The 144,179-nt window shown below is 47.7% G+C and overlaps 2 protein-coding genes and 1 long non-coding RNA gene across 5 annotated transcripts; 2 read left to right on the top strand and 1 right to left on the bottom strand.

Annotated features, from left to right (window-relative positions):
• The first annotated feature begins 27,697 nt into the window (after positions 1–27,697).
• C1QL3 (complement C1q like 3) lies at positions 27,698–42,359 on the top strand. The gene is made up of 2 exons (XM_038755819.1): positions 27,698–28,623; positions 40,127–42,359. The coding sequence occupies exons 1-2, from the start codon at positions 27,934–27,936 to the stop codon at positions 40,304–40,306; spliced, it is 870 nt and encodes a 289-aa protein (XP_038611747.1). The 5' UTR covers positions 27,698–27,933; the 3' UTR covers positions 40,307–42,359.
• A 374-nt stretch (positions 42,360–42,733) lies between these two features.
• Positions 42,734–111,386, bottom strand: PTER (phosphotriesterase related). Of its 3 annotated transcripts, XM_038755799.1 has the most exons (6): positions 111,306–111,386; positions 108,115–108,167; positions 73,908–74,345; positions 71,739–72,004; positions 56,542–56,682; positions 42,734–44,056 (listed from the first exon to the last, which is right to left on the bottom strand). In XM_038755799.1, exons 3-6 carry the CDS (start codon positions 74,337–74,339, stop codon positions 43,846–43,848), a joined length of 1,050 nt encoding a protein of 349 aa, XP_038611727.1. In that variant the 5' UTR covers positions 74,340–74,345; positions 108,115–108,167; positions 111,306–111,386; the 3' UTR covers positions 42,734–43,845. The 3 variants fall into 3 exon arrangements, with proteins under 3 accessions (XP_038611727.1, XP_038611725.1, XP_038611726.1); XM_038755797.1 differs by lacking the exons at positions 108,115–108,167; positions 111,306–111,386 and adding an exon at positions 105,446–105,605; XM_038755798.1 differs by lacking the exons at positions 108,115–108,167; positions 111,306–111,386 and adding an exon at positions 96,373–96,472.
• On the top strand, positions 79,514–86,442 carry LOC119936275. Its single transcript, XR_005453691.1, has 3 exons — positions 79,514–79,582; positions 82,243–82,317; positions 86,394–86,442. It is a non-coding gene; the product is annotated as an uncharacterized LOC119936275 (long non-coding RNA).
• Positions 111,387–144,179: the final 32,793 nt, after the last annotated feature.

The following is a 144,179-nucleotide window of genomic DNA, read 5'->3' as shown; positions in this document are numbered from 1 at the left end:
AACCTGGTCACCTTGTAACCTCCCCAGCACTTAGAACAGTGCTTTGCACATAGTAAGTGCTTAATAAATGCCATTATTATTATTATTATTAAAAAGCCTCTTGAAGAAGATAGGTCTGTCTCCCCCTCTAGACTGTAAACTCGTTCTGGCCAGGGAATGTGTCTGCTAATTCTGTTGTCCTCTCCCAAGCCCTTAGGTACAGTGCTCTGCACATAGTAAGTGCTCAATAAATATAATTGCTTGATAGAGATGCTTTCAGTGAGGCTTTGAGGGCTGGGTGAGAGTGATACTCTGTCGGATATGAAGAGGGAAGGCCAGAGGCAGGATGTGGAGGAGGCGTTGGCAGCAACATAGGTGAGATCGAGGTACGGTGAGTAGGTTGGCAGTAGGGAAGTGAAGCTTGTGGGCTGGGTTGTAGTAAAAAAGCAAGGTGGCAAGATGGGTGGAAGCAAGGTGATTGAGGCTTCAAAGTTGATGGTGAGGAGTTTCTGTTTGATGTGGAGACAGACGGGCAGCAGTTGGAGGTTCTTAAGGAGTGGAGAAACGTGGGGCGAACATTTCTATAGAAAAATGATCCGGGCAGCAGAGTTACATATGGACTGGAGTGTGGAGATACATGAGGCAGGAAAGTCAGCAAGGAGGCTGAAGTGGTAATCCAGGCGGATAAAATAAGCGCTTGGAATAAGGTGACCCAGAGCAATGTAGGAGGCCGGACGCAGATACTTTCCTATTTGCCCCTAAGCTAAAATGGCTTCTGCCTTTCAAATGTTGCTTGGCAGCTTGCTTGATTTCTGAATCCACCATTCCACTGTGTGCCGGAAGTGACGTCCTTGAAGTAGTGAGGCCTAGTGGGAAGGGAATATGGCTGGGAGTCAGGAGACCTGGGTTCTAATCCTGGATCCACCACTTGCCTGCTATGTGACTTTGGGCAAGTCTCTTAACCTTCCTGGGCCTCAGTTACCTCATCTGTAAAATGGGGATTAAGACTGTGAGCCCCACGTGGGACAACCTGATCAACTTGAATCCCCCCCCAGCACTTAGAACAGTGCTTTGCACATAGCAAGCACTTAATAAATGCCATTATCTAGTGCTTAGAACAGTGCTTTGCACATAGTAATTGCTTAATAAGTGCCATTATTATTATTAACCTTCCTGGGCCTCAGTTTCTTTAGCTGTTAAATAGGGATCGAATGCCTGTTCTCCCTCCCCCTTAGACTTGTGAGTCCCATGTGGGGCAGAGACTGTGTCTGACCTGATTATATCTACCCCATTGCTTGACACACAGTAAATGCTTAATATTAATAATTAATAATCAGATAATTAATAATTATTGTTATTATGAGACAGAAAAATCAAGGCTTCCACATGGATCATTAGGGCTAAGCAGTGCTTTTCATTCATTCATTCATTCAATCGTATTTATTGAGCACTACTGTGTGCAGAGCACTGTACTGAGCAATTGGGAACTGCAAGTCGGCAACATGTAGAGACAGTCACTACCCAACAACGGGCTCACAGTCTAGAAAATAATAATGATGGCATTTGTTAAGCGCTTACTATGTGAGATGCACTGTTCTAAGCACTGGGGGGATTACAAGGTGATCAGGTTGTCCCACGTGGGGCTCACAGTCTTCATCCCTATTTTACAGATGAGGTAAGTGAGGCTCATTCATTCATTCATTCAATCGTATTTATTGAGCGCTTACTGTGTGCAGACCACTGTACTAAGCGCTTGGGAAGTACAAGTTGGCAACATATAGAGACGGTCCCTACCCAACAGTGGGCTCACAGGCTCAGAGAAGTGAAGTGACTTGCCCAAAGTCACACAGCTGACAAGCGGCAGAGCCGGAATTAGAACCCATGACCTCCGACTCCCAAGCCCGGGCTCTTTCCACTGAGCCACGCTGTCCTCCTCAGAGGCTTGCGTCTGCAGAGCCAATTCACCGATCAGCCAGCGTTTCTCCTTCCGTGAGGTTGACACTTGAAACTGTCCCCTACCAGCACGCTTGTGACAACGGGGGAGACAGAGAAGAAAGAGCGGAGTGGGCCCGGGCCCTAGCCTATGCTCAGGGAAGTCCAGCAGCATTTGCCAAATGGAACCAGGCAGAACTGGAAAGGGGAAAAAAAATCATTTTCCCGCTCTTGAGAGGGCTTCTATAAGCACCTAAGATCTATTTATAAACCATGAAGGCCCAATGAAGATCTATGAGGGCCACTTGACTTTACCGCCTTCAGTTCTCATCACTGGCTCCTTTCCCCGCTCTCCGTCCTTCTCAAACAGATGGATTCGGTCTCTGGAAAGTTGAAGTGGCGAAACTCATTTTCAAGAGCAGCTAAAGCCATCCAACTGGCTCTTCTCGTCTTCAGCTCCTCAATCTGTTCCAAGCCCAGGGGGTAATTCTGAGAGAGAATACACGACCCATTAGCTAAGCAAGCGGCAGCCAGCCTCTTTCCAGCGAACAGGAGAAGCGCTTACTGTGTGCAGAGCTCTGTACTAAGTGCTTGGGAAAGTACAATACAGCAATTCATCCTTCATTCAATCGTATTTAACAATAATAATAATAATAATAATAATGGCATTTATTAAGCGCTTACTACGTGCAAAGCACTGTTCTAAGCACTGGGGCGGTTACAAGGTGATCAGGTTGTCCCCATGGGGGGCTCACAATCTTCATGCCCATTTTACAGATGAGGTGACTGAGGCACAGAGAAGTTAAGTGACTTGCCCAAGGTCACACAGCTGACAATTGGCAGAGCCGGGATTTGAACCCATGACCTCTGGCTCCAAAACCCAGGCTCTTTTCCACTGAGCCACGCTGCTTCTTACCACTCCCAGCGAGGTGTATTGTAGAGACCGCAGATTGCTCCAAATCAGGCCATTTTAATTCCACACCCACCAAAACCCACACAACAGACTCTTGCCAAACCACGTATGGAGGGCAGACTGCGGCCTTGCAGGTGGTTTTAATGCATCCCTCATTTGCCTACCCCTGCCCCCGGTTAAAGATGCTCCCATGGCAGCGAGACTTCATTGGTCCCCGCACTTGTCCATCTGGTTTCCTGGCTCTAATCATCTAGACTGGGAGCCCATTGTTGGGTAGGGACCGCCAACTTGTACTTCCCAAGCGCTTAGTACAGTGCTCTGCACAGAGTAAGCGCTCAATAAGTACGATTGAATGAATGAATGAATGAACTGACCATCGAGCAGGCAGCTGGCATCCCTTGTTCTCCAATGGTCCCCCTTCCTCGCTCTTATTCCCGCCTCCAATGGTTGGTTCTTCTCCACCTCTTGGCCTGGTCCACCATCTTGGAGTCTTGTGGCCTGTGTGAAGGACAGGAAGGAGGGAACACCCCCAAAATAACAAGGCATTGGGGAAACTCGGGGTGCTAGGGTCAATCCCAAACTGTGATTGGATGGGGGGTGGTCGACAAGGCGGCTCGAATCTCCCTTCCCACACCACGGCCTTCCTCAACCCATCCCAACGTTTGGAGCCAAGGAGGGGAAAGAGCAGGCGGGGAGAATCCCCTCCGGCAGCAGAGACTCTTTGTAGGCACAGAGAAGTTAAGTGACTTGTCCCAGGTCACACAGCACACCACTGGCCGAGCTGGGATTAGAACCCAGGTCCCTCTGCATTTGGGGCTCATGTTCTATCCACCAGGTCACGCTGCTGTAATAATAATAAAGACAATGATGGTATTTGTTAAGCGTTTACTATGTGCAAAGCACTGTTCTAAACGCTGGGGAGGTTACAATAATAATAATAATGGTATTACTGAGCAGGAAATGTGTCGACTAACTCTATTAATAATGATGATGATGATGATGATATTTGTTAAGCACTTACTGAGTGTCAAACACTGTCCTAAGCACTGGGGTAGATACAAGGTAATCGGGTTGTCCCATATAGGGCTCACAGTCTTAATCCCCGTGTTACTGATGAGGGAACTGAGGCACAGAGAAGTGAAGTGGCTTGCCCAAGGCCACACAGCAGACAGGTGGCAGAGCCAGGATTAGAACCCACGACCTCTGACGCCAAGCCCAGGCTCTTTCCACTGAGCCACACTGCTTCTCATGACAATAATAATAATGATGGTATTTGTTAAGCGCTTACTAGGTGCCAAGCATCGTTCTAAGCTCTGGGTTGCCCCATGTGGGGCTCACAGTCTTAATCCCCATTTTACAGATGAGGTCACTGAGGTACAGAGAAGTGAAGCGACTTGCCCAAGGTCACACAGCAACCAAGTGGCGGAGCCAGATTAGAACCCACGACCTCTGTCTCCCAAGACCATGCTCTTTCCACTAAGCCACGCCGACCTTCAGAGCTTAGAACAGTGCCAGCGCTTAGAACAGTGTTTTGCACACAGTAAGCGCTTAGTAAATGCCATTATTATTATTATTATTATAAGTGTTTAGTACAGTGCTGTGCTAAACTCCCAATAAATACCAGTGATTAATTGCTTTTCAGCTGATTCATCCTCAGTCTGGCTACAGCTCTGTCCCCGGGTCTCAGTATTCCCATGCTCAGCAGCAAAAATTCCACCGCAGAATTTCAAATTAACATTCTGCATCTTCCACTAACGTGCCGCTTGGAATTAACAGCAGCTTTGTTTTACCAAACTCTCTTCGGATCCAAGGTTTCTGTTCTCCAAAATTAAAATATGAAGTAGCACAAATGAATAATGAAGATCATTGCATCTGGGGGCCTAAATACTACTACAAATGAAACCAGAATATATAAACCAGGAACATGGAACTTCTCTCATTCATTCATTCAATCGTATTTATTGAGCGCTTACTGTGTGCAGAGCACTGTACTAAGCGCTTGGGAAGTACAAGTTCTCCAGACCTGATAGCAGAGATGAATCTCTTGGATGGCACGCTGCTCTGAGGTTTCCTTTTAAAGGTTTCCTTTTCCATTTCTCCTTTTAATCTGTCCACTCCCTGAAGCCCTGCGGTTTCAGTGGAGTGGAGACGGCAGAAACTCTATTGTAGAGGACCAAGGAGATCTTTAGAGGAGTGAAAGTGGAGGCAGCTCATGTAAACAACCCTTGCCAATTTGTACTTCCCAAGCGCTTAGTACAGTGCTCTGCACATAGTAAGCGCTCAATAAATGTGATTGATGCTGATGATTTGAAGAATTTGGATAGAAATAGGAGGAGGGAGTTAGTTGGGGCAGTGGGATTAAGAGAGAGTTTTTTATGACCAGAGTCACAAGGGAGTATTTGAAAACAGAGGGGACGAACACATCAATCCATCGGTCAATCAGTGATATTTATTGAGCTCTTACTGTGTGCAGAGCAGGGTACAGAGCACTTGGGAGAATACAACGGAGTTGGTAGATAGATCCCCGTGCCCACACAGAGTTTACAGTCTGGAGGGGGAGACAGGCAGTAAAATACATTTTGGATACGTACATAAGTGCTGTGGGGCTGAGGATAGGGTGACTATCAAGTGCTTAAAGAGTACAGGAACAACTGCACGGGGGATGCAGAAGAGAGAGGGAGGAGGGGAAATGAGGACTTAGGGAAGGCGTCTTGGAGGAGGAGATGTGATTTTAATAAGGTTTTGAAGGTGGGCAGAGCGGTGGGCGAAGGGAGAGGGGGTCCCAGGCCAGAGGGAGGATTGTGGGCAATCGGTTAGAGGTGAGATAGCTGAGATAGAGATGCAGAGGGTAGGTTGGCATGGAGGAGTGAAGCGAAGTGTGAGGGCCGGGCTGGAGTACGAAATGAGCAAGGGAAGATAGGAGGGGGTGAGCCATTTAAAGCCGACGGTGAGGAGTTTGTGTTTGATGTGGAGGCGGATGGCTAACCGCTGGAGGTTTTAGCAGAGTGGTCAAACATGGCCTGAATGCTTTTTCAGGGAAACGATCCGGGCAGCAGAGCAAAGTAAGGACTGGAGTAGGGAGAGGCAGGAGGCAGAGAGATCGGAGAGGAGTCAGGGAAGGATGTGATATAAATTCTTGAAGAGGAAAGAGAGGATTTTAACCATCAGAGAGTGAATGGTTTGAGGATGGTGATCAGAGGATAAAAAAAGTATAAGGCCACACGGGATGGGGTCGGAGATGGACTCCGGAAGGAGGTCGATTTTGAAACCAGGTGGAAAATCTCCAAATGGTAATACTACTAATAATAATGATGGCATTTGTTAAGTGCTAACTATATGCAAAGCGCTGGGGTAGATACAAGGTGATCAGGTTGTCCCACGTGGGGCTCACAGTCTTCATCCCCATTTTTCAGGTGAGGTAACTGAGGCCCAGAGAAGTGAAGTGACTTGCCTAAAGTCACACAGCTGACAAGTGGCGGAGCCGGGACTTGAACCCACGACCTCTGACTCCCAAGCCCGGGCTCTTTCCACTGAGCCACGCTGCTTCTAGTATTTAGTAAGTGCTCTCTGGGTGCAGAACTCTGTGCTAAGTGCTGAGAGAGGTAGAAATTGGGCACAGTCCCTGTCCCTCGGGGGGCTTACAATGAAAGAGAATAAATGGGGAGAAGGGATTGGAGACTGACACGCCAGGAGGGATGAGCCATTAAAACACAACCCAAACTAATACACAAAATTCGCTCAAAATTCAGGACACACCCATAGACACAGCAGCCTTAGCAGGAGTCATCAATCTTCCCAGGGATTTTGCGGAGATTCTTCTGCTGTCGGCTCTGGCAGGAGCGGATACTGGGGGTACTTTCTGCGGTGGGGATGGAGGAATCCGAAAGCACACAGGAGCCGATTCTATTCCGGCCCAGCAGGCACGGAGTAGATCAGGGACTCTCCGCGTCACGGGGAAGGCGACAGTTACCGCGAGTGCCTTACTCAGTGGGGACGGATCTCCTCTTGGGAGACACGCGGCCCAGCGGACAGAACACAGTCCTGGGAGTCGGAAGGACCTGGGTTCTAATCCCGGCTCTGGCCCTGGTCTGCTCCGCGACTTTGGGCCAGTCGCTTCGCTTCTCTGGGCCTCGATGACCTCATCTGTAAAATGGTGGTGAAGACCGTGAGCCCCATGTTGGACAGGGAACTATGTCCAACCGGATTAACTCATATCTAAACCCAGTGTTTAGAGCAATGCCTGGCACAAAGTAAGGGTTTAACAAATATCCTAAGGAAGAAAAAAAATTGGATGTTGGGGGAGAAAAATCTGGGGGAGGAGAACTGAGGCCCAGAGAAGTGAAGCAACTTGCCCAAGGTCACACAGCTGGCAAGTGGTGGATTTGGGAGTAGAACTCCCTCTCTTTCTTCCCCGCTGTTTCTGGGTGATCACTCTGGGCCTGTATTGCTTTAAATGATGCTATCACCTTATCGAGCAGATGCAAATTCCTATTCATGCTCACAGTCCTGAAAGTCATTCCCTCTGGGCTGAAACTGAACCCAGACTGCACTCTAATGCACAGCACACCTTTATAAATCCAAAAAGAAATAAAATGAGTAAATAATTTTTCCTATCTTATTCAGGTCCTCTTCTCCCAAGTGGTATCACCAGTATTTATTCTTGTAGTTTTATCTTTCTGGTTCCCGGCGCAGTCTGGAGAGCCCTGGGCTGACAAGGGGCATGACTGAAGGTTTAGAAAGGAGTGGGCAAGGAGAAGCTGGAATTGGGTTACCCCCAAATCCCAGACTCTGGGATGAGTGAGCACCTATTGGAGCTTGAAGGTACAAACTCAATAGAAGGAATCACTTTGCCCAGGTAGGGGTGAACATGTGGAATCCTTTTCCCCGAGGATGCAGGGCGGCCCAAAACACCAGCTGGTCCCAGAAGATTTGGGTAGATCCCTGGCAAGGCTGCCCACTCCAAGAAGGATTCTTACAAACAGCATGAAAAACGATGACTGACTCTCAACCATCTTACTAGCAAACAGGGTTAGCACGCGGGAGGGCCCGCAAAACCAGGGGTTGGGTGGGAAGGGGCTTTTGGGACCTCTAAAAGTTGTCTGGAGACCACAGCCCTCCCTGCCCACTGTCTCTTGCCACAGAGATCTCAGCGGCAGCCCCGGGCTCCTCACCCCAAGGCCGACCGATCCAGGACTAGGAGCAGAAGGGGGAGGAAAGAAGAGGACATGGAAGAGGCGGGAGAAGGAAAGGAAAAAGCGAAGGGGGAAAGGAGAAAAAAGAAGGAGGAGGAGCAGAAGAAAGGTGAGAAAATGGGGATGAGGGAAAGGAAAGACAGGAAGAAGGGAAGGGGATGATGAGAAGGATTTCCTTTTTCCCCTCTCCCTCTCCTGTCCCTGTGTTGAAGCTGAACAGATGAGCAGTCCCAGGGCGAAAAGGGTGTGAGGGAGAAGTGGTGTGACCTAATGGTCTAGGAGTCAAGAAGGACCTGGGTTCTAATCCCGAATCCACCACTTATCTGCTGTGTGACCTTGGGCAAGTCGCTTCACTTCTCTGGGCCTCAGTTACCTCACTCGCAAAGTGGGGATTGAGACCATGAGCCCTGTGTGGGACTGGGACCGTGTCAGCCCGATGATCTTGTATTTACCCCATTGCTTAGTACGGTGTCTGGCCCATAGTAAGTGCTTAAAAATGGCCACAATTATTCCTATTAAAGAGCAGTGTGGGCTAGTGGATGGAGCACGGGCCTGAGCGTCGGAAGGACGCGGGTTCTAATCCCGGCTCCACCACTTGTCGACTGTGTGACTTTGGGCAGTTAGCTTCCCTTCTCTGTGCCTCACTTACCTCATCTGTAAAATGGGGATTAATGCTGTGAGCTCCATTGAGAAGCTGCGTGGCTCAGTGGAAAAGAGCCCGGGCTTTGGAGTTGGAGGTCAGGGGTTCAAATCCCGGCTCCGCCACTTGTCAGCTGGGTGACTTTGGGCAGGTCACTTCACTTCTCTGGGCCTCAGTCCCCTCATCTGGAAAATGGGGATTAAGACTGTGAGCCCCCCCCGTAGGACAACCTGATCACCTTGGAACCTCCCCAGCGCTTAGAACAGTGCTTTGCACATGGTAAGCGCTTAATAAATGCCTTCATTGTTTTTATTATTGATTAGAACACACAGTAAGCGCTTAACAAATACCATCAGCAACAGCATCATTTTACCTAAGTAGGGGAAACTAATTACTTGTGGGAGCTTAAAAGGAGGGTGTGGAGGGGAGAGAAGGAGGAGCAGGAAGAGGAGGAGTGAGAGAAGGAGGAGGAAGAAGCAATAAGCTGCTCATCTTTACCAACAGAGGGGACTTTAACAGACGATTCCCTCCCTCCCCTCCTAGCTGGAGAAAGATGGAGAGACCAGGCCTCCGTGCAAAGAAGCTGTCGTGTGTCCCAGATTGATGGCGATAGTATTATCAGTAGCAGCAGTAATAGTAGTAGTAGTATTTATCAAGCTCCTTCTTGGTGTGAGGCACACTATAATAAGGCACTGAAGAAGTACATGATAAAGAAACGACACAAAACGTTGGGTCTAATGAATTCCAATCAATCAGTCAATTCTAATCCTAATCAATCGATCGATGGTCCTGATCGAGCACTTACTATGTGCAGAGCACTGTACTGAGCACTTGGGAGAATGCAATCCAACAGAATTAGCAGAAACGTTCCCTGCCCACCTTGAGCTTTGAGCACTTGTACAGTGCTCTGCATTCATTCATTCATTCAATCGTATCTATTGAGCGCTTACTGTGTGCAGAGCACTGTACGAAGCGCTTGGGAAGTAAAGTTGCACACAGTAAGCGCACAATATATACAATCGAAAGACTAGATCATTCTTGCGGATGAACAAATGATGCATGCAAGGTCACTGGAGGAAAAATCAGAGGTGTCGGATGGTTCAATCCCTAATCGGCTAGTTTAAGGCTAATCCGAGCATTTTGGCCTCCCCGTCGGAGGACTGAACTTGAATGAGGCTACCTTTTTTATTAAATCCCAACTAAAAGTCTTCTCCCTACACATCAGCGGCAGAATTTCCTGAGTACGTGCAACGGGCAAAGCAGTTTACAAGGGATCTCCATAAGTTCATCCAGATTCTTCCCTCAGGGGACATACCTGCTGATGGAAGAGGATTTAATTTAACAGACATGGTTTCTGTGTCATTCCAAATGGCTCTGTACTTCTACTACCGCTTCAATTCTACTGCCATTGACCAACAGGGTATTTTGCAATTAGTAAAGGCCCAGTAATGGGAGTGCCAGTTGGAAAGAGTGGGAAAAAAATATATAATTAAAACGTGTGGGTTTCTCACGGCACCCCCCCGCTCCATGTTAGCCAGCCACCCCCTTTTGGGGGACTAAGTCAGGGGAAGGACAAGGAGGTTGAAAAACAAAAACACAACAAACATAAAAAAGAAGGTTGCTTGCCATGATTCGGGCCTCCTGTTGCCTGTATCGATTAATACAATGCTCAAGTCGATTTGATGTAGGACGAAAGGGTTGTATGCATGCATGTGGTGATGATGATGATGACGGCATTTGTTAAGCGCTTACTATGTGCAAAGCACTGTTCTAATGTTTTGGTGAAGGCAAGAATTAATCAATCAGGGGCACTTACTGAGTGCTTACCCTGTGCAGAGCACTGTATTAAGCACTTGGGAAAGTACCAATCGACAGAGTTTGTAGCCACGAAATCCCTGCCCACAAGGAGCAGACAGTTTCGGTGGAAGTTTTCCAGCTCAATCACGAAAATTGACCAGTATTTTCCTCCTGGCTGCTACTCTGAGCAAACGCAGAATGAGAGAGGAGCCGGAAAAGCAGAGAAGCCGTGACAGGGTTAAACTTGTTTTCAAGAGCTCAGTACAGTGCTCCGCACACAGCGAGCGCTCACTAAATACGATCAGATGAAATAAAACCGGGGCCACATGCACAGTCAGTGCTGTCTCCGGAGCGGCAGCGAGAATCACTGGAAATACATTCAGCCGATCTCCGTCTTTTTAGTTTTTAATCTGGAAAGACCGGTCAGATGTGACTGGATTCAGGGAAAAAGAATTTTTCAACCAACAAAGAGATCCGTAACCGAGTCACGTTTGTCGAGTTTTGCCTGGAGAATGGCCGTGGATAAAAAACGATTACGGCGGGCATAAAACTCAGCCTTAAACAGATAGGGAGTTAATCGGACCCCGTTTCCATGACCCCGTTAAAAAATATAGAGTGATGGGAAATCACATTTGAGACCTCTTAAAATGAATCACTTCCTGGCCCCTGGGTTTCACAAACTCCGATTTATGTCCCTTCCCCTTTTAAATGGTTACGTGTAACTTTGCCTTCTCCCCCTGCCCAGGGAGGGGTATTTCTCAACCGACCCCCAGAGTTGGCAAAAAGCAAAGCTCTTCTACCGACTGCTCCCGCGGCGGATCCTCAGACCGGGCTGAGAAAATCGTCCAGCCTCCGCTTGCAACGTTGCCAACCTCAGACTGGGCTGAGGAGATCATCCGGCCTCCGCTTGCGATGCTGCAAACTAGCGTTGTGGCTAGTGAAGACAATAACGACGATAATGATAATAACGATCTGGTCTTGGTTTACTAGAAGCGGGGCTCTGTACTAACAGCCGGGGGGGGGATTTGAGGTAATCGGGCAGGACAGAGTCCCTGTCCCACCTGGGGCCAACATTTACAACACTTGGAGAGGCTGAACATATTGATGAAGGGAAGATCATGGAGACGAGTGGTGGCTACCAGGCAGGTGCTGAGAAAAGGCCCCGCAGATCTGCCCTCCTGCTGTTGCTTCAATGCCTTTGGAAACATCCATCCTTATTTGAAAATTCCCCGCTCTGATGCTCTTGCTGTTTTCCGGCCTGGGCGAGAAAGTGGAAGAGCTCTTCCCTTCTCCCCCAACACTTTTGAAACCATTGGGCCCAGAGATGGGTTATAAAACGGATGGCCTCCGCTGCCATCGACTTCCCGCAGACACCCTGTTTCGTGACTGTAGATCGGCCCCATTCCTTGCAGTACGTGTTGCTGGGTGTATCCGGATCAGGTGAGAGAGTGCGGATGGCTCGGCACAATCCATCGCCACTGTTTCTAAAGCAACTCAGACACGCGTCCTGTCGAAAACAGGACGTATCCTTTCCCCTCCTCACCATCGGTTGCATCCGAGTAACGCTCATCCAAATGGCGAGTAGCCGGAAAAAGGACGTTACCGGATTTTCACGGTCACAAGCGAGCAAGAGATTTGGCTCTCAGAGGCCGTCCGGCTCGGGGATCCAATCTCAGAGATGGTAGCAGCGTCCTCTTTGAACTGACGAAGGATCGTGTTATATGGATAACAGGCACGTTATGGAAAACCGTTTCCTAATCAATCAATGTCATATTTATTGAGCGCTTACTGTGTGCAGAGCACTGTACTAAGCACTTGGGAAGTACAAGTTGGCAACATATAGAGACAGTCCCTACCCAACAGTGGGCTCACAGTCTAAAAAGGGGAGACAGAGAACAAAACCAAACACACTAACAAAATAAAATAAATAGAATAGATATGTACAAGTAAAATAAATAAATAAATAAATAAATAGAGTAATAAATATGTACAAACATATATACATATATACAGGTGCTGTGGGGAAGGGAAGGAGGTAAGGTGGGGGGATGGAGAGGGGGACGAGGGGGAGAGGAAGGAAGGGGCTGAGTGTGGGAAGGCCTCCTGGAGGAGGTGAGCTCTCAGCAGGGCCTTGAAGGGAGGAAGAGAGCTAGCTTGGTGGATGGGCAGAGGGAGGGCATTCCAGTCCCGGGGGATGACGTTGGCCGGGGGTCGACGGCGGGACAGGCGAGAACGAGGCCTGGTGAGGAGATTAGCGGCAGAGGAGCGGAGGGTGCGGGCTGGGCTGGAGAAGGAGAGAAGGGAGGTGAGGTAGGAGGGGGCGAGGTGATGGACAGCCTTGAAGCCCAGGGTGAGGAGTTTCTGCCTGATGCGCAGATTGATTGGTAGCCACTGGATATTTTTGAGGAGGGGAGTAACATGCCCAGAGCGTTTCCAGACCAAGACAATCCGGGCAGCCGCATGAAGTATGGATTGAAGTGGGGAGAGACACTAGGATGGGAGATCAGAGAGAAGGCTGGTGCAGTAGTCCAGACGGGATAGGATGAGAGCTTGAACGAGCAGGGTAGCGGTATGGATGGAGAGGAAAGGGCGGATCTTGGCAATGTTGCGAAGCTGAGACCGGCAGGTTTTGGTGACGGCTTGGATGTGAGGAGTGAATGAGAGAGCTGAGTCGAGGATGACACCAAGGTTGCGGGCTTGTGAGACGGGAAGGATAGTAGTGCCGTCAACAGAGATGGGAATCCTAATACTTCCTAATACAGAGATCCTAATACTTCCATCACGTTATAGCCAGACAGGGTAGTGAAAACATGTATTATAGCAGCACCGACTGTACAGTTTATCCAACTATGCACTCGATTTTTCATCCAGCTATTCCATCAATCAATCAGACAGTCAATCGTATTCCATCCTTACATATTCACTCTACCTGTTATATTCTTGGTCAGCCTCCAGCTCGCTATACCTTCCGTACCAATCAGTCAATCGACGGTTTTCACTGAGCGCTTACCATGTGCAGAACACTGTACTGAGTGCTTGGGTGAGTACGAGAGTTGTTAGGCATGCTCCCTGCCCATGAGGAGCGTACAGTCTAGAGGGTACGGCTATGCACGCGGGGCTGTGGGGCTTAGGGGGGAGTGAATCTCTGCGCAGAATGCATAGGCAGTGTAGAAGAGAGGGGGAATAGGGGAAACAAGGGTTTAGTCAGGGATGGCTTCTTGGAGGAGTTGCGATTTTAGTATGGTTTTGAAGATGGGGAGAGCCATATAATAATAATAATAATAATGATGGCATTTATTAAGTGCTTACTATGTGCAAAGCACCGTTCTAAGCGCTGGGGGGATACAAGGTGATCAGGTTGTCCCACGGGGGGCTCACAGTCTTTATCCCCATTTTCCAGATGAGGTAACTGAGGCCCAGAGAAGTGAAGTGAGTTGCCCAAAGTCACACAGCGGACAAGTGGTGGAGCCGGGATTTGAACCCATGACCTCTGGCTCCAAAGCCCAGGCTCTTTTCACTGAGTCACGCTGCTTCTCCGCAATTCATGGCATAACAATACGGGGCTCGGGCCACTGTAGACCACACAGCCCTTTCATAAATAAGCCTACACTGTTGTGTTGCCAACTTGTACTTCCCAAGCACTTAGTACAGTGCTCTGCACACAGTAAGCACTCAATAAATACAATTTAATGAATGAATAATAATAATAATGATGATGGCATTTATTAAGCGCTTACTATGTGCAGAGCACTGTTCTAAGCACTGGGGAGGTTACAAGGCAATCAGGTTGTCCCACAGGGGGCTCACAGTCTTAATCCCCATTTTCCAGATCACTGAGGCCCAGAGAAGTGAAATGACTTGCCCAAAGTCACACAGCTGACAACTGGCGGAGCCGGGATTTGAATCCATGACCTCGGACTCCAAAACCCAGGCTCTTTCCACTGAGACACGCTTTGCATTTAGTGGAGCCCACAATTCCCGGGAGCCCACAATTCACATCAGGTCCTCAGCCACCACGTTGGCTCGGAGCTGCCTGCCTTCTGGTCGGGAACCTCTGTGCTCAAATAAGCATTCCTGAGCACCCCTGCCCTCCATCTCCCACCCTTCCTCTCCATCTCCCAAGTGCTTACTACAGTGCTGTTTACCTAGTAAGCACTCAGTAAATACCATCGACTCACTGGCCCTGTTCATTGAAGAGCCCTTTCTCACTGTGCATTCAAAATCTGGATCATGGAAGTAGCTTTCACGCCAGGAAGGAAATGGACTCTTGAATGAAAGAGAATAAATGAACCTTTTGTCTTGACACTTGAGCACAGAAATAGCTGGGAATGTCAGTTATTAGGAGTCAGAGGACTCTAAAGATGTATAGACTTCTAGAAAACTTGCACGGGGGACTTGGCAATTCAGTAGTGTTCGAAATGAATTAACGTCCGAGTTAATGTGTGCGCTCTAAAGTCTTGAAGTTGCTCCCCCGTTACTGGAGGAGTGCCTTATAATCTATAACGTTTCCTATTTCTGACATCTTATTCCCTGTTCATTCCCTTCGGCTGTTCCAACGGGATTCGCTCAGCTTCGAAGTTAGCGGAACCAAGGCCTGGTTTCTGGTCGGCTCAATCGTTCCTCAGGCCCAGGTGAAAATTGAGATGGTGACTTGTACTTCCCAAGCGCTCAGTACAGTGCTCCGCACACAGTAAGCGCTCAATAAATCCGATCGAATGAACGGACGAATCCAGGCCAACCCGCTTTCCTGGGGGAAAGGGCTTGGGACCAGCCCGGGCGAGGGGCCCGAAGAGGGAGTTGGAGGATCCGGGCCGTCACCGAGAGGCAGAGTGGTCTCTGCTGGCCCTAGAGCGTAGCCGAACAGGTGAGTAGGGAGGGAACGCCGGGATTGAACTGAGTCTGGGGAAAGCGTTTCCCAACTTCTGACACTCAGGAGGCCACTGTGTCCCTTGGGAGCCAGCCTCAACGGGATAACCAGGATGGAACGGGGGATTTTGCTGAGACCGGACGGTTTGGAAGCTGCGGATTTGGAGGGCTTAGGGCAGGCCGTCAGCCTCTGGCTCTCTAGCGGTCCCTGAATGCGTCACCTCCATCACTTCCACCACCAACCCTTCCTTTCCTGCAGGCTTCAGGGAGGGATTAAGGAGGGATAAAGAGAAGCAGCGTGACTAGAGACCAGGCCTGCCAGTCAGAAGGTCCTGGGTTCTAATCACGGCTACACCGCTCGTCTGCTGTGTGACCTCTATTTATTTTATTTTGTTAATATGTTTGGTTTTGTTCTCTGTCTCCCCCTTCTAGACTGTGAGCCCACTGTTGGGTAGGGACCGTCTGTATGTGTTGCCAACTTGTACTTCCCAAGCGCTTAGTACAGTGCTCTGCACACAGGAAGCGCTCAATAAATACAATTGATTGATTGATTGATTGACCTTGGGCAAGTCATTTTCTTCCGGCGCTTGGAACACCTATTGAGCGCTTAACAAATACCATCATTATTATTCTCCGGGGCTCAGTTACCTTATCAGAAAAAAAAACGGGGATTAAGACTGCGAGCCCCACATGGGACAGGCACTGCGTCGACTTGCTTAATAATAACAATGATGATGGCATTCATTAAGCGCTTACTACATGCAAAGCACTGTTCTAAGCACTGAGGTAGATACAAGGTAAACAGGATGGCCCACGTCGGGCTCACAGACTTCATCCCCATTTTATAGATGAGGGAACCGAGGCCCAGAGAAGTTACGTGACCTGCCCAAAGTCACACAGCTAAGTGGCAGAAACGGGATTTGAACTCGCAACCTCTGACTCCCAAGCTCTTTCCACTAAGCCACGCTGCTTGTACCCTCCCCAGCACTTAGTACAGCATATGGCACATAGTAAGCGCATAAGAAATACCATCATTCTTATTTTTATTATTATTCTTATATCTTATAATTATTATTATTATTATTGCCAACTTGTACTTCCCAAGCGCTTAGTACAGTGCTCTGCACACAGTAAGCACTCAATAAATACGATTGAATGAATGAATGAATGACTTCTCTGGGGCTCAGTTACCTCATCTGTAAAAAAAAAATGGGGATTGAGACTGTGAGCCCCACATGGGACAGGGACTGTGTCAACCTGACTTGCTTGTGTCCACCCCAATGCTTAGTACAGTGTAGGGCACATAGTAAGCGCTTAACAAATACCACTATTGTTATTATTCAATTATTATTATTAAGGAGAAGCAGCGTGGCTGAGAAGCAGCGTGGCTCAGTGGAAAGAGCCCAGACTTTGGAGTCAGAGGTCATGGGTTCAGACCCCGGCTCTGCCAATTGTCAGCTGTGTGACTTTGGGCAAGTCGCTTCACTTCTCTGGGCCTCAGTTCTCTCATCTATAAAATGGGGATGAAGACTGTAAGCCCCCAAGGTGGGACCACCTGATCACCTTGTAGCCCCCCCACCCCCGCGCTTTGGACAGTGCTTGGCACATAGCGCTTCATAAACGCCATTATTATTATTATTATTATTATTATTATTATTATTATTATCATTATTATTGGGACGAGGTCAGAGTTGGCCTGCAGGCCGGAGACCAGATCTGGCCACCCCAGGCGAGGCGATGCTGAGCTGTTCCACACGCCCCGCTGGCATCCCTCGGGCACGGGCTGAGATGGCAAGGCCGCTTCCTCTCTTGGCGAGCTTAACTCCTCCCTCGGAAAGAAATCACGCATCCAGGCATCCCTCTGGCCTGCTGGACCTCACCGTCCGGGCCACCTGTTTCAACTTGAGAAAAGGCAGCGTCCGCCTGGAAAGCGAGATGAGACAAGTCCGGCCCAGCCCGGCCTCCGCCTGCAGTGCTTTGCGGCTGATTCTCTTAGCAGAGCGCCAAGGGGCTGCTGACATTTCCGCCTCGAAGAATCAATGAATCCATGTTTCCTTACGTCTGGTTGTTTGACCTTATTGTGCGGCGGAATGGAAAAGACAAGCCCAAAGAGGCGGGGGGGATGGAGGGGAAGAGGAGGAAGAGGAGGAGGAGGAGGAGGAGACAGGCCCCGGTGCCGGGGAAACCTCACGGGCCCGGCGTAGGGGCAAGTGTGGGATTGGGAGCCTTTAATAACAATAATAATAGCATTTATTAAGCACTTACTATGTGCAAAGCGCTGTTCTAAGCGCTAGGGAGGTTACAAGGTGATCAGGTTGTCCCACGGGGGGGCTCACAGTCTTCATCCCCATTTTCCAGATGAGGGAACTGAGGCCCGGAGAAGTGAAGCGACTTGCCCAAAGTCACACAGCTGACAAGTGGTGGAACAGGGCTGGGGGAAGAGGCGGGGGCTGTTTGTTCCTGATTCTCATTCTGGATTCTCATCCAGATGCAATAAGATCTACATTTCCCGCTCTCCATCCTCGTATTGACAAGCAAAAATGTCACTCCGTCTTCACTGACATCCAGTGTTTCCCAATACGGTGTGGGCTGGGAGCTAAACTGGCTGGCGGTTTGTGTGCCTCTTTTTTGGCGCTTAATAATAATAATAATAATGGTATTTGTTAAGCGCTTGCTATGTGCTAAGCGCTGGGGGAGGTACAAGGTTATCAGGGCGCCCCATGTGGGGCTGGTACCCTTAATCCCCATTTTAACAGTGGAGGGGACTGAGGCACAGCAGATGAGTAGTGGAGTTGGGATTAGAACCCAGGCCCTCTTACTCCCGGGCCCGTGCTCAATCCACTAGGCCGAGCTGCTCTTGTGTGTGCTGAGCACTGTTCTAAGCGCTGGGGGTAGAGAAGCAGCGTGGCTCAGTGGAAAGAGCCCGGGCTTTGGACTCAGAGGTCATGGGTTCAAATCCTGGATCCGCCACAGCCGTGTGACTTTGGGCAAGTCGCTTCACTTCTCTGGGCCTCAGTTCCCTCATCTGGAAAATGGGAATGAAGACTGTGAGCCCCCTGTGGGACAACCTGATCACTTTGTAACCTCCCCAGCACTTAGAACAGTGCTTTGCACATCACCCTAGCACTTAGTGCAGTGCCTGGCACATAGTAAGTGCTTAACAAATACCTAATTATTATTATTAGTTACAGACCCAAGTGCATAGACACTGCAGAAGGGAGGGCAAACAGGGGAGATGAGAGCTTGGTCTTTGAAGAGAGGGGGAATGGTGGCCTTGTTCCTTTCCTTATTCCCAGCGGTTTTCCTGCCTCTGCCCCTTCCCACACCTCACCTTTGGCCCCTGCTCCTCTGTTTCAGTCAGTCAGCCAGTTAATAGTACTTATTGAGCGCTTACTGTGTGCAGAGCACTGTACTAAGCACTTGGGAGAATACAATATAACAGTAACATGACAGTGGAAAGAGCATGAGCTGGGGAGTCAGAGGAGGTGACTCCGCCGCCTGTCCGCTGTGTGACCTGGGACAAGCCACTTAACTTCTCTGTGCCTCAGTTACCAGCACTTGTGTATGTTTGTACAGATTTATTACTCTATTTTATTAATGATGTGTACATAGCCATCATTTTTAATGGCATTTATTAAGCGCTTAATATGTGCAAAGCATATTTCTATTTATCTATTCTGATGGTTTTGACACCTGTCTACTTAATGATAATAAGTAATAATTATGGTATTTATTAAGTGCTTCCTATGTGCCAAGCACTGTTCTAAGCGCTAGTAGACACAAGGTGATCAGGTTGTCCCACGTGGGGCTCACAGTAGTAATCCCCATTTTACAGAAGAGGTGACTGAAGCACAGAGGAGTGGAGTGATTTGCCCAGGTTCACACAGCTGACAAACGGCAGGGACGGGATTAGAATCCACGACCTCTGACTCCCAAGCCTGGGCTCTTTCCACTAAGCCACGCTGCTTGTTTTGTTTTCTTGTGTCTCCCCCTTCTAGACTATGAGCCCATTGTTGGGTAGGGACTGCTTCTGTTGCCGAATTGTACTTTCCAAGCGCTTAGTCCAGTGCTCTGCACACAGTAAGCGCTCAATAAATACGATTGAATGAATGAATGAATAAATGCCATTAAAAAAAAAAAATCCCGGCTCCGCCACTTGCCAGCTGTGTGACTTTGGGCAAGTCATTTCACTTCTCTGGGCATCAGTTCCCTCATCTGGAAAATGGGAATGAAGACTGTGAGCCCCCCGTGGGACAATCTGATCACTTTGTAACCTCCCAAGCACTTAGAACAGTGCTTTGCACATAGTAAGCGCTTAATAAATGCCATTAAAAACAAAAATCCCGGCTCCGCCACTTGTCAGCTGTGTGACTTTGGGCAAGTCACTTCACTTCTCTGGGCCTCAGTTCCCTCATCTGGAAAATGGGGATGAAGACTGTGAGCCCCACGTGGGACAACCTGATCACCTTGTAACCTCCCCAGCGCTTAGAACAGTGTTGTGCACATAGTAAGCGCTTAACAAATACCAAAATTATTATTCTTATTCTTATTATTCCCTGGAGAAGAGAGACATTGCCAGAGACAGTCCCGGGAGAGACATCGATCTCGTCCCTCTAGACTGTGAGGTCGTTGAGGGCAAGGAATGTGTCTGTTCATTATCATATTGTACTCTTCCAAGCACTTTGTACAGTAAGCGCTCAATAAATATGAGCGATTGAACGAATGAACATGGAGACCCTGGAGCTGTGAAATCCCCGGATGCATCTGCTTTTCATTCATTTCATTCATTCAATCGTATTTATGGAGCGCTTACTATGTGCAGAGAGAGCACTGTACTAAGCGCTTGGGAAGTACAAGTTGGCAACATCTAGAAACGGTCCCTACCCAACGGCGGGCTCACAGTCTTGAAGGGGGAGACAGAGAACAAAACAAAATATATTAACAAAATAAAATAAATAGAATAAATATGGACAAATAAAATAGATAAACAGAGTAATAAATACGTACAAACATATATACATATATACAGGTGCTGTGGGGAGGGGAAGGAGGTAAGGTGCCGCGACCCCTTGAGTGCCGCCCATTGGGCCACACTTCCTTCATTCATTCGATTACCTTATATCTGCCCCAGCGCTTAGAACAGTGCTCGGCACATAGTAAGCGCTTAACAACATATCATTATTATTATTATCCGTCATTCACTCAATTACCTTGTATATACCCCAGTGATTAGAACAGTGCTTGGCACATAGTAAGCACTTAACAAATACCATTATTATTATTATCTGTCATTCACTCAATTACCTTGTATCTACCACAGTGATTAGAACAGTGCTTGGCACATAGTAAGCACTTAACAAATACCATTATTATTATTATTATCATCCTTCACTAATTCGATTATTATTATTATTATTATCTTTCATTAATTTGATTAATTGTACGTACCCCAGGGCATAGAACAGTGCTCGGCACCTAGTAAGCACTCAATACCATTATTATTATTTATGATTATTGTTATTACTATTATCCTTCATTCGTTCGATTACCTTGTTTGTACCCCAGTGCTTAGGACAGTGCTCGTCACCCGGTAAGCGTTTAATACCTTTATTATTTTTATTATTATTATTATTATCCTTCATTCACTCGATTACCTTCTATGTACCCCAGTGCTTAGAACCGTGCTCGGCACCTAGTAAGCACTTAATACCATTATTATTATTTATTATTATTATTATTATTATCCTTCCTTCATTCGATTACCTTCTATGTACCCCAGTGCTTAGAACCGTGCTCGGCACCTAGTAAGAGCTTAATAAATATTATTATTATTATTAATATTATTAGCTTTCATTCATTCGATTACCTTGTATGTATCCTAGTGCTTAGAACAGTGCTTGGCACCTAGTAAGCACTTAATACCATTATTATTTATTATTATTATTATTATCCTTCATTCATTTGATTACCTTCTATGTACCCCAGTGCTTAGAACCATGCTTGGCACCTAGTAAGCGCTTAATACCATTATTATTATTTATTATTATTACTATTATCCTTCATTCATTCAATTACCTTCTATGTACCCCAGTGCTTAGAACCGTGCTTGGCACCTAGTAAGAGCTTAATAAATATTATTATTATTATTATTATTACTAATATTATTAGCTTTCATTCATTCGATTACCTTGTATCTACCCCAGTGCTTAGAACAGTGCTCAGCACCTAGTAAGCACTTAATACCATTATTATTATTTATTATTATTATTATCCTTCATTCATTCGATTACCTTGTATGTACCCCAGTGCTTAGAACAGTGCTCATCACCTAGTAAGCGCTTAATACCATTATTATTATTATTTATTATTATTATTATTATCCTTCATTCATTCGATTACCTTCTATGTACCCCAGTGCTTAGAACCGTGCTTGGCACCTAGTAAGAGCTTAATAAATATTATTATTATTATTATTAATATTATTAGCTTTCATTCATTCGATCACCTTGTATCTACCCCAGTGCTTAGAACAGTGCTCGGCACATAGTATGCGCTTAACAAATACTATTTATTATTATTATTATCATCCTTCATTCATTCGATTAACTTGTATGTACCCCAGCGCTTAGAACAGTGCTCGGCTCCCTAGTAAGCGCTTAATACCACTATTATTATTTATAATTATTATTGTTATTATCCTTCATTCATTCAATTACCTTGTATCTGCCCCAACGCTTAGAACAGTGCTCGGCTCCCTAGTAAGCGCTTAATACCACTATTATTATTTATAATTATTATTGTTATTATCCTTCATTCATTCAATTCCCTTGTATCTACCCCAGCGCTTAGAACAGTGCTCGGCACATAGTAAATGCCTAACAAATATTATTATTATCCTTCATTCATTCAAGTATCTTGTATCTATCCAGTGCTTAGAACAGTGCTCGGCACACAGTAAGCGTTTAACAAATACCATTATTATTATGCTCACCCTTTCGATGGAGCGCTTACTGCGCAGAGCGCTGTACTAAGCGCTCAGGGGGGCAGGGGAGGAGCCGTTTAGCCTCATGTCTGTGCCCCCTGCCAGCCAGACAGGGGTGGCAGGAGTCACCAGGATGCCCTGGCAGCCCCAGGGGTGCCCAGCTGTGGATAAGCGCTTAGTACAGTGCTCTGCACACAGTAAGAGCTCTATAAATACGACTGAATAAGCAGCGTGGCTTAATGGAAAGATCCCGGGCTTGGGAGTCAGAGGCCGTGGGTTCTAATCCCGGCTCCGCCACTTGTCAGCTGTGTGACTTGGGGCAAGTCGCTTCACTTCTCTGTGCCTCAGTTACCTCATCTGGATAATGGGGATCAAGACTGTGAGCCCCAAGTGGGACAACCTGATCAGCTTGTGTCCATCCCAGCGTTTCGAACAGTGCTCGGCACCTAGTAAGCACTTAACAAATATCATTAATTATTAATGAGTAATAAGAAGCAGCGTGGCTCATTGGAAAGAGCCCGGGCTTGGGAGTCATAGGTCGTGGGTTCTAATCCCGGCTCTGCCACTTGTCAGCTGTGTGACTTTGGACAAGTCGCTTCACTTCTCTGTGCCTCAGTTACCTCCTCTGGAAAATGGGGATCAAGACTGTGAGCCCCACGTGGGACAACTGATCACCTTGTGTCCATCCCGGCGTTTCGAACAGTGCTTGGCACCTAGTAAGCACTTAATAAATATCATTAATAATTAATGATTAATAACAAGCAGCGTGGCTCAGTGGAAAGAGCCCGGGCTTGGGAGTCAGAGGTCGTGGGTTCTAATCCCGGCTCCGCCACTTGTCAGCTGTGAGACTTGGGGCAAGTCGCTTCACTTCTTTGTGCCTCAGTTACCTCATCTGGAAAACGGGGATCAATACTGTGAGCCCCAAGTGGGACAACCTGATAGATAGCCTTGTATCCGTCCCAGCGCTTCGTACAGTGCTCAGCACCCAGTAAGTGCTTAACAAATACCATCATCATCATCATCATTATTATTATTATTATGACTGTGAGCTCCAATTGGGGCAACCTGATTACCTTGTATCCGTCCCAGCGCTTAGAACAGTGCTTGGCACCTAGTAAGCACTTAATTGCCATCCTTAGCATTGAGAAGCAGCGTGGCTCAGTGGAAAGAACCTGGGCTTGAGAGTCCGAGGTCATGGGTTCTAATCCCGGCTCCGCCACCTGTCAGCTGTGTGACTTGGGGCAAGTCGCTTCACTTCTCTGTGCCTCAGTTACCTCCTCTGGAAAATGGGGATCAAGACTGGGAGCCCCACGTGGGACAACCTGATCACCTTGTATCCATCCCAGTGCTTCGAACAGTGCTTGGCACCTAGTAAGCGCATAACAAAGACCATTAATTAGCATTATTATTAAGACTGTGAGCCCCAAGTAGGGCAACCTGATAACCTTGTACCCCCCCCCCCCCAGCGCTTAGAACAGTGCTTGGCACCTAGTAAGCGCTTAACAAATACCATCATCATTATTATTAAGACGGTGAGCCCCAAGTAGGACAACCTGATTACCTTGTATCCATCCCAGCGCTTAGAACAGTGCTTGGCACCTAGTAAGGGCTTAACAAATGCTATCATCATTATTATTAAGACTGTGAGCCCCAAGTGGGACAACCTGATTACCTTGTATCCATCCCAGCGCTTAGAACAGTGCTTTGCACACAGTAAGCGCTTAACAGATAATAATACATACTAATGATGGCATTTGTTGGGCGCTTACTACTAATAATAATGATGGCATTTATTAAGCACTTACTAGATGCCAAGCACTGTTCTAAGCGCTGGGGAGGTTACAAGGCGATCAGGCTGTCCCACGGGGGGCTCACAGTCTTAATCCCCATTTTCCAGATGAGGGAACTGAGGCCCAGAGAAGTGAAGTGACTTGCCCACAGTCACATAGCTGACAGTTGGCGGAGCCGGGATTTAAACCCATGACCTCTGACTCCAAAGGCCGGGCCCTTTCCACTGAGCCACGCTGCTTCTCTGCTATTCATTCATTCGATCGTATTTATTGAGTGCTTACTGTGTGCAGAGCACTGTACTAACCGCTTGGGAAGTACAAATTGGCAACTTGTAGAGATGGTCCCTACCCAACAGTGGGGTCACAGTCTAGAAGGTGCCGAGCACTGTTCTAAGCGCTGAATAATAATAATAATAATAATAATAATAATAATTTTGGTATTTGTTAAGTGCTTACTATGTGCAAAGCACTGTTCTAAGCGCTGGGGAGGTTACAAGATGATCAGGTTGTCCCATGTGGGGCTCACAGTCTTAATCCCCATTTTCCAGATGAGGGAACTGAGGCCCAGAGAAGTAAAGTGACTTGCACACAGTCACCCAGCTGACAAGTGGTGGTGCTGGGGTTTGAACCCATGACCTCTGACTCCAAAGCCCGGGCCCTTTCCACTGAGCCATGCTGCTTCTCTACTAGGTGCCAAGCAATGTTCTAAGTGCATAATAATAATAATAATAATAATAATAATAATAAAATAATTTTGGTATTTGTTTAGCGTTTACTATGTGCAAAGCACCGTTCTAAGCCCTGGGGGTGGGGGGTGGGGTGGGGAGGGGAAACAAGGTGATCAGGTTGTCCCATGTGGGGCTCACAATCTTAATCCCCGTTTTCCAGATGAGGGAACTGTGGCCCAGAGAAGTGAAGTGACTTGCCCACAGTCACACAGCCGACAGTTGGCGGAGCCCGGGCCCTTTCCACTGAGCCACGCTGCTTCTCTACCGGGTGCCAAGCACTGTTCTAGGCGCCGAATGCCATCCTTATAGTATACGATGGTGATGATGATGATGATGATTGGAAAGGTGTGGGCGAGGCTGGCGAGGGCGAGGCGCCCCTCCCCTGCTTTCTGGCGGGGAGAGGGAGGGGCGAGGAAGGGGCCGCCCCCTGGCAGAGCGGTGCCAAGCTCCGTAGGAGTGGGACGCGCGGAGCCGACGCGGGCATGAGATGCCAGCCCCGCTCGCCAGCCCCTGGGCTCCGGGCGCCTATAAATTGGCGGGCGGCGCCTGGCCGCCTCCTCTCGGCCTCGGAGCCCGGGCGAGCCCCCCGCTAGCCCCCCGCCGGCCACTCACCCGTCTCCCCTGCGCCGACTGGGCAAGGACCGGCCGCCCAGGGGCCGGCTCGCAGCTCCCCGAGGGCCGGCTCCGGGCTGCCCGCCGGCTCGCAGCTCCCCGAGGGCCGGCTCCGGGCTGCCCGCCGGCTCGCAGCTCTCCGAGGACCGGCTTGGGGCTAGCCACCGGCTCGCAGCTCTCCAGGGGCCGGCTCTGACCTCTCCAAAGTCCGGCTCCGGGCTGGGCATCGGCTCTCAGCTCTCCGAGGACCGGCTCCGGGCTGCCCACCGGCTCTCAGCTCTCCGAGGACCGGCTCCGGGCTGCCCACCGGCTCTCAGCTCTCCGAGGACCGGCTCCGGGCTGCCCACCGGCTCTCAGCTCTCCAAGAACCGGCTCTCGGCTCTCCGAGGGCCGTCTCTGGGCTGGCCACCGGCTCTCAGCTCTCCGAGGACCGGCTCCGGGCTGGCCACCGGTTCTCAGCTCTCCAAGGACCGGCTCTGAGCTCTCCAGGGGCCGGCTCTGACCTCTCCAAAGTCCGGCTCCGGGCTGCCCACCGGCTCTGAGCTCTCCGAGGACCGGCTCCGGGCTGGCCAGCGCACGGGCTGCCCAAGCACCGGCTCTGAGCTCTCCAAGGGCCGGCTCCGGGCTGTCCACCGCGCGGGCTCTCCAGGGACCGGCTCTCGGCTCTCCGAGGACCGGCTCTGGGCTGGCCACCGCACGGGCTGTCCAAGGACCGGCTCTCGGCTCTCCAAGGACCGGCTTCGGTCTGTCCACCGGCTCTGAGCTCTCCAAGGTCCGGCTCCGAGCTGTCCACCGGCTCTGAGCTCTCCAAGGTCCGGCTCCGGGCTGTCCACCGCACGGGCTCCCCAAGCCCCGGCCCTGGGCTGGCCACCGGCTCTGAGCTCTCCCAGGACGGGCTCTGGGCTGTCCAGCTCCCGGCTCTGAGCTCTCCCGAGGCTGGTGCGGGACTCTCCGCCGCGCGGACCGGCCAAGGACCGGCTCGGGGCTGTCCAGCGCGCGGTGCTGTCCAGGGATCGGCGCGGGACTGTCCCGGGATCGGCGCGGGGCTCTCCGGAGGCCGGTGCGAAGCTCTCCATCGCGCGGGGCTGTCCAGGGATCGGCGCGGGCCTGTCCCCCGTGCGGACTGTCCAGTGACCGGCTCTGAGCCCTCCAGGGACCGGTGCGGGGCTGTCCCCCGTGCGGACTGTCCAAGGACCGGCTCTGGGCTCTCCAGGGGCCGGCTCTAAGCTCTCCAGAGCCCGGTGCGGGACTCTCCACCGCGCGAGCTGTCCAGTGACCGGTGAAGGGCTCTCCAGAGTCTGGTCCAGGGTTCTCCATCAGGCGGATTGTCCAAGGACCGGCTCTGGGCTCTCCAAGGGCCGGTGCGGGTCTGTCCACCGCGCAGGGCTCTCCAGGGCCCGGCTCTGACCTCTCCGGGGATCGTCTCTGGACTCTCCATCACGCGGACTGTCCAAGGACCGGTGCGGGGCTGTCCAAGGACCGGCTCTGAGCTGTCCGAGGACGGGCTCCGGGCTGTCCACCGGCTCTGAGCTGTCCGAGGACCGGCTCTCAGCTCTCCCGAAGCCGGTACGGGGCTGTCCATCGCGCGGATTGCCCAAGGACCGGCTCTGAGCTGTCCGAGGACGGGCTCCGGGCTGTCCACCGGCTCTGAGCTGTCCGAGGACGGGCTCCGGGCTGTCCACCGGCTCTGAGCTCTCCGAGGACGAGCTCCGGGCTGTCCACCGGCTCTGAGCTGTCCAAGGACCGGCTCTCAGCTCTCCGAGGTCCGGCTCTGGGCTGTCCACCGCACGGGCTGTCCAGGGACCGGCTCTGAGCCGTCCAAGGATCGGCTCCGGGCTGTCCAAGGTCCGTGTGGTTCCTGTCCACCGCTCGGGGCTGTCCAAGGACCGGCTCTGAGCTCTCCAAGGACGGGCTCCTGGCTGTCCACCGGCTCCGAACTATCCAAGGGCCGGCTCTGAGCCGTCCAAGGACCGGCTCCGGGCTGCCCAAGGTCCGTCTGGGGCCCGTCCACCTCACGGGGCTGTCCAAGGTCCGGCTCTGAGCCGTCCAAGGACCGGCTCTGGGCTCTGCAAGGTCCGTCTGGGGCCCGTCCACCTCTCGGGGCTGTCCAGGGGCCGGCTCCGAGCCGTCCAAGGCCCGGCTCCGGGCTGCCCAAGGTCCGTCTGGGGCCCGTGCCCGTCGAGGGGCTGCCCAAGGCCCGGCTCCGGGCCGTCCACGGGCTCCGAACTGTCCGAGGGCCGGCTCTGAGGGGTGCAAGGAGCGGCTCCGGGCTCCGCAAGGTCCGCCTGGGGCCCGTCCGCCTGGCCCCGGGCTCGGGTCGGTGCCGGCCTCCCTTCGGAGCGCCGTCCCTCCCCCCCGTCCCCCCCCCGCCCCCCTCCCGTGGCCCGTGGGGAGGGCGGCCCGGGTCCGTCCCCGCCGGCTCCCGGCCTCACCATTGTGCCCAAGGGGGGTCCGGAGGCGCGGCCGGCGCTCAGCCGCCTGGTGGGCGGGCGGCGGCGCCTGATGGCCGCGGCGGCGCTGGGCGTGGTGCTGGTCCTGCTGCTGGTCATCCTCATCCCCGTCCTGGTCAGCTCGGCGGGGCCGTCCGCCCGCTACGAGATGCTGGGCACCTGCCGCATGGTGTGCGACCCCTACGCGCCCACCCGGCCTCCGGGGGCGGCGGGAGGGTCCGTGTCCGGGTCCGGGGTGGCCCCGACGGCCGAGCTGGGGCCGGGGCCGCGGCCGGCGCTGCCCACCTTCCTGCAGGGCCCCCGGGGCGAGGCCGGCAGGCCGGGCAAGGCCGGCCCCCGCGGGCCGCCGGGCGAGCCGGGCCCCCCGGGCCCCGCGGGGCCCCCGGGCGGCAGGGGCGAGCCGGGCCGCCCGGGCGCGCCGGGCGCGCCGGGCTCTCCGGGCTCCCCGGGCTCCCCGGGCTCCCCGGGCTCCCCGGGCCCCAGCGCGGCGGGGGCCATCAGCGCGGCCACCTACAGCACGGCCGTGCCCCGGATCGCCTTCTACGCGGGCCTGAAGCGGCAGCACGAGGGCTACGAGGTGCTGCGCTTCGACGACGTGGTCACCAACCTGGGCAACCACTACGACCCGGGCTCCGGCCGCTTCACCTGCTCCATCCCGGGCATCTACTTCTTCACCTACCACGTGCTCATGCGGGGCGGCGACGGCACCAGCATGTGGGCCGACCTCTGCAAGAACAACCAGGTACCGGGGGGACACGCCCGCGGCGGGGGGGGGGGGGGCACGGGCCGGGCGGGGGGGCACCGCCGAGGGGAGGGGGCACGGCTCAGATGGGCACCTGGGAGGGCGGGGGGCACGGCCCACGTGGGCACCCGGGGGGACAGGGGGCGCGGCCCAGGTGGGTGGACATCAGGGGGGCGCGGAGGGCATGGACCAGGTGGGCACCGGGGGGGGAGGAGGGCACGGCCCAGCTGGGCACCGCTGAGCGGGGGGCACGGCCCAGGTGGGCACCGCCGACCGGGAGGCACGGCCCGGGTGGGTGGGCACCGCCGAGCGGGGGGCACTGACCAGGTGGGCACCGCCGAGCAGGAGGCACTGACCAGGTGGGCACCTGGGAGGGCGGGGGGCACGGCCCAGGTGGGCACCGCCGAAGGGAGGGGGCACGGCCCAGGTGGATGGGCACCGCCGAGCGGGGGGCCCGGCTGAGGTGGGCACCGGGGGGGCGGGAGGCACAGCCCGGGTGGGCACCGCCGACCGGGAGGCACGGCCCGGGTGGGTGGGCACCGGGGTGCGGGGGCCACCACCCTGGTCGGTGGGCACCGGGGGGGCGGCGGGGGGCACGGCCCTGATGGCACCGCCTAGTAAGGGGGCACGGCCCGGGTGAGTGGGCACCGGGCTGCGGGGGGCACGGCCCAGGTGGACACGGCCGAGGGGAGGGGGCACCAAGGGGTACGGGTTGCACGGCCCGGGTGGCACCGCCGAGCAGGGGGCACGGCCCAGGGGGTTGCCAGGGGGGACGGGGGGCGCGGCCCAGGTGGGCACCGGGGTGGGCGACGGGCAGGTGGGCACCGCCGAGGCGGGGGCACGACCCAGGGGGGTGGGCACCGGGGTGGGCCGCTCCGACCCCGCGCTCCTTAGCGCTCACGGGGTGCAGAGCGCTGGGCTAGGGCATTTATGAAGCGCTTACTATGTGCAAAGCACTGTTCTAGTAATACTGATGGCATCTGTTAAGCGCTTACTATGTGCAAAGCACTGTTATAATAATGATGGCATTTGTTAAGCGCTTACTATGTGCAAAGCACTGTTCTAATAATAATAATAATGAGGGCGTTTATTAAGCGCTTACTATGTGCAAAGCACTGTTCTAATAATGCTAATGGCATCTGTTAAGCGCTTACTATGTGCAAAGCACTGTTGTAGTAATAATAATGCTGGCATTTGTTAAGCGCTTACTATGTGCAAAGCACTGTTCTAATAATAATAATGATGGCATTTGTTAAGCGCTTACTATGTGCAAAGCACTGTTCTAATAATAATAATAATGATGCTGGCATTTGTTAGGCGCTTACTATGCGCAAAGCACTGTTGTAATAATAATAATAATAATGATGGCATTTGCTAAGCACTTACTATGTGCAAAGCACTGTTCCAATATCGATAATGGCATTTGTTAAGCGCTTACTATGTGCAAAGCACTGTTGTAATAATAATAATAATAATAATAATGACGGTGACATTTGTTAAGCCCTTACTGCGTGCAAAGCACTGCTCTAATAATAATAATGGCATTTGTTAAGCGCTTACTATGTGTAAAACGCTGTTATAATAATAATAATAATGGCATTTGTTAAGCACTTGCTATGTGTAAAGCTGTTGTAATAATAATAATGACGGTGACATTTGTTAAGCCCTTACTACATACAAAGCGCTGTTCTAATAATGATACTGGCATTTGTTAAGCGCTTACTATGTGCAAAACACTGTTGTAATAATAATAATAATAATAATAATAATAATAATAATAATAATAACGGTGGCATTTGTTAAGCCCTTACTACATGCAAAGCCCTGTTCTAAGCGCTGGGGGAGATACAAGGTGATCAGGTTGTCTCAGGGGGGCTCACCGTCTTAATCCCCATTTTCCAGATGAGGTCGCTGAGGCCCAGAGAAGTGAAGTGACTTGCCCCAAATCACCCAGCTGACTATTGGCAGAGGCGGGATTTGAACCCATGACCTCTGTCTCCAAAACCCGGCTTCTTTCCACTGTGCCACACTGCTGCTCAACTGGGAGACGTTCCCTCATTCAGTCGTATGGATTAAGCGCTCACGGGGTGCAGAGCACTGTGCTAAACGCTTGGAAAGGACTTGGAGAGAGACATTCCTTCATTCAATCGTATTTATTTATTTATTTTATTTGTACGTATTTATTCTATTTATTTTATTTTGTTAATATGTTTTGTTCTGTTCTCTGTCTCCCCCTTCTAGACTGTGAGCCCGCTGTTGGGTAGGGACCGTCTCTAAATGTTGCCAACTTGGGCTTCCCAAGCGCTTAGTACAGTGCTCTGCACACAGTAAAGCGCTCAATAAATACGATTGAAAGAATGAATGGATTGAGCGCTCACGGGGTGCAGAGCACTGTGCTAAACGCTTGGAAAGGACTTGCAGACATTCCCCCATTCATTCGTATGGATTGAGCTCTCACGGGGGGCAGAGCACTGTGCTAAACGCGTGGAAAAGACTTGGAGAGAGACATTCCTTCATTCAATCGTATGGATTGAGCGCTCACAGGGTGCAGAGCACTGTGCTAAGCGCTTGAAAAGTGCCCCCCGGCGACAGAGACATGCCTCCATTCAGTCGTATTAACGGGGCGCTCACGAGGTGCAGAGCACTGGGCTAAGCGCTTGGAAAGGACTTGGAGAGAGACATTCCTTCGTTCAGCCCTATTTCTTGAGCGCTCACGCGGTGCAGAGCACTGTGCTAAACGCTTGGAAACGCTTGGAGTCCTTTTAGACTGTGAGCCTGCTGTTGGGTAGGGACTGTCTCTATATGTTGCCAACTTGTACTTTCCAAGCGCTTAGTACAGTGCTCTGCGCACAGTAAGCGCTCAATAAATACGATTGATTGATTGATTGATTGATTGAAAATACAATCTGGCAACAGAGACGTTCCTTCATTCAAGCGTATTTATTGAGGGTTTACTGGGTGCAGAGCACTGTGCTAAACGCTTAGAAAGGACTTGGAGACAATCCCTCATTCATTCGTATGGATTGAGCGCTCACAGGGCGCAGAGCACTGTGCTAAACGCTTGGAAAGGACTTGGAGACATTCCCTCATTCAATCGTATGGATTGAGCGCTCACGGGGTCCAGAGCACTGTGCTAAACGCCCCCGGCGACAGAGACATGCCTCCATTCAATCGTATTAATTGGGCGCTCACGAGGTGCAGAGCACTGGGCTAAGCGCTTGGAGAGAGACAGTCCTTCATTCAGTCCTAGTTCTTGAGCGCTCACAGGGTGCAGAGCACTGTGCTAAACGCTTGGAAAATACAATCCGGCAACAGAGACGTTCCTTCATTCAAGCGTATTTATTGAGGGTTTACTGGGTGCAGAGCACTGTGCTAAGCGCTTGGAAAGGACTTGGCGACATTCCTTCATTCAGTCGTATGGATTGAGCGCTCACGGCGTGCAGAGCACTGTGCTAAACGCTTGGAAAGGACTTGGTGACATTCCCCCATTCATTCGTATGGATTGAGCGCTCACGGGGCGCAGAGCATTGTGCTAAACGCTTGGAAAGGACTTGGAGACATTCCCTCATTCATTCGTATGGATTGAACGCTCACGGGGCGCAGAGCACTGTGCTAAACGCTTGGAAAGGACTTGGAGACATTCCCTCATTCAATCGTATGGCTTGAGCGCTCACGGGGTGCAGAGCACTGTGCTAAGCGCTTGGAAAGGACTTGGAGATATTCCCTTATTCAGTCGTATCGATTGGGCGCTCACAGCGTGCAGAGCACTGTGCTAAGCGCTTGGAAAGTACCATCCGGCGACAGAGACATGCTTCCATTCAGTCGTATTAACTGGGCGCTCACGGGGTGCAGAGCACTGGGCTAAGCGCTTGGAGAGAGACATTCCTTCAGTCAGTCCTATTTATTGAGCGCTCACGGGGTGCAGAGCACTGTGCTAAGCGCTTGGAAAGAAATATCCGGCAACAGAGAGAGACAAACACCACCCAAAAACGGGCTCACTTTCTAGAAGGGGGAGACAGACCAGCAAACAAATAGACAGGCCTCAAGAGAAGCAGCGTGGCTCAGTGGAAAGAGCCCGGGCTTTGGAGTCAGAGGTCGTGGGTTCAAATCCCGCCCCTGCCACTTGTCAGCGGTGTGACTTCGGGCAAGTCACTTCACTTCTCTGGGCCTCAGTTCCCTCATCTGGAAAATGGGGATTAAGACTGTGAGCCCCCCCCGAGGGACAACCTGATCGCCTTGTAACCTCCCCCAGCGCTTAGAACAGTGCTTTGCACGTAGTAAGCGCTTAATAAATCGTGGCTCAGTGGAAAGCGCGCGGGCTTTGGAGTCAGAGGTCATGGGTTCAAATTCCGGCTCCGCCAATGGTCAGCTGTGTGACTTTGGGCCAGTCACTTCACTTCTCTGGGCCTCAGTTCCCTCCTCTGTAAAATGGGGATTAAGACGGTGAGCCCCACGTGGGACAACCTGATCACCTTGGAACCTCCCCAGCGCTTAGAACAGTGTTTTGCACATAGTAAGCGCTTAATAAATATCATCATCATCATCATTATTATTATCAGAGTCCCGTCAGCCTGCCGTGTGACCGTGGGCGAGTCATTTCATTTCCCCCCACCTCAGCTTCTCCGCCTGTAAAACGGGGGTGATAAGACCTGCCTCAGTTTCCCCTCCCTCACCGGGGGTGGGGGGAAGGGGTGTTGTGAGGGTTTGACATGAAATGACGAAGGCGAGAGCGCTTTGGTAATAAAAGGGCGGTAAAGAACCCAAGGCCGAGCGCTTAGCACAGTACTCGGCACACAGTGAGCGCTCGGTACAGACGAGTGAAGGACCGTCACCATGGCAACCGCGAAGCGCTCTCACCCTGGGCCGAGCGCTGTGGCTCAGCGGGGAGAGCCCGGGTCGTGGGTTCGAATCCCGCCCCCGCCACCGGTCAGCCGTGTGACTTTGGGCGGGTCGCGTCTCCGGGCCTCAGTGACCTCATCTGCAAAACGGGGGATGAAGACGGTGAGCCCCACGGGGGGAGGGCGACCTCATTACCCGGCAATAATCAAAATAATAATTTTGGTATTTGTTAAGCGCTTACTATGTGCCAAGCACTGTTCTAAGCGCTGGGGGAGATACAAGGTGATCAGGCTGTCCCACGTGCGACTGAAAGTCTTTATCCCCATTTTCCAGGTGAGGTAACTGAGGCCCAGAGAAGTGAAGTGACTTGCCCAAAGTCACACAGCTGATAAGTAATAATAATAATGGCATTTATTAAGCGCTTACTATGTGCCAAGCACTGTTCTAAGCGCTGGGGGAGATACAAGGTGATCAGGCTGTCCCACGTGGGACTGAAAGTCTTTATCCCCATTTTCCAGATGAGGTAACTGAGGCCCAGAGAAGTGAAGTGACTTGCCCAAAGTCACACAGCTGATAAGTAATAATAATAATGGTATTTATTAAGCGCTTACTATGCGCAAAGCACTGTTCTAAGCGCTGGGGGAGATACAAGGTGATCAGGCTGTCCCACGTGGGACAGAAGTCTTTATCTCCATTTTCCAGATGAGGGAACTGAGGCCCAGAGAAGTGAAGTGACTTGCCCAAAGTCACACAGCTGATAAGTAATAATACTAATAATAATAATGGTATTTATTAAGTGCTTACTACGTGCCAAGCACTGTTCTAAGCGCTGGGGGAGATACAAGATGATTAGGTTGTCCCATGTGGGATTGAAAGTCTTTATCCCCATTTTCCAGATGAGGTAACTGAGACCCAGAGAAGTGAAGTAACTTGCCCAAAGTCACACAGCTGATAAGTAATAATGATAATAATAATGGTAGTTATTAAGTGCTTACTATGTGCAAAGCACTGTTCTAAGCGCTGGGGGAGATACAAGGTAATCAAGTTGTCCCACGTGGGACTGAAAGCCTTTATCCCCATTTTCCAGATGAGGGAACTGAGGCCCAGAGAAGTGAAGTGACTTGTCCAAAGTCACACAGCTGATAAGTGGCGGAGTCGTAATTAGAACCCATGACCTCCGATTCCCAAGCCCGGGCTCTTTCCACTGAGCCATGCTGCTTCTCTGGTATCGTCCCCAGCGCTTAGAACAGTGCTTGGCACGTAGTGAGCGCTCGACAAATACCACCATTATTATCAGCGCTTAGAACGGTGCTACAGAGTAAGCGCTTAACAAATGCCATCATTTATTATTATTATTATTATTATTATTAGAGAAGCAGCGGGGCTCAGTGGAAAGAGCCCCGGCTCGGGAGTCAGAGGTCATGGGTTCGAATCCCGGCTCCGCCAACTGTCAGCTGGGTGACTTTGGGCAAGTCACTTCACTTCTCTGGGCCTCAGTGACCTCCTCTGGAAAATGGGGATGAAGACTGGAAGCCCCCCGTGGGACATCCTGATCACCTTGTAACCTCCCCAGCGCTCAGAACCGTGCTTTGCACATAGTAAGCGCTTAATAAATGCCGTTATTATTATTATTATTGTTAGCCAACCGCGGGGGCAGGGTGTTCCACGTGGGGGCTCAGGGTCTTCACCCGCATTTTCCGGAGGAGGGCTGGAGAAGTGAAATGACTCGCCCAAGGTCACACAAGGGGAGGAGGCAGGATTAGAACCCACGTCCTCTGACTGCCCAAACCCATGCTCTCGCCCCCTCAGCCCCTAAGTGGGCCCAGGCCGGGGGCAGGGGCGACAGGTGGGCAGGGGGCGGGACTGTGTGACCTTGGGCAAGCCACTTCACTTCCCCAGGCCTCAGTGACCTCATCTGGAAAATGGGGATGAAGAGTGGGAGCCCCACGTGGGACAACCTGATGACCTGGCATCTCCCCCAGCGCTCAGGACAGTGCTGGGCACATAGTAAGCGCCTAACAAATACGAGGCTGGAGGACCTGAGGCCGAGCCTTCTGCGAAGCACTGCGATCACCCCCAAAAACCGGGGCGATTTGCAGCAGGTAATTCGGAAAAAAACAACCCCCACAAGACCCTACAAAATGAATCCGGATGAAAGCAGATGGGCACGGGGCTTTAGAAAAAGTTGAAAATCAAGATTTCGAAAAGATTCGGCCTCAAAGACGTGGGTTTCCAGATTCCAATGCCCAGGCCCTTAATGTCTTTTATTTTATTTTTAAATTTTAAAATAATAATATTTATTATTAATATTAATAAATAATAAATAATAATAATAATAATAACATTTTAAAATAAAAATGACATAAATAAATAAAATAAAAGAATGGCTCTATGGAAGGAGCACGGGCTATGGAGTCAGAGGTCGTGGGTTCAAATCCCGCCAATTGTCAGCTGTGTGACTTTGGGCAAGTCACTTCACTTCTCTGGGCCTCAGTGACCTCACCTGGAAAATGGGGATGAAGACTGTGAGCCCCCCGTGGGACAACCTGATCACCTTGTAACCTCCCCAGCGCTTAGAACAGTGCTTTGCACATAGTAAGCGCTTAATAAATGCCATCATTATTATTATTATTATTATTAGAACAGCGCTTTGCACATAGTAAGCGCTCAATAAATGCCATCATTATCATTAGCAGTATTTCATCTACTCAGTTCTCCTACACCTGAAACTAGGGAGTTCACGTCGGTGTCCTAGTCTGCAGATTAAGTGGATCAGGAGAGGCCCGTACGCTGAGTTGAACGTCTTTTATTTTCTTTTAAAAATCATTTCACTCGGTTCTCCTACATCTGGAACTAGGGAGTTCACGTCGGTGTCCTAGTCTGCAGATTAAGTGGATCCGGAGAGGCCCATACGCTGAGTTTAACATCTTTTATTTTCTTTTAAAAATCATTTCACTCGGTTCTCCTACATCTGGAACTAGGGAGTTCACGTCGGGGTCCTAGTCTGCAGATTTAAAAGGATTCGGAGAGGCCCAAACATTGAGCTTAAAATATAGTAGGTTCCACGATAAAGAAGTGCCATTTGTATCTGTACTTCCCAAGCGCTCAGTACAGTGCTCTGCACACAGTAAGCGCTCAATAAATACGATTGAATGAATGAATGAATTTGTACCCCAACCAGGTGGGTGCCATTTCACGTGTGGGTGCGTTGAATGCAAAATCACCGACGGCAATCTCAAAGACCAGTAAATTCCTCCGATAAACCACTTAACCTTCTGTTTACGGTTCCTCGGAAGGACCGTGAGGAGTGAAATTATGAGGACGCGAGTCGCCATTAATTAAATCAGCAAATGTCTGTCGTCTGCACTGCCGACAGAGCCAAATAAGATGATGCTGCCAAAGGCGGCGCGGAGGATTTTATTGTCACAATCATCCCTCTGAAAAGGCCACATCCACCCTCCATCACTTCAATCCTCCTCCTCCTCCATTTAGTTTTACAATTAGCCAGATTTCTCATGCTGCAGGTAGTAGGGGGAAGAAATAGTCAAACATTTTGAAGTACCTACGGTAGGAAATCCTTTAAATCACCCAGCAACTCAATCTTGATTCCCCACTTTTCAGTAATTCGCAGTCTGTGAATTAACAACTTTCGGTAAGGCCATAGTTCTCCCAACCATGATAGTTAACTTAGAATAAGTTGAAAATAAAAAAAGAACAGAAAAGGATTTGTTCATTCATTCATTCAATCGTACTTATTGAGCGCTTACTGTGTGCAGAGCACTGTACTAAGCGCTTGGGAAGTACAAGTTGGCAACATATAGAGATGGTCCCTAGTCTGAATTGTTTCAACATTTTTACTTTAGCATGGCCTGGCTTGAACTGCCTGTTAAATGGTTTAATGGACGGATATTTGTTGGGGTGGTTACGGCAGAAGAAGAGTTATTTTATTAAGAATTTTGAAGAAGAGTGAAAGAGAAATGTCATTTATAATCTGAAGCAAATGACGGTGCAAATTTAGGCGGTGTTAGTACGGATAAGGGGCTCAGGAAAAAAAGAAGTTTTTGCTGAAAAATGCCCCTCGTGTCACGCGACAGCATTCAAAACCCAAATGCATTTAGGCTCTGGGTGGGGGGAATACACCGTCGTCCCCCCTTAAAAGATTGTGAGTTTGCTTTGGAGGACGTAGGTGTTTCTGAAAATTCGGAAAATGGCACTGGCTCAATTTTGAAACTGATTTTAGCAATACTTTTAAAAATCTTGTGACCGTTCTGATGGCCTTGAAGAAGAAATCTTACTGTTCCAAACAAAGGAAACATATATATATAATTATCTTCCTGGCCTGAGGGAATCAAACAGACATTTCCAGGGCTTTGAGGTTATTCACAACAAATGCAAACACAAAGTCTTTTTTAGGATTGTCCCCTCTAAGTAACATTATTTTAAGAGAACGAATGAATGACTGAATGGCAGTTTGAGTCAAAGTTCTGGAATCCCCTTTTCAACACTGAGTTTATTTCCTGCCGTTAAACGTATAGAGGACGCCTAGGGCTTCCACCGATACACCCACAAAATCGATCGAAATGTATTATCAAAATCATAAAATGCTAAACAAATCCAACGAACCTCGGTTAATTAGATGTGGATTGCTAATTATATGAAAGCAATTAAGCGATCTAATAGTACAGGGAATTACTTTAGAACTGTAATTTTTTATCCCCTAACATCTATACGCTGATTTATTTTTTAGTTCGTAATAGCGATAACCTCCGTGCAGAGGGTTTCCTAAGGATTAATGACTAGATGGAGTTAATGACTCCAGGCGATCAACTCCTCCCAGGTGGTACTTAATTCCCAGGAAATGCTCTGTGGTTCAATTGTTATTATTTAACGGTCATAACAGATCACCTCATTAAATTGGGCTATAGGTTTGAGTCAAGGCTTCGCCCCATAATTACACGGTCTATTACTTATCATTAAGCACTTTAGCCGTCCAGAGCCCCTCACCCTTGAAGTGATGGCAAGGAATTCTTTTCCTTTCCACTACTCAACTCAGATCGCTCCAGGAGTCTGGCAGGGCCCAGAGCCTTCTCCTTCAACATCTCAGTATTAATGTCGCATCGTATTACATGAAAATTTAATTTGAAAACCTATCATTTAAACCTTGAAAGGAGGGCATGGGCATTCTTGACGTACGGCTCATTTTTTTCCAATTTGCAAAAGACAAAAATCCAACCTCTATCGAATTCCAAGTCATGCATTATTTCTTAGCTCAGGTTCACCAGGCCACTGAATCACTCAACTATCTTATTCAGGGAGGTACCACTGTCCTAGAATAAGAACCAGACACAAGGTAGGAGTTTGGCTACAATGAATCACATGCAGATGTCTTCTGCAAGGCAGAGCCAAAAGAAATCGAGAGCCAAAAGAAATCGAGAGATGCACTCAAACTGAGGATTTGAAACCGTGCTCCTCTCACTCGAAATGCCAGCCAGTTTCGCTGTTTACCGGTGCCTCGGAAGTCAACGACACCGTAAACTCGGTTCGCCAACAGATTCCAAATAGAAAAGAGAAATCAAACCCGCAGAGCCAACGCTCGCGGATATTTGCAGTCAAGAATCCGGAGTTCCAAATCCCGCAGCACCGTAGTTCATTTTCTAAATTCGCTTTTAAATTAATCAATCAATTAATCAATCAATCGTATTTATTGAGCACTTACTGTGTGCAGAGCACTGTACTAAGCGCATGGGAAGTACAAGTTGGCAACATATAGAGACAGTCCCTACCCAACAGTGGGCTCACATCATCATCATCAATCGTATTTATTGAGCGCTTACTGTGTGCAGAGCACTGTACTAAGCGCTTGGGAAGTACAAGTTGGCAACATATAGAGACAGTCCCTACCCAACAGTGGGCTCACAGTCTAGAAGGGGGAGACAGAGAACAAAACCAAACATACTAACAAAATCAAATAAATAGAATAGATATGTACAAGATAAATAGAGTAGTAAATATGTACAAACATAAATAACATAAATAATCGAACTAGAGAAATCGCCCATCTGTCCCAGCTTGAAAGGTAGTGAAAGGAGACAGTGGAGGGGATAGAACAGTTCTTGGAAACGCATTGGGGTCCGCAGATGTCGCGGCAGCAGGAACTTTCTTGGACTTAATTTTGCACGGCTTGAAATTTACTCGAGTCCCCAACGGCTCCAGGGGAGCGTAAAACGCTTCCCACTTATTCAAGTGAGCAGTTTTCGGCCTGCCCTTTGAAAGCTACGTCTTCAACCGTACAGCGTCCCGGGTCTCCGGCGTTTGCCCCCAGTAGCGAGGCCAAATCCCGACGCCCGTCTGAGCGTGCTTTCCCTCTCCAGGCGGCTCACAGAAAGCAGACATTTCTGTTTTCGGTTTTGGTGGTCATGGAACGTGGGAGGGAGGAACTGAGAGAGGGAAGAAGGCTACTGTAACAAGAATCGGACAGGGAAAATCCTGGCGGCCTTTTAGCGAAGGAAAAACTCTGACAGGGAAACTTGGGGGACATAAATCGCGTAGGGCTGAATACTTGCCAAAGAGGGAGACTCTCTCGGAAACCCGCGGCACTGGGAAGAAACCGTTCTTCGGTTCCTATCCGTCTCGATGGTTTTGATTGACTGTCTGTCTCACGTAGGTCCGGGCCAGCGCGATCGCTCAGGATGCCGATCAGAACTATGACTACGCCAGTAACAGCGTGGTCCTTCATTTGGAACCGGGAGATGAAGTCTACATAAAATTAGATGGCGGAAAAGCACACGGAGGAAACAACAACAAATACAGCACATTTTCTGGATTTATTATTTATGCGGACTGACGGCTCAGAAACTAAGCTTATCCCTCGGAGTCCGGGCGTTGGATTCGTTTGGCTGCTGTCGACGAATCGAGAATCCCAGCGGAGATCGACTGTGGGGCACCTCGAGCTGTGTTTGGGGGTGGGGGTGGGGGGGGCGTTCAAATGCTACCTGGCTCGCATCTGTACCACTCGGAAAACCTTATGTTTAAAAAAAAAATTAAAAGCAAGATAAGCAGATGTGTGGTCCACTACCGCCAAAGCAAATACTCCTTATTGTCGGTATCCCTGTGAATGAAGTCCTATCTAGATCACGGTTTTTATAGAAAAATCTACGACAATGAATTATATATACATAAAAATATATATATAGATACATATATATGACACTTTGGTGTACGACGATCTTGCATCTTTTATCCATATGCCGGCTTTGGTTCTGTGAGTTACCTGCGTAGGCTATTTGGAGTCCGCTCAGTATAACGTGGTGAGGACTGATTTTCTGCTCAAAGGGAAGGTGTGATGGAAATATGCTGCTTCTCTCCAAAGGAATTCTTTGCCTCGGATTTTATTGCAATTTTTACCCCCACACCAGCTTAAAGCCTTAATCTAGAGCTAGAATTGACTCTCTACCATAGACGTCCATCGGAATTTGGGATTTTCTGAATCTGGGGAAGATGACTAAGAATTCTAGTATATTCTGACATGCTATCTCTTCTCCCCTTTCAGATCGTAATCTTCCAAAAACAAAAACAGAAAGCGAGCCGTAAGAAAAAAAGAACATATGTAGATCATTTCCTACCTATAGAGTTGCTTGTCTATTTTGTAGATACTTGCTGGTTTCATTTTAGTAATCTAGAGTTAAAAACACACACACACAAGAAACCCTTGGGTACAAATCCAGGTTGTGTTTTGTTTTTTTTTTTTTTTTTAGACAGTGATTATTCCTGACCAACACACAACAGCCAAATGGACGGAGATGCTTTCAGACCGTTACTTCCAGCTTGGAGGACATAGCTATGACCAGACAACACTCACGTTTCCAAATACGGCACCGGGATTCGAAAATGTAATTTTATCACCCACTAAAAATGCATGTGTTTTCGTGCGTACACAAAGATGAACTTAGGTCAGTGTACGGAATTACATTTTTTTAATTTAAAAAGATGACCTGGATCATCTGGGAATGAAAAAAGGAATCGCTCTTCAAGAAATGACCATTGTTTGGAACTGGCAAGGGAAAAGCATTTCCTATAGAAGTGTCCCAACTTTCGTCGTAGGGGAAAATTTTTACTAGGCCAGAAAATGCCCCGCTAGCCCATTCAAATCTACCATAAACTGTGGGACGCACTGGAGAAGCAGTGTGGCTGGGGGAATAATGTGGGTCTGGGAAGCAGGCGGTTGGCTTCTAATCCTGGCTCTGCCACCTGCTTACCGTGTGACCGTGGGCCTGTCACCTATCCTCTCTGCACCTCAGTCTCCACATCTGTAAAATCTGGATCGGATACCCATTCTCCCCACGTGGAGACAGGGATGGCGTCCGACTCGATGATCTTGTATCTACCCCAGGATTCAGTACAACGCCTGGCACTTTATGAGTGTTGAGGACCCCCATTATGATTATGAGGGTAATTGGTGCAGGATATAAAGAGGAACCTCCTGTTGTGGGTATCCCATATGCTTAAGCCAGCAATCGGTTCTAAAATTCGTCCGTGCGCCGAAGCCCATCTGTCCCGTAGACTTGGAGGGTACTAAGCCTAGCTTTTCTGGTTAGTGCATTTTGCCAAAAAAGCCACTTCTTTAATCTGCCGGGTGAGCTCAACGTGATGTGAAACGGCACTTTCCCACAAAGGTAAAAGATCTATTCTCCCGCCCTTGACTTGGAAGACGGTTCGTCAGATACAGTTCTGAAACAGAATTTAAAGCGATTTAAAACGCGAGTCGCCCCCATAGAGGGAAGATTCTCCTTTTTGGGTAGTTAGTTTCAAAACTGAAGGGCCCCATCAACTCATTCATTCATTCATTCAATCGTATTTATTGAGTGCCTACTGTGTGCACAGCACTGTACTAAGCGTTTAGGGAGTACAAGTTGGCAACAACGACCTCGCTGATTCATTCAATCGTATTTATTGAGCACTTACTGTGTGCACAGCACTGTACTAAGCGCTTGGGAAGTACAAGTTGGCAACATATAGGGACGGTCCCTACCCAACAATGGGCTCACAGTCTAGAAGGTCTTTTCGGAAGCACGGTGTGTCTCTCTGGAAGCAGGATTCACTTAGGAGATGCCATTACGCGTGAAACACTTTCCCGCGCCAAACACTCGGCTCGGGAAACACCAGGCAACAGTCATTTTGCTAAAGACGTCGAGGCACCCTTCAAGCGGCACGATTCGTCCCGTTTGGCCTTTCTAATTTATGTGTTCAAAAATACGATTTGTGTGACTTTTACTTCTCTTGCAAACGTTTTTATTGCTATTCATATTTACTGCAAAGGAATCATTTTTAGGTAAGACTGGATCTCAACTCGAGTGTGAAAAGAAGGTCGCTGTTACCACGGAGAAACCCAGGCTTTCAACATCTTAAAGAGTAAGCTCTCAAACTCAGACTGTCATCTCTAACAGACATAACCTTTTCTTCGGAATATGAGCTTGCTTACGCCTAGAGGAAAATACAAATAAAAGGGAAAGAAAACCAAATGGGAAATATTTACGAGGCAAACATTGCTCGCTCTCTTTCTTTGCATCAATTCTTGACAGACATTAAATGGTGGCCTTTGTTAGACTTGTAACAATTCATTAAACTCTCTCATGTAACACTGTATTGACTTTTATGATTACCTTTGATAAAGCAGAGCTAACATGCCTGTTATTCATACATTCCTCTACAAATTCCAGAGCTAAGAACGAGCCCAAAACTGACCTGTGAAACCCCCAAAAGATTTTTTTCATTATAAAGGAACATTTTTGTCTGCATTTCCCGTTTCCCTTTAAAGCAGTTTTTCCATTACCGATAAAGTCGATAACCTGGTTATTGCGCATTTCTGAAGAAATGCTTTGGATCTGAAATTCAGGCCCTAGACTCCCTTCTGAGTAAGCCGTATCAAGGTAGCCTATTCATTATTGAGCATTAATTAAGGAACAGCAGGATAATTAACAGGGCCATCAATATTACGGGAAACATCAAGTTGCTCCAGAGGGGGGCAATTTAACTGGCAACACTTTAAATTTTCTCAAGTAGCGCGGTTGATGGATCTTCAAAAGACCCCGTCTAGTTTATCACTCTTGGATTAAAATCGTTGCCTGTAAACAGCTACTTCAGGATTTGGAAAGGAAAATCAGTGGTATTAAATTAAAGTCAATAACTCACTCCAGGGTCGGGTTGGAGTGATGTTAACTTCCATTATTCTAATATAAAGGGCGAGTATCGGCCCTGTGGGGTCCTCATTGACAACCCGCAGCTTTCATCATAATTAGCTCGGTGGGAAATGACCGCTATATTAAACCAAATAAGAACGTTCCCTGCAAGCTTCCCAAACCGGCAGGGAATTCCTCCACACTCCTCCTACTTGAAAGTCAGCCACCGTTTAGGGTTCTCTACCAGTATCTTAGCCAGCGTGTTCTCCGTTATTCCTCGGATCAGCATTTTCGGAACCACGTTGGTGAGGATGTGGGAGTAGCCGTGACCTCCGTATTTCATCAGTCGGTGCTTCGTATGTATGTCCTGCGCCATCAGGATTTGGTCCTCGTGGCCCGCGTCTATCAGCAGCCGAACCCTGCAATCAGGTTGAAACACATTATTTGACACTGGCGTGACGTTCTGTTTTTGTCGGGTGCTTTATGACTCTTTAGTTATTAATCTGTCTGCTTGCAGCGCATCCGGGGATCGTTAACAGATAGGAGGAGGATGAAACCGTCCCTTGCGCTGGGTAGAAGAACAGTCTCTATTTTAACACTTCCCACGCACCTTGATACCCTTTCACCTCACCAGGGTGGTTCTCCGAGTCTCCTCTCTTTTCAGCGGCCATTTCGGGACATCACCAGTTTGCTTACGATTTGGTTTTTGATTTGCGGGCTTTTTACTCCGTCCTCTCCCCTGCCTGGCGAAATCATTTCTCTATCCTCAGTGACCTCCGTGCCCATCAGCCTCACCAGTTGTTCCATTCATTTATTCATTCGATCTTATTTATTGAGCGCTTACTGTGTGCAGAGCACTGTACCGAGAGCTTGGGAAGTACAAATCGGCAACATACAGAGAGGGTCCCTACCCAACAGCGGGCTCACTGTCTAGAAGGGGGAGACAGACAACAAAACAGAACAAGTAGACAGGTGTCAATACTATCGGAATAAATAGAATTATAGCTATATGCACATCATTGATAAAATAAATGTAGTAAGTATGTACAAATAAAATAGAGTAATAAATATGTAGAAATATATACAAGTGCTGTGGGAAGGGGGAGGGCAATGGGGTGGGGAGAAGGAGGAGGGGAGGAAAAATGGGGGGCTCAGTCTGGGAAGGCCTCCTGGAGGAGGTGAGCTCTCAGTAGGGCTTTGAAGGGAGGAAGAGGGCTAGTTTGGCGGATGTGCGGAGGGAAGGCATTCCAGGCCAGGGGGAGGACACGGGCCGGGGGTCGACGGCGGGATGGGAAAGAATGAGGCCCGGTGAGGAGATGAGCGGCAGAGAAGCGGAGGGTGCAGGCTGGGCTGGAGAAGGAGAGAAGAGAGGTGAGGTAGCAGGGGGCGAGGTGATGGACAGCCTTGAAGCCGAGAGTGAGGAGTTTTTGCTCGATGCGTAGGTTGACAGGCAACCACTGGAGATTTTTGAGAAGGGGAGTGACATGCCCAGAGCGTTTCTGTACAAAGATAATCCGGGCAGCAGTGTTAAGTATAGACTGAAGCCGGGAGAGACAGGAGGATGGGAGATTAGAAAGCAGGCTGATGCAGTTGGGATAGCATGAGAGATTGAACCAGCAAAGTAGCGGTTTGGACAGAGAGGAAAGGGCGGATATTGGCGATGTCTCGGAAGTGAGACCGGCAGGTTTTGGTGACGGATTGGCTGTGTGGGGTGAACAAGAGAGCAGAGTCGAGGATGACACCAAGGTTGTGGGCTTGTGAGATGAGAAGGATGGTAGTGCCGTCTACAGGGACGGGAAAGTCAGGGAGAGGATAGGGTTTGGGAGGGAAGAGAAGGAGCTCAGTCTTGGACATGTTGAGTTTTAGGTGGCGGGCAGACATCCAGATGGAGATGTCCTGAAGGCAGGAGGAGATACGAGCCTGGAGGGAGGAAGAGAGAACCGGGGTGGAGATGTTAGATTGGGGCGTCAGTAGCGTAGAGATGATAGTCGAAGCCGTGGGAGCGAATGAGCTCACCAAGGGAGCGCGTATAGATGGAGAACAGAAGGGAACCAAGAACTGACCCTTGAGGAACTCCTGCAGTAAGGGGATGGGAGGGGGAGGAGGAGCCCACGAAGGAGACTGAGAACGAACTGCCGGAGAGATGAGAGGAGAACCAGGAGAGGATGGAGTCTGTGAAGCCGAGGTTGGATAGCGTGTCGAGAAGGGGGTGGTTCACAGTGTTGAAGGCAGCTGAGAGGTCGAGGAGGATAAGGATAGAGTAGGAGCCGTTGGATTTGGCAAGAAGGAGGTCATTGGTGACCTTTGAGAGGGCAGTTTCGGTGGAGTATAGAAGACGGAAGCCAGATCGGAGCGGATCTAAGATATTTAATTTCCTCCTCAACCCCCCGTCTTCTCCCGCCTTCCCCCTCCATCGCCCCGAGTGACCTGGATACCTACTTCACTGAAACCATCAAAACTATCAGGCGTGATCTCACTAAAATAATAATAATAATGATGATGGTATCTGTTAAGCTCTTACTGTGCGCCGAGCACTGTTCTAAGCGCTGGGATAGACACGAGGCTATCAGGTTGTCCCACGTGGGGCTCACGGTCTCCATCCCCATTTTACAGATGAGGTAACTGAGGCCCAGAGAAGTGAAGTGACTTGCCCCAAGTCACACAGCTGACAAGTGGCGGAGGCGGGATTAAAACCCACGACCTCTGACTCCCAACCCCGGGCTCTTTCCACTAAGCCACGCTGCTTAAAACTCCTCTCCGGTCCCTCCCTCCTCCCGCCCCTTCTTCAATTTTCCCATCCTTTCTAGTAGCATCTCAAGAGATCTCCTGCCGTCTCTCAAAATCCACCCCCTCTACCTGCTCATAGGATCCCACCCCTTCTCACCTTCTCAAAACGCTTTTCCCCTCTCTAACCGTCATCTTCCACAGTTCACTCTCCGGTGGCTTCTTCCCCACTGCTTTCAAACATGCTCGTGTCTCCCCATCCTAAAAAAAAAAAACCCAAAACCCTCCCTTGACCCCAAGACTCCTTCCAGTTATCACTCCATCTCCCTCCTCCCATTCCTAGCCAAACTCCTTGGGTGAGTTGCCTCACGCTCACTCCTTCATTCATCCATTCATTCATTCAGTCGCATTTCTCAAGCGCTTACTGTGTGCAGAGCAGTGTATTAAGCGCTTGGGAGAGTACAAAACAATAAACGGACACATTCCCTGCCCACAACGAGCCTAGAGTCTAAGGGGGGGAGATGCGATCGAGGTATAGTGAGAAGGTCAGCATTAGAGAAGTAGAGAGTAAGGGCTGGGTTGTAGGAAGAGAGTGGTGAGGTGAGATAGGAGGGGGCAAGGTGGCAAGGTGAGGAGTTTTTGTTTGATGCGGAGGCGGACGGGTACCCGCTGGAGTTTTCTGAGGAGTGGGGTGACATGTCCTGAACGTTTTTGTAGAAAAACGGATCCAGGCAGCAGAGTGAAGAAGCATGGCCCGGAGTTGGGAGAGGCAGGAGGCTGATGCAGTAATCCAGGCAGGGTAAGATGAGCGATTGTATTAACGTGTAGCGGTTTGGATGGAGAGGAAAGGGGGGATTTTAGCCATGTTGTGAAGGTGGGACCGACAGGATTTAGAGACGGATCTGATATGTGGGTGGAACGAGAGAGAGGAGTCAAGGATAACGCCACGTTTATGGGCTTGTGAGGCAGGAAGGATGGTGGTGCTGTCTACAGTGATGGAAAAGGCAGGGCAAGGATGGATGGGAAGATAAGGAGTTCTGTTTTGGACATTCATTCATTCATTCAATCATATTTATTGAGCGCTTACTGTGTGCAGAGCACTGGACTAAGCGCTTGGGAAGTACAAGTTGGCAACATATAGAGACGGTCCCGACCCGACAACGGGCTCACAGTCTAGAAGGGGGAGACAGACAACAAAACGGAACATGTGGACGGGTGTCAAGTCGTCAGAACAAATAGAATTAAAGCTAAATGCACATCATTAAAAAAAGAAATGGAATAGTAAATATGTACAAGTAAAACAGAGTGATAAATCTGGACAAAGATCTATACAGGTGCTGTGGGGAGGGGAAGGAGTAGGACGGGGAGGAGGAGAGGAAAGAGGGGGCTCAGTCGGGGAAGGTCTCCTGGAGGAGGTGAGCTCTCAGTAGGGCTTTGAAGGGAGGAAGAGGGCTAGCTTGGCGGATGTGTGGAGGGAGGGCATTCCGGGCTGGGGAGAGGACGCGGGCCAGGGGTCGACGGCGGGATGGGAGAGAACGAGGTACAGTGAGGAGGTTAGTGGCAGAGGAGCAGAGGGGGCGGGCTGGGCTGGAGAAGGAGAGAAGACCTCCTTCTTGCCAAATCCAACGACCTCTATTCCATCCTAATCCTCCCCGACCGCTCAGCTGCTTTTGACCCTGTCGACCTCCCCCTTCTCCTGGAAACATTATCCAACCTCAGCTTCCCTAACATTGTCCTCCCCTGGGTCTCCTCCTAGCTCTCTGGCCACTGATTCTCAGTCTCCTTCGCGGTCTCCTCCTCTGCCTCCCACCCCCTAACTGTGGGGGTCCCTCAAGGTTCAGTTCTATTCTCCATCTACACCGACTCCCTTGAAGAACTCTTTCACTCCCGTGGCTTCAACTAGGACCTCTACCCGGATGATTCCCCAAATCTACGTCTCCAGCCCTGATCTCTTCCCTCTCTGCAGCTTCACATTTCCTCCTACCTTCAAGACATCTCTACTTGGACGTCCCGCTGACATTAAAAACTTAACACGGCCAAAACAGAATTACTTTTCTTTCCTCCCCCCTGCCTTTCCCATCACTGTAATGATAATAATAATAATAATAATGATAATAATGATGGCATTTATTAAGCGCTTACTACGTGCAAAGCACTGTTCTAAGCGCTGGGGAGGTTACAAGGTGATCAGATTGTCCCACAGGGGGCTCACAGTCTTCACCCCCATTTTACAGATGAGGTCACTGAGGCACAGAGAAGTGAAGTGAGTTGCCCAAAGTCACACAGCTGACAATTGGCGGAGCCAGGATTTGAACCCATGACCTCCGACTCCAAAGCCCGGGCTCTTTCCACTGAGCCACGAAAACCAGCATCCTTCCTGTCTCACAAATCTGTCACCTTGGGGTTATCTTTGACTCTGCTCTCTCATTCAACCTTTACAACATTGCTAAAAGACACCCCTTCCCCTCCATCCAAACTGCCTCCACATTAATGCATTCAATCGTATTTACTGAGCGCTTACTGTGTGCAGAGCACTGTACTAAGCGCTTGGGAGGTACAAGTTGGCAACATATAGAGGCGGTCCCGACCCGACAACAGGCTCCCAGTCTAGAAGGGGGAGACAGACAACAAAACAAAACATGTGGAGGGGTGTCAAGTCATCAGAACAAATAGAATTAAAGCTACATGCACATCATTAACAAAAGAAATAGAATAGTAAATATGTACAAGTAAAATAAATAGAGTGTTAAGTCTGTACAAACATGTATACAGGTACTTATTAATCTAATCACTTTTCCTATGCCGCCTTGATTACTCTGTCGACCTCCCCCCAACCTCCTGTCCCTCCCCACTCCAGTCCATATTTCACTCTGCTGCCTGGATCGTTTTCCTACAAAAACGTGCAGTCCAGCTTTCCCCACTCCTCAAGAACCTCCAGTTGCTGCCCATCCACGTCCGCGTCGAACAAAATCTCCTCACCATCGGCTTTAAAGCCCTCAATCACCTTGCCCTCTCATCTCACAATGCTCGTCTCGTACAGCAACCCAGCCCGAACACTTCACTCCTCTAAAGCCAACCAAGTGTCCCTCGATTTTGTCCATCTCACCGCTTGCCTATTGCCCACATCCTGCCTCTGGTCTGGAATGCCCTCCCTGGACATATCCGACTTTCCCCTCCTTCAAAGGCTTTTTGAAAGCACGTCTCCTCCGAAAGACCTTCCATTCACTCATTTACTCATTCAGTCGTATTTATTGAGCGCTTACTGTGTGCAGACCACCGGACTAAGCGCTTGGGAGGGTACAACACAACAATAAACAGATGCATTCCCTGCCCACAGCGAGCTTACAGTCTGGGGGAGGCAAACATTAATAAAAATAAATAAATTACAGGTTTGTATATCACTTACAGAAGTGTACATAAATGAGGCCTTCCCTAAGCCCTCCTTTCCTCTTTTCCCACTCCTGTTTCTAACTTGCTCCCTTCATTCACCGCTCCAACCCCAGCCCCACAGCACTGATGAACATATCTGTAATTTATTAATTTATATTAATGCTTGTCTTCCCCTCCAGACTATAAGCTCGTTGTGGGCAGGGAATGTTTCTATTATATTGTTGGGTTGTACTCTCCAGAGCTCAGTACAGTGCCCTATACACAGTAAGCGCTCAATAAACACAGTTGCGTGGCTCAGTGGAAAGAGCCGGGGCTTGGGAGTCAGAGGTCATGGGTTCGAATCCTGGCTCTGCCACATGTCTGCTGTGTGACCTTGGGCAAGGCACTTAACTTCTCTGAGCCTCAGTGACCTCATCTGTAAAATGGGGATGAAGATCGTGAGCCCCACGTGGGGCGAACTGATCACCTTGTATCCCCCCCAGCGCTTGGAATGGTGCTTTGCACATAGTAAGCGCTTAACAAATGCCATCATCATCATCATCATTATTATTATTATTCATCGATTGACCGGGTTTTAAATTCAAAATATTCTCATCCCAGACCCGCTTCTAGGCAGTCATTATTTTCCTCTTGGCCCCTCTTCCGCAATTCAAAGTCAAAGAGAGTTCTGCATGTCAAAGAGGGGCAGAAGATTGAAGAATCAGGCTGTGTTTAGCATAAATAAGAGAAATTGTTCATTAAAGCAAAGAAAGTGGAAAACGCTCTGAAAGCCGGGCATTATCTCTGGATGCAGCGGGGGACGGGAAACTATAGATCGGAGAGAGAAAATCTTATCTTACCTCCTTCCCTTCCCCACAGCACCTGTGTATATATGTATATATATATATATATATATATATATATATATATATATATATATATATACACACACATATATATATATATATGTTTGTACATATTTATTTCTCTATTTATTTATTTATTTTACTTGTACATATCTATTCTATTTATTTTATTTTGTTAGTATGTTTGGTTTTGTTCTCTGTCTCCTCCTTTTAGACTGTGAGCCCACTGTTGGGTAGGGACTGTCTCTATATGTTGCCAACTTGTACTTCCCAAGTGCTTAGTACAGTGCTCTGCACACAGTAAGCGCTCAATAAATATGATTGATTGATTGATTGATTGATTGTGGGACAGTGAGTAATCTGAGAGGACGCTGCCATTATTATTTAGGGGTATTATTTAGGGGAGGGTGTGAAGAGCCTGAGAAACTGGTCCCCTGTACCACGTCCTGATGCTTCCCCTCACAGGCCTGCAGAAATAACGGACGTCCTTTAAATCATTTATAGTTCCGGACTGAACAAACAGTTCTGAGCGAAGCTCCAAAGTGATCTGCCTGGTGATGACGGAGTTCTTTTTCGGTGGCTACCTTGGGGACGTGCTGACCTAGAGGGTGGCAGGGGTGACACCGCTTCGTGCTTTGGGTGACGGGGCTCCGGCGGGGCCAAGGAGACCGCCGGGATCTGGGGGGCCAGGGGGCCAGTTTTGCATTCAGTCGGTCTCTGATACACTGTGCTTAGCACCGGATCAGGCCCTTCATTCATTTGTTCGGTCATTCAATCGTATTTGTGGAGCGCCTACTCTGTGCAAGGCACTGTACTAAGCGCTTGAAGGGAAAAGAACGATACATTCACTAGCCAAACCCTCAGGTGCTGTATCAGTGGAGAGGACCTGGGTCTCAATGCCCGAGAATCTGGGATAATAATAATAATGAGGGTATTTGTTAAGCGCTTATTATGTGCCAAGCACTGTTCTAAGCACTGGGGGCGATATGGGGTAATAATAATAATGATAATAATAATGATAGTAATAATGGCATTTGTTAAGCGCTTACTATGTGCAGAGCACTGTTCTAAGCGCTGGGGGGGGTACAAGGTGATCAAGTTGTTCCACGTGGGGCTCACACTTTCAATCCCCATTTTCCAGATGAGGTGACTGCGGCACAGAGAAGTGAAGTGAATTGCCCAAGGTCCCACTGTAGACAAGCGGCGGAGTCGGAATTAGAACCCACGCCCCCTGACTCTCAAGCCCGTGCTCTTTTAATAATAATAATGTTGGTATATGTTAAGCACTTACTATGTGCCACGCACTGTTCTAAGCACTGGGGGAGATACAGGTTAATCAGGTTGTCCCACGTGGGGCTCGCACTTTTAATCCCCATTTTCCAGATGAGGTAACTGAGGCACAGAAGTGAAGTGACTTCCCCAAGGTCACCCAGCAGACAAGCGGCAGAGCCGGAATTGGAACCCACACCCTCTGACTCCCAAGACCGTTCTCTTTTAATAATAATAATAATAATAATAATAATAATAATATATGTTAAGCGCTTACTACTCGCCAAGCACTGTTCTAAGCACTGGGGGAGATACGGGGTAATCAGGTTGTCCCACGTGGGGCTCGCACTTTTAATCCTCATTTTTCAGATGAGGTAACTGAGGCACAGAAGTGAAGTGACTTGCCCAAGGTCACCCAGCAGACAAGCGGCGGAGCCGGGATTAGAACCCACGTCCTCTGACTCCCAAGCCTGGGCTCTTTTCCAGGAAGCCACGCTGCCTGTTTGTGACTTTGGGTAAGTCACTTAACTTCTCTCTGCTCAGTTTCCTCAACTGGAAAATGGGGAATAAATGCCCAGTCTCCCTTGGACCGTGAGCACTGTAGGGACACAACCACTTGTATCTACCCCAGCGCTTAGTACAGCGTTTGGCACATAGTAAGCGCTTAACAATTCTTATTATTACCCTCACCTCAATCCCTCCCCGGGGTTCTTCAGACTGGGTGGGGAGGTGGGATAAGAGGAGGGAAGGAACCAGCGCAGAGAAGCAGCGTGGCTCAGTGGAAAGAGCCCGGGCTTTCGAGTTAGAGGTCATGGGTTCGAATCCTCGCTCTGCCAATTGTCAGCTGGGTGACTTTGGGCAAATCACTTCACTTCTCTGGGCCTCAGTTACCTCATCTGGAAAATGGGGATGAAGACTGTGAGCCCCCCTGTGGGACCACCTGATCACCTTGTCACCTCCCCAGCGCTTAGAACAGTGCTTTGCACATAGTAAGTGCTTAATAAATGCCATCAAAAAAAAAAAACAGGGCCTGAAGAGGAGGGGGCCAGAGGAACACTCCAGGGGAGACTGAGTCCCGATCACCTGGATGCTCTTCGGAAACCCCAGGCTATTTGGGTGGCACCCCGTGGCCTCGATGATGTAACTCTGGTGCTCCTGGGATATCCCTGGACGCTACCCTTTATCTGCCTCCATTTCTATGATATCCAGAACACTTGACAGAGTTATGGGTTGGACGAAGATGGAGGAGAGTTAGATCCCTTTCTCTACTGGGAAGCAGCGTGACTCAGTGGAAAGAACACGGGTTTGGGAGTCAGAGGTCGTGGGTTCGAACCCTGGCTCCACCACATGTCTGCTGTGTGACCTTGGGCAAGTCACTTCTCTGAGCCTCAGTTACCTCATCTGTAAAATGGGGATTAAGACTGTGAGCCCCACGTGGGACAACCTGTTCACCTTGTATCCCCCCAGCGCTTAGAACAGTGCTTCACACATAGTAAGCGCTTAACAAATGCCATTATTATTATCATGATCTTAACAAATGCCATTATTATTATTATTACTGTGCCCAAGCTATTATTATTACCCCTCTGGCAGGACACAGGGGAGCAGGTTTAGATTTTCAGAGGACACACTTAACATCCGCTGCAATACGTTGCTTTTCTATTCATTATGCCATCATTATTCTATTAATATCTCTGAATACCAAAAACCGCTCCTACGCCCAACAAGGAACTATCCATTGTCCCTGGCACTCAGACAGATTCTGTCCTCTCGCTTCACATCCAAATTTTCCAGTCCCGGACAGCCTGCCCTTTTAAAGTCAGGAAAATTCCAGGTCCTATGACCCTCTCTGGCGGTTATTTGCAAAGAAATGTTGCCCTGGTTCAGTGGGGAAGGCATTACGGGACTACGGGGGTCTCTCCAGCCGCACCCCCGCTGAATGTTAAAATCTCCCATCGCATTCAAAATGATGAAACTTTGTCACTACGGACAAGGAGTTCTGACACGGCCCAGGACTTCAGGGAGAAGCCATTTTGCTCTACAGGAAGAGCGGCCTGTGGCCGACTAAGACGACTCTGGGTGGATTTCGACCGCGCTAATTTAGACGAGAGCCCCATGCAGGATGTGAGAAGGCCCAAGGGACCGGTCACCCTCTTCGGGGATGGCCCTCGGGGGTGGCAGCCAGGCTGGGCACTAACAAACCCAACCTAGAACTGGGAATTGAGCACTTTGGAAGTCGACTTTCCTCCGCCCCTTCGAGTTGGGGCGTCAGGCTGAGACCATCTCTAGTTGTCGGCTTTCTCGTCGGTGAAACAGGGAATACGAGATCCAGATTTCCGGTGGAGATATTTCTATCCCCCCTTCTAGACAGTAAGCCCGTTGTTGGGTAGGGACCGTCTCTATATGTTACCGACTTGGACTTCCCAAGCGCTTAGTACAGTGCTCTGCACACAGTAAGCACTCGATAAATACGACAATGAATGAATGAATATTTGTGGAGAACTCAAAAATGAGAATGAGGGGTCTCGGGAGCCTAAAAGTTTGCAAAGAATGATAAAATAGAGGAGGAGAACTTGGAAATGTTTATCTGAAAATAAACTATTCAGATAAACTGGTTTGGGGAGTCAATCAGTACCTTATTCTGTTCCTACAGAAATGGAAAAAATGCTTAATTCATGACATTTCCGTGGGAATTAAGGTCTCCTTTTAGGGCCAAACGTCTTTCTAGGTAACTTCTGCGAAGGGAGCAGGCACAGCAAAGTTACCATCAGGAGGGAGACAATTCTGCAGATGAAACTAAACACGGTATGGCAATTATAGAGAGACAAATCGTTGGTGTTTTGCAAATAAATCTCGAGAGTCATCTAACTGTGAAAAGCCAGAGATATAATAAGATTTGAAAAATGGAGCAGAAGATTGAAAGCAAGTGAGAAGATTTCTAGGATTACAAACCAAGGGCATGAAAACACCGAATCCTCCGAGTTCTCCGGCTTCAGGTCTTTGGGGGTCAGGACGGACCGACCTCAGAGACTCACGGGGGAGCTGAGAGGCTGACTATATCTGGAACTCAGCTCACCAAGATTTTTAAACTCTTCGAGAGAAGCAACTCAAATCAGCACACCCTCACCCTCTCTCTATAATCGCCTTACCGTGTTTAGTTTCATCTGTAGAGTTGTCTCCCTCCTGATAATAACAATAATAATGGCATTTATTAAGCGCTTTCTATGCGCAAAGCACTGTTCTAAGTGCTGGGGAGGTTACAAGGTGATCAGGTGGTCCCACGTGGGGCTCACAGTCTTCACCCCCATTTTACAGGTGAGGGAACTGAGGTTCAGAGAAGTTAAGTGACTTGCCCAAAGTCACACAGCTGACAATTGGCGGAGCCGGGATTTGAACCCATGACCTCTGACTCCCAAGCCCGGGCTTTTCCGTGGAGCCACTCTGCTTCTTATAATTGACAAGCGTATAATTGTAAGCATTTAATTGTCAAGCGTCGCTGGCAAAGACCCCATCCGCTATCAAGGCAACCTCTCCCTGGGTTTCGGTGCTGCGGAAATACGCTACGGTCACCCTGGCTATAAATGAGTCCGGCAAGTACTTTTCACGATGCTCTGCTCCCCTGCCCACTTACTTATTTGTTGAACTCTGGGCGAAAGCAGGAACTCCACAGCCCAGGAAGAGAGCGCGCGAGTGGCCCTGTGCAAACCACTAGAGTCCGAATCAATTCTTTGGTTCAGACTCTTGGAAGTCTCAGGATCGAGGCTCACGCTCCGTTTGGACGGGAGACACTGTCATCGACCCCCTGAGGTAGCTGAAATTGGCCTTCTATTGGCCTGAAAGATCTCCTGGCCTGTCTCCCTCCACAGACCCGATTTCTATCAGGGGGAACATGGAGGCAAGCCCGGGCCCGATGTGTTGGCCGTCACAGCCTGGTGGACCTTCAGCTGAAAGATGAGACTGAAAAGCGAGGCCTTCGGGATTTCTGAAGCGGTGGGAAAAAATTCACTCCTTTCGGAAGGCAGGCTGTCAGAAGGCAAAGACCGTTTCGTCTTCGTTTACGGCGCGGATCGGTACGAGGATCACCTGGCAGACCTGCTATGGTTCTGAATTCCCAACATAATAATAACAATAATAATGATAGCATTTATTAAGCGCTTACTATGTGCAAAGCACTGTTCTAGACTGGGAGCCCACTGTTGGGAAGGGACCGTCTCTATCGGTTGCCAACTTGTACTTCCCAAGCGTTTAGTACAGTACTCTGCACACAGTAAGCGCTCAATAAATACGATTGATTGATTGATTGTTCTAAGCGCTGGGGAAGTTACAGAGTGATCAGGTTGTCCCACAGTCTTAATCCCCATTTTACAGATGAGGTAACTGAGGCCCAGAGAAGTGAAGTGACTTGCCCAAAGTCACACAGCTGCCAATTGGCAGAGCTGGGATTTGAACCTCTGACTCCAAAGCCCGTGCTCTTTCCACTGAGCCACGCTGCTTCGTGAGTCATTTCCCCCAGACACAGCGCAGGGAAATTTCTTCCTGGGATCCACATGGATTGGGGTGCACGCCACTTGGCGCAGGTAGTCATCTCGTGGTGGCAGCGAACAAATACGCCAGTAAAAGCAATAAATAGCGCGGTAATTTTTAATGATTTAACGATACCCGGGAGATCGGTTTACCTTCTGATCCTTTTGTTGTCATCTGGCATGTCAACCTCTGGGTTGAATTGGTAATGAAGCAGGTCTGTTCCAAAAAGGTCATACTCTAAGTAACATCCAAGCTGAGCGAATTCCAACAGTTTCTTTTTATCGAGAAGAGTCCTGAAGGCAAGGAGACAACTAGATTAGCAAGAGCCTATTTTGACATTCACGAAACCTGGGCTGTGCCGGGCCTCCGGTTTAATCTGTCAAAAACTCCGGCGAACTTCGAGGCAGTGGCCCGAGACTTTCCGTCCAGACCTCAGACGGCAACACCTGAGAGAGGAAAGAATTCGTTCAGTCGGAGCATTGCCCAGTCAAAAGGAAAGCGGGCCAAGAAATAATGGCCAGCTGGAGGGTGGCCAAGGTGGGCTCGCAGACCAGACAGGAAGGATCTGACGGAAGCCGGGACGGAGCAGAGGAGGGAGGCAGCAAAGAAATAAAGTCAGCGTCATTAGGGACTTTCGGCACAGGGAAATTCAGTGAGTTGGGAAGAAAAATAATTAGTCCCTTCTAGGCTGGGGAACGAAGGTGAGAAAACGTCTAAGAATTCAGCAGCTCCTGGTGGGGTCGGGAACAGAGTCCCGTGCTTGGAGCTGCTCTGATATCCTGAGATTCCACAGCACAGGAGCCACAAAGTACGACTGCATTTCTACAGATTTCAGGGTAGAATTCTGCTTTTAAAAGGGCAAACGAACCTCCAGAGGCATTTCTAACAAGCCACGGAGAATCACTTTGCCATCAAGGAGAACCAACGGGTCACAATTTCTCAATGCTGAAAAGATGGATTCGTCTTTCTTCCTTCCAACTTGGCGGCAGACTACCCCCCGGAGGGGATTCAGAGGGGGTCTGGGGGACAATTTGCTCATGAAAAGTTAGTTAGGGATTCAGAGGGGGCAACTGGGGAGAAAAGGTGAAAGCCAAGCAACCGATTGAGATCTTTAGCTTAGAATTTTTCGAGGGAGATGTTATGAAGCACGGGTTTGGGAGTCAGGAGAACGAGATCCTAACCCCGGCTCTGTTGCTGGTCTGTTGTGTGACCTTGGACAAGCCACTTACCCCTCTGGATCTGTTTCCTCGTCTGTGAAATGGTAATACCTCTACCTCTTGGCTTCTGCAATCGATCCAACTGTTTCGTACCTCTCTCAAAATATAGCGCTGTTTTTGGTAGGCCCATAATAAATACCATCTTATTATTTGATGGATTTCCCCGTCTGATATTAGCTTCTGGGGCAGGCAGGCAGGCAAATCGACACCCAGAAAAGATGTTTCAAACTGCTAAAACAGATCAATCTTTTAAAAAAATTGATGGTATTTACTGAACGCTTACTGTGTGCAAGAGCACCGTACTAAGTGCTTGGGAGAGTATAACAGAGTATGTAGATAGGATCCCCGTCCTCGAGGAGTTTATAGATGCCGGCTAACCGTCAGCATCCTCCTGACAATTCTGAAAGGACCTAGCAGCGTAGGACTGAAACTCACGGTGAGACAGAGTAAACCATTGTTAGGTTGTCAGCTGTAATGGAGAACGGATCACTGCCTGGGAATTATAGACCACTGTGTCGCACTTCAGCTTCAGGCAAATAAGCTGACTCTATAATTAAGTTTCAGATCAATGAGCCCTTAGAAAATACAAACCGTTGGGGGAAAGACGACAGAGTTTCTGAAAGGGAAATCTTGTCCTGGGATTCTCTGGAGGAGTCAACAAACATGTGGACGGAGGGCAAACAAATCGGCACGATAAATATTGATTTTCAAAAGACCTTAGAAGATGTTCGGTAGCGAAGATTTGTCAAACCGCTGAGTAATCATGGGATGGGAGGGGATTGTAATGATAATGATAATGTTTGTTAAATGCCGTCTGTGTGACAAGCACTGTACTAAGCACTGGGGTCGAGATAGGATAATTAGGTTGGACACAGTCTTTGTCCTGCATGGGGCTCACAGTCTAAGTAGGAGGGAGAACAGTAGTGAATCCCCATTTTAAAGATGGGGAAACCGAGGCACAGAGGAGTTAAATGATGTTCCCAAGGTCACAATACGGGCAAGTGGCAGAGCTGGGATTAGAACCTAGGTCCTCTGACTCCGAGACCAGGGCTCTTTCCACCAGGGCATGCTGCTTCCCAACAGGAAACGCTCGGTTATGGGTAGAAAAGTAGCCGCAGGTGAGGCAAGAACCATTTTAGTCAAACATCTTCATAAATGATGCGGAGGAGACAGTGCCGAATGAACGCTCCCAATTTCAAATGCCACTAACCTTTATCGCGTTTCACACGTGATAACGCAGAGTCGTTTCCTTGCCCAAAATGAGCTTACAGTGTATAGGGGGAGACAGATATTAATAGAAATAAATAGAAGATTGAGCGCTTACTCTGTGCAGAACACTGTACTGAGTGCTTGAAAGAGTACAGTACAACAGAGTTGGTAGACACATTCCCTATCCACCAGAAGCCTACATTTTAGACTGTAAACTTGTCTAAACATTCTAAACTGAGGGAGACAGACATAAAAGACATAAGAAGCAGCGTGGCTAAGTGGAAACAGCCGGGCTTTGGAGTCAAAGGACACAGGTTCAAATCCCGGCTCCACCAATTGTCAGCTGTGTGACTTTGGGCAAGTCACTTAACTTCTCTGTGCCTCAGTTCCCTCATCTGGATAATGGGGATGAAGACCGTGAGCCCCCCCGTGGGCGGATCACCTTGTAACCTCCCCAGTGCTTAGAACAGTAAGCGCTTAATAAATGCCATCATTTTTATTATTATTATTATTACAAAAATCAATTGAAGATAGGTACAGAAGTGCTGGGGGACCGAGGGCGGGTTGAATAGAGGACACAAATCAAAGAGCAAGGACGACGCGGAAGGGAGAGGAAGCAGGAGAAATGAGGCCATAGCTGGGAAAGGCTTCTCGGAGATGTGTTTTTAATAAGGCTTTGAAGCCGGGGGGAATGATTGTTTGCCTGATACGAAGAGGGAGGGAATTCCACATCAGAAGCAGGACGTGGGTGAGGGGATCGGCTCCACGATAGATGAGACAGTGAGTAGGTTGGTAGAGGAGTGAAGGTAAGGAATTTCTATTTGATGCGGAGTTTGGTGGGCAACCACCGGGTGGGAAAACATGGCCTGAATGGTTTCTTAGAAAAAGGATCCAGGCAGCAGAACGAAGTATGGACTACGATGGGGAGAAACAAGAGGCTGGGAAATCAGCAAGGAGGCTGATGCTGTAATAAAGGCGGGATAGGGTAACTGCTTGGATAAACGGGGCAGCACTTTGGATGGAGAGGAAAGGGTGGAGTTTAGCGATGTTACGAAGTTGAACCGGTAGGTTTTGGTGACTGATTTAATATGTGCATTGAATGAGAGAGATGAGAAGAGGATAACATGTAGGTTAAAGTCTTGTGGGATAGGGAGGGTGGTGGTGAGGTCTACAGTGATGGGAAGGTCAAGGGGAGGACAGGGTTTGGGTGGCAAGATGAGGAGTTCTGTTTCGGACGTTTTACGTTCCGAAGTGTTAGTAGAGAGGGCAGTTTCTGCGTGATGAAGGGGACGGAAGCCAGATTGGAGGGGGTCGAGGAGAGAATTAGAGGAGAGGAAGTGAAGGCAGGGATGCAGATAACTTGCTCAAGGAGTTTGTAGGGGAATGGCAGGTGGGCGATGGAGAAATACCCCAAGGGAGCTGTGGGATATTTTATGATATGGGTTTATTTTATGATATGAACTTGTTTCGAAAGCAGTGGGGAACTATGTACAAGTAGATACGAGTGGGCGACTCTCACATTTCCTCCAAATCCTCTGGTGCCATTGTTGGAAATGGAATCCTGGGATGGACAGAATTGGGATGGAGAAGAAAAGGATGGAATACCATGGGGGTGCCAACTTGGGTTATTTCTTGTCCCCTAACGGTGGTGTATGTTTCTTTCTACAATATGGGCTCACATAGGCCACTTCTGTGGCGCAGTGGAAAGAGTCCGGGCTTTGGAGTCAGAGGTCAGGGGTTCAAATCCCGGCTCCGCCACTTGTCAGCTGGGTGACTTTGGGCAAGTCACTTCACTTCTCTGGGCCTCAGTTCCCTCATCTGTAAAACGGGGATTAAGACTGTGAGCCCCCAATAGGACAACCTGATCACCTTGTAACCTCCCCAGTGCTTAGAACAGTGCTTTGCACATAGTAAGCGCTTAATAAATGCCATTATTATTATCTACACTATCACACAGAGGGGATAAAAGCAAAAACTGTCCCAGGAAATTCATCTAGGCAGACCAGGTCTGCCCCAGAGGCTTCAGGATTTGGTCACGGGTGGCCATTTCTCCTCATGGGAAAAAGTATCACGACGAGTCCGGACAGGATTCAGTGTCAGGTAAGAAAGTGTGGGAGGGTCAAGGGTGAAGGAGCCGGAACCACTGAAAAGTCTGTGAGGAGATGTGTGAATTCTGGAGTCTGTCCCAAAGTGTCAAGGATGATCAAGCAGGGTGGGGAGAGACTGCAGGGATGGGAGGGCCTGGTCCCAACCATTTCCACACACCCGACTTGTTGCCCGGGGTAGGGTCGGCTTCAGGGGGTAAGCAAGGTAAGTTGTCACCTCAGGGTGGGTCACTTCAGGGCCGGACAGTTATGAATTTACTGATCCTCTCGAGGTGGTGGCTGCCAGGAACTTTCCCCAAATGACAGCTGAATCCGTCGGGGAATCACCTGAAATCAGTCTCGGTCTCTGTGCCTCATGTCCCTTCACATGTTGTGCCTATAGAGCAACTCTATAAAAGAGTTTTATGACTGAAATGGGCAGGCAAACTACATCTGGAAGAAAGTGAAATTGTCATCTTAAAGGTGACGATCCTTCCCCACATCCACTAGGGTATGGATATGTCCTGGATAGTCAGTCTGCAGTCCTTTCATTCATTCATTCATTCATCCATTCAATCATATTTATTTAGTACTTACTGTGTGCAGAGCACTGTACTAAGTGCTTGGGAAGTACAAGCTGGCAACATATAGAGACGGTCCCTACCCAACAGTGGGCTCACAGTTTCTTCTCCCCACCAAACTGCTATCGTGCTGTTCCAAGCCCTTATAATATCCTGCCTCGACTATAATAATAATCATGGTATTTGTTAAGAGCTTATTACGTGCCATTCATTCATTCAATCGTATTTATTGAGCGCTTACTGTGTGCAGAGCACTGTCCTAAGCGCTTGGGAAGTACAAGTTGGCAACATATAGAGATGGTCCCTACCCAACAGTAGGCTCACAATCTTCTAAGCACTGGGGTAAATACAAGGTAATCAGGTTGTCGCACACAGGCCTCGCAGTCTTAATCCCCATTTTAGAGATGAGGGAACTGAGGCAGGAGAAGCTAAGTGGCTTGCCCAAGGACACACAGTGGACAAGCGGCAGAGCTGGGATTAGAACCCACGACCTCTGCTCCCAAGCCACTGAGCCACGCTGCTTCTCTTGTATCAACTTCCTTGCTAACCTCCTTGACTCCAGTCTTCCCCCAGCCTGGATCGTTTATTAAAAAACTGTTCAATCTATATCCCCCGCTCCTCAAAAAACCTCCGGTGGTTGCACATCCATCTCCGCCTCAAACAGAAACTCCTTACTTTTGGCTTTAAGGCACTTAATCAGCTCTTCCCTTTCTGCAACGCAGCCTGGACACTTCACTCCTTCACCACCAACCTGCTCACTGTTCCTAATAATAATAATAATAATAACAACAATAATAATAATAATAGTAGTAGTTCACTTGCTCACTCAATTGTATTTATTGAGCGCTTACTGTGTTCCTAATAATAATAATAATAATAATGATGATGGTAGTTATTAAGATCTTCCTATGTGCCAAGCACTGTGCTAAGTCCTGAGGTAGATACAAGTGAATCGGGTTGGACACAGTCCCTATCCCACTTGGGGCTCACAGCCTTAATCCCCATTTTACAGATTCATTCACACATTCATTCAATCGTATTTATTGAGTGCTTACTGTGTGCAGAGCACAGTACTACTACCACTACTAATACTTAATAATAATAATACTAATGGTATTTGTTAAGAGCTTACTAGGGTCTACTTCATTCTGCTGCATGGATCATTTTTCTACAAAAACATTAGGGACATCATAATAATAATACTAATAATAATGATGATGGCATTTATTAAGCGCTTACTATGTGCAAAGCACCGTTCTAAGCGCTGGGGAGGTTACAAGGTGATCAGGCTGTCCTAGTCTTAATCCGCATTTTCCAGATGAGGGAACTGAGGCCCAGAGAAGTGAAGTGACTTGGCCAAGGTCACACAGCTGACAATTGGTGGAGCCGGGATTTGAACCCATGACCTCTGACTCCAAATACTACTAATAATAATGATGGCATTTGTTAAGCGCCTACTATGTGCAAAGCACTGTTCTAAGCACTGGGGGCAATGCAAGGTGATCAAGTTGTCCCACGTGGGGCTCACAGTCTTAATCCCCATTTTACAGATGAGGGGAACTGAGGCTCAGAGAAGCTGACTTTCATTCATTCATTCATTTAATCATATTTATTGAGAGCTTACTGTGTGCAGACCACTGTACTAAGCGCTTGGGAAGTATAGGTTAGCAACATATAGAGACGGTCCCTACCCAACAGTGGGCTCACAGTCTAGAAGGGGGAGACAGAGAACAAAACAAAACATATTAACAAAATAAAATAAATAGAATATGTACAAGTAAAATAAATAGAGTAATAAATACGTACAAACATATATACATATATACAGGTGCTGTGGGGAAGGGAAGGAGGTAAGGCGGGGGGGATTGGGGGGGGAGAGACTTGCCCAAGGTCACACAGCAGACATGTGGCAGAGCCGGCATTCGAACCCATGACCGGACTCCAAAGCCCGGGCTCTTTCCACTGAGCCATGCTGCTTCTCAAAAAGCTCCAGCGGTTGCCCATCCACCTCTGTATCGAACAAAAACTCCTCTCCATTGGCTTTAAAGCCCTCCATCACCTCGCCCGCTCCTAACTCACCTCACTGGGACCGTCTCTATATGGTTTTTTTTTAAATGGTATTTATTAAGCACTTACTATGTGCAAAGCACTGTTCTAAGCGCTGGATATGTTGCCAACTTGTACTTTCCAAGCACTTAGTACAGTGCTCTGCACACAGTAAGCACTCAATAAATACAACTGAATGAATGAATGAACTGGTCCGCACACTTGGCTCCTCGAAGGCTAATCTTCTCACTGTACGTCCATCTCATCAGTCATAATGGGGATGAAGACTGTGAGCCTCCCGTGGGACAACTTGATCACCTTGTAACCTCCCCAGCGCTTAGAACGGTGCTTTGCATGTAGTAAACGCTTAATAAATGCCATTATTATTATTACTATTATTATTATTGCCATCGACCCATCGTCCACATCCTACTTCTGGCCTGGAATGCCCTCCCTCCTCAAATCCGGCAGACAATTACCCTCCCGACTTTCAAAGCCATATTGACGGCACATCTCTTCGAAGAGGCCTTCCCTAAGTTCCCCTTTCCTCTTCTCCCACTCCCCTCTGGGTCTGACTTACTCCCTTTGTCCTTAAGCGCTCAGTACAGTGCTCTGCACACAGTAAGCGCTCAATACGATTGAATGAATCACAATGTAAGCGCTCAATACGACTGAATGAATGCATGACTGTCCATTCCCCCCCTTCCAGCCCCAGAACACTTATGTACATATTTGTATTTTATTTATTTGTTTATATTAATGCCTCCCCCTGCCCCCATCTAGACTGTAATCTCTTTGTGGCCGGGGAATAGGTCTGTTTATTGTTATGTTGTACCCTCCCAAGCGCTTAGTACAGTGCTCTGCATGTAGTAAGCACTCAATGAGTCCGATCGAATGAATTACTGAATGAACCAAGGAAGGAATGAAGAGTGCGTGCTTGTGTGACGTGGGACTATAAAGTATTTTATAAACTATACACTGTTCCAAATAGATCCTGAGTCTGAAAACATTTTTTTAATGGTATTTGTTAAGTGGTTACTATGTGGCAGGCACTGTATTAAGTGCTGGAGGAGATAGAAGCTTAATCAGGTTACCCACACAGAATTAATCCCCATTTTACAAACGAGGTAACTGAGGCACAGAGAAGTTAAGTAATAATAATAATGATGATAGCATTTATTAAGCGCTTACTATGTGCAAAGCACTGTTCTAAGCGCTGGGGAGGTTACGAGGTAATGAGGCTGTCCCCCGGGGGGCTCACAGTCTTTATCCCCGTTTTACAGATGAGCGAACTGAGGCCCGGAGAAGTGAAGTGACTTGTCCAAAGTCACACAGCTGACAATTGGCGGAGCTGGGATTTGCACCCATGGCCTCTGACTCCAAAGCCCAGGCTCTTTCCACTGACATGACAAAGCAGACATGTGGTGAAGCAGAATTAGAACCCAGGTCCTTCTGATTCCCTGGGAAAAGCCACATCAATCGCAGATCGACAGAAACCTTTAAATGGTTATCTTTTATTAATAATAATATTAATAATGGCATTTATTAAGTGCTTACTATGTGCAAAGCACTGTTCTAAGCACTGGGGAGGTTACAAAGTGATCAGGTTGTCCCACGGGGGGCTCACACTCTTCATCCCCATTTTCCAGATGAGGTAACGGAGGCACAGGGAAGTTAAGTGACTTGCCCAAAGTCACCCAGCTGACAACTGGCGGAGCCGGGATTTGAACCCATGGCCTCTGACTCCAAAGCCCGGGCTCTTTCCACTGAGCCATGCTGCTTCTCTAGGCTTCGCTGCTTCTTTTCCCTCCTACAACAGAGAGCATAATAGAGAAGACATGGGTTCTACTCCCTGCTCCTCCACGGACTTGCTCTGTGACCTTGGGTGAGTCACTTAACTTCTCTGCGCCTCAGTTGCCTCATCTGCAAAATGGGGATTCAATACCTGTTCTCGCTCCTTCTTAGACAGTAAGCCCCATGTGGGGCCTGATGATCGGGGTATCTAGCCCACAGCTTCGGACAGTGCTTGGCACCTAGTAAGTGCTTAACAGATACCACAGTTATTATAATCACATCAGGAGTTTTTCCGTCTTTCAAATGCCTAAAATTTTTTCCTCTGGTCTGACGGTTAGCCTTGTCCCCTGAGGGACAACCTGATCACCTTGTAACCTCCCCAGCGCTTAGAACAGTGTTTTGCACACAGTAAGTGCTTAATAAATGCTATCATTATTATTATTATCACAATTATTATGATATTTGTGGCATCTCCATGCTTAATAATAATATTATTATTATTTAGATACAATCAGTTTTATTCTCAATCAATCAATCAATCATATTTATTGAATGCTTACTGTGTGCAGAGCACTGTACGAAGCTCTTGGGAAGTACAAGTTGGCAACATTCTCCACATGCTTGAGTTTACACCAAGGCTTAATATTGCTCCATTCCTTTTCCCCCCATTCAAGTGATTATAAACCACGATTTTCCTCATCCTGTACGTTCGCCAATAAGGGAATCTAAAAAGAACCTGTACTACCGGGATAAGTATAAAAAATATCCCAATAAAACGTAATTTGGGTTTTTGGATATTCCGCTCCTTTACTCTTCCGGATTTTGAAAGGCGTTCTTCACCCCAGTTCCTCATGTTTCCCTAACTGAGTTCACACAGGGAAATAATTATGATCTCATCTGGCAAATGACATCATCATCTGTTTCCATGGGGAGCTCTGATGTCATCGCTTCAATATTATGACTGCAGGGTAAGGCACCAGGAGGGGGAACAGATGGGCTCCGGAGAGGAAGCTCTCCCTCGAAACGAGATCACTGCCAGCAGTGGGCTCACAATTGCCAGCTGAAACCGAAGCGCACTTAAAATGCATTTCACAGTTTATACGTGACAGGCCGGGCGCTCTTCCTCGTGAACTTCCAGACTGCAACTCGACACAGGCGAGGCTGCGTTTTTCTGTCGGGTTCTAGGTGCTGAGGTCTCCCCAGCTTTGGGAGCGGGTGGTCTGTACACGGAAAGGGCTGAATAAACACCACTGACGGACTGATTGTTGGTGGTCCACAGGAGAGGTACGATAAATCTCCCTGGATACAGTAATCCTGTTGGTGAAAATGTCCCACATCATGGGTGTGGGGGAATTACTTCTGGAGAGAACCCCAATGGCAGAGGGGTCCGGCCCGTGGCCTACCGGAGAGAGCCCGGGTCTGGGATTCAGAGGACCTGAGTTTTAATCCCAGCTCCATCTTTGGAGGCAAATCACTGTGCCTCAGTTCCTCCGTGTGCAAAATGGGGAATTTGCCTGTTGTTGGGTAGGGACCGTCTCTATATGTTGCCAACTTGTACTTCCCTGCGCTCCCTACCCAACAACGGGCTCACCCACTCCATTACCACATGGGGTAAACCTTCCTTTCTCTCAAGACCATCGCTATGGGTAGGCACGGGGCTGGGCATCGTCGGGGAGAAGAGAACCAGGTCAGGATTTGTGCCGGGGGTATATTTTCTACTATTACTACAGGCCCCCTCCATCACTTAATTCCTTTCAGTTCCTGGGGGCGTTCAAAAATGTCTGTGTGGCAGAGAACGTGGGCTCGGGGCTCGGGCGTTCTGAAAGATAATCTGTCTAAATCATTAGATTTGGGCTGATTCACCACCATAAGACTTTCAGACTTAAGGAAGATAGCGAGGACTAACAGAGTTTTGCCGCTGGCTTGCCGTGTGACTTTCGGGAAGCCACTTAAACCCTCAGTTTCCTCATTCCGGACCATTTTCCTACAAAAACATTCAGGACGTGTCTCCCCGTTCCTCAAGAAACTCCAGCGTCAAACAAAAACTCCTCACCATTGGCTTTTGGAAAAATACATTCGAATGTGCCGTTGTCGTCTTACGCTGTGGAGAGTCGTGCCCGACCCTTAGCGACGCCGTGGACTCATCTCTCCCAGGACGCCCCACCTCCATCTGCAATCGTTCCGGGAGTGTATCCGTAGAGTTTTCTTGGTAAAAATCCGGAAGCGCCTCCTTCCGCGCAGTAAACCTGAGTCTCTGCCCTTGACTCTCTCCCGTGCTGCTGCTGCCCAGCACGGGTGATACAAATTAAAGATGCCATTATTACAAGAACGGGATTGAAAGGGCCCGGGGTCCCCAAATCCTCACATTTTGGTCTCATCTCTTAGAGCCGCCATCGAACCTCAACGGGGGAAGACTTGATGAAGGCGGATAGTGGTGGGGGAGGTCCTGAGGAAAGTGAAACACTGAGGCAAAGCCGTGATCTCCTGTGGAGAGCTTTGGTTTCTTCTGTATGTTCGCTCGAGGTCCCGGGGGCCGATTCCCCATCCTCTCCCAAGCAGACCACCTCAACTAGACAAGCCGTTCTCTCCCTCACTCTCCCCCGACCAACCCAGGGATGGGGTCTGCAGCCAAGACCACCCTGGCCTAGGCGGTAAATGGTAAAAGTGTGTGAAATCGTTGCAACTGCTGATATCCTACCATGATGGACAGAGGCATCGATCAAACTCTTCAACACAGAAGGCCAATATGGGCAAAGTCCTGCTGGGGATGGGAATCAGGTACTATCTTCAAATACCAACTGTCAGCTGTGTGACTCTGGGCCTTGGTTACCTCATCTGGAAAATGGGGATGAAGACTGTGAGCCCCCCCCGTGGGACCACCTGATCGCCCTGTAATCTCCCCAGCGCTTAGAACGGTGCTTTGCACACAGTAAGCGCTTAATAAATGCCACCACTAAATACCGATAGTCTGGGTAACCTCGGGGCGAGAGAAGTCTGGGGGATGTGGCCCAACTGCCGTTGCTCCCAGGACTTCAGGATCTGTGTAGAAATGTGACGGGATTCCGTGCCGGAACGGGAACGCCGATTGGGATCATCAGGGCGGGAGCGGTCTCCTGCAATGTCGTCATTTGGGGTTTGATTCACGGTGGACCAGAAATCGCACCAACAAGTCAACTGGTTGGTGATTTAGGGAACAGATGGACCGTGGAAGCACAGAAGCATATTTATCTTGTCTGACTGATGGCTCCGGGTGAAAGACCCGAAGAGGGTCTCCGGCAGTCACATGAAGGCAGCATGATTCAGAGGTCTCCTGGGGAGCCGTTTATCCAATAACTCTTCTACGCTAGCAGATATGGATTTTCAGAACCGATCGGGGCGATCGTCCTGTTGGCGAATTCTCGCGAATCAGCCTCAGAAAAAGATTTCTGTGCTTCAGTGATGCTTTGGATCTATTCCAATATCCCCAAACGAAGGAAATATAAAGGGTTTGTTTTCGGTTTTTGTTTTTTTTTTTTTTTGCAAAACAGAATTTTGAAAAGCTTGTTGCAGGCTGGGTTTCACCCCCTCTATTCTCCACGGGGCCAGCAGAGCAGAGACACCTCCTCACATGGTTGCCACGCAACCAAACCGGCCTGCAGGCTCCGATGCTCCTCCATTATGCCTAAAGAGCACGGGCCGGGGGGAAGTGCAAAATTATTTTCCGCTCCCTCGTTCATTCATTCATTTAATCGTATTTATTGAGCGCTTACTGTGTGCAGAGCACTGTACTAAGTGCTTGGGAAGTACAAGTTGGCGACATAATCGTTGCCATAATCGTTGGATGCTTTGTTCTCCTGGCCCCTCTTCCGTGTTCTTCTGTGTGAATTCTGCGGCACAAAACACGAGCTTCACGGGATTAATAATGATAATAAATAATTATGGCATTTACTAAGCGCTTACTATGTGCAAAGCACAGTTCTAAGCGCTGGGGAGGTTACAAGGTGACCAGGTTGTCCCGCGGGGTGGTTCACAGCCTCAATCCCCATTTTACAAAGAGGTAACCGAGGCACGGAGAAGTTAAGTGACTTGCCCAAAGTCCCACAGCTGAGCCACATTACCGCCGGCCGAGTCACGCCCTCGGCGCCGATCGGATTGCAGGGAGGAGCAGATGCTCAGAGGGTCTGTGGATGACCGACTGAGACGAAAATCTGTCCTGGTAATTACCTGGCTGGGAGCCTTCACCAACGAGAACCACGGGTAGCTGGCCTTCGTTGGCTGGCCACGTTTTTCTTCCCCATTTAGAATTTCATTTGGAAAATGCGTTATTTTAGGGGAAGGCAGCGTTCCTCCCGGCTCCCCGGGGAATGCCCCCCTCACCTCACCTCTTTTGGCTTCAAGTTAGGGAGCCCTGGGGACTGCCCTGCGTTGCTGAGACCTTGGCAGGGACTTCTCAAATCCTCTGCCCTCTTCCTGGGGGTCTACAGTAGGATCTCCCGATCCGGGCCGCAACCTGCACGCTCTCTGCTCCTCGCCGTCTTTTGGTTCTCAAAACGGGTCAGTCAACCGCTAAATCCTTCTGGCGCTTCCTCAACCGATCAATCAACCTGTCAATTGTATTTATTAAGCGCTTACTGTGTGCAGAGCACTGTACTAAGCGCTTGGGACAGCACAAAACACTTGGAGACCCGTTCCCTACCCTCATTTCCCGCATCTTCCCGCTCCCCTCCACCCAAAGAGCTACCATCCCTCTCATATCACTAACTTGCCACAGCACATATCGCAATACCGCATATCGCAGAGAAGCAGCATGGCTCAGTGGAAAGAGCACAGGCTTTGGAGTCAGAGGTTATGGGTTCAAATCCCTGCTCCGCCAGCTGTCAGCTGTGTGACTTTGGGCAAGTCACTTAACTTCTCTGAGCCTCAGTTACCTCATCTGTAAAATGGGGATTAAGACTGCGGGACAACCTGATCACCTTGTAACCTCCCCAGCGCTTAGAACAGTGCTTTGCACATAGTAAGCACTTAATAAATGCCATCATTATTATTATTATTAATACGGACTACTTCATGGGCCTCCTGCCTCTGGTCTCGTCCCTATCCACTCTACAGCATAGGCGGCTTCCCGGATCACGGAAGTCTTGTCCCGTATACAACTCCCTGCTCCTCACAACTTTCCGGTGGTTGGCCGACGGCCTTCTCGTCAAGTAGATTCCTTATCACTGGCTTCCAAGTCTTCCACTGGCTCTTTCCACCTTACATCCTGGATCTCCTTACCTGCTCTTCCCCCCCCCGGCTCACATTCTTCCCTCCTCCCAAACCCACGCGCCTCTCGCCTTACCCACCGCCGACCTTCTGCTATGTTTCCGAGGCCTGGCTCCTCTCTTCCACCCCTCCTCACCACGTAACCGCCTAGTCCACCTTCAAATCCCTCCTAAAGTCTCACCTCCTCCACGGCGTCCTCCCTAATTAATTCACACCAGCCCAAGAATCACACTTAGCAATCCTATCCTCGGTACTTACGTACATATTTAATGTTTATTTGTATAGGTAATGGTTTACTCAGCTATTTCATTCGGACTAATTTATACTGCTCCCTTTTCCTCCTATGGTTCCCTCTGGTTGTAAATGCTTCTGTCTGTCTCTCCCATCAGACTGTAAGCTCCTTGGGAGCAGGGAATGTGTGTCTTGCTCACGGGTGCTGACTACACTGTTTGGCACTCAGTAAAATAGTAATACTCTCCTACGAATCAAAGCCTTATCGTGGCAGGAAAGCTGTAGCGCTGTGTCCTCTACGCCTACCCATAATGGACAGGTCTTAGCCGAAGCGTCAGACAGAGTCGATTCACCTGTGCCGGGCAGTAGTGGCCTGGGACAGAGTCAAAGGCAGATGATCAGTCATCAAAATGTTGACCAGAGACAACGGCAGAGACTCGGGTTTGGACTGCGCCGGAGAAGGCGACGGTAGACCGCTTCCGTATCTTTACGACGGAAACTCTACGGATACGCCCGCCGGGACGACTTACTGACGGAACACGGGCCGTTCTGAAGGGGATATGTCCACGGAGTCGCCGCGGGTCGGAAACGACTCGACGGCACTTGAAGAAGAACAAATACGCAATTGATAGCGCTGATGGATTGATCCACCTGATTCTTCTGGCCAAGCGGAAGACAGCCCAGGAGTTGCCTGCTGATTCGGGGTATTCTTTTTTTTTGTTTGTTTATGGCATCTGTTAAGCGCTTACAATGTGTCAAACGCCGTTCTAAGTGCTGGGGTACGTTGATGTTTCTCTCTCTCAACTCCCAGGGGAAATGTCCTGATCCTTCACGACCCTACTTCATTGGAAGATGACGGGGCATGATTTAAAGGGAGGGCCCAGGCAAAAGGAAAGCAACACTCTAAAGTCAATGGGCTCAGCCTGTGGTTAAAGAGGCTACTTACCTGTCAAGGTGAGACATGACTGTTTTGGAGATATCTGCCCCCGCTTCCTGCAGGATTCGGATAATCTGAAAGGGGGCCCTCTGGTCTCTTCCGGGATGGATAATAACGGGACATCCAAGCTGAGACTGAGCATGGGCAGTGGCCTGAAGAACTCTGTTCTCACTGTCGCTCAGAGGCCAGGAGCAGCCGATTTCTCCGATGACACCGCACTTGATATCCGTTCCGTCGGCTCCGTGCAGTATCTCTTCAGTGAGGACGCGGGTCAGCTGAACGAGACGATCGAAAGCATTTTATGAGCGAGGCGCTTTTTCAGCTCACCCCAGTTTTCACGGCCGAGCCGGCATCCGTGAGCGGAAAGGGGACGCTCAGCCAGCGATTCAAGGAGAGAGGAAGACCCCTCGGATCTCTAAAATGAAACTGTAACGTCAGGCTCCGAGGGGACGACCCGCCCAGGAATGGCAAGGTGGTTGATTGAACGGGGAAGATAATGGCTTCACACCGAACATGGGGTGTCTGGAACACAACCAGACATCCAGCCGACGCTGAAACCTTCAACACGTTCACCTGGGTGGAATTTCTCTCTTGCTCCTAACATCTCTTGCTCATATTGCCCCTTTTGGTTCCTGAATGGAGGGTGGCTATTAACGGCGGAGGGGGTTATGTGCAGCGTGGCTCAGTGGAAAGAGCACAGGCTTAGGAGCCAGAGGTAATGGGATCTAATCCCGGCTCCGCCGCTCGTCAGCTCTGTGACTTTGAGCAAGTCGCTTAACTTCTCTGGGCCTCAGTTCCCTCATCTGTAAAATGGGGATTAAGACGGTGAGTCCCCCCCGTGGGACAACCTGATCACCTTGCATCGCCCCCCACAGCACTTAGAACGGTGCTTCGCACATAGTAAGCGCTCAACAAGTGCCATCGTTATTATTAAACCCTGCCTCCTGAACGGATCCCCCCGCACGCTGAGGAATGGGTGCCTTCAATTTGGCCTCCGCGTCTCAGCAAAGTAAACCCTTCGAGTCAAAATAATAATAACAATAGTGATGGTATTTGTTAAGCGCTTACTATGTGCAAAGCACTGTTCTAAGCACTGGAAAAGAAAGAGGAAACACGACTGTGAAACTGAACACCCATCCCAACAAATTATTTTAAAGATGAAATGCTCCCATGTGAAAATGGAGGCTGTTTTCCCCCTGCTATTGAATGGATTACGCCACCTATGTCAGCAGAACGTGGATTTGGGGCTGCTCCTTTAAACTCCCCTTTCCCGCTTCAGGTTCACATTTATATTAAAAACAACCGTAATTCAATTTGATCTGACGACTTGACACCTGTCCACGTGCTTTGTTTTGTGGTCCGTCTCCCCCTTCTAGACTGTGAGCCCATTGCTGGGTAGGGACCGTCTCTATATGTTGCCGACTTGTACTTCGCAAGCGCTTAGTACAGTACTCTGCACACAGTAAGCGCTCAATAAATATGACTGACTGAATGAACTGAATAATAATAATAATGATGGCATTTATTAAGCGCTTACTATGTGCAAAGCACTGTTCTAAGTGCTGGGGAAGTTACAAGGAGATCAGGTTGTCACATGGGGGACTCACAATCTGAATCCCCATTTTACAGATGAGGGAACTGAGGCACAGAGAAGTGAAGTGACTTGCCCAAAGTCACACAGCTGACAATGGGCAGAGATGGGATTTGAACCCATGACCTCTGACTCCAAAGCCCGGGCTCTTTCCACTCTTCCTTTCTCCCCGCCTTCTTGCTCTCTAAAAGGAGAGGGAAAATATTCACAGACTGCCTGCCAAGTTTCACCCTACCGTGAATTTTTACTGCCGGGTTATTATAAACCCCTGAAAGAAAATCAAGGCAGTATAATTGAGGTTTATAATGGAAAATTGAGGTTTATAAACAGACCACAGTACCACTACCGAGCTCTGATACGATACACAGAAACACAATTATCACTATTTGCGTCTTTCAACGCCCGCCGCATTAAGGTTTTCTTTGTCCCAAGTTTCCGTAGGAAAAATCACGGATCCTGGGGCCCGAGACCCTTCCCGTCAACTCCCACGTCCGTCCCTTGGCAGGCACGGCACACTCTGTGTCCGCGGACGGGAGACACAGAGGAAAAACAAGACCGGAGCAAGGGATACGCCTTCTCCCGTTTACCTGTTCTACCGACATCGCGCGGGTTTCCGGAGAATGAGTGGCGTCCACGTAGAAGCCCGCCCCGGAGACGATGTGGACCCCAGTCTCCTCGGCAAACCACTTCAGCCTCTTCACGTCTCGGCCGATGCCCGAGGTCGTATTTTCCACCAAAGCGCCGCCGCCCATGGCTTTGTAATGTAGCAGCTCTTCCCGGACGGCGTCCGCCTCCTGATGCAACTGAAGGTTCTCTCGGTGGGAGTAAGGGTTCTTCTGAATCCAAAACAAGTTCCTCATTTCCATGGGCAACACAGATAACGCCTCTCGGCCCGGGGGCGGCGGATGGTAGCTACAGTCGAAAGTCATCGTCAAGTGTTCGTGGGTCAGGGTGCGGCCAAGCTGGCTTGGGTCCACGGGGCCCAAAACGGTCTGCACTTTGCCACTTGGGACGGACATGGCTCCCTGACGGGAAGGAAAAACACGGACAGCCGCGGAATCAGCAGCGCGTCCACACAAAGGCCGCCCCGAGACCATCCTCGTGGAGTACGTGCGTAAGGATATATCTGTTTCAGAGAAAGAATCCCAGCAACTCCAGTTTCCAACTGTCGCACATCACTAACCTTACCAGCCTGCTACGCTCAGATGTATTTTTTTTTTCTCACTGGCTGGGCCCGAATGAGACAGAGGGATTTTTTGAACATAATTTTAATGTATAGATTCCATTTTGGCCCAAACGTGCCCAGAAAAACTGCCGACCTAAACCGAGCCAGGCATATTTTGGCTTGGCTTTTTGGCGGATTTCCACGTCTGCTGGTTGCCCTGTTGGACCCCGAGCAAACTCCCTTTTGGGGGCTGCATTCCTCTGAATCTCATTCCTTTTTGCACCCCCCCGGCTCTCCTCCGTATTTGCATTTCAAAACAATTCTACCGTCTTTAGTACCAGCATCCGGGGGCCATTAGGGTCAGCTGGAGCCCATTCCTTCCGGTAGGTTCTGCCGGCCCCCCAAACGCCCCCATTCCTAAATACTAATGATAATAGTGGCTTTTATTAAGTGCTTACTATGTGCAAAGCATTCCCCACCATCCCCTCTGCACCCTCCAAACACAAGTGAGGCACTGAACATGGAACCAGAAGGATTTCCGAAGACGTGAGGCACTGAACGCGGAACCAGAAGCATTTCCAAAGACGCTACCGCGAGGTTCCTCAATTTCAGCCTCCTGTCTACCAACCTACCGACCTAAATACCCACAAAACTGCCCCACAGTTTCCCTGGTTTTTGTAACGCTGAAACAGGAATGGAGGTATTCCATGGGTCTTATAAGAATTAAGTCTAGCATTAAGGAGGAGGGGAAAAAAGAAGAAATAAAGGAGGAGGAAAAGCGGGGAGAGAAAGAGGAAGGAACGAAGCCACTTGAAATCTCTCTTATAATCACGCTGAAACAGGAGTGGAGGTATTCCATGGGTCTTGTAAGAATTAAGTCTAGCGTTAAGGAGGAGGGGAAAAAAGAGAAGAAATAAAGGAGGAGGAAAAGGGGGGAGAGAAAGAGGAAGGAACGAGGCCACTTGAAATCTCTCTTATAACAACGCTGAAACAGGAGTGGAGGTATTCCATGGGTCTTATAAGAATTAAGTCTAGCGTTAAGGAGGAGGGGAAAAAAGAGAAGAAATAAAGGAGGAGGAAAAGGGGGGAAAGAGGAAGGAACGAGGCCACTTGAAATCTCTCTTACAATCTTAGCCTACTGCAGTATTGAATTACAGTAACACTCTCCTCCTTTCTCCTTCTCTCTAATGATAATAACGATAGCATTTATTAAGCGCTTACTATGTGCAAAGCCCCGTTCGCAGCGCTGGGGAGGTTACAAGGCGATCAGGTTGTCCCATTGGGGAGCTCACAGTTTTCATCCCCATTTCCCAGATGAGGGAACTGAGGCCCAGAGAAGTGACTTGTCCAAAGTCACACAGATGACGGCTGGCGGAGTCAGGATTTGAACCCATGACCTCAGACTCCGAAGCCCCTGCTCCTTCCCCTGAGCCACGCTGCTCTCCCGTAGCCCACACTACTATATTGTATTTCTGTGTTCTCACCCTTATCCTCTTCCTCTCCTGACATTCATTCATTCACTTGTATTTATCGAGCGCTTCCTGCGTGCAGAGCACTGTACTAAGCGCTTGGGAAGTACAAGTTGGCAACATATAGAGACAGTCCACATGCACCAATAACACAGATTACAAGTACGTAGTACTCAGAATGATGTTTTATTTAGTCCTCAACAGTGTGGATGGGGCGATTATGAGGTGGCTGTGAGCCCCACGTGGGACAACCTGATTACCTCGTATCTCCCCCAGCACTTAGAACAGTGCTTGGCACATAGTGAGCGCTTAAACAAATACCATTATTATTATTATTATTATTATTATTACTGAGGGACAACTGTAATTCTTGATTAAAGGGATTCTGCTAAAATGTTTGGGGAATTCATGGCTCGATCAATGGGAGTTATTGGGCACTTACTATATATTCAGCACTGTATTAAATGCTTTGGAAAGTACAGCGACTCTCTGGCCAAGTGTTCTTCACTTGGGCAAGTCACTTCACTCTCTGTGCCTCAGTTACCTCACCTGGAAAATGGGGATTAAGACTGTGAGCCCCACGTGGGACAACCTGATGACCTTGTATCTCCCCCAGCGCTTAGAACAGTGCTTGGCACATAGTAAGCGCTTAACAAATACCATTATTATTATTATCATTATTATTACTGAGGGACAACTGTAATTCTTGATTAAAGGGATTCTGCTAAAATGTTTGGGGAATTCACGGCTCGATCAATGGGAGTTATTGGGCATTTACTATCTGTTCAGCACTGTATTAAATGCTTTGGAAAGTACAGCGACTCTCTGGCCAAGTGATCTTCACTTGGGCAAGTCACTTCACTCTCTGTGCCTCAGTTACCTCACCTGGAAAATGGGGATTAAGACTGTGAGCCCCACACGGGACAACCTGATGACCTTGTATCTCCCCCAGTGCTTAGAACAGCGCTTGGCATGTAGTAAGTGCTTAACAAATACCATTATTATTATTATCATTACTGAGGGACAACTGTAATTCTTGATTAAAGGGATTCTGCTAAAATGTTTGGGGAATTCGCGGCTCGATCAATGGGAGTTATTGGGCACTTACTATATATTCAGCACTGTATTGAATGCTTGTATCACCTTGTATCTACCCCAGTGCTTAGATAGACCAATGCTTGGCACATAGTGAGCGCTTAACAAATACCATTATCATTATTATTATTACTGAGGGATAACTGTAATTCTTGATTAAAGGGATTCTGCTAAAATGTTTGGGGAATTCAATGGGAGGTATTGGGCACTTACTAGCTGTTCAGCACTGTCCTAAATGCTTTGGAAAGTACAGCGACTCTCTGGCTAAGTGTTCTTCACTGGTTCCCTGCTAACAGAGGGCCAAGTGTAAGAGCACCGTGGAAAATATAGCTTTTGCTGAGAAATAATGTAAAGTGCAATGATATAATAATAATAAGAATGCTGGCATTTATTAAGCGCTTACTAGTGCAAAGCACTGTTCTAAGCACTGGGGAGGTTACAAGGTGATCAGGTTGTCCCACGCGGGGCCCACAGTCTTCATCCCCATTTTACAGATGAGGTGACCAGCGCTTAGAACAGTGCTTTGCCCATAATAATAATGGTATTTATTAAGCGCTTACTATGTGCAAAGCACTGTTCTAAGCATAGTAAGCGCTTAATAAATGCCATTATTATTATTATAACTGAGGCCCAGAGAAGTGAAGTGACTTGCCCAAAGTCACCCAGCTGACAATTGGTGGAGCCGGGATTTGAACCCGTGACCTCTGACTCCAAAGCCCGGGCTCTTTTCCCCTGAGCCGCGCTGCTTCTTGCTGTTCCCCAAAGGTAAAAAAGGGACCGACACCAGCAGTGTATTTTAAAAAGTGATAAGAAGCACTCTACGGCAGCATGGCGTAGTGGACAGAGCAGTAGAGAGTGGGATAGTGGGAAACAGCGTGGCTCAGTGGGAAGAAAGCAGGCTTGGGAGTCAGAGGTCATGGGTTCGAATTCCGGTTCCGCCGCTTGTCAGCCGCATGACCTTGGGCAAGCCACTTCACTTCTCTGGGCCTCAGTTCCCTCATCTGGAAAATGGGGATGAAGACTGTGAGCCCCCCGTGGGACAACCTGATCACCTTGTATCCCACCCAGTGCTTAGAACAGTGCTTTGCACATAGTAAGTGCTTAACAAATACCATTATCATTATTATTATTATTATTAGAGCCCGAGCCTGGGGGTCAGAAGGTCATGGGTCCTAATCCCGGTTCCAGACCTTTTCTGCTGGGTGGCCTCGGGCAGGTCACTTCACTTCTCTGGGCCTCAGTTCCCTCATCTGGAAAATGGGGATAAAGTCTGTGAGCTCCCCGTGGGACAACCTGATCACCTTGTATCCCACCCAGCGCTTAGAACAGTGCTTCGCACAGAGTAAGCTCTTAACAAATACCATTATTATTATTATTATTATTAGAGCCCGAGCCTGGGGGTCAGAAGGTCATGGGTTCTAATCCCAGCTCCAAATCTTTTCTGCTGTGTGGCCTCAGGCAAGTCACTTCACTTCTCTGGGCTTCAGTTCCGTCATCTAGAAAATGGGGATAAAGTCTGTGAGCCCCCCGTGGGACAATCTGATCACCTTGTATCCCACCCAGTGCTTAGAACAGTGCTTCGCACAGAGTAAGCGCTTAACAAATACCATTATTATTATTATTATTATTAGAGCCCGGGCTTTGGACTCAGAGGTCGTGGGTTCAAATCCCAGATCTGCCAATTGCCAGCTGTGTGACTTTGGGCAAGTCACTTCACTTCTCTGGGCCTCAGTTACCTCATCTGGAAAATGGGGATTAAGACTGGGAGCCCCATGCAGGGCAGGGACTATGTCCAACCCCATTTTCTTGCCTCCACCCCAGTGCTTAGTACAGTGCCTGGCCCATAATAAGTGTTTAACAAACACCCCTATTATTACCACAATTATTAAATACGGCTACATGAACAAATGCTTAGAGAAGCAGCGTGGCTCAGTGGAAAGAGCCCGGGCTTGGGAGTCGGAGGTCAGGGGTTCGAATCCCGGCTCCGCCGCTTGTCAGCTGGGTGACTTTGGGCAAGTCACTTCACTTCTCTGGGCCTCAGTTCCCTCATCTGGAAAATGGGGATGAAGACTGTGAGCCCCATGTGGGGCAATCTGATTACCTTGTATCTCCCCCAGCGCTTAGAACAGCACTTGGCATGTAGTAAGCGCTTAACAGATACCAAAAGTATCATTATTATTGTTAAATAGGAGTATGTGCCCATTCTATAAAACTTGTAATTCGATATTTTTCCTGCAGATTCTTTCCCAGCATTTCGCATGGTTCTCTGCCCACAGCAAGCACTTAAATAAATACTATTATTACTACTGCTAACCGTACAGAGGTACATATTCAATTTCAAAATGTTCGCAACCTATCCAACTACAAGTCGTCTTGTGCTAGCAAACTAAAGCTCCGTCATTAATCTAATACCGCTCAGAGAACAAACAGCTGGTGAAATGTGTGTTTAATATTTCCATTCCAGTCAGTCAAAGCACTTCAAAGGCTCCGGGGGAAAAATACAGTGTGAAAGGAAGGAGATGTTTAAATCCAGGTAAACTCTGCATAAGTTATTTATTGAGCGTGTGATCGTGAAATGACAGAGCACTCTGGGAAAATCCGACAGTGCTTTAGCCAAGGGGCACTCATAATAATAATAATGATAATGATGATGGCATTTATTAAGCGCTTACTACGTGCAAAGCACTGCTCTAAGCGCTGGGGAGGGTACAAGGTGATCAGGTTGTCCCACGGGGGGCTCGCAGTCTGAATCCCCATTTTACAGAAGAGGGAACTGAGGCACAGAGAAGTGAAGCGACGTGCTCAAAGTCATAAACTAGTCCAACCTGATAAACCGCATCTACCCCAGTGCTTAGAACGGTGCTTGACACAGAGTAAATGCTTAATCAATTACTATCATTATTATTATTCTCCCTAACCAATAGAAGGAAAAGCACCAGTTCCTGTTATCAAGAAATTTGCCACCTGATGGGGGAAATAATAAAAATAAAAATAAAAATAATAATAATAAAAATAATAATAATAATAATAATAATAATGGCAATCAGATGGCAGATGGCAGATAAGCAGACAAATGCAATTTATAAATAGTACGACTAAGAGGAAAAACAAGTTACAACCAGAAATGGTGAGATACAGAATGCTGAAGATACTGATATTTATGTAGAATATAAAAATTGCGATCACGTAAGCGCTGACGACGGCTTTATCCAACTATCCGTACGTGTCTGTTGCTCATCCCCTAAACCCACTCTGCTCCTAGATTGTGAGCTCCTTGAGGGTTGGAAAACATGTGTAATTCTCATCTGTGCTCTTTTTCCCCAACACTTGGCTCAAGGTTTTGCACACAGCAGGTGCTAAATGGAGAATATTATACTTCTACAACTAGGAAGACTGGAATTTGGGATGAGGTGATTGAGGAAGGGAAAAAAAAATAATCGGGTGACACTGCCTAGTGGAAATGGATTTTCGAGAGGGTTTTAAAGCCGGGGAGAACAACGGCCCGGTGAATTTGAAGTTCCACGTAGGAAGACCGGGAGCGAGGGGTTGGAGGTTTGAGGGTTGAGAGAAAGACCCAACAAAAAAGCTAGCTTGGGAGGAGGAAAAAGAAGAAAGGAGGAGGGGGACCGATAGCAAGTAAGTAGGAGAAAGGCAGTGGACAGCCTCTTTGTCAACGATAAGAGTTTCTGCTTGATACGGAAGGAAATCGACAGCGAATGGAGGTTTTAAAAGAATGGAGAGATGTGCGCTGAATGGCATTTTAGAAAGCGTCGGGAGACGACGAGGGTTTCAACCAGGGTGGAGGGCGTTGGGTGGAGGGGAAGGAGGCCTCTTGGAGAGACTGTGAAGGAAAAATGGGCATCAATAGCTCATTTATGCAGTGGGCAGTACTGTAGTGGCCACAAAAATACAATATTTATGGCTCCCATTTGATTTAGAAGGGCACGGCATTTACGACACAGTAAAGTTTCTGTCGGACTTTTCACCTTTTAAATCTTTGGGGCAGTAAACGTCCACACTGCAAGTGTCCAAACCCCATCCCTGCTCCAAACAGTAATAATAATGATGGCATTTATTAAGCGCTTACTATGTGCAAAGCACTGCTCTAAGCGCTGGGGAGGTTACAGGGTGATCAGGTTGTCCCCCGGGGGGCTCACAGTCTCAATCCCCATAATAATAATAATAATGATGGCATTTATTAAGCGCTCACTATGTGCACAGCACTGTTCTAAGCGCTGGGGAGGTTACAGGGTGATCAGATTCCCACGTGGGGCTCACAGTCTCAATCCCCATTTGACAGATGAGGTAACTGAGGCCCAGAGAAGTGAAGTGACTTGCCCAAAGTCACCCAGCTGACAAGTGGTGGAGCCGGGATTTGAACCCGTGACCTCTGACTCCAAAGCCCGGGCTCTTTCCACTGAGCCACACCGCTTCTCTCTCAAACAGTAGTAATTCTCTCATGAAATGGTAGTGAGTAAAGGTTTCCTCTTTCTCACGGTCCACTGTGGTATTTACCACATTTTCCTTCCAACCCTATATGTCGCAAAATTGTACTTCCCAAGCGCTTAGTACAGTGCTCTGCACACGGTAAGCGCTCAATAAATACGACCGAATGAATACCCTGAGATGTACCATAAAAGCATTTCACCACGTATTCACTTGTAACATTCAATGCTAGCCAGGGTCACATAAATCAATAAGTACACCTGTCTAAAGAGACAGAGGACGTATCTTTACCTCAGATCAATCAATCAATCGTATTTATTGAGCGCTTACTGTGTGCAGAGCACTGTACTAAGCACTTGGGAAGTCCAAGTTGGCAACATATAGAGACAGTCCCTACCCAACAGTGGGCTCACAGGCTAGAAGGGGGAGACAGAGAACAAAACCAAACATATTAACAAAATAAAATAAATAGAATAGATATGTACAAGTAAAATAAATAGAGTAATAAATATGTACAATCATATATACATATATACAGGTGCTGCGGGGAAGGGAAGGAGACAAGACGGTGGGGATGGAGAGGGGGCGAGGGGGATAGGAAGGAGAGGAAGGAGGATGGATCTGCAGATAGAGCACAGACATTAATAACAATAGCCAGTGATTTTTCAAACCAGTGTTTGGCCGCTGAAGGGGCTTAACAGAAACACCTAAATCCAATCTTCACCCTCTTCTCTCCACTCCCGACAGGAAGGAAGCGTGAGGGAAGAAAGGATGTGGTTTGGGTACATTTTTAGAGGATTGAGGACTTTACTGTCATTGGAGGTAAGAGAGGGGAGGAAAAACAGTTCGTTTTCAAGTGTCAACATTTTTTTTTTATTGGCCTGTCTTCCCCCGCCACGGATTGTAAGCTTCTTGTGGCCATTAGCTGTCTTCCCCTGCAGGTTTTCTGGGGGCTCCTAAGCACCTAGTCGAGCGCACTAAACAAAGTAGGCTCTCAATAAATGTGAACAGTAACAAGGATTTATTACATATTTATTACTCATTTATTTTACTTGTACGTATTCTATTTATTTTATTTTTTTGCTATGTTTTGTTTTGTTCTCTGTCTCCCCCTTCTAGCCTGTGAGCCCACTGTTGGGTAGGGACTGTCTCTAGATGTTGCCAACTTGGACTTCTCAAGCGCTTAGTACAGTGCTCTGTACACAGTAAGCGCTCAATAAATACGATTGAATGAATGAATGAATGGGGCGTTTGCTAATAATAATACTAATACTAATATGTATATATGTTTGTACGTATTTATTACTCTATTTTTATTACTCTATTTTATTTGTACATATTTATTCTATTTATTTTATTCTGTTAATATGTTTTGCTTTGTTGTCTGTCTCCCCCTTCTAGCCTGTGAGCCCACCGATGGGTAGGGACCGTCTCTATATGTTGCCAACTTGGACTTCCCAAGCGCTTAGTACAGTGCTCTGCACACAGTAAGCACTCAATAAATACGATTGAATGAACGAATGAATGGGGGCGTTTGCTAATAATAATATTAATACTTATACTAATATGTATATATGTTTGTACATATTTACTACTCTATTTTATTTGTACACATTTATTCTATTTATTTTATTTTGTTAATATGTTTTGTTTTGTTCTCTGTCTCCCCCTTCTAGACTGTGAGCCCACTGTTGGGTAGGGACTGTCTCTATATGTTGCCAACTTGTACTTCCCAAGCGCTTAGTACAGTGCTCTGCACACAGTAAGCACTCAATAAATACGATTGAATAAATTGGGGTGTTTGCTAATAATAATACTAATACTCATACTAATACTAATATGTATATATGATTGTACATATTTATTACTCTATTTATTTTATTTGTACATATTTATTCTATTTCTTTTATTTTGTTAATATGTTTTGTTTTGTTCTGTGTCTCCCCCTTCTAGCCTGTGAGCCCACAGTTGGGTAGGGACCGTCTCTAGATGTTGCCAACTTGGACTTCCCAAGCGCTTAGTACAGTGCTCTGCACACAGTAAGCGCTCAATAAATACAATTGAATGAATGAATGAATGAATGAATGAGGGAACTGAGGCACAGAGAAATGACTTGCCCAAGGTCATGCAGCAGATAAGCGGCAGAGGCGGGATTAAAACCTAGGTCCTTCTGATTCCCAAGCCTGTGCTCTATCCACTGGGCCATTCTGCCTCTCATTGTGGGTAGGGACTGTGTCCCCCAACTCTGTTACATTGTACATTGAGAAGCAGTGTGGCTCACTGGAAAGAGCCCGGGTTTTGGAGTCCGAGGTCATGGGTTCAAATCCCGGCTCCGCCATTTGTCAGCTGTGTGACTTTGGGCAAGTCACTTCACTTCTCTGCGCCTCAGTGACCTCATCTAGAAAATGGGGATGAAGACTGTGAGCCCCCCGTGGGACAACCTGGTCACCTTGTAACCTCCCCAGCGCTTAGAACAGTGCTTTGCACGTAGTAAGCACTTAATAAATGCTATCGTTATTACATTATAGAAGCAGCGTAGCTCAGTGGAAAAGAGCCCGGACTTTGGAGTCAGAGGTCATGGGTTCAAATCCCAACTCTGCCAGTTGTCAGCTGGGTGACTTTGGACAAGTTACTTCACTTCCCTGCGCCTCAGTTCCCTCATCTGGAAAATGGGGATGAAGACTGTGAGCCCGCCGTGGGACAACCGCCCCGGCACTTAGAACAGTGTTTTGCACATAGTAAGCACTTAATAAATGCCATTATTATTAGTAGTACTCTTCCAAGAGCTTACTACAGTGCTCTGCACATTGTAAGTGCTCAATACAAGCAATCGATTGATTGATTGATTGGCATGATTCCTGGATTCTGGTCCCAAATGGTGCAGAGCTAGCTTGGTTTGTCCCCCAAACCTCCCCCTCAGACCTCTCTCTGGCCCACTCTGACCTTCTCGTTTTTCTTCTAGACTGTTGGGGAGGGACCCCGTCTCTAGATGTTGCCAACTTGTACTTCCCAAGCGCGTAGTCCAGTGCTCTGCATCATCATCATCATCAATCGTATTTATTGAGCGCTTACTATGTGCAGAGCACTGTACTAAGCGCTTGGGAAGTACAAATTGGCAACATATAGAGACAGTCCCTACCCAACAGTGGGCTCACAGTCTAAAAGGGGGAGACAGAGAACAAAACCAAACATACTAACAAAATAAAATAAATAGAATAGATATGTACAAATAAATAAATAAATAAATAAATAATTAGAGTAATAAATATGTACAAACATATATACTCTGCACACAGTAAGCGCTCAATAAATACGACTGATTGATTGATTTTCTCTCCTTTGGTAGAACCCGCTGCCTTTGGGCATCTCTACGGGCTACTGGTTCAATCTCTCATTTTATCCCGCCTGGATGACTGCATCGGCCTCCTCTCCGATCACCCATCCTCCTGTCTCTCCCCGCTTCAGTCTACACTGCATGCTGCTACTCGAATCACCTGTGTGCAGCAACACTTTGGGCATGTTACTCCCCTCCTCAAAAATCTAAATCTCCAGTGGCTACCTCCCAACCTATGAATTAAGCCACTCTCGGCTTCAAGGCTCTCCATCCCCCTGCCTCCCTCCTCTCCTTCTCCAGCCCAGCCCGCACCCTCCGCTCCTTGGCCGCTACCCCCCATTTTCCAGATGAGGGAACTGAGGCCCAGAGAAGTGTAGCGACTTGCCCAAAGTCACCCAGCTGACACGTGGTGGAGCTGGGATTTGAACCCATGACCGCTGACTCCCAACCTCAGGCTCTTCCCACAGAGTCACGCCGCTTCTCTGCCCACAGTGACGTAGTCCCTTTTCCACGCGGGGCTCAAAGTCTAGGGAGGAGGGAGAATGGGCATTGAATCCTCATTTTACAGATGAGAAATCAATCAATCAATCGCATTTATTGAGCGCTTACTGTGTGCAGAGCACTGTACTAAGCGCTTCGGAAGTACAAGTTGGCAACATATAGAGACAGTCCCTACCCAACAGTGGGCTCACAGTCTAAAAGGGGGAGAGAACAAAACATATTAACAAAATAAAATGAATAGAATAGATATGTACAAGAAAATTATGGCACAGAGCAGTTAAGTAACTTTTTTTTTTTTATAATGGCATTTATTAAGCACTTACTATGTGCAACTTGCCCAAGTTCAGGCTGGGGTCGGAACCGAGATTGGAATTTGGGTCCCTTGACTTCCTGGTTCTTTCCACTAATAATAATAATAATAATGATGATGGCAGTTATTAAGCGCTTACTATGTGCAGAGCACTGTTCAAAGCGCTGGGGAGGTTACAAGGTGATCAGATTGTCCCACGGGGGGCTCGCAGTCTTCATCCCCATTTTCCAGATGAGGTCACTGAGGCCCAGAGAAGTGAAGTGACTTGCCCAAAGTCACCCAACTGACAAGTGGCGGAGCCAGGATTTGAACACATGACCTCTGACTCCGAAGCCCGGGCTCTTTTCCACTGAGCTACGCTGCTTCTCTAGACCACGCTGCTCTTCAAGATGGTTAAGAGGATAAAATATACAAGTCTAAAAAAAAAGAAATGGCAGCACAAACCCATCTCATCCAGCAAGGCTGTCACATGTCAACTGTGAAAGTCTTTTTGTAAAAAAACCACAAAATACCCCGTTTAGCTTAACGAAGTAGAGTAAAATAAAAAGGACATGAAATACTGAAAGTCAGTGGTAAAACAGTGCAGTTCTATCCTCTTTGGGGGGTTTTGCTCGTCACGTATCTCAACGACAGCTATTTCTGATTGAATTAGACTTGCTGTTTGCTTTCAATATTTTGAAAAACATTTTGTTTATTCAAGAAGAACTTTTGGCTAATCCTCTATCTGTCACTGTCCACTTGGATTAATTTCAGAATGACCTTCGAGCTATATGGAAACCTTTAGTCACATAATCTGATAACCAGTAAGCAATTTCTGGCTTCTCCAATGTTACATTTTTCTTAATTGGCTGCTGGATTGCTTGACTTGTCGAGAAGCCAAATTTCCAATTCACCATATTGCTTAGACAAACACAAAAGTCATCACTGCTTAAGTCTACACGGGAGAAATCGTTTGGCTCCTTTTTTTTCTACAAAATGTAATTGATGCCATGGATTTGCACAAGACGAAATGAACACTTGCTACCACGGGGTTTTTATGTTGGGGAATATTTGTCGTGTGCGGGAAGTCACATATCAGTGGCCCTGGCCTTCTTGGCTTGGCTTCTTCACTTATAATAATAATAGTAATGGCATTTATTAAGCGCTTACTATGTGCCAAGCACTGTTCTAAGCGCTGCGCAGGTTACAAGGTGATCAGGTTGTCCCACGGGGGGGCTCACAGTCTTCACCCCCATTTTACAGATGAGGTAACTGAGGCACAGAGAAGTGAAGCGACTTACCTTCTAGACTACCTTCTAGTCTTCTAGACTGTGAGCCCACTGTTGGATAGGGACTGTCTCTATATGTTGCCAACTTGTACTTCCCAAGCGCTTAGTACAGTGCTCTGCACACAGTAAGCGCTCAATAAATACGATTGATTGATTGATTGATTGATTACCCAAAGTCACGCAGCTGACAATTGGCGGAGCCAGGATTTTTTTTTTAAATGGCATTTATTAAGCGCTTACTACGTGCAAAGCACTGTTCTAAGCGCTGCGGAGGTTACAATAATAATAATAATTATTATTATGGTACTTGTTAAGTGCTTACTACGTGCCAAGCACTGTTCTAAGCGCTGGGGTAGATACAAGGTAATCAGGTTGTCCCAAGTGGGGCTCACAGTCTTAATCCCCATGTTCCAGATGAGGTCACTGAGGCCCAGAGAAGTGAAATGGCTTGCGCAAAGTCACCCAGCCGACAAGGGGCGGAGCCAGGATTTGAACCCATGACCTCGGACTCCAAAGCCCGGGCTCTTTCCACTGAGCCATGCTGCGCGTCTGCCAGTGTTTGGATTTTCTCAGCCCAATTCCTCTACACTGAAAGCAAACTGTGGGCAGGGAATGCGTCTTCTTATATTGTTACAGCACTTAGTTCAGTGCTCTGCAGTAGACGCTCAATAAATACAGTTGACAAACTGTCCACAAGAAGAGCACAGTCTGGATCGAGAAAGCTCCCAGGCCAGAAGCTCTTTCCGCCTTACCTCCTTCCCTTCCCCACAGCACCTGTATATACGTCTAGATGTTTGTACGTATTTATTACTCTATTTATCGATTTATTTTACTTGTACATATTTATTCTATTTATTTTATTCTGTTAATATGTTTTGTTTTGTTCTCTGTCTCCCCCTTCTAGACTGTGAGCCCACTGTTGGGTAGGAACCATCTCTATAGGTTGCCACCTTGTACTTCCCAAGCGCTTAGTACAGTGCTCTGCACACAGTAAGCGCTCAATAAATACGACTGAATGAATGAATGAATAATCCCCATTTTACAGATGAGGGAATTGAGGCCCAGAGAAGTGACGTGACTTGCCCAAAGTCACACAGCTGACAACTGGCGGAGCCGGGACTTGAACCCATGACCTCTGACTCTAAAGCCCGTGCTCTTTCCACGTAACCACATATGAAAGGATAACTGGGAATATTGCTATTTGATCACATAACTATATTGTGATTTTTAATTTCCATTTTTTAAAATGTGCATATTGTTTCCTCACTTTGTTTTATTTTGGGCACGCATCGCTACACTTAATATTCTTTCCTATTGGCAACTACATTGTTTTCCTCCCTCTTTCACTTGGGATTCTATTCGATTTCTTAAATTGACTCCTTGAAACTGCTAAATGGGGACTCAGTACCTGTTCTCCTTCCAACCGTGAGCCCCGTGTGGGACAGGAACAGTGTCCATTAAATTGTATCTACCCAGGCGCTCAGAACGGTGCTTGACACATGGTAAGCGCTTACCAAATATAATGCTAATGATAAAAGAAGAAATCTAGGAGTGTTGCCATCACTGGGAGGATCGTGCCTTGTTGCGGGGGAGGATGAAGACATCAGCCACTGTTCTTCAGGGTTGTTGCGATGTGCGCAGCTACTCAGAGGTGATAATAATCATCATAATAATAATAGTGATGGTATTTGTTAAGCGCTTACTATGTACAAAGCACTATTCTAAGCACTGGGGGGTGGGGAAACAAGGTGATCAAGTTGTCTCACGGGGGGCTCACAATTTTAATCCCCATTTTCCAGATGAGGTAACTGAGGCCCAGAGAAGTGAAGTGACTTGCCCAAAGTCACACAGCTGACAATTGGCGGAGCCGGGATTTGAACCCATGACCTCTGACTCCAAAGCCCGGGCTCTTTCCACCGAGCCACGCTGCTTCTCTAAGTAAGGCCTTTAGAAGCTACCTATAGAGAAGCAGCGTGACTCGGTGGAAAGAGCCCGGGCTTTGGAGTCAGAGATCATGGGTTCAAATCCCAACTCCACCACTTGTCAGCAGTGTGACTTTGGGCAAGTGATTTCTCTGGGCCTCAGTTTCCTCATCTGTAAAATGGGGATTATGACTGTGAGCCCCCCGTGGGACAACCTGATCACCCTGTAACCTCCCCAGCACTTGGAACAGTGCTTTGCACATAGTAAGTGCTTAATAAATTATTAATTTATAATTAATAATTTATTAATTTTATTAATAATTAATTATTATTATTATTTTCACTTCTATTGTATGTGTGTTTGGGGGGGGTCTTTTCTGAATTTATTTCTATCTAGGCTTCTTCCAGTTTTCCTTCCACTATCTAGCATCCAAGTCAATCAATCAATCAATCAATCAATGGTGTTTACTGAGCACTTACTGTGTGCACAGCACTGTACTAAGCGCTTGGGAAGTGCAAGTTGGCAACATATAGAGACGGTCCCTACCCAACAGTGGGCTCACAGTCTAGATGTCCACTACCAGCAGGACTTCCAAGGGCTATATTTTTCAACTTTAATGATTTGGAGGACGGGGAAGGAGGGAGTTGGTTCCTATTACAGTTTTAAGACGTCTTCTCTTCTTCCATAGACGGGGTTGTAAGGCTCAATGTTTACTGGGGGAGATCCTGTAAGGCACTTGAACTATGGCCGAAGAGAGAGAAGCACATAAATCACGAGTAATAATAACAGCAATAATCTAAATGATGATTGAATTGCAGAATAAAAGTGTGCATTGACCTCCAAAAATTCCCCTGGCTTCTTCATGGAAAAATAATTAAGGGCAAAATACTTACTGCAATTCAAAAATCCACAATCCTCAATTCGGAACTGCAAATCAGATAAGGACGGCTACTATTAATAAGCTGTTCTGGGAGGAAGATGTCAGAAAACTCAAATTCCGTATCGCTGCATTATCTTCAAAGAGACGGGGGTAAGCCAAATTATTATTTGTAATGATAATAACTCTGCATTATGTAGTCGTGTCCTCCAAAGAACTCAAGGCATTTTACATACGCCGATTAAATCTCCCTCTGTCTGTGGAGTCAGGAGACGATGCGGTGAGTCACCGAACGATATCTGACCCTGGAAGCCAGGAACGTTTTGGGGTTTATTTTTGGACGGAATTCACAGGTGTGAGTCTCTCATTTCACCAATGAGGAGAAGGTATATTAATCAGGAACGGGGCTCAGGAGAGGCTGTTCCACAGGAATAATAATAATAATAATGGCATTTATTAAGCATTTACTATGGGCACAGCACTGCTCTAAGTGCTGGGGAGGTTATAAGGTGATCAGGTTGTCCCACGGGGGGCTCACAGTCTTACAGATGAGGTCACTGAGGCCCAGAGAACTAATCCATCAATGGTATTTACTGAGCGCTTACTATGTGTCCAGCCCTAAGCACTTGGGGAAATACCCTGTGAAAGAGTTGGAAGCCAAGATGCTCGGCCACAAGGAGCATCTAAAGGAGGAACTTGCAGTCTACAGGATTCATTCCTTATAACAATAATGGTGATGGTATTTGTTAGGCGCTTACTATGTGCGGCGCACTGTTCTAAGCTCTGGGGGGGATACAAGGTGATCAGGTTGTCCCCCGTGGGGCTCGCGGTCTTAATCCCCGTTTTCCAGATGACGTAACTGAGGCACAGAGAAGTTAGCGTGGCTGAGTGGAGAGAGCCCGGGCTTTGGAGTCAGAGGTCATGGGTTCAATTCCCGGCTCCGCCACTTGTCAGCTGTGTGACTTTGGGCAAGTCACTTCACTTCTCTATGCCTCAGTTACCTCATCTGTAAAATGAGGATTAGGACTGTGAGCCCCCATGGGACAACCTGATCACCTTGTAAGCTCCCCAACACTTAGAACAGTGCTTTGCACATAGGAAGCACTTAATAAATGCCATTATTATTATTATTATTATTAAGTGACCCTCCCAAGGTGACACAACAGGCCCTCTGGTTCTCAAGCCCATGCTCTTTCCACTAGGCCCCGTTGTTTTCCCAGTCCAAACGAGAAGTAGGACATGGCCGATTTGGGGAACGGAGAGGAGTCAGAGGAAGTTGGGCCTTGGGGCAGGAGTCTTTGGGCTTGTCAACGTGACTTCTCACGTTGACAGGATCGATGTAGGGAAGAAGTGGAGAAGGAGAGGAGGAAAGTGGGAAAACCATCAGAAACGCTCCAAGGATTGGAGGTCCGTCCGGGGACACGGTGGGTAATGGCTGCTAGTAGTGAGAGCGGGCCGCAAAGGAAAAGGAATGGGAGAAGGCGACGTCCCCTCAGGAGAGCGGCCAGGGGAGTCTGAAGCCATTTGGGGCTTGGCGACCGCAGAGAGGAGCGGCGACTGGCAGAGGAACGGGTTGCGGAAGAAGTGGCGTTTGCCCACGGTAGGCTGAGGAGTTAAATAGGCCGCCCTCAGATGGGGTCGTGGAGAGGGGATGGGAAAGGGGGTGGGAGGGCGGAGAGTTGGTCAGGAGCTGGATCGGCAGGGAGAGAGCATTGGGATGTGGTGAGCGGAGGGGGGGATCCCGGCTCCGCCCCTTGTCAGCTGCGTGACCTTGGGACTTCTCTGTGCCTCAGTTACCTCATCTGGAAAATGCCCCCCCTGCCAGGGGGACAACCTGATCACCTTGTAACCTCCCCAGTGCTTAGAACAGTGCTTGGCACATAGTAAGTGCTTAATAAATGTCATCATTATTATTATTATTATTTGCTAAGTGCTTACTATGTGTCTAAGCGCTGGGGGGTGGGGGGTACAGGGTGATCAGGTTGTCCCCCAGGGGGCTCACAGTCTTCATCCCCATTTTCCAGATGAGGGAACTGAGGCCCAGAGAAGTGAAGTGACTTGCCCACAGTCACACGGCTGACAAGCAGCGTGGCTCAGTGGAAAGAGCCTGGGCTTTGGTGCCAGAGGTCCACCAATTGTCAGCTGTGTGACTTTGGGCAGGTCACTTCACTTCTCTGGGCCTCAGTTCCCTCATCTGGAAAATGGGGATTAAGACTGTGAGCTCCCCGTGGGACAACCGATCAGGTGTGATCACCCTGTAACCTTCCCAGAGCTTAGAACAGTGCTTTGCACATAGTAAGCACTTAATAAATGCTATTATTATTATTATAATAGAGCCCAAGCCCGGGCTCTCCTCACTAAGCCACACTGCTTCTCCCCCAGCGCTTAGAACAGTGCTTGGCACATAGTAAGCCCTTAACAAACACCGTCGATATTATTATTATTAGTCCAGTGGTCTTCCAAATCGAGAAAATCTATGGCCATAGCTACCTTTATTCAGCTACAGTAGTTATTATACCTGGTGTTTATGAATGAGATGCTCAGAGGTCCTTTAAAGGTATGTTGACACGGATATAACCCCTCACGCTTGCCTTCTCTCTCTCCTCTCCATGAAAGCCTCATTTTGGTCTATTTAGAAGTATTACTTCAGAATCTATTACTCTCTGAGTCAATTTAAGAGGATTTCACCGTTCAAAAGGCCACAATATCCAGTGAACTACAGAGACTCTCTCCGCTAAAAGTCAGGACCCCAAATTCTGATCCCATCTCTGCTCTGACCTGGGACATAATAATAATAATAATAATAATCATAATGGCATTTATTAAGCGCTTACTACGTGCCAACCACTGTTCTAAGCGCTGGGGTAGGTACAAGGTCATCAGGTTGTCCCCACATGGGGCTAACAGACTTAACCCCCATTTTCCAGATGGGGGAACTGAGGCCCAGAGAATAATAATAATTCATTCATTCATTCAATCATATTTATTGAGCGCTTACTGTGTGCAGAGCACTGTACTAAGCACTTGGGAAGTACAAGTTGGCAACATATAGAGATGGTCCCTGCTAATAATGATGGCATTTGTTAAGCACTTACTACATGCCAAGCACTGTTCAAAGCGCTGGGGAAGATACAAGGTGATCAGGTTGTCCCACGGGGAGCTCACAGTGTTCATCCCCATTTTCCAGATGAGGGAACTGAGGCCCAGAGAAGTGAAGTGACCTGCCCAAAGTCACCCAGCTGACAAGTGGCGGAGCCGGGATTCGAACCCGTGACCTCTGGCTCCCAAGCCCGGGCTCTTTCCACTGAGCCACGCTGCTTCTCGTGACATAGAGGGCATCACTCGGTTGCTCCGGGCTTCGGGTTTCCCGACCTCAAGACAGTGGGACACCGATTCCAACTCCGCTGCTTTAAAACCAAAGGCAATAAAGATAATCAGGTATTCCACACATCCTGGTGCTGCTTCAATATTTAATAAGCAAAAAATACGGCAAACAAAGTCCTGTCCTTTTAGAAGTCCTGCTGTTCCCGAGTTTTCCGGAGCTGACAGTCCCCGAATGCCATTTCCTCCTTGGCTTGTATTGCTGTCTGCGTAATGAAACAGTATCCAATAATAGCAACTGAGATCAAAGGCTAAGATCCCCCTTTGGTCTCTCAGGCGTCGTGCTCATAATGGGCATTTTTGGGAAATCACACTAATGAAGGTGGCTACCAAGGGATCTCTGAATAGTGAATAATTTCTGCAAATTGACTTGCTCACCGGTGTGAAAGACCAAATACATAAAATGCCGCGTTGTACAGGCTGCTTGGTTTAACCACCGGTGAGAAAATAAATAACTTTCCCCTCGTCTCGTAATGTCACCCAGCTTGAAAAGACTCTCTTCCTAAGCAAAATGGCCCCAGTGGGACCCAAGGGACCTGGGTTCTAACCCCAGCTGTGTGACCCTGGGCAAGTCACTTGACTTCTCTAGGCCTCAGTTTCCTCATCTGTAGAATGGGGATTCACCTATTCACCCTCCCCCTTAGACCGTGAGTCCCAAGGAGGACAGGGATCGTCTGATCTGACTCCATCTGTCCCAGTGCCTAGTACAGAGTAAGCGCTTAACAGACACCCCGATAATCACGGTTATTAATTCCTAAGAACGTCTGGCTGGACTCACCTGGAACATTTCCTCCTGTTACGTCTGAGAAACAACTAACTTTTTTTGGAAATTGTGGGAGGGTGTGGCAAGTGGGGAAGAGAAACCGTGGGAAATCTGGCTTCCTGGATTATTATTATTAATAATAATAATAATAATAATAATAATAATGGTATATTTTTGGAAATTGTGGGAGGGTGTGGCAAGTGGGGAAGAGAAACCGTGGGAAATCAGGCTTCCTGGATTAATAATAATAATACTAATAATGGTATATTTTTGGAAATTGTGGGAGGGGGTGGCAAGTGGGGAAGAGAAACCGTGGGAAATCTGGCTTCCTGGATTAATAATAATAATAATAATAATAATAATAATAATAATAATAATAATAATATTAATAATGGTATATTTTTGGAAATTGTGGGAGGGTGTGGCAAGTGGGGAAGAGAAACTGTGGGAAATCTGGCTTCCTGGATTAATAATAATAATACTAATAATGGTATATTTTTGGAAATTGTGGGAGGGTGTGGCAAGTGGGGAAGAGAAACCGTGGGAAATCTGGCTTCCTGGATTAACAACAATAATAATAATAATAATAATAATGGTATTAAGTGCTTATTATGTGCCAAGCACTGTTCTAAGCGCTGGGGTATTTGGGTTCTTTCAAACCCAAGCACTAAAGGCCTGAATGAGAAACAGCCTGAACATTTTTACTCAAAATACGGTTCTTTCCCCCCTCTCAGTTTTTACTTCTGGACTGTTCATCTCTATCTGAAATTTAAACAAATGATGTTTTCTGGCTTAATTACTTTCTAACGGCAATAATATTTGCATTCAAATTAGTTTTTAGCTGTCCCACCACGAATGTGCGCCGAAGTTATTGTGCCATTATAATCTCATGCTATAGTGGTTTCATAACTCCAGTCTCCGTGGAGTGGAATTAGTCGTTTCCTTCGGTAATCGCGTATCGCTGTAATATCATAATCAAATAAGCACGGTGCCCACTCGCTTCCCACACACTCATTTTCACATGGTAAGAGCATTTTAACAGCATTAGCACGGATCCTCTGGAGAAATCATCGTATTGTCACGGAGTTACCGCGGAAGATGAACTGCATTAGATTTATACTGTCCTAAGTGGAAACATTTGAAGTTCTGTTCAGCACCTAGTCTGTAAACCACACATTTGTATTTACCTTGTACCTCTCAAAGAGTCAGCATATTTCCAAAGACGAGTTGCCACTCCACCTTTAATTAAGCATATGCCTCACAATAGGACATACGGTCGGTCGCATACGGTAAACACAGAGCTCCGGGACTCGAGGCACATTAAAATGTAAATATTCATCTTTAATTAGTTGCAGGTTAACGATAAATATTAACTACAATGTCTCCCTGCATAGAAAATGATCCCTAGAAAGAAAATTGAACATATGGGTTTTTTAAAGTGGGATCTCAGTTCTTTTTATTTCATTTATTCAAGTGAGAGGAGAAGGGTTTAGAGAATGGATTCAGGTAATACATAAGGTTAGGGAGAACAGTATTTTCATGTGGGTCTCTCCCATTAGAACGTAAGCTCCTTGTGGGCAGGGAGTTCATTCGATTGTATTTATTGAGCGCTTACGGTGTGCAGAGCACGGTAGTAAGCGCTTGGAAAGTGCAACTCGGCAATAAAGGGCGACGATCTCTGCCCGCAGTGGGCTTACAATCTAGAAACGTGTAAGTTTAGCGCACCGTACCAAACGGGCACTCGACAAATCCTGCTGCTGCTGCTGTGGTCACTACCATGACCATTCCTACTGCTGTTATTATTATAAAGTAACTTTCTCCCACCATTCAAAACTCATCTCATCCTTGATTCTGAGGAAAGTACACTATCCTGAGTTTGCTTCCTTACAGCCCATCAATTTGTTTCTGCTTCCGGGTGAAACGGGCACAGAGAGAAAGAGACGGAGACAGAGACAGACCCAGAGATGGTGAGCCGGGAACGAAAATGAACTGCGCAAATCGTTCCCAGCAGACCGAGTCACGAAAACCTACCGGCAATCTCTAGCGTGTGTGTGCCTGCTTATTATACTCCTCCCCAGTACTGCATGTAATTGAATGTACAATTGGGCAAATATTACATACCTAAGAACTGTAATTTTTGCACAGCGGCACATTCAATGTTTTTTTCTAATGCTCTGTAACTACTTATAGGTGTAAACTCTTTGTGGGAAGGGAATGTGGCCCTTGGTTGTTTTGCAAAGTGCTCAGTAAAATGTACTTCGCTATGTAGGAGCTCAGTAAATGGCTAATACCGCTAACAGGGGAGCGGCGTGGCGGAGCCGATACAGCAAGGGCCTGGGATTCAGAGGGTCGTGGGTTCTAACGCCGACTCTGCAGCTTGCCTGCTGTGTGGCCTTGGGCAAGTCGCTTCACTTCTCTGTGCCTCGGTTGCCTCGTCTGTAAAACGGGGTTCGAGCCGGTGAGCCCCACGTGGGGCAGGGATTGGATTCCAGCAATTCTGCACATTTTTCACTCGGTTACCTTAGTCCAGGGCTCTACACGCAGAAACTGCTCAACAAATCCAACTGATCAGGGGAAAGGTGGTTTGGGCGCGGAGCCCGAACTGGGGCTGATGACTTGAGAAAACTGGTGGATCACAGGGTCAGAGGTCTCTGTGGAAGAACCGGACAGATCGTTCTTTGAGTCCATCGGTTGAAGATTAACTTTTGGTTTGCAATCTTTTATTCTGGAAATTCACTGGGGGTTTGGAGGAAGGGAAAGTTTACGTCCTCACTAGCACTGGGAGCTGAACTGCGCTCTCCGAGATCTCAAATTTAAGAAAACGGTACGTTTTCCTAGCTAAATATGAAGTTATTTGAAAAAAATAATCAGAATCGATGCACAGCCTCTAGTAATAGCACAGTTATAATTTCGCTTCACTAAATTTATGACATAAAACCATAAGGTTTCACACTTCCTTAATATGTACGATTGCAAAATATGTAAAAAGGGGGATTGTCATTTAAAACTAATGATGTCAAATGAATGCACTGCAAAGTGCAAATGAAAGGCAATTATTTATACCCAAAATTTTACAGAATACTCAGCTACTTTAAAAGGAAAGCCAAAAGAATTCTGAACAGGTTCACGAAAGGATACATCTCTGCATATGTTGCGTATGCAGCACATAAAAATCCAGTCTGATCCTGACCGAAAGCTGTCAAAAAGGAAGATAAACCCCATGGCCTTTACCAAAAAGGGAGACGGGACGGTCTCAAGAGCTACAGATCAGGCCCAAACTAGATTTTGGGGGGAATAGGAACTGACCCACTGGGACAGCGGAAATTCGACGAATTAAGAGAGCACCTAGCTTGGTGATAATTTGACAAAATCTTTAATGAGAACGTTTTCAACCTGGAACTTTTCGTTTGCTATTTGATATGGCTCCCTAACCGGTCACTGGTCGAACTGAAAAGACAAACTATGAAGGAGGCGTTTTTTTGGGTTAAAAAAGAGAGCCGCCGTGACTCCTTAGCAACTCATCACCTGCCACAAACTCAAAAGATATTTTCAGTGTTGGGAATTTCCAACTATAATATTTACTGAATGTCGGAAGTATGTATTTGGATAAGTACAACAGTATTAGAAAAAGGGATTCCCTACCCTTAAGGAGCTTGCAATCGGTGGGAGAGAGACACGAAATTAATTAAAGAGAGGAGGAACCAGTAGGGAATAAAGATAAGTATGGAAGTGCATTGGAGTGGAGGGCAGAGATAGGATACGATGATTCCCCCTTCCTATCCGAACCACCGTGCTGTCAAGAATAAGGCGAGGATTGCGGAAGTCGAGGGGAGGAGGCGACCCACCATCTCTCTGTATCCTGCAACAATGGTCTGTTGTGGCTTTTCTAAGGCCACAGAAAGCACGGAATGAAAAGGGATCTTAAAAAAATGTAACTAAGGAGCCAGGAGCCTAGCTGTTAACACAGATCTGGTTTCCACAGAGAGGGTCCCAAACATTCATTCAACTGTATTTATTGAGCACTTACGGTGTAAGTACAGAGTAGAGTACAGAGTACAGAGCACTGTACTAAGCGCTTATGAAGGGCCTGCTAGGAAACCAATCAATCCCTCGGCAGTATTTTCCGAACCCCTACTTAGTGCAGGTGACCCGTATGTAGGGCTTAGGAGAATACAATAGTGACAAGGTTGAGTTTTTGGGGTGTACACGTGAAACTTAAGCTCAGTTAATTGTCTTGAGATCAGAGACCATCTCTTTTTCTTAGGTTGGGAGCCCCCCTATGGGACAGGGTCCGTGTTGGCTTCTGATTAGCTTATTTTTTTTTTCCAGTGGTATTCATCAAGTGCTTACTATGTGTCCGAGGACTGTTCTAAGCATTGGGATGGAGAAAAATTACAGGTGGGACCCAGTCCCTGTCCCACATGGGGCTCGCAGTCAAGTAGGAGGGGAAACAGGTATCGTTTCCCCATTTGACAGCTGAGGAAACTGAGGCACAGAGAAATGGCTTGGCCAAGGTCCCACAGCAGACATGTGGCAGAGTTGGGAATAGACTCCTCTAGCTCCTACGTCTGTGCTTTGCTGCTTCTATCTTTTAGCGCGGAGAAAGCGCTGGAGTTGCAAAGCTGCATCCAATTTGCTTGCCTCCATTTCCCTACTTTTAGTGTTCTTCCAGGAGTTCAATATGAGCGTTTACAATATCCTCGCACTTTGCGAGAGCACTCTGGTTTGGCTTCTTGCCCACGCTGAGTGTATTTGCATTCTTCTGTTAGCCATGCATGGGCCTCTTGCGAGGCAGCTGGGCAGTCAACCGATCGATAGTATTTAATAATAATAATAATGATGGTGGTATTGGTTAAGTGCTTTCAGAGGTCACGGGTTCAAATTCCGACTCCGCCAACTGTCAGCTGTGTGATTTTGGGCCAGTCACTTCACTTCTCTGGGTCTCAGTTCCCTCATCTGGAAAATGGGGATGAAGACTGTGAGCCCCCCGTGGGACAACCCGATCACCTTGTAACCTCCCCAGTGCTTAGAACAGTGCTTTGCACATACTAAGCGCTTAATAAATGCCATTATTATTATTATTATTATTATTCTCTGGGCCTCAGTTCCCTCATCTGGAAAAGGGGGATTAAGACTGTGAGCCCCCCGTGGGACAACCTGATCACCTTGTAACCTCCCCTGCACTTAGAACAGTGCTTTGCACATAGTAAGCACTTAACAAATACCATTATTATTATTATGTGCAAAGCACTGTTCTAAGCACTGATTACTGAGTGCTTACTTGGTATCAAGCCCTTTACAGGGTGCTTGGGAGATTACAGTACAGTAGCGCTAATAGATCAATCAATCAATCGTATTTATTGAGCGCTTACTGTGTGCAGAGCACTGTACTAAGCGCTTGGGAAGTACGCTCCCTGCCCACAGAGAGCTTACATCTCCTAGACTGTGAGCCCGCTGTTGGGTAGGGACCGTCTCTATATGTTGCCAACTTGTACTTCCCAAGTGCTTAGTACAGTGCTCTGCACACAGTAAGCGCTCAATAAATACGATTGAAAGAATGAATGAATTCTAGAGAGACAGATGGATATTAATATAAATTACTGACGGGGAAATGGAAGACTATAGATACATGTACATAAGTGCTGCGGGGCTGGGGGCGGGGTGACTATCAAGCGTGGCTCAGTGGAAAGAGCCCAGGCTTTGGAGTCAGAAGTCATGGGTTCAAATCCTGGCTCTGCCAATTGTCGGCTGTGTGACTTTGGGCAAGTCAGTTCACTTCTCTGGGCCTCAGTTCCCCCATCTGGAAAATGGGGATGAAGACCGTGAGCCCCCTGTGGGACCACCTGATCACCTTGTAACCTCCCCAGCGCTTAGAACAGTGCTTTGCACATAGTAAGCGCTTAATAAATGCCATCATTATTATTATTTAATGTCCAAGTGCAGAAGGGATTCAGGGACTACTAGGAAAAATGTGGGTATCTTGCAGGAGTGATTTTAGTAGGGCTTTAAATTCATTCATTCAGTCGTATTTATTGCGCGCTTACTGGGTGCAGAGCACTGTACTAAGCGCTCGATGTTGGAAAAGTGGTTCGTTGGATATGAGGGGCAGTGAGGAGATTGCCATTAGAGGAGGGAAGTGTGCGGTTGGACTGCAGCAAGAGAGCAAAAAGGATCGGCGGGGGATAGTTGGTCGAACGCTTCGGAGCTGATGCCGAGATGGACCGGAGAGGAATGGGGGAGAGCAGTGTTTCAGACAAACGATCCGGGCAGGAGAGCGCCGTGTGGGCTAGAGAGGGGAGAGACAGGAGGCTGGGAGGTCAGCGAGTGATCAATCAATCAATCAATCGTATTTATTGAGCGCTTACTGTGTGCAGAGCACTGTACTAAGCGCTTGGGAAGTACAAGTTGGCAACATATAGAGACAGTCACTATCCAACAGTGGGCTCACAGTCAAGAAGGGGGAGACAGAGTGATTTTAATACGAGACAGGAGGCTGGGAGGTCAGCGAGTGATTTTAGTACGGCTTTAAATTTAGTCATTCAATCATATTTACTGAGCGCTTACTGTGTGCACAGCACTGTACTGAGCGCTCGATGTTGGAAAAGTGGTTTGCTGGATATGAGGGGCAGTGAGGAGGCTGCCATTAGAGGAGTGAGAAGGCAAGCTGAGAGCTAAAAAGCTGAATCGGTCCGGTGGCCATCTGGAGGGAGAGGAAGGGGTGGATTCTCGAGGTTCTGCGGCGGTGGAACCGACGGGATTTGGTGACAGATTGACTAGGTGGGTTGAAGGAGAGAGGCGAGTTGAGGAGAACGCCAGGATTGCGGGCGTGTGAGACAGGGGGGTGGTGGTGTGGTCTACAGTGAGGGGAAAGTCAAAGGGAGGTTGGGTAGGAAGACGAGGAGTTCTGTTTCACACATAAGTGAAGCAGCTTGGCATAGTGGAAAGAGCCCGGGCTTTGGAGTCAGAGGCCATGGGTTCGAATCCCAGCTCCACCACTTGTCAGCTGGGTGACTTTGGGCAAGTCACTTCACTTCTCTGGGCCTCAGTTACTCATTTGTAAAATGGGGACTAAGACTGTGAGCTCTTCATGGGACAACCTGATCACCTTGTATCGATCCCAGAGCTTAGAACTGAGTGGGAAGCAGCGTGGCTCAGTGGAAAGAGCCCGGGCTTTGGAGTCAGAGGTCAGGGGTTCGAATCCTGGCTCCACCACTTGTCAGCTGTGTGACTTTGGGTAAGTCGCTTCACTTCTCTGTGCCTCAGTTACTCATCTGGAAAATGGGGACTAAGACTGTGAGCCCCCCGTGGGACAGTCTGATCACCTGGTATCTATCCCAGTGCTTAGAACAGAGTGGGAAGCAGCGTGGCTCAGTGGAAAGAGCCCGGGCTTTGGAGTCAGAGGTCAGGGGTTCAAATCCCGGCTCCGCCAATTGTCAGCTGGGTGACTTTGGGCAAGTCACTTCACTTCTCTGGGCCTCAGTTATCTCATCTAGAAAATGGGGATTGAGACTGTGAGCCCCCCGTGGGATGAACTGATCACCTTGTAACCACCCCAGTGCTTAGAACAGTGCTTTGCACATAGTAAGCACTTAATGAATGCCATAAAAAAAAATTCAGCATGGCAAATGGCAAACTTCATAAACGCCAACTCTACATTGTACTGTAGTTTCCCAAGTGCTTAGTACAGTGCTCTGCACACAGAGCGTGCTCCTTATATACCTCTAATGCTTTCTCACTATACCTCGATTTTCTTTATCTTGCCGCTGACCACAACCTCCCATTGGCTTGGAAACGCCCTTCATCCTCATGTCCGAGAGGGTTGGCATGAAAGCAGCGTGGCTCAGCGAAAAGAGCCCGGGCTCGGGAGTCAGGTCATGGGTTCTAATCCCGGCTCCACCCTTTGTCAGCTGTGTGACTTTGGACAGGTCACTTCACTTCTCTGAGCCTCAGTGACCTCATCTGTAAAATGGGGATGAAGACTGTGAGCCCCACGTAGGACAACCTGATTACCTTGTATTCCCCCCCAGCGCTTACAACAGGGCTTGGCACGTAGTAAGCGCTTAACAAATACCATTATTATTATGCCAACTGTCGACACCAGCAACACAAAGCTCTTGGTTTTAGTCGAGTTTTCAAAAGGAAAGTAATTTGAACTGGTCAATTATAGGGTGTTGTGACCAACCAGCAGGTTTGAGAAATGACTAAGAAGCAACGGGGCCTAGTGGAAAGAGCGTGGAAGTCAGAAGGACCTGGGTTCAAATTCGCAGCTCCGCCACTTGTCTGCTGTATGACCTTGGGCAAGTCACATCTCCGTGTCTCAGTTCCCTCATTGGTAAAATGGGAATTAAGACTGTGAGTCCTGTGTGGGACAGGGACGCTGTCTAGCCTGATAGCCATGCATCTACCCCAGTGCCTGGCACAGACTAAAAAACGACTCAATCCCAACGATTCGAAAGTTGGGAAAACACTTTCATAGGTTTGTTGGGTCCTCGGAGAAAAGAAATCATGCCCGATTTTTCAGTAGGCCTCAATGACTGATATGTTTCTCCTTGCTTGTTAATTTAGTCATCAATTCATTGTATTATTTTGGATCATGTTTCTCACCTGGGGTGGGGGGGGCTTGTCAGGATTCTTATTCACACCAGCGAAAATCCAACACCGGGATTTTTCTTGCAAGCAAAATGTTGAACTGGTTCATGAATGTGAGCCCGCTGTTGGGTAGGGACCGTCTCTGTATGTTGCCAACGTGTACTTCCCAAGTGCTTAGTACAGTGCCCTGCACACAGTAAGCGCTCAATAAATACGATTGATTGATTATTGAAGACACATCTCCTCAAAGAGGCCTTCCCTTTCCTCTTCTCCCTCTCCGCATCACCCTGATTTGCTCCCTTTATTTATCCGCCGTCCCAGCCCCACGGCACTCGTGTACATTGCAGTAATTTATTTAGTCATATTGTCTGTCTCCTCCTCTAGACTGTGGGCAGGGAATGTGTCCACTTATTGTTGCATTGTGCTCTCCCAAATGCTTAGTAGAGGGCTTTGTACGCAGAAAGCGCTCAATAAATACGACTGATTGATACCCCCGACTAAGTGTCTGCATCAGAGGAGGTTCCAGTTGACATACACAAAGCTTTTGGTGAGAGCACTTTTTATACGTTAATATTTAATTGCCTAAATGAATAATCTTATTATTGGTACATATTTATATTTATATCGACCATGTAGGTTAATAGGGCTAACTTTCTATCGCTTTGAAGATTTGCCTATATCGTTTTGGTGGATTTTCTGGTTCCTGGAAATGCAGTCATCTACTTTAGATGGTTAGCTAAGGGAAACTATATTCCCTTGAGCACTCTTTCACAGAACACTTTATTAAGGAGCCAATTAAGTGCACTAACCAGGTTTTGTAGTTCCTTACCCTGGGGGGAATCTCAGTTCCAGAGCAAACTCATTCTACACAGATAAGACACCCCCCTTGAGGAGAGGGCCCGTTGGAATTGATGGCACAAACTGTCTTTGCTAACTTGAAAAGGATGAATTCAAAACTGACAACCGAAGACTCCAGAATTGACAGCACAAACTGTCTTTTGCTAACTTGAAAAGGATGAATTCAAAACTGGGAACCGAAGACTCCGGAAGGCGGTCTCCTGTATTCCTGGAAGGTATTTCTCCTCCTACGATATGAAAACCATTTTATTTTGGAGTCGGTGTATATGGAGTGATACAGAGGGCGGCTGAAGTCCCCAAATCCTCCAAATCTTCTGTAATACCCAAAAGGAGTCACAAATTGAAGACTGATATCGTTTGAAATTGAAAGACTATACTGCGGATCCAAGCCAAGCATGGGAAGAAAGAAATGATAAAGAAAGTTTCCCAAAGAATCGCGGAAAAAAACAAGGTGATAGAAGACTTCAGGAATGCATTACATGAAATGCAAGTCACTTCACTTCTCTGTGCCTCAGTTACCTCATCTGTAAAATGGGGATTAAGACTGAGCCCCATGTGGGATAGTGACTGTGTCCAACGTGATTAGCTTGTAGCTGCCCCGGCACTCAGAACAGTGCTTGGCACGTAATAAGCACTTAACAAATATCATTGTTATGATGCTGCGATGGTTCACAGTATTAATAAAATCTTTTCCTTGATTTTCCCTTAAAAACACTAAATAATTACCCAATTAATCTCTTACGGGATAAAACGTAATGAATCGTGTTTTACTGGAAAAGAGAAGCAGTTCGCATTTTAACGGCCTTGGTGGAGTTCCATTTAGGGTTACTACTGAATCGGGAGAAAAAAGCTGATGAGAATCTTAAGGAAGCCAAAATGATAAAGAACTGAACGTAAGCCTTATGGAGAGATAATATGAGAATTTAACATGCAAAGCCGAAAGACAAACTGGCAGCGCACCATTACGAAGATTGTAAATACATTTTTACGGTAGCCTATTCGCCGTGGCTCAGTGGAAAAAGCCCGGGCTTTGGAGTCGGCGGTCACGGGTTCAAATCCCGGCTCCGCCAACTGTCGGTTGTGTGACTTTGGGCACGTCACTTGAATTCTCTGGGCCTCAGTTCCCTCATCTGTAAAATGGGGATTAAGACTGTGAGCCCCCTGTGGGACAACCTGATCACCTTGTAACCTCTCCAGCGCTTAGAACAGTGCTTGTCACACAGTAAGTGCTTAATAAATCCCATCATTATTATTATTTTTTACATCCTTGATGAACCCAAAGACTTCAAATTGCCTCAAGCAGAACCGATATAGTGGGGAAATCTTTGTTCATCATGAAGCAAAAATTACCCCAGACCAAGAGATTTAACATCATCTAGCTTTATTTCTATTTATTCTGATGACTTGACACCTGTCCACATATTTTGTTTTGTTGTCTGTCTCCCCCTTCCAGACTGTGAGCCCGTTGTTGGGTGGGGACCGTCTCTATCTGTTGCCGACTTGTACTTCCCAAGCGCTTAGTACAGTGCTCTGCACACAGTAAGCGCTCAATAAATACGACTGAATCCAGCTCCCAGCTTCTCTAGAATTCAACATCACTTGGCCCCCCGAAAGGAGCTAGCTCTCCAAGTTGTATTTTCAGTCCCATGTTACAAGAAACAATTCCACAGAGGGGGTCCTAATCCTTACTACCTGAGAGGCAGATTCAAGTGCTTAGTACAGTGCTCTGCACACAGTAAGCGCTCAGTAAATACGATTGAATGAATGAATTCAAAAACCCGGGATCGACAACTCTGTGCAAATCTGGGCCACGTGGCTGTCGAATGGTGCCTCCCTAATGCCCTTGGTGGAGAGAAACTTTAAATTCAGGACGGGAGGTACGATTTTGTCTCGATAACTCATCTGTCAGCTGTATATTCCAATAACTCAGAGCTCTGCCAATCAGTCTCAGTAAAGTACAAACAGGAGGATTAATTCTGGCAATGCTAACTCCTTTCTGGGCCCAGATTCTCTGCTCATTTTCTGCACTAACATTGCCTTCTCTTGTGAAAGCCATGGACCTTGGGATCCTTTTACCCACATTACTGCCAAGCAGCTTCTGCCCAAAGATGAGCCCCAGGAAAGGAAGAGTTGTAGCATGCCTTACCTAAGCGATCAGACTGGAAACAAATCCTCCTCCCTTTAGAGATGGAACCAGAATCCGACAACTAAGTGGGGGTGTCCAATGGGTGACCCATCAGGTTTATGTCTCACTGGAGCAAACACCGCTCAAGCGGTGAGGCGCGACAGAGGACAGAAAGCAACTGGGAACCGGGGAAGGTGTGCCAAAAAAACGATACACGGTCCGTTCGGGGCCCCGGGAGATGGCCCTCAGTTGGCCTGAGTTTGCTTATTAACCGGCAAGATTGTAGGGCAGCTTGCCAGGCCAATACTCCGCATCATAGTTTCACTCTGCCCGGAGGGCCAATTGGCTAAATAAACTTTAACACCCCCTCAAGGGAGGGAAGAGAGATTCCTTATGGTGAATTTTTTACTCTGGACCATTTTCCTCAGACTTTAACAAAGGTCAGTAGCTCCTGTAACGCGGTGGAATCCTTAATCCTTCATCTCCTGGGGGCTGAGGTTTGACTGTAGAAGGCAATGACTCAACCATTGCCCAGGATCAGTATTCAGTAAGGACACTCACCCTGTTGATCTCCTGTAGGACAAAGAGGACTCCAGGTAGCTTCAGAAGGCTGAACCTGACACCCTCTGCGATTGTTTAAATACAGCGCGGAGTGTATGCGCTCTGCAGGAGTGAAATGAAAAAAATTCTAACAGGAATGCTACTCTCACAGCATTTTATGGTGGTGATTAGGAGGACAGGGACCTCTCAGCAACAGGGATCACTCCTTTCTCCTGGAAACGCTCTGTAACCTTGATTTCACCGTCAGGGTCCTCTCCTCGTTTTTCTCCTATCTCTCTGGCCAATCCTTAATCTCTTCCACCGGTTTTTCTTCCTGGAGGGGCTCTCAAGGCTCGGTTCTCATCCACTAGGGCTTCAAGTACCTCCTCTGTGCCGATGACTCCCACCTAAATCTACCTCACTAGCCCTCTCAGTGTACTCTTTCGCTGCAATCTCCTGCCTCCAGGATATTTCGGCCTCAACATGTCAGAAATTCAGCCACCCGGCTTCCCTCCCAAATCTTCTTCTCCCTGTAACATTATCCTTGGCTTCTCTCTCTGGGTCTTTCTCAAAATCTCCAAGATCCACTCCTTCCTCTCCAATCCAAACTACCAATCTGCTGGCCCAAATGCTTCTTCCTCTCCGCATCGTATCTGCTGCATCAGTCTCCTCAGTGCTTCCTCCTCTCCAGTCCGTAACTCACTCTGCTCTCCAGATCATTCTTCTAAACGCATCACTCTGCTCATGTCTCCCTAATCCTCAAAAGTCTTCGATGGATACCCATACCCCTCTGCATCGCGCAGCTCTTTCTCCTCCCTCCTTATCCTCGCTCTTCTCAACTCTAGAATGAGTCCTAATGAAAAAAGCACAGACCTCGGTCAGAAGACCTGGGTTCTAATCCCGGCTCTGCTGGCTGCCCGCCATGCAATCAATCAATCATATTTATTGAGCGCTTACTGTGTGCAGAGCACTGTACTAAGCGCTTGGGAAGTACAAGTTGGCAACATATAGAGACGGTCCCTACCCAACAACTTGCAGCGGGACTTCGGACGAGTCACTGAATTTCTCTGGGCCTTGGTTTCCTCATCAACTGTGAAATGGGGATTCAATGACTGGTCATTCAATCGTATTTATTGAGTGCTTACTACATGCAGACCACTGTACTAAGCGCTTGGGAAGTACAAGTCAGCAACATACAGAGACGGTCCCTACCCAACAACGGGCTCACAGTCTAGAAGGGGGAGAGAGACAACAAAACCAAACATGCAGACAGGTGTCAAGTCATCAGTATAAACAGAAATAAAGCTAGATGCACATCATTAACAAAATAAATAGAATAGTAAATATGTACAAGTAAAATAGAGTAATAAATCTGTGCTGTGGGGAGGGGAAGGAGATAGGGCAGAGGTGGGGATGGGGGAGGAGGAGAGGAAAAAGGGGCCTCCTGGAGGAGGTGAGCTCTCAGTAGGGCTCTGAAGGGAGGAAGAGGGCTAACTTGGCGGATGTGTGGAGGGAGGGCATTCCGGGCTAGGGGAAGGACGTGGGCCGGGGGTCGACGGCGGGACGGGCGAGGACGAGGTACGGTGAGGAGATTAGCGGCAGAGGAGCGGACGGTGCGGGCTGGGCTGGAGAAGGAGAGAAGGGAAGTGAGGTAGGAGGGGGTGAGGGGATGGACAGCCTTGAAGCCCAGGGTGAGGAGTTTTTGCTCGATTCGTGGGTTGACAGGCAACCACTGGAGATTTCTGAGAAGGGGAGTGACATGCCCAGAGCGTTTCTGTAGAAAGATAATCCGGGTAGCAGAGTGAAGTATAGACTGAAGCGGGGAGAGACAGGAGGATGGGAGATCAGAGAGGAGGATGATGCAGTAATCCAGTCGGGAAAGGATGAGAGATTGAACCAGCAAGGTAGCCCGTTCTCCCGTCTACATGTGAGTCCCATGTGGGACGGGGACTGCGTCCGACCTGTTTAACCGGTATCTCCCACAGTGCTTAGAACAGTGCTTGACACGTAGTACGGGCTAACCGAATACCACAATAAGAGTAACGGAAACACCCCTTCACCGGCTTGATTCGCCAGAAATCCTTCCTCCCTCTGGCTCATACGCAAGACTTCCCCGGCTTGCCTGGAGACATCTGTCCCTCAATTCTTACCTGAAACCTTCCTGACGTCTCCCTGGGAAGCACCTCTGATTCTGGACCTAGACCTTTCAACACAAAGGGGAGAGAGGGTAGGAATTATAACCTTTTATTTACCCCAGTGTTCAGAACAGTGCTTGGCACGTAGTAAGCACTTAACAAATACCATCATCATCATCATTCGATCGGTTTCATCTTCACTTAATAAATACTATCATTATTTGTAAGTGCTTAACAAATGCCATTATTATTATTATTGTTAGAGAAGCAGTGTGGCTCAGTGGAAAGAGTCCAGGCTTTGGAGTCAGAGGTCATGGGTTCGAATCCCAGCTCCACCAATTGTCAGCTGTGGGACTTTGGGGCAAGCCACTTCACTTCTCTGGGCCTCAGTTCCCTCATTTGTAAAATGGGGATGAAGACTGTGAGCCCCTTGTGGCACAACCTGATCACCTTGTGTCCTCCCCAGCGATTAGAACAGTGCTTTGCACATAGTAAGTGCTTAATAAATGTCATTATTATATTATTCTCTGTGCCTCAGTTACCTCAGCTGTAAAATGGGGACTAAGACTGTGAGCCTCCTGTGGGACAATCTGATCACCTTGTATCCCCCCAGCACTTAGAACGGTGCTCAGCACATAGTAACTGCTTAACAAATGCCATTATTATTATTATTGTTAGAGAAGCAGCATGGCTCAGTGGAAAGAGTCTGGCTTCGGAGTCAGAGGTCATGGGTTTGAATCCCACCTTCGCCAATTGCCAGCTGTGGGACTTTGGGCAAGTCACTTCACTTCTCTGGGCCTCAGCATCGGGAAAATGGGGACTAAGACTGTGAGTCCCCCCGTGGGACAACCTGATCCCCCCCCAGTGCTTAGAACAGTGCTGCGCACGTAGTAAGCGCTTAACAAATGCCATTATTATTATTATTATTATTGTCTGAGCCTCAGTTACCTCAGCTGTTAAGTGGGGATTAAGACTGTTAGCCCCCCATGGGACAATTTGATCACCATGTATTCCCCCCCCAGTGCTTAGAACAGTGCTGCACACATAGTAAGCACTTAACAAATGCCATTATTATTATTATTATTATTCTCTGAGCCTCAGTTCCCTCATCTGTAAAATGGGAATTAAGACTGTGAGCCCCCCGTGGGACCTGATCACCTTGTACCGCCCCCAGCACTTAGAACAGTGTTGTGCACATAGTAAGCGCTTAATGAATGCTGTCATTATTATTATTATTATTATTAACAAATGCCATTATTATTATTCTCTGAGCCTCAGTTACCTCAGCTGTAAAATGGGGATGAAGACTGTGAGCCCCCCGTGGGACAACCTGATCACCGTGTATTCATTCAATCGTATTTATTGAGCGCTTACTGTGTGCAGAGCACTGTACTAAGCGCTTGGGAAGTAGCGGGGCGTCCAAGCTGTACCGTCCCGGGCGGGACGCCGTGTGGCTGCTGGACAGCGCCGGCCTGCGCGCCGCCACCGCCAACAGCTCGGCCGCCTGGCTGCTCCAGTTCTACTCGTCCTGGTGCGGCCACTGCATCGGCTACGCGCCCACCTGGAGGGCCCTCGCCCGGGACGTCAGAGGTCAGCCGACCGGCCCCCCCCCGGGCGCTTACTACGGTGCTCCGCACGCACTAACCGATCGATAACTACGATTGATTGATCCATTCAGTCATACTCGTGCAGAGCACTGGACTAAGCGCTCGGGAAGTACAGGTTGGCAACATCCACAGACGGTCCCCACCCACCAGCGGGCCCACAGTCTAGGAGACAACAGAACATATTAACAAAATGAAATAAATATGTGCAAATAAAATGGCATCTAGACTGGGAGCCCACTGCTGAGTAGGGACCGTCTCTATATGTTGCCGACTTGTCCTTCCCAAGCGCTTAGTACAGCGCTCTGCACACTAAGCGCTCAATACATACGACTGAATGAACCCTCAGGACCCTACGGAGGCCTCACCTCCTCCAGGAGGCCTTCCCTGACCGAGCCCCTTCCTTCCTCTCCATCCCCCCATCTTACCTCCTTCCCTTCCCCACAGTACTTGTATATATGTTTGTACATATTTATTACTCTATTTATCTATTTTACTTGTACACATCTATTCTATTTATTTTATTTTGTTAGTATGTTTGGTTTGGTTCTCTGTCTCCCCCTTTTAGACTGTCAGCCCGCTGTTGGGTAGGGACTGTCTCTAGATGTTGCCAACTTGTACTTCCCAAGCGCTTAGTACAGTGCTGTGCACACAGTAAGCGCTCAATAAATACAATTGATGATGATGATGATGATACAAGTTGGCAACATATAGAGACGGTCCCTACCCAACAGTGGGCTCACAGGCTAGAAATTATTATTCTTATTATTATTGCTAACAAATGCCATTATTATTATTCTCTGAGCCTCAGTTACCTAAGCAGTAAAATGGGGATGAAGTCTGTGAGCCCCCCGTGGGACAACCTGATCACCTTGTATCCCCCAGCGCTTAGAACAGTGTTGCGCACATAGTAAGTGCTTAATGAACGCCATTATTATTATTAACAAATCATCATCATCATCACCAATCGTATTTATTGAGCGCTTACTGTGTGCAGAGCACTGTACTAAGCGCTTGGGAAGTACAAGTTGGCAACATATAGAGACAGCCCCTACCTAGCAGTGGGCTCACATTATTATTCTCTGAGCCTCAGTTCCCTCAGCTGTAAAATGGGGATGAAGACTGTGAGTCCCCGTGGGACAATCTGATCACCGTGTATCCTCCCCCCACCCCCCCAGCGCTTAAAACAGTGCTTCGCTCATAGTAAGCGCTTAATGAACGCCGTCATTATTATTAGCATTATTCTCTGAGCCTCAGTTACCTCAGCTGTAAAAGGGGGATGAAGACTGTGAGCCCCCCGTGGGACCACCTGATCACCTTGCATCCCCCCCAGCGCTTAGAACAGTGCTTCGCACATAGTAAGCGCTTAATAAATGCTGTTATTATTATTATTATTATTAGGTTGATATTATCATTATTATTATTATTATATTTATTATTATTATGTTGAAAAGCAAGGCCTCACGGGCCTGGGCGGGGCGTTTGGCGGCGCGCATGCGCGCGCCTCGCCCTCAGACGTTTGGTTTTCTTCCCACCATCCTCCGCGGCCCGGCCCAAGCCGTCAATCAACCCCGGAGCCCCCCAGGCCGCCCTTGCGCTCACCCCGGGGGGCTTCCCGGCCTTCCTTCTCGCCCTTTCCCCGACCGGGCCCTCACGGCCTTTCATGGCCCCCCGTGATGTGATAGACTCCCCCTACCCCGAAGGGGGGGGTCACACCCTCCTCCCACCACAGCTCCACGCATGCGCACCCCGCCCCCGGGCTTTAGCCACCACCCCGCACGCATGCGCGCCCGTGAGCCCGCCGCTCATTCATTCATTCATTCGATCGTATTTATTGAGCGCTTACTGTGTGCAGAGGACTGTACTAAGCGCTTGGGAAGTAAAGTTGGCAACATCTAGAGACGGTCATTCATTCAATCGTATTGAGCGCTTACTGTGTGCAGAGCACTAAACGCTTGGGAAGTACAAGTTGGCAACATCTAGAGACGATCATTCATTCATTCAATCGCATTTATTGAGCGCTTACTGTGTGCAGAGCACTGGACTAAGCGCTTGGGAAGTACAAGTTGGCAACATCTAGAGACGGTCATTCATTCATTCGTATTTACTGAGCGCTTACTGTGTGCAGAGCACTGGACTAAGCGTTTGGGAAGTACAAGTTGGCAACATCTAGAGACGGTCATTCATTCATTCAATCATATTTATTGAGAGCTTACTGTGTGCAGAGCACTGTACTAAGCACTTGGGAAGTACAAGTTGGCAACATCTAGTGATGGTCATTCATTCACTCATTCAATCATATTTACTGAGCACTTACTGTGTGCAGAGCACTGGACTAAGCGCTTAGGAAGTCCAAGTTGGCAATATCTAGAGATGGCCATTCATTTATTCAATCGTATTTATTGAGCGCTTACTGTGTGCAGAGCACTGTACTAAGCGCTTGGGAAGTCCAAGTTGGCAACATCTAGAGACGGTCCCTCCCCAGCAGCGGGCTCACAGTCTAGAAGGGGGAGACAGACAACAAAACAAGGCGTATTAACAAAATAAAATAAATAGAATAGTAAATATGTACAAGTAAAATAAATAGAGTCATAAATATGTACAAATATATACAGGTGCTGCGGGGGGGGAGGAGGGGGAGAGGAAGGAGAGGGCTCAGGTAAGGACCATCTCTATATATTGCCAACTTGTACTTCCCAAGCGCTTAGTACAGTGGTCTACACACAGTACGCGCTCAATAAGTACGATTGAACGAATGAAGGAATGCGCGCCCCGACGCAACCGCCATCGACCCCGGATTTAGCCCCGTCCCCGGCCGGCGGAACCCCGCACGCATGCGCGCCCTGCCAAGGCCCCGCCCCCGGGCTTTAGCCCCGCCCCTTCCATAGAGCTCGACCACTCACAGCTTGCGCTCTGCGCCCAGGCCCCGCCCCCGGCGGGCGCGACCCAGTACATATGCATGCCACGCGCAGGCTCCGCCCCCTCAGACCCACCCGTCATCGACCCCAGGCTTTAGCCCCGCCCCCGCCACGGCTCGAGCCCGCACGCATGCGCGCCCCGTCCCCTCTGACCGATCCGTCATCGACCCCGGAACGTAGCCGCGCCCCTTTCAGAGAGATCGACCAATCACGGCTCGCGCTCCGCGCCCAGGCCCCGCCCCGGACTTTAGCCCCGCCCCAGACATGGTGCGACCGCGGACGCATGCGCGTTCCTCTCAGGCCCAGACCACTAGACAGATTCATCAACTTCCCCAGGGTTCTAGCCCCGTCCCTTTCACAGCTCGACCATTCACAGCTCGCGCTCCGCGCCCAGGCCCCGCCCCCGGACCTTAGCCCCGCCCCGACATGGCTCGACTCCGCACGCATGCGCGCTCCGCTGAGGCCACGCCCCCTAGACCGATTCATCACCGCCCCCAGGGGCCTAGCCCCGCCCCTTTCACAGCTCGACCACTCACAGCTCGCGCTCCGCGCCCAGGCCCCGTCCCCGGGCTTTAGCCCCGCCACCCTTGACCCTGCACGCATGCTCACTCCGTTCAGGCCGCGCCCCCTCAGAACGATCCTTCACTGTCCCCGGGCTTTAGCCCCGCCCCTTTCACAGCTCGACCAATCACAGCTCGCGCTCCGCACCCAGGCCCCGCCCCCTGAGACTCACTCATCATCGGTCCCTTAAGGTATCCCCGCCCCTTTCCGAGCTCGACCAATCACGGCTCGCGCTCCGCGCCCAGGTCCCGTCCCCAGGCTGATCCTCTGCTCCGATTGGACACTGGGCTGAGAGTGACAGGTTCAGGGGTCCCTGGCTTCTCACACCTCGAGCCTCCAACTGCCCCCACCCATGGGGTGCCCAATACTAATAATAATAATGGTATTTGTTAAGCGCTTACTATGTTCCAAGCACTGTTCTAAGCGCTGGATACAAAGTTGTCAGGCTGTCCCACGTGGGACTCACAGTCATCATCCCCATTTTCCAGATGAGGTAAGTGAGGCCCAGAGAATAATAATGATGGCATTTATTAAGCGCTTACTATGTTCCAAACACCGTTCTAAGCGCTGGGGAGGATACAAGGTGATCAGGCTGTTCCACGTGGGGCTCACAGTTTTCATCTCCGTTTTCCAGATGAGATAACTGAGGCCCAGAGAAGAATAATAATGATGATGATGGCATTTATTAAGCGCTTCCTATGTGCAAAGCACTGTTCTAAGCGCCGGGGAGGCTACAAGGTGATCAGGTTGTCCCACGTGGGGCTCACAGTCTTCATCCCCGTTTTCCAGGTGAGGTAACTGAGGCACAGAGAATAATATAATAAAAATGGCATTTATTAAGCACTTACTATGTGCAAAGCACTGTTCTAATCGCTGGGGAGGCTACAAGGTGATCAGGTTGTGCCACGGGGGGCTCACAGTCTTCATCCCCGTTTTCCAGATGAGTTCATTGAGGCACAGAGAATAATAATAATAATAATGATGGCATTTATTAAGCGCTTACTACGTGCCAAGCACTGTTCTAAGCACTGGGAGAGGTTACAAGGTGATCAGGCTGTCCAACGTGGGGCTCACAGTCTTCATCCCCATTTTCCAGATGAGGGAACTGGCACAGAGAATAATAATAATAATGATGATGATGATTGCTTACTATGTGCAAAGCACTGTTCTAATCGCTGGGGAGGTTACAAAGTGATCAGGTTGTCCCACGGGGGGCTCACTGTCTTCATCCCCGTTTTCCAGATGAGGGAACTGATGCACCGAGAATAATAATAATAATAATAATATTGATTGCATTTATTAAGCACTTACTATGTGCAAAGCACTGTTCTAGGCGCTGGGAAGGTTACAAGGTGGTCAGGTTGTCCCCCGGGGGACTTACAGTCCTCATCCCCATTTTCCAGTTGAGGCAACTGATGCACCGAGAATAGTAATAATAATAATATTGATGGCATTTATTAAGCACTTACTATGTGCAAAGCACTGTTCTAGGCGCTGGGGAGGTTACAAGGTGATCAGGTTGTCCCACGTGGGGCTCACAGTCTTCATCCCCATTTTCCAGATGAGGGAACTGATGCACCGATAATAATAATAATAATAATAATAATAATAATAATAATAATAATAATAATAATATTGATGGCATTTAGTAAGCACTTACTATGTGCAAAGCACTGTTCTAAGTGCTGGGGAGGATACAAGGTGATCAGGTTGTCCCACGGCGGGCTCACAGTCTTCATCCCCGTTTTACAGATGAGGTAACTGAGGCACAGAGAATAATAATAATAATAATAATAATAATAATAATAATAGCATTTATTAAGCACTTACTATGTGCATAGCACTGTTCTAAGCGCTGGGGAGGACACAAGGTGATGAGGTTTTCCCACGTGGGGCTCACAGTCTTCATCCCCATTTTCCAGATGAGGTAACTGATGCACCGAGAATAATAATAATAATATTGATGGCATTTATTAAGTGCGTATTATTTGCAAAGCACTGTTCAAGGCGCTGGGGAGGTTACAAGGTGATCAGGTTGTCCCGTGTGGGGCTCACAAGGTCTTCATCCCCGTTTTCCAGGTGAGGTAACTGAGGCACAGAGAATAATATAATAATAATGGTATTTATTAAGCACTTAATATGTGCAAAGCACTGTTCTAATCGCTGGGGAGGATACAAGGTGATCAGGTTGTGCCACAGGGGGCTCACAGTCTTCATCCCCATTTTACAAATGAGGGAACTGAGGCCCAGAGAAGTGAAGTGACTTGTCCAAAGTCACCCAGCTGACAATTGGCAGAGTCCGGATTTGAACCCATGACCTCTGGCTCCAAAGCCCGGGCTCTTTCCACCGAGTCACGCTGCTGTGACTTGCCCAAAGTCCCACAGCTGACAAGTCTGAGCCCGCTGGTGGATAGGGACCGTCTCTATACGTTGCCAACTTGTACTTCCCCAGCGCTCAGTACAGTGCTCTGCACGCAGCAAGCGCTCAATAAATGCGATTGAATGAAAGTGGCGGAGCCGGGATTAGAACCCATGACCTCTGACTCCCAAGCCTGAGCCACGCTGCTTCTCAACGATGGTATTTGTTAAGCTCCCACTGTGTGCCACCTCATCTGTAAAAAATGGGGATTAAGATTGTGAGCCCCACATGGGACAACCTGATCACTTTGTATCCTCCCCAGCTACGTAGTAGTGCTTGACAAATACCGAAATTATCATTTATTATTATTACCGATGCCGTAAAAGAAAAAAGAATAGCTACGGGTGGAAAACCAGTGGATACCGGAAAGACTTAATGCCAGAAAGGGGGACATTCTGAAGAGGGTCCGTCATGGAGTCGCTGTGGGGCAGAAACGACTTGACGGCGTTTGAAAGAGAATCGAGCGAGGAAAAGATCAGGGCAGTGCTTGGAAAGTCAGGTTTTAGAGGAAATGAAAGGTGAAAAAGCCAAAGATGGGAGGGACAGAGGGAGAAGAGACAGGGGAGCTAAGTGGTAAGGTCAGGAATCGGACCGGAATCGGTCAGGAATCCTGAATTCTATTCCCTCCTCCGCCTGTGGGGTGACCAGGAAAATCACTCAACTTTTCAGGGCCTCAGTTTGTAAATATGGTTAAAATGCCTATTTTCCTTCCCTAATAGGCGGCGAGCTCCGTGTGTGAAAAGGACGGTGTCCGTTGGATTATCTCGTAGCCTTGCATCTCCCCCGTGTTCAACACAGTAGGATATAATTCTCTCTTCAAACACCTTCGAGTCGTTTCTGCCCCGTAGCGACTCCATGACACCCCCTCTTCAGAACGTCCCCTCTTTTGTCATAAAGTCCCTCCCCCTCGTCCCCCCTCCATCCCCCATCTTACCTCCTTTCCTTCCCCACAGCACCTGTATATATGTATATATGTTTGTACATATTTATTACTCTATTTATTTATTTATTTATTTTACTTGTACATTCATTCATTCATTCAATCATGTTTATTGAGCGCTTACTGTGTGCAGAGCACTGTACTAAGCGCTTGGGAAGTCCAAGTTGGCAACATATAGAGACGGTCCCTACCCAGCAGTGGGCTCACAGTCTAGAAGGGGGAGACAGACAACAAAACATATTAACAAAATAAAACATAGAATAAATATGTACAAATAAAATAGAGTAATAAATATGTACAAACATATACACATATTCATTCAATCGTATTTATTGAGTGCTTACTGTGTGCAGAGCACTGTACTAAGCGCTTGGGAAGTACAAGTTTTCTGTAATTGATTTATTTTACTTGTACATATTTATTCTATTTATTTTATTCTGTTAATATGTTTTGTTTTGTTCTCTGTCTCCCCCTTCTAGACTGTGATATCTATTCTATTTATTTTATTTTGTTAGTATGTTTGGTTTTGTTCTCTGTCTCCCCCTTTTAGACTGTGAGCCCACTATTGGGTAGGGACTGCCTCTATATGTTGCCAACTTGTCCTTCCCAAGCGCTTAGTACAGTGCTCTGCACACAGTAAGCGCTCAATAAATACGATTGATGATGATGGTTTGTGTCTCCGTAGAGTTTTCTTGGTAAAGACATGGAAGTGGTTTACCACTGCCTTCTTCCGTGCAGTGAAAACAGAATTACTTAATAAATACCGTCGTTACTCGTCCCGAAAAATGGGGTGTGGAATGAGGGAAAGGGGATAAAAAGAGTTGTCGTAAGGTAATTGGTGCCCAAAGGGTTGGCACTGGGGGGATTTTATCGCTCATATGACCAAGATGGGGCACACTTTTTGCCAGATCTTGGTTACTGGCCTAATTTCAGAAAAGGGTCTGCACTTCAGTGATCCTTACTGTAGTCGGGAAACCAGATGAGCGAGGCTCTCAGAAGCATTTCATTATTTTAAATGTTCCGTATTTTGCTACGACATTGCTAGACATGGAATTGTCTCCCACGATATGAGTGGGAGAGTGTTCACCTTTTTATCGCAGAGGCTAAATTCTTCACTGCCCATATTAAACCTGCTTTGTAAGATGCGTGATGGATTCACGTAGCCTCGATTTCTGTGGAGCTTGGCTCTAGTCTTTAATAATAATAATAATGATGGCATTTGTTAAGTGCTTACTATGTGCAAAGCACTGTTCTAAGCACTGGGGAGGTTACAGAGTGATCCGGTTGTCCCACAGGGGGCTCGCAGTCTTAATCCCCATTTTCCAGATGAGGGAACTGAGGCCCAGAGAGGTGAAGCGACTTGCCCAAAGTCACCCAGCTGACAACTGGCAGAGCCGGGATTTGAACCCACGACCCCTGACTCCCAAGCCCGGGCTCTTTCCACTGAGCCACGCTGCTTCTCACCTCCAATATTTTTCACGATTTGATCCCTTCCTGATATTCCTTCTCTCTTTCTCCATGCCTCCTTGAGTCCTTGAGAACTTCAATCTCCATCTAGATGTTCCCGATGACCCATCTGCTGACCGCCTTCTATCACGTGGGACAACCGGATCACTTTGTATCCTCTCCAGCGCTTAGAACAGTGCTTTGCACATAGTAAGCGCTTAACAAATACCATCATTATTATTATTCTTATTATCTAGACTGTGAGCCCGCTGTTGGGTAGGGACCGTCTCCATATGTCGCCAACTTGTACTTCCCAAGTGCTCAGTCCAGTGCTCTGCACACAGTAAGCGCTCAATAAATACGATTGAATGAATGAATATTGAAGTTCCCAAAGACTCATGTAGGCACGGAGAAAGAAAGAAGGAATACGAGAAAGGGATCAGATCGTTAAAAATGTTGGAGGTGAGAAGCAGCGTGGCTCAGTGGAAAGAGCCCGGGCTTGGGAGTCGGAGATCGTGGGTTCAGATCCCAGTTCCACCACTTGTCAGCTGTGTGACTTTGGGCAAGTCACTTCACTCCTCTGGGCCTCAGTCACCTCATCTGGAAAATGGGGATTAAGACTGTGAGACCTATATATATGTATATATGTTGGTGTGTATTTATTACCCTATTTATTTATTTTATTTGTACACATTTATTCTATTTATTTTATTTTGTTAATACATTTTGTTTTCTTCTCTATCTCTCCCTTCTAGACTGTGAGCCCACTGTTGGGTAACAATAATAATAATAATGATGATGGCATTTATTGAGCGCTTGCTATGTGCAAAGCACTGTTCTAAGCGCTGGGGAGGTTACAAGGTGACCAGGTTGTCCCACGGGGGGCTCACAGTCTTAATCCCCATTTTACAGATGAGGGAACTGAGGCACAGAGGAGTTAAGTGACTTGCCCAAAGTTACACAGCTGACAATTGGCGGAGCCGGGATTTGAACCCATGACCTCTGACTCCAAAGCCTGGGCTCTTTCCACTGAGCCACGCCGCTTCTCTCTGTGTGCTCTGCACACAGTAAGTGCTCAATAAATCCGATTGAATGAATGAATGTGAGCCCCCCGTGGGACAACCTGATCACTTTGTATCCTCCCCAGCGCTTTGAACAGGCTTTGCACATAGTAAGCACTTAATAAATGCCATCATTATCATTATTATGATCTCGGGGGCGGCAGGTGACCGTTATGAGTCTGTGGAGTGAGTGGCGGAGGCGGATTTATACGGGATTCGAAGGAAGGCAAAGAAAGGGACGGGGGAGATGGAATTGTGCAATGGAGGCATTGGGGAGCAAGAAGGAAGCCAACCTCTCCTCCTTTCCTGTGGCTCAGTGGAAAGAGCCTGGGCTTTGGAGTCAGAGGTCATGGGTTCAAATCCCGGCTCCACCACTTGTCTGCTGGGTGACATTGGGCAAGTCACTTCTCTGTGCCTCAGTTACCTCATCTGTAAAATGGGGATTAAGATTGTGAGCCCCACAAGGGACATCCTGATCACCTTGTATCCTCCCCAGCGCTTAGAACAGTGCTTTGCACGTAGTAAGTGCTTAACAAATGCCATCATTATTATTATGATTTCCCAGTGAGTCCGGGGGAGTGAGGAAGACGAGACCCCCACTCTGGAGAGAGCAGCGGGGGAGACCGCGTCATTTCAGCGAGGGAGAGGAGGAAGCGTGATTGGGTCCGGAGTAGGTCAAAAGAAGGAAGAGTCAAGGACGACACCATGGTCGCGGGGCAGTGGTGCCGTCTACAGTGGTGGGAGAGCCCGGGAGAGGACAGGGTTTGGGTGAGACGTTGAGGAATCCTGTATTGGACGCGCTAAATAATAATAATGGCATTTATTAAGTGCTTACTATGTGCAAAGCACTGTTCTAGGCGCTGGAGAGGTTACAAGATGATCGGGTTGTCCCACGGGGCGGGGGGCTCACAGTCTTCATCCCCATTTTCCAGATGAGGGAACTGAGGCCCAGAGAAGTGAAGTGACTTGCCCAAAGTCACACAGCTAATTGGTGGACCTGGGATTTGAACCCATGACCTCTTACTCCAAAGCCCGGGCTCTAAATCTGAGGTGTCCGCAGGACATCCGAGTAGAGATGTCCCGAGGGCCGAGGAAATAACGCAACTGCAGAGAAGGGTGTAACTGATACTTGATGATCAGAAACAACCGATAATAGCAACTGATGGCATATCAGCAGCGTGGCTCATTGGAAAGAGCCCAGGCTTTGGAGCCAGAGGTCATGGGTTCAAATCCCGGCTCCGCCACTGGTCAGCTGGGTGACTTTGGGCAAGTCACTTCACTTCTCTGGGCCTCGGTTACCTCATCTGGAAAATGGGGATTATTCAATTGTATTTATTGAGCGCTTAAGGTGTGCAGAGCAACCAATCAATCAATCAATCGTATTTATTTAGCGCTTACTGTGTGCAGAGCACTGTACTAAGCGCTTGGGAAGTACAAGTTGGCAACATATAGAGACCGTCCCTACCCAACAGTGGGCTCACAGTCTAGAAGGGGCACTGTACTAAGCGCTTGGATTAAGACTGTGAGCCCCCCGCGGGACAACCTGATCACCTTGTAAGCCCCCCCGGCGCTTAGAACAGTGCTTGGCCCATCGTAAGTGCTTAATAAATGCCATCCTCGTTATTATTGTAATATCCACTGAGATCCAGAAACAGAAAATAGACCCGCGGCTTTGCACATTTGCAGAACCTCCGAGGAGATTTCTGACTTTCCATTCTCCCCAGTCCCCGGACGGCCTCGTTTACACCAAATCTCCTTCCTGTTCACGAGCTGCGTAATGACCTCCGGATCCGCAAGATCTGAGATGATGACGGGGGCGGTGATTAGCGTCGATTTGTGTTAATCATTAGGCCCCTGTTGCCGTCCACCGTATCGTCACGGTCAAGAGGGAGTGTAATTTGGGGGTCATTTGGGGCCCTCTTAAGCCCCGGTCTCCTAGGCTTTTGAAACTCTGCCAGCCCCTCTATTCATCCTGTCCCAGATTTGGCGTGATTTGTACGAAACAGGGCCGAACAAATACCACAATTATTGTGATTATTAGAGCTGCGGAAACCCACAATCGAGCCGTCTCCTCAGGGATTGAATGACCAATATCGTGCGTTACCTCGGGAAGCGGCATGTTGCAGCGGACAGGGCCCAGCCTGGGAATCAGAAGGCTGTGGGTTCTAATCCTGCTTCCACCACATGTCCGCCGGGTGACCTGGGCCAAGTCACTTCACTTGAAGTGGCTAGAGGAGCAGCGTGGCCCAGGGGAAAGAGCCCGGGCTTTGGAGTCCGGGGTCATGGGTTCAAATCCCGGCTCCGCCACTTGTCAGCTGCGTGACTCTGGGCTAGTCACGGCACTTCTCTGGGCCTCAGTTCCCTCATCTGAAAAATGGGGATTAAGAATGTGAGCCCCATGTGGGACAACCTGATCGCCTTGTAACCTCCCCAGCGCTTAGAACAGTGCTTTGCACATAGTAAGCGCTTAATAAATGCCATCATCATCATCATCAAGTCACGTCACTTCTCTGGGCCTCAGTTCCCTCATCTGGAAAATGGGGATTAAGATTGTGAGCCCCACGTGGGACAACCTGATCAATCAATCAATCAATCAATCGTATTTATTGAGCGCTTACTATGTGCAGAGCACTGTACTAAGCGCTTGGGAAGTACAAATTGGCATCACATAGAGACAGTCCCTACCCAACAGTGGGCTCACAGTCTAAAAGGGGGAGACAGAGAACAGAACCAAACATACCAACAAAATAAAATAAGTAGGATAGAAATGTACAAGTAAAATAAATAAATAAATAAACAGAGTAATAAATATGTACAACCATATATACATATATACAGGTGCTGTGGATACAAGCTGATCACCTTGTATCCCCGCAGCGCTGAGAACGGTGCTTTGCACATAGTAAGCGCTTAACAAATACTATTATTATTATTCTCTGGGCCTCAGTTTCCTCATCTGTGAAATGGGGATTAAGACCGTGAGCCCCACGTGGGACAGGGACTCTATTCAACCCAATTTTCTTGCATCCACCCCAGTACCTGGCATATAGTAAATGCTTAATAAATACCACAGTTATTATTATTATTACTTTCTTAGAAATGTACTTAGGTCACGAGAAGGTGTTATCACCCCAACAGTAGGACATAATAATAATGATAATTGTGGTACTTTTCATTCATTCAGTTGTATTTACTGAGTGCTTACTGTGTGCAGAGCACTGTATTAAGCACTTGGGAAGCACAACATCAAGCACTTACTATGTGCCAAGCACTGTTTTAAACACTTGGGCAGATACAAGGTAATCAGGTAAGGCCCAGTCCCTTTCCCCCGTAGGGCTCAGAGTTGTGTTTTCATTCACTCATTCATTCAATCATATCTATTGAGCGCTTACTGTGTGCAGAGCACTGTACTAAGCGCTTGGGAAGTACGACGTCAAGCGTTTACTATGTGCCAAGCGCTGTTTGAAACACTCGGGTTGATACAAGGTAATCAGGTAAGGCCCAGTCCCTTTCCCCCATGGGGCTCAGAGTTGTGTTTTCATTCATTCATTCATTGTCATATTTATTGAGCGCTTACTGTGTGCAGAGCACTGTACTAAGCGCTTGGGAAGTCAAAGTTGGCAACGCATAGAGACGGTCCCGACCCAACAGTGGGCCACGGTGATAGTTCGCAGGGACTCATCCACACTCTCTCACCCGGTCCCCCTTCAAAGCTGCTCAGACATACCTCCTTCCCCTCCCAGCACCTATATATTTGTATATATGATTGTACGTATTTATTACTCTATTTGTTTATTGTATTTGTACATATTTATTCCATTTATTTTATGTTGTTAATATGCTTTGTTTTGTTGTCTGTCTCCCCCTTCTAGACGGTGAGCCTGCTGTTGGGTCGGGCCCGTCTCTAGATGTTGCCAACTTGGACTTCCCAAGCGCTTAGTACAGTGCTCTGCACACAGTAAGTGCTCAATAAATACGATTGAATGAATGAATGAATGAAACAGCTGATTAGGTTTAGGGGTGTAATCTGTGGGTGGGGGCAGAATATCTCCAATTTCCCTCCGTAGCAATGGACCCTGGTGTCCCCTGAACCCACTGTTTATGGTACTGCGTCACTCCCATCCGCCCAGCGATCCACTGGGGTTCTTTTATTCATTTTAATCATTTGTGAGTTTATTTCTATATTACCTGAAAGTCCCCAGAATTGCTTGGGAATTCTAAGAAACACAAAATGGCTTCATTACGGTTAATGCATTTGTTCAGTCGATAGTTCTTTATTTAGTCAAATACCGTTCCTCTTCCTTAACCCCAAACTGCTTGTTCACTACCCTTATTTCTGCATTTGCGGATGTAATGAATAGATTTCCCTGATTGTGGTACTCAACTTGAAAGCGTGCTTTGAAAACCCGTGAAAGCAAGGGAAAGCGTGCGCACGACGCATTTGTTAAAATCCAGATAAATGTGAATTTTCATTTTGATTATAGTTTAATGTGGCTTTCCTCCGGCTTGCTCCCTTAGAGAGGTTCCCCATCTTCACCATTTTGAGATTCTGCTAGAGTTTTTGGTAATCAATAAGTGTCACTGGGAATTTTCGAGCTCTTAGTCCGGGCTAAGCGCTGTATGAGGTTTTTGGGGAAAAACAATACAGGAGAATTGGGATTGCCCTGCCCACGTTTCCTGCTCACAAGGAGGTCACCATCTAATCCTCTGCCCGGTTTCTGTACTCCATTCAGGGTGAACCACATGAACTGTGGATCTGTTTTTTGATTACGACACCACAGAATTCAAGATCTTGTTTGGAATCTGGCAATTCTGCCCTGATTAATTTTGGCAACTTGATTTTGTCTATTTTTTAGAATGTGGGTATGGGACAGTCCTAAATTTTGCCATACATTCAATTCCATCTTCCGCTTAGTCGTCCCTAACACCTTGCCTTCTCTTACTGTATTAATGATATTTGTGGTATTTATTCATTCATTCATTCAATCGTATTTATTGAGCGCTTACTGTGTGCAGAGCACTGTACTAAGCCCTTGGGCTTACAGAAGAAATTATATAACAATATAATTTGTTAAGCGCTTACTATATTTCAGGCACTGTACTAAGCGCTGAGGTAGATACGAGCTAATTGTTTGGACACAGTCCATGTCCCAAATGGGACTCACAATCTTTACCCCCATTTTACGGATGAGGGAACTGAGGCACAGAAAAGCGAAGTACTCTGTACAAGTTGCCAACTTGTACTTCCCAAGCGCTTAGTACAGCGCTCTGCACACAGTAAGCGCTCAATAAATACGATTGAATGAATGAATGAAGTGACTTGCCCAGTTTATTTAGGCTTAATTGAAAACTCCAGCCGCTAGATCAAACAGTAGTATTTAATGAACACTTAATGTGAACAGACACTGTACTAGGTTCTTGGGATCCAAACAGAGTTGGGATACATGTCCCCTGCCCACGAGCTTACAGTCTAGAGGGGGAACTGGACAATATAAAGAAAGAATTTAGTTGAATTTTAGCTGTGTGCTTGATTATGATGATTATAATGTTTTTACCCGGCATTAGTGCTGTTTGACTTTCTGGACAATTTGGATTACAGGTAAATATCCCGAAATGGTTAGGTCTGCCGTAGCTTCTTACGTATGTCATAGAAGCCCGTGTGTATTCAAGCAGATAGAATGAGCTCACCCTATAGGTTCAAATCCCGGCCCCACCGCTTGTCAGCTGTGTGACTTTGGACAAGTCACTTCACTTCTCTGGGCCTCAGTTCCCTCATCTGTCAAATGGGGATGAAGACTGTGAGCCCCACGTGGGACAACCTGATTACCTTGTATCTCCCCCGGTGCTTAGAACAGTGCTTGGCACGTAGTAAGCGCTTAACCAATGCCATTATTATTATTATTATGACAATATTACCAATTGGCCATGGTTTCTTACATTTCTTACATGTCTCCCTGTAGACTTTAAGCTCCCTGTGGGCAGGGATCACGTCTACCAATTCATTCATTACCAATTGACCATGGTTTTTTCCATTTCTTCCATTTCTCCCTGTAGACTCTAAGCTCCTTGTGGGCAGGGATCATGTCTACCAATTCATTCATTACCAACTGGCCATGGTTTCTTCCATTTCTCCCATTTCTCCCTGTAGACTCTAAGCTCCTTGTGGGCAGGGATCACGTCTACCAATTCATTCATTACCAATTAGCCATGGTTTCTTCCATTTCTTCCATTTCTCCCTGTAGACTCTAAGCTCCTTGTGGGCAGGGATCACATCTACCAATTCATTCATTACCAATTAGCCATGGTTTCTTCCATTTCTCCCTGTAGACTCTAAGCTCCTTGTGGGCAGGGATCACGTCTACCAACTCATTCAGTCGTATTTATTGAGCGCTTACTGTGTGCAGAGCACTGTACTAAGCGCTTGGGAAGTCAAAGTTGGCAACATATAGAGACGGTCCCTACCCAACAGCGGGCTCACAGTCTAGAAGGGGGAGACGGACAACAAAACGAAACATGTGGACAGGTGTCAAGTCGTCACAATAAATAGAAATAAAGCTAGATGTACATCATTAACAAAATAAATAGAATAATAAATATATACAAGTAAAATTGTACTCTCCCAAGCGCTTAGTACAGTGCTCTGAACAACAGTCAGTGACCAGTAAAATACCACTGAGTCATGATCGATTCCATCATCAATTGACTTGACATCTGTTCACATGTTTTGTTTTGTTGTCTGTCTCCCCCTTCTAGACTGTGAGTCCGTTGTTGGGTCGGGACCGTCTCTATATGTTGCTAACTTGTTACTTCCCAAGCGCTTAGTACAGTGCTCTGCACACAGTAAGCGCTCAATAAATACGATTCAATGAATGAATGAATGAATTCCATCAGTCTCTAGACCGTGAGCGCGTGGTGGGCAGGAAATGTGTCTGACGTTCTAGCAAACTCTCCCAAGTGCTTAATACAGTGCTCTGCACACAGTAAGCGCTCAATAACTCCGATTGAAATCCGACTGAATGAACGAATAACGCATCTCTCAGATGAAGCTCAATAAATCCGTTTGAAATCCGACTGAATGAACGAATAATGCATCTCTCAGATGAATGTAAATATCCATTCACTATATTCTGTGAATATCCATTCACAGAATGTAAATTCTAGACTGTGAGCCCATTGTCGGGTAGGGACCGCCTCTATATGTCGCCAACTTGTACTTCCCAAGCACTTAGTCCAGTGCTCTGCACATAGTAAGCGCTCAATAAATCCGATTGAAATCTGACTGAACGAATAATGCATCTCTCCGATGAATGTAAATATCCATTCACTATATTCTGTGAACATCCATTCACAGAATGTAAATATCTCACAGTCTTCTAGACTGTGACCCCGTTGTCGGGTAGGGACTACCTCTATATGTCACCGACTTGTCCTTCCCAAGCGCTTAGTCCAGTGCTCTGCACACAGTAAGCACTCAATAAATCCGATTGAAATCCGACTGAATGAACGAATAATGCATCTCTCGGATGAATATAAATATCCATTCACTGTATTCTGTGACTATCCATTTACAGAATGTAAATATCACATCTTCTAGACTGTGACCCTGTTGTCGGGTAGGGACCGCCTCTATATGTCGCCGACTTGTCCGTCCCAAGTGCTTAGTCCAGTGCTCTGCCCACAGTAAGCACTCAATAAATCCAATTGAAATCCGACTGAACGAACGAATAATGCATCTCTCCAATGAGTGTAAATATCCATTCACTATATTCTGTGAATATCCATTCACAGAATGTAAATATCTCACAGTCTTCTAGACTGTGAACCCGTTGTCGGGTAGGGACCGCCTCTATATGTCGCCAACTTATTACTTCCCAAGCGCTTAGTACAGTACTCTGCACACACTAAGTGTTCAATAAATATGATAGAATGAATGAATTCTATCAGTCTCTAGACCGTGACCGTGTGGTGGGCAGGAAATGTGTCTGACGTTCTAGCGAACTTTCCCAAGTGCTTAATACAGTGCTCTGCACACAGTAAGCGCTCAATAAATCCAATTGAAATCCGACTGAATGAACAAATAATGCATCTCTCAGATGAAGCTCAATAAATCCGATTGAAAGCCCACTGAATGAACGAATAATGCATCTCTCAGATGAGTGTAAATATTCATTCACCATATTCTGCGACTATCCATTCACAGAATGTAAATATCACATCTTAGACTGTGACACCATTGTCAGGTAGGGACTGCCTCTATATGTCGCCGACTTGTACTTCCCAAGCGCTTAGTCCAGTGCTCTGCCCACAGTAAGCGCTCAGTAAATCCGATTGAAATCCGACTGAATGAACGAATAATGCATCTCTCCGATCGATGAATGTAAATATCCATTCACTATATTCTGTGAATAACCATTCACAGAATGTAAATATCTCACAGTCTTCTAGACTGTGACCCCGTTGTCGGGTAGGGACCGCCTCTATATTTTGCCAACTTGTCCTTTCCAAGCGCTTAGTCCAGTGCTCTGCCCACAGTAAGCGCTTAATAAATCCGATTGAAATCCGACTGAATGAACGAATAATGCATCTCTCCGATCGATGAATGTAAATATCCATTCACTATAGTCTGTGAATATCCATTCACAGAATGTAAATATCTCACAGTCTTCTAGACTGTGAGCCCATTGTCGGGTAGGAACCGCCTCTATATGTCGCCGACTTGTACTTCCCAAGCGCTTAGTCCAGTGCTCTGCACATAGTAAGCGCTCAATAAATGCGATTGAAATCTGACTGAATGAACGAATAATGCATCTCTTGGATGAATATAAATATCCATTCACCGTATTCTGTGACTATCCATTTACAGAATGTAAATATCACATCTTCTAGACTGTGAGCCCGTTGTCGGGTAGGGACCGCCTCTATACGTCGCCGACTTGTACTTCCCAAGCGCTTAGTCCAGTGCTCTGCACATAGTAAGCACTCAATAAATCCGATTGAAATCCGACTGACTGAACGAATAATGCATCTCTCCGAAAAGTGTAAATATCCATTCACCATATTCTGTGAATATCCATTCACAAAATGTAAATATCGCAGTCTTCTAGACTGTGAGCCCGTTGTTGGATAGGGACGGCCTCTATCCGTCGCCGACTTGTACTTCCCAAGTGCTTAGTCCAGTGCTCTGCACACAGTAAGCGCTCAATAAATCTGATTGAAATCCGACTGAATGAACGAATAAGGCATCTCTCGGATAAATCCGTTTGAATGAATGAATCCATTAAGTTGCTTTCGTTTGAGGCATACCCACTTTCTGCTTCAGCATTCAGGCCGACTAAAAGCCGGTGAAAGAGTTGATGACAACTGAAAACGCGGACGGCAGTCTCATTCGCAGCAGCATCCTGTATGCATTAAAAAACCGTCGCGGAAACTTCCTCGTCGATCGACATTACGGTCGCCGACTCGATCTACCTATTTGTAGACCGATGTCCATCTTCTTCGGGTCGGAAACGGAGCGGATGACGATAACGTCTGGGGGTCGGAGGGCCTGGGTGTGGAAAGAGCTTGGGAGCCAGAGGTCGTGGGTTCTAATCCTGGCTCTGCCACCTGTCTGTTGTGTGGCCTGGGCCAGTCGCTTCACTTCTCTAGTCCTCAGTTAATTAATTAATGATGGCATTTGTTAAGCGCTTACTCTGTGCAGAGCACCCTTCTAAGCGCTGGGGTGGTTACAAGGTGATGAGGTTGTCCCACGGGGGGCTCACAGTCTTTATCCCCATTTTCCAGATGAGGGAGCTGAGGCCCAGAGAAGCGATGTGACTTGCCCAGAGTCACGCAGCTGACAAGTGGCAGAGCTGGGATTTGAACCCATGACCTCGGACTCCGAAGCCCGGGCTCTTTCCCCTGAGCCACGCTGCTTCTCTAGCCACTTCAAGTGAAGTGACTTGGCCAAGGTCACTGGGCGGACATGCGGTGGGTGCAGGATTAGAACCCATGACCTCTGACTCCCAAGCCCGGGCTCTTTCCTCTGAGCTACACTGCTTCTCTGCACACACTTACCGCATCTGTAAAATGGGGAAGAAGACTGTGAGCCCCTCGTGGGACAACCTGATCACCTTTTATCCCCCCCAGCGCCTAGAACAGTGTTTGGCACATAGTAAGCGCTCAACAAATACCAACATTATTATTATTATTATCATTATTAATCCCAGCTCCACCACTTGTCTGCTGTATTCATTCATTCATTCAGTCGTGTTTATTGAGCGCTTACTGTGTGCAGAGCACTGGACTAAGCGCTTGGGAAGTGCTGTATGACCCTGGGCAAGTCATTTAACTTCCCTGGGACTCTGTTTCCTCCTCTACACTTGACCTAATGAAATTGTATCAGTGCTTAGGACAGCGCTTGACACCTAAGTGCTTAAAAAATGCCGTAGTGGTAGTATTAATAATAATAATAATAATAATGGAAGTGTTTATTAAATGCTTACTATGTGCTAATTGCAGGGGCAGACACAATCAGATCAGAAGTTGTTCTTGTGTCTCTTCCTCTGACGCCAAAGAGCCCGGGCTCTTCCCATTGAGCCACGTTGCTTCTTTAAATATATAGAAAATCAATCAATCATATTTATTGAGCGCTTATTGTGTGCAGAGCACTGTACTAAGCGCTTGGGAAGTCCAAGTTGGCAACATATAGAACGGTCCCTACCCAACAGCGGGCTCACAGTCTAGAAGGGGGAGACAGAGAACAAAACCAAACATATTAACAAAATAAAATAAATAGAATAGATATGTACAAGTAAAATAAAATAAAGTAAAATAAAATAAAATAAAATAAAATAAAATAAAAATAGAAAAGTGCTGGGGGGTTGAGGGAGGGGTGATTAAAGGGAGCAAATCCAAGTGATGCAGAAGGGATTGGGAGAAGAGGAAATGCGGATTTAGTCATGGAAGCCCTCTCGGAGATGTGCTTGGAATAAGGCTGCAAAATCGGGCAGAGCGATCGTCTGTCCGATATGAATAATAATAATAATAATAATAATAATAATAATAATAATGGCATTTATTAAGCGCTTCCTATGTGCAAAGCACTGTTCTAAGCGCTGAGGAGGTTACAAGGTGATCAAGTGGTCCCACTGGGGGCTCACAGTCTTCATCCCTATTTTACAGATGAGGGAACTGAGGCACAGAGAATAATAATAATAATAATAATGGAATTTATTAAGCGCTTACTATGTGCAGAGCACTGTTCTAAGTGCTGGGGAGGTTACACGGTGATCAGGTGGTCCCACGGGGGGTGCTCACGGTTTTAATCCCCATTTTACAGATGAGGTAACTGAGGCACAGAGAATAATAATAATAATAATAATAATAATAATAATCATGGAATTTATTAAGCGCTTTCTATGTGCAGAGCACTGTTCTAAGCGCTGGGGAGGTTGCGCGGTGATCAAGTGGTCCCACGGGGGGGCTCACGGTTTTAATCCCCATTTTACAGATGAGGTAACTGAGGCACAGAGAATAATAATAATAATAATCATGGAATTTATTAAGTGCTTACTATGTGCAGAGCACTGTTCTAAGCGCCGGGGAGGTTACACGGTGATCAGGTGGTCCCACGGGGGGGCTCACGGTTTTAATCCCCATTTTACAGATGAGGTAACTGAGGCACAGAGAAGTTAAGTGACTTGCCCAAAGTCACACAGCTGGCAATTGGCAGAGTGGGGATTTGAACCCATGACCTCTGACTCCAAAGCCCAGGCTCTTTGCATTTATTAAGCGCTTCCTATGTGCAAAGCACTGTTCTAAGCGCTGGGGAGGTTACAGGGTGATCATGTTGTCCCATGGGGGGCTCACGGTCTTCATCCCCATTTTATAGATGAGGGAACTGAGGCCCAGGGAAGTGAAGTGACTTGCCCAAAGTCGAGGGAGCGAGTTCCGGGCCAGTGGCAGGGAGCGGGCGAGAGGTCAGTGATGTGATCAAGGTAAAGGGCATAGACAGCGAAGCAGTGTGGCTCAGTGGAAAGAGCCCGGGCTTTGGAGCCAGAGATCATGGGTTCAAATCCCCTGCTCCGCCGCTTGTCAGCTGGGTGACTTTGGGCAAGTCACTTCACTTCTCTGGGCCTCAGTTCCCTCATCTGGAAAATGGGGATGAAGACTGCGAGCCCCCCGTGGGACAACCTGATCAGTTTGCAACGTCCCCAGCGCTTAGAACAGTGCTTTGCACATAGTAAGTGCTTAATAAATGCCATCATCATTATTATTATTATTCTCTGTGCCTCAGTTCCCTCATCTGGAAAATGGGGATGAAGACTGTGAGCCCCCCGTGGGACAACCTGATCAGTTTGCAACGTCCCCAGCGCTCAGAACAGTGCTTTGCACATAGTAAGCGCTTAATAAATGTCATTATTATTATTATTATTATTATTATTATTATTATTATTATTACGCTCTGTGCCTCAGTTCCCTTATCTGGAAAATGGGGATGAAGACTGCGAGCCCCCCGTGGGTCAACCTGATCAGTTTGCAACCTCCCCAGCGCTTAGAACAGTGCTTTGCACCGAGTAAGCACTTAATAAATGTCATTATTATTATTATTATTATGCTCTGTGCCTCAGTTCCCTCATCTGGAAAATGGGGATGAAGACTGTGAGCCCCCCGTGGGAAAATCTGATCAGTTTGCAACGTCCCCAGCGCTTAGAACAGTGCTTTGCACATAGTAAGCGCTTAATAAATGCCATTATTATTATTATTATGCTCTGTGCCTCAGTTCCCTCATCTGGAAAATGGGGATGAAGACTGTGAGCCCCCCGTGGGACAACCTGATCAGTTTGCAACCTCCCCAGCTCTTAGAACAGTGCTTTGCACATAGTACGCACTTAATAAATGCCATCATCATTATTATTATTATTATTCTCTGTGCCTCAGTTACCTCATCTGGAAAATGGGGATGAAGACTGTGAGCCCCCCGTGGGACAACCTGATCAGTTTGCAACCTCCCCAGCGCTTAGAACAGTGTTTTGCACATAATAAGCTCTTAATAAATGCCATTATTATTATTATTATTATTATTATTATTATTATTATTATTATTATTATTAGTTCAAATTCCAGCTCGGGCTCTTGGGAGTCAGAAGTCATGGGTTCAAATCCCAGCCCGGGCTCTTGGGAGTCAGAAGTCATGGGTTCCAATCCCAGCCCGGGCTCTTGGGAGTCAGAGGTTATGGGTTCAAATCCCAGCCCGGGCTCTTGGGAGTCAGAAGTCATGGGTTCAAATCCCAGCCCGGGCTCTTGGGAGTCAGAAGTCATGGGTTCAAATCCCAGCCTGGGCTCTTGGGAGTCAGAAGTCATGGGTTCAAATCCCAGCCTGGGCTCTTGGGAGTCAGAAGTCATGGGTTCAAATCCCAGCTCAGGGTCTTGGGAGTCAGAAGTCATGGGTTCAAATCTCAGCCCGGGCTCTTGGGAGTCAGAAGTCATGGGTTCAGATCCCAGCTCCGCCAATTGTCAGCTGGGTGACTTTGGGCAAATCACTTCACTTCTCTGGGCCTCAGTTCCCTCATCTGGAAAATGGGGATTAAGACGGTGAGCCCCGCGTGAGACAACCTGATCACCTTGTAACCTCCCCAGTGCTTAGAACAGTGCTTTGCATGTAGTAAGCGCGTAATAAATGCCATCATCATTATTACTATTATGGGCAAACAATCACTGGAGGTTCTTGAGTAGGAAAACATGGACTGAAGAGTTTTTTAGAAAAATGATCGGAGCGGCAGAGTGAAGCATGGACCAGAGTCTGGAGGGGCAGGAGAAGGTCAGAAAGGAGTCTGATGCAGTAATAACAAGAATAATTGTGCTGTTTGTTAAGCACTTACTATGTGCCAGACTCTGTACTAAACACTGGGATGGATAGAAGGAAATTAGGTTGGACACAGTCCCTGTCCCAAACAGGGCTCAAAGTCTTAATCCCCATTTTCCAAATGAGGAAACTGAGGCCCAGAGAGGTGAAGTGACTGGCCCAAGGTCACCCAGCAGATAGAGAAGCAGCGGGGCTCAGTGGAAAGAGCCCGGGTTTTGGAGTCAGAGGTCATGGGTTCAAAACCTGACTCCGCCAATTGTCGGCTGTGTGACTTTGGGCAAGTCAGTTAACTTCCCTGGGCCTCAGTTCAAACATCTGGAAAATGGGGATTAAGACTGTGAGCCCCCTGAGGGACAACCTCATCACCTTGTAACCTCCCCCCAGCGCTTAGAACAGTGCTTTGCACATAGGAAGCGCTTAATAAATGCCATTATTATTATTCTCTGTGCCTCAATTACCTCATCTGAAAAATGGGGATTAAGGCTGTGAGCCCCCCGAGGGACAACCTCATCACCTTGTGACCTCCCTCCAGTGCTTAGAACAGTGCTTTGCACATAGTAAGCACTTAATAAATGCCATTATTATTATTCCCTGGGCCTCAGTTCCCTCATCTGGAAAATGGGGATTAAGACAGTGAGCCCCCTGAGGGACAACCTCATCACCTTGTGACCTCCCCCCAGCGCTTAGAACAGTGCTTTGCACATAGTAAGCACTTAATAAATGCCATTATTATTATTATTCCCTGGGCCTCAGTTCCCTCATCTGGAAAATGGGGATTAAGATGGTGAGCCCCCCGAGGGACAACCTCATCACCCTGTGACCTCCCCCCAGCACTTAGGACAGCTGGGTGAATTTGGGCAAGTCCCTTCACTTCTCTGGGCCTCAGTTCCCTCATCTGGAAAATGGGAATTAAGACGGTGAGCCCCCCGAGGGATGACCTCATCACCTTGTGACCTCCCTCCAGCGCTTAGAACAGTGCTTTGCACATAGTAAGCGCTTAATAAATGCCATTATTATTATTATTATTCCCTGGGCCTCAGTTCTTTCATCTGGAAAATGGGGATTAAGACGGTGAGCCCCCCGAGGGACAACCTCATCACCTTGTGACCTCCCCCCAGCGCTTAGAACAGCTGGGTGACTTTGGGCAAGTCCCTTCACTTCTCTGGGCCTCAGTTCCCTCATCTGGAAAATGGGATTTAAGATGGTGAGCCCCCCGAGGGACGACCTCATCACCTTGTGACCTCCCTCCAGCGCTTAGAACAGTGCTTTGCACATAGTAAGCACTTAATAAATGCCATTATTATTATTATTATTCCCTGGGCCTCCATTCCCTCATCTGGAAAATGGGGATTAAGACGGTAAGCCCTCCGAGGGACAACCTCATCACCTTGTGACCTCCCCCCAGTGCTTAGAACAGTGCTTTGCACATAGTAAGCACTTAATAAATACCATTATTATTATTATTATTATTCCCTGGGCCTCCGTTCCCTCATCTGGAAAATGGGGATTAAGATGGTGAGAACCCCGAGGGACAACCTCACCACCTTGTGACCTCCCTCCAGCACTTAGAACAGTGCTTTGCACATAGTAAGCGCTTAATAAATGCCATTATTATTATTATTATTATTATTATTATTATCATTATTATGGCCCCTGCTCTCTCCACTAGGCCAGGTTGCTTCTGTCATCAAGGTGGGATAGGATAAATGCTTGGGTTAACATGGCGGCAGCCTGGGTGGAGAGGAAAGGGAGGATTTCAGTCACGTTGTAACGTTGTTGCCACAGAATTTGGTGACAGATTGAATCCGTGGGTTGAATGAATGTCACCGGTCGGCGAGACCTGGATTTCGGAATCCCACTGACGCCCACCGGGACGAGCCGGACGCCAGACCGAATGAGCCGAGACACATTTGAAAATCCGACTCTCGACTGCTGTACTGAGCGGCCCCCGACACGCGAAAAGGGAAGCAGAGGAAGGGGAAGTAGCAGATAGCCAGAGCCATACACCTTTCATTCATTCATTCATTCATTCATTCATTCATTCAATCGCATTTACTGAGTGCTTACTGTGTGCAGAGCACTGTACTAAGCGCTTGGGAAGTCCAAGTTGGCAACATGTAGAGACGGTCCCTGCCCAACAGCGGGCTCACCTAGGTGATAATAATGATGATAGCATCTAGTAAGCGCTTACTATAAAGCCGTGCAGATTCCAGATTATGAGGTTGAGATTTTACGAACAAGACGGGAGGTAATGGACTATCCACAAAAAAAGCTCTTTCCTCACACTTATGGACGCCGTCAGTGACAAGAATGAAATAGCGCAGAAGAATCTGGGTGCTTAGTTCAAGAGCCAGTGCATGTTATGTTTTGTTGTCCGTCTCCCCTTCTAGCCTGTGAGCCCGTTGTCGGGTAGGGACCGTCTCTATATGTTGCCGACTTGGACTTCCCAAGCGCTTAGTACAGTGCTCTGCACACAGTAAGCGCTCAATAAATACAATTGAATGAATGAAATGAGAGAGCCAGTGCATGTTATGTTTTATTGTCTGTCCCCCCTTCTAGACTGTGAGCCCATTGTTGGGTAGGGACCGTCTCTATATGTTGCCGACTTGGACTTCTCAAGCGCTCAGTACAGTGCTCTGCACACAGTAAGCACTCAATAAATACGATTGAATGAATGAAATGAAAGAGCCAGTGCATGTTAGGTTTTGTTGTCTGTCTCCCCTTCTAAATAAATAAATAAATAATGATGGCATTTATTAAGCGCTTACTATGTGCCAAGCACTGTTCTAAGCGCTGGGGAGGTTACAAGGTGATCAGGTTGTCCCACGTGGGGCTCACAGTCTTAATCCCCATTTTCCAGATGAGGTAACTGAGGCCCAGAGAAGTGAAGTGACTTGCCCAAAGTCACCCAGCTGACAATTGGCGGAGCCAGGGTTTGAACCCATGACCTCTGACTCCAAAGCCCGGGCTTTTTTCCACTGAGCCACGCTGCTTCTAGCCTGTGAGCCTGCTGTTGGGTAGGGACCGTCTCTATATGTTGCCGACTTGTACTTCCCAAGCGCTTAGTACAGTGCTCTGCACACAGTAAGCGCTCAATAAATGCGATTGAATGACTGAAATGAAAGAGCCAGTGCATGTTACGTTTTGTTGTCTGTCTCCCCTTCTAGCCCGTGAGCCCGTTGTTGGGTAGGGACCGGCTCTACATGTTGCCGGCTTGTACTTCCCAAGCGCTTAGTACAGTGCTCTGCACACAGTAAGCGCTCAATAAATACGATTGAATGAATGAATGCAAATCACTGTCCTAAGCGCGGGGGAGGTTACAGGGTGGTCAGGTTGTCCCACGTGGGGCTCACAATCTTAATCCCCATTTTACAGATGAGGGAGCTGAGGCTAGAGAAGTTAAGTGACTTGCCCAAGGTCACACAGCAGACATGTGGTCACACTTAATGTCTAGACTGTGAGCCCACTGTTGGGTAGGGACCATCTCTATATGTTGCACACTTGTACTTCCCAAGCGGTTAGTACAGTGCTGTGCACACAGTAAGCGCTCAATAAATACGATTGAATGAATGAACGTGGCAGAGTCGGGATTCAAACCCATGACCTCTGACTCCCAAGCTCCACCGAGCCCAGCTGTTTCTCTGATCAACCTCCCCAGTGTTTAGAACAGTGCTTGGCACATAGTAAGCACTGAACAAATGCCATCATCGTCATCATCACCTGGGGGAGATCGCAAAGCGGATCCGCGGTGGAGTCGGGTTAGAACCCACCACCCCTGACTCCCAAGCCAGGCTGCTTCTCTGTAGGCCAGTTGAGGGCAGGGAATGTGTCCGTTTTCTTATCGTGTTGTACCCTGCCACAGTATGTGCTCAATAAATACGACTGACTGACAGTAGGAGGAACAGAAATATTTATAAGCATTTAGTGGGTGCAATTCTCTGTTCTAAACATTCGAGAAAATGCAACCGAAGCACGAGACACCTCTTCGAGATTTCCCGGTGGGATTTCAAGCAAATGGGAGTTCAATCATTCTGTTCTCTATGGAGACAGGAAGGACTAATTGCAAAACCCCCTTTTGTTAGGCACTTCCATTTTGGATATTAAGAAGTCTCTGGACTCTCCATTTTTTTTTAATGACATCTAATTTGTCCCGTCGAGACTTGGGGCAGCGATTCAGTCACAAAGCAGATCTTTTTCTACACAATGCCTTTTCTTTATCCCTTAGAAAACACAACTCAAAATTCAAAGCCCTCAATTACTCCTCATAAAAGCACAAGAACATGTCTTCTTTTCTCTCAAAAACTGAATTTGAAAACACCCACCCCCCCGGCCCGCGCCATCAGAGATTTAGCTCACTTTTTACCGGGGACTGTGCCTCTTCAGAAGATTCTCACTAGATTTTGCAGAACCGAATCACAATGTGGTCCCCCCCAAATCCTGTGGCTTTGGAGGACGGTCGGTAGCCAATCTGTGCAATCTTGGCTGAATATAGAAGACCGTCTGCTGTTCTTGGGAGATAAAATAAGTTGGGGCTTGTATTTTTTGGAGCTCCAGGCAACATAGTCTATTTAAAACCCATCCTTTGCAACAAATCGTACCGCATTTCACGGGGCTGGTTTGCAGAGGCTTTCCCTGAGCCTTGACAGGACTCCACAGATTCCCTTTCCCTACCACAATCCCATGTCGAAAACTGCCCGGCCTAGATGGTTTCTCTCCCAGTTCCTGGAAGTGTGGTCTCCTAGGAAGAGAATAGGTTTGGGAGTCAGGAGAAGTCTGGTCTGGTCCCAGATCTGCCCCCCGTCCGCCTTTGTGTGACAATTCGGCAAGTCGCTTAACCTCTCTGAACCTCAGTTCCCTCACCTGTGAAATGGGGCTACGCTCTCGGTTTTCCCCCTCTCTTAGATTGTGAGCCCCAATCCGATCTGATTCTGTTAGGTGATGATGATGATGGCATTTATTAAGCGCTTCCTATGTGCAAAGCACTGTTCTTAGCGCTGGGGAGGTTACAAGGTAATCAGGTTGTCCCATGGCGGGGCTCACAGTCTTAATCCCCATTTTACAGATGAGGGAACTGAGGCCCAGAGAAGTGAAGTGACTTGCCCAAAGTCACACAGCTGACAATTGACGGAGTGGGATTTGAACCCCTGACCTCTGACGCCAAAGCCCGGGCTCATTCCCACTGAGCCACGCTGCTTCTCTAGGTCAATCCCAGCGCTTAATAGACGCTTAACCAATGTCATAATGATTAGGTCACTTCCGTGTTAAGGATATCCATTTTTATAATAATTCGATATAATAATATAATAGAAATAATTATATATTACATATACTATGTATATTGATTAATATATCAATCAGTGCTAATATCAATCAATCTTATTGAGCGCTTAACTGTGTGCAGAGCACTGTACTAAGCACTTGGGAAGTACAAGTTGGCAACATATAGAGACGGTCCCTACCCAACAGTGGGCTAATATGTCAATCAGTGATTGATTAATAGCACTGATTATATGTATTGATTAATATATCAATCAGTGCTAATATATCAATCAGTGATTGATTAATAGCACTGATTATATAAATAATATAAAATAATAATGATGGCATTTATTAAGCGCTTACTATGTGCAAAGTGCTGTTCTAAGCGGCTGGGGACGTTGCAAACTGATCAGGTTGTCCACGGGGAGCTCACAGTCTTCATCCCTATTTTCCAGATGAGGGAACTGAGGCACAGAAAATAATAATAATTAGTGATCGGGTTGTCCCACGGGGGGCTCACGGTCTTCATCCCCATTTTTACAGATGAGGGAACTGAGGCCCAGAGAAGTGAAGTGACTTGCCCGAAGTCAGCCAGCTGACAGTTGGTGGAGCCGGGATTTGAACCCATGACCTCTGACTCCAAAGCCCGGGCTCTTTCCACTGATAATGTTATAATAATTCCAAGGGTTTCGTCTTAACAAATAAGACTGCTCTGAAAGGTAAATGATTAAAATGAAAAATCGCAGCAGAGAGCCGTTAACTGCGAGCATAAACACGTGTGGCTGCAAAAAATACCACATGGCACTCCGCTCAGTGTTGAGAAACAGTACAATGCAGACTTTCACCAAACAGAAAAGGAATGACTTGCATTTGTAATCCAAATAATTGGAATTTGTTCCGTACACTTCGGCTCGTGACATGGATTTTTTGCAGTCTGTGCATCTGTTAATTAATCGTTGCTATTTACCGAGCAGCTACCGACGCTGTCTGGGAGTGCGGTTTGCAAATACGGCTTGGGAGTGCTCTCCCAAGTGCTTAGCGCAGCGTTCTGCACTTTCGGCACTCGATAAATGCAATCGACTGATGGGGGGAGTACATCTACCAACTCTGTTGTACTCTCCCAAGCGTTTTGTACAGTGCTCTGCGCGCACACAGTAAATGCTCAATAAATTTCACCCCCTGCCGTCCATCAATCCGTGATATAGCTGAGCTCCTACTAAGCGCCAGTCACAAACACTTGGGAGAAATCAGCAGCCACAAGAAAAGAAAAGAAAAGAAAAGAGAAGCAGCATGGCTCAATGGAAAGAGCATGGGCTTTGGAGTCAGAGGTCATGGGTTCAAATCCCGGCTCCGCCAATTGTCAGCTGTGTGACTTCGGGCTAGTCACTTAATCAATCAATCAATCGTATTTATTGAGCGCTTACTATGTGCAGAGCACTGTACTAAGCGCTTGGGAAGTACAAATTGGCATCACATAGAGACAGTCCCTACCCAACAGTGGGCTCACAGTCTAAAAGGGGGAGACAGAGAACAGAACCAAACATACCAACAAAATAAAATAAGTAGGATAGAAATGTACAAGAAAAATAAATAAATAAATAAATAGAGTAATAAATATGTACAACCATATATACATATATACAGGTGCTGTGGGGAAGGGAAGGAGGTAAGACGGGGGGATGGAGAGGGGGACGAGGGGGAGAGGAAAGAAGGGGCTCAGTCTGGGAAGGCCTCCTGGAGGAGGTGAGCTCTCAGCAGGGCCTTGAAGGGAGGAAGAGAGCTAGCTTGGCGGATGGGCAGAGGGAGGGCATTCCAGGCCCGGGGGATGACGTGGGCCGGGGGTCGATGGCGGGACAGGCGAGAGCGAGGTACAGTGAGGAGATTAGTGGTGGAGGAGCGGAGGGTGCGGGCTGGGCAGTAGAAGGAGAGAAGGGAGGTGAGGTAGGAGGGGGCGAGGTGATGGAGAGCCTTGAAGCCCAGGGTGAGGAGTTTCTGCCTGATGCGCAGATTGATCGGTAGCCATTGGAGGTTTTTGAGGAGGGGAGTAATATGTCCAGAGCGTTTCTGGACAAAGATAATCCGGGCAGCAGCATGAAGTATGGATTGAAGTGGAGAGAGACACGAGGATGGGAGATCAGAGAGAAGGCTAGTGCAGTAGTCCAGACGGGATAGGATGAGAGCTTGAATGAGCAGGGTAGCAGTTTGGATGGAGAGGAAAGGGCGGATCTTGGCAATGTTGCGGAGCTGAGACCGGCAGGTTTTGGTGACGGCTTGGATGTGAGGGGTGAATGAGAGAGCAGACTTCTCTGTGCCTCAGTTACCTTATCTGTAAAATGGGGATTAAGACTGTGAGCTCCCCCGTGGGACAACCTCATCACCTTGTAACCTCCCCAGCGCTTAGAACAGTGCTTTGCACATAGTAAGCGCTCAATAAATGCCATTATTATTATATTATTATAAGAAAACACAATATTCTCAGCCCTCCAGGCCTCCCAGTCTTAATGGCGGAGACAGGCAGACGCGTCTTTCTGTTTTTCAATTTTACTCTCTGAGAAGTCTGAGCTGCTTTTGAACAAAGGACTTCAAATTGATCAATCAATCGTATTGATTGAGCGCTTAGTGTGTGCAGAGCACTGTACTAAGCGCTTGGGAAGTACAAGTTGTCAACATTATAGAGACGGTCCCTACCCAACAGTGGGCTCTTCAAACTGGAGAGGTGAGTCTTTGAAGGGTTTCCCCTCCAAGATTTTTGTAATGCTCTTTAGTTTCTGTATTCTGTGTTTTAGTTGTTATTGTGGCTGACAGCGTATTCCTTTTTCTAGGTATCTGTGCTCTTTTTTTAACGATATTTGTTAAGTTCCAGGCATTTCTGAGCACTGAGGTAGCTACAAGGTTGGAAACGGTCCATTTCCCACATGGGGCTCACATCTTCATTTCCATTTTACGGATGAGGTAACCGAGGCACAGAGAATTCAAACGACTTGCCCAAGGTGACAAAGCAGACAAGTGTTCGAATCCTGGCTCTGCCAATTGTCAGCTGTGTGACTTTGGGCAAGTCACTTCACTTCTCTGGGCCTCAGTGACCTCATCCGTAAAATGGGGATGAAGACTGTGAGCCCCACATGGGACAACCTGATCATCTTGTAACCTCGCCAGCGCTTAGAGTAGTGCTCTGCACATAGTAAGTGCTTAATAAAATGCCATTATTATTATTAAGCGGCGGAGCTGGGATTAGAACCCAGGTCCCAGGCCCGTGCTCTATGCTTTGGGCCATGCTGCTTTTTCACTGTGGGAAGGGAGTATGTACGAACTATTTATTCTGCAACAACCCCGATCTTCCATTTCCCTTTTAGACTGAAGAACATTATTACTATAAATTCCCATCACAGTAAAAACAAAACAAAACCCAACAAACAAACTGTTGTCTCACCACCCAAATCGGCCTAAAGAACCCACTTAGTCCGTCAGGTTAGGTTAAGCTCTGAGGGAATAAAAAAACTAAGCAGATTGAGCCCTACCCTCTAAGAGCCTAAATTCTAAAATTTCATGATCATAAAGGACACATCCAAAGTCCTCTTCAAGGATGGAAAAAGAACTAAGCAGATTTAGCCCTACCCGCTAAGAGCCTAAATTCTAAAATCTTCATGATCATAAAGGACACATCCAAAGTCATCTTCAAGGACGAAAAAAAGAACTAAGCAGATTGAGCCCTACCCTCTAAGAGCCTAAATTCTAAAATTTCATGATCATAAAGGACACATCCAAAGTCCTCTTCAAGGATGGAAAAAGAACTAAGCAGATTTAGCCCTACCCGCTAAGAGCCTAAATTCTAAAATCTTCATGATCATAAAGGACACATCCAAAGTCATCTTCAAGGACGAGAAAAAGAACTAAGCAGATTGAGCCCTACCCTCTAAGAGCCTAAATTCTAAAATCTTCATGATCATAAAGGACACATCCAAAGTCATCTTCAAGGACAAAAAAAGAACTAAGCAGATTGAGCCCTACCCTCTAAGAGCCTAAATTCTAAAATCTTCATGATCATAAAGGACACATCCAAAATAATCTTCAGGGACGAAAAAAGAACTAAGCAGATTGAGCCCTACCCTCTAAGAGCCTAAATTCTAAAATCTTCATGATCATAAAGGACACATCCAAAATAATCTTCAAGGACGAAAAAAGAACTAAGCAGATTGAGCCCTACCCTCTAAGAGCTTAAATTCTAAAATCTTCATGATCATAAAGGACACATCCAAAGTCCTCTTCAAGGACAATAACACAAAAGCAAAATTGCGGTCGGAAAAGAGATGAATCTCTTTCCGGCATCGTTCTAAATCCCCAGGTTCTCCTTGTACATTTTCTTACGGACATCAGCTTTTAGAACAGGTCTCCTGTTTATGGTACGGCCATTTCTTGCCCATGTTTCTGAAGTTTTCTCTTCCTCTCCCCCACTCCCTTCCCAACTTTCCTCCACTGCTGACACATCAGACGCAGGAGGCTGCCCCGGGGAAACTTTGGAGAGGGAGACAGGCTCCCGTCCCGTAGCTGCCACAGCGATTTCTGCTCTTCTGTCCCATACCACACTGTCTCTGCCCCTTGTTGAAATAGTCCACGGGGATTTCTCTCCGAACCTAGAAGGTCTTCGGTAACAACCTATAACTGAACAATCCACATAATTCCCTTCACTGAGGATCTTCCGATTAAAGAGCGCTATCCGGGGCTGGGAGAGCGTGTCATGTCGTGTCACGTTGTCGCTCTCCATGAGGACGCCTTGGCCATGTCTTGACACCCGTCTACGTGTTTTGTTTTGTTGTCTGTCTCCCCCGTCCAGACTGTGAGCCCGTTGTTGGGTAGGGACCGTCGCTATCTGTTGCCGACTTGTACTTCCCAAGCGCTTAGTACAGGGCTCTGCACACAGTAAGCGCTCAATAAATACGATGGAAGGACTGAATGAATGTCTTGCCTCTGAGCGGGAGTCCCTTCCACTTCAGATCGTAGACCACTAATCTCCCCACCTTCAAAGGCTTACTAAATACGATTGAATGAATGAATGAATGTCACTTAATAAGCGTTGAACAAATACTAAAATGTAATAAAATGCCCTAGAGAAGTAGCGTGGCTCAGTGGAAAGAGCCCGGGCTTTGGAGTCCGAGGTCATGGGTTCAAATCCCGGCTCTGCCACTTGTCAGCTGTGTGACTTTGGGCAAGTCACTTCACTTCTCTGGGCCTCAGTGCCCTCACCTGGAAAATGGGGATGAAAACTGTGAGTCCCACATGGGACAACCTGATTACCTTGTATCTACCCCAGCGCTTAGAACAGTGCTTTGCACATAGTAAGCACTTAACAAATACCAACATTGTTATTATTATCTCTTCCAAGAGACTTTCCCCAACAAAGCCCTCATCTCCCCTGTTCCCCCTCTCTTCTATGTCACTTTTGCACTAGTATGCATATGCCCTAAACCCTGGTATTCACCCTACCCACAGCTCTTAGGTCCATTTCCTTTATATAACAATAATTATAATAATAATAATGGCATTTGTTAGGCACTTATGATGTGCAAAGCACTGTTCTAAGTGCCTTATACCATTTCCCCTATCTGTAATTTATTTTAATATCCGCCTCCCCCTCTTTTTAGGCAGGGATCATGTCTAATAACTCTCTTGTATTTTCCAAGATGCTTACCGCAGAGCTCTGCACACAATAAGCACCTGATTAACAGCAGCATGGCTTGGTGGAAAGAGCCCGGGCTTTGGAGTCAGAGGTCGTGGGTTCAAATCCCGACTCCGCCACTTGTCAGCCGTGCGACTTTGGGCAAGTCACTTCACTTCTCTGGGCCTCAGTTCCTTCATCTGGAAAATGGGGATGAAGATTGTGAGCCCCACGTGGGACAACCTGATCACCTTGTAACCTCCCCAGCGCTTAGAACAGTGCTTTGCACATAGTGAGTGCTTAATAAATGCCATCATTATTATTGTTATTATTATTATTATTATTAATAGCGCTGATTGATTGATATAAGCAACCA

This window comes from Tachyglossus aculeatus, chromosome 13 (assembly GCF_015852505.1).
Source record: "Tachyglossus aculeatus isolate mTacAcu1 chromosome 13, mTacAcu1.pri, whole genome shotgun sequence".
Taxonomy (NCBI): domain Eukaryota; kingdom Metazoa; phylum Chordata; class Mammalia; order Monotremata; family Tachyglossidae; genus Tachyglossus; species Tachyglossus aculeatus.
The sequence above is the reverse complement of the archived record's forward strand: the minus strand, read 5'-3'. Positions and strand labels throughout refer to the sequence as shown.

Coding starts and splice junctions, on each gene's coding strand:
- C1QL3 (XM_038755819.1), top strand. CDS start 27,934: ATGGCCGCGGCGGCGCTGGGCGTGGTGCTGGTCCTGCTGCTGGTCATC. Junction 28,624..40,126: donor ACCTCTGCAAGAACAACCAG/GTACCGGGGGGA, acceptor TGTCTCACGTAG/GTCCGGGCCAGCGCGATCGC.
- PTER (XM_038755799.1), bottom strand. CDS start 74,339: ATGTCCGTCCCAAGTGGCAAAGTGCAGACCGTTTTGGGCCCCGTGGAC. Junction 72,005..73,907: donor GCGCGATGTCGGTAGAACAG/GTAAACGGGAGA, acceptor CGTCTCGTTCAG/CTGACCCGCGTCCTCACTGA. Junction 56,683..71,738: donor GTCATGTCTCACCTTGACAG/GTAAGTAGCCTC, acceptor CCTTGCCTTCAG/GACTCTTCTCGATAAAAAGA.